General features: G+C 47.4%; 1 long non-coding RNA gene across 1 annotated transcript; it reads right to left on the reverse strand.

Moving 5' to 3' along the window:
* Positions 1-25730: 25730 nt before the first annotated feature.
* Positions 25731-111105, reverse strand: LOC142907588 (uncharacterized). The gene is made up of 3 exons (XR_012931107.1): positions 110363-111105; positions 105915-105993; positions 25731-27723 (listed from the first exon to the last, which is right to left on the reverse strand). It is a non-coding gene; the product is annotated as an uncharacterized LOC142907588 (long non-coding RNA).
* Positions 111106-144179: the final 33074 nt, after the last annotated feature.

A 144179-nucleotide genomic window follows, 5' to 3' on the forward strand; every position in this document is an offset into this window, starting at 1 on the left:
GGAGCGAAAACATTTGATTTTAGGCCACTGAATAGCAGTGGCAGCTAGTGGTGTAAAACTCCTCTAGAGCAGTTTTGAGTGAAGATCTCATAGGTAGTGATTCAAGTTGCAGTTTATTGGCAATAGCATTCCAGACCCTGGGGGCATCAATAACAAAGGTCCTTCCTCAAGTATTTGTATGGCAATACGGAATGTGAAGCTGGTAAATGAGCGAAGACCTTAGGTCACATTTGTCGAAACAGAGAGGAGATCCAGCAGGTAGTCTGCGGATTTTTTTGTAAGTACATCGTGAATAAGCCGTCGAACATTAAGAGATGTTAAGTTTGACCCAATGTAGAGATCACAGTGGTGAGTCCTATATGGGCAGTTCAATGCAAATCTTAAGGCTGAGTGATAAATTGAGTCAAGCTTCTTCAGTACAGTACTTGGGGTTGATTTATATACGAGCACCTATAAAGGCCGGCACGGCACATGAGGGAGTGGGTGGCCAACACCACGCCCGGCCGCCTTTGTCTCCCTAGTGGCGATGTTTTCACATTGCACCAGGTACTCATTTGATGCTGAGCCAACCTAGGGGAGGCCCAGGATCGGTTCAGATAGTCATCACTGGTGTTGGCCGTGAGTGGGAATCGAACCCGGGTCGCCAGGTTTGTAGCGCAGCGCGCTAACCGCTAGACTACCACGGCGCCTGTACCAGGTCAGGTGAATTTTGAGGCCACGTGAAGTATCGAAAGCTTACTGACAAGAGGTCACGGGACAGACCCAGCAGGTGCCATGGGTTGGCTGACTGAGATGACTGGTAGATGCACCACCAGTTGTACCCTCTACTGTGCCAACTTGCTGCATTTTATCCACACGGCGCTCCGCCCTCAGTTGTTGTTGGACGGTGACTGCCTCCAACTGCCCAGTAGCGTCCTTCATGAGCCTCTTCCACAAAGGCAAATCTTGACATCACTGCTACCAGTCGTCGGGAAGTCCACTCGGCTCCACATCCTGCCATTCCGCATCAGTCCATCCCTTCTCTGGCCATGCTCATTTAGCCCCCTCTATCCAGCAACTGCGTGGGCATGCGGTGGCTGGGCATGCGGGCTACATGACCCAGCCAATGTAGCCTTGCCTGCGAGAGGAGCTTACTGATGGGAATGTGTCCAGATCTTTCAATGATTTGTGAGCTCCTGACATAATCCAGCCTGGTTAAAACCAGGATGGTTCGGAGGCAGGCCAGCCTAAATGTTTGTAACCAGCGCAAATGTTTCATAAGAGCATAGAGAAGGGAGGGCATTACTGTGGCTGAGAAGACCCGAAGCTTTGTATGGCGCGACAGATCAGGTAGCTTCCACACAGCATTACGCAGCCGATGAAAGGATAATGCCGCCCGACTGATTCGGAGTGAGATATCTGCTGTAAAACCGGAGTTACTCATAAAATTCCTCTGGTACAGCCATGGAAAGCTTCTCGAAGTACGTGGTGAAGAATTATGTTGAATAATGTGGGAGCCAGAGCACATTCTTTTCGCACTCCAAGGTGAACAGGGAATGGCTCGGACTCCTGCCCACGTAGCTTTACCCGGGCCTGCCCAACATCATGAATGCCCTTAATGATTGTAAGCAGGGAGTCAGGGGCTCTGATAGAATGAAGGAAAACCCAGAGCCCTGGCCAGTTGATTATATCATAGGCCTTGACCAGGTCAACAAAGCAGATATATTGATCTTGTAGGAATTCCCTACACCTTTGCTGTAGCAGGATAGAGAATATGGCATCTGTGCAGGAGTGCCCTGGTCTGAAACCACATTGGGGCTCCACAAGCCTCTCCTCAGCATGCCTGGCAAGGCGATTTTGAATAATCCTTGCCAGGACCTTTCCCGGCCTCACACTGAGGAGTGATAGGCCCCTGTAGTTGTTACATTCTGTGCAATCTCCCTTCTTAAAGAGGGGGACCACTAGGGCATCTTCCCAATCCTGCAGAACCCATCCTGTGGTCCAGAAATTTGTGATCAAATCAAGTCGGGCAGTCCGCACACAGATGCCACCCTCTCTTAGCATTTCAGTTGGGAGATCGTCTATGGACGGCGCTTTTCCTCATCTCAGAATTTGGATCGCGCCTTTCACTTCCTCCACGGATGGCACCTCAGCCAACCATTCAGAAGGGGTGGCTACTTCTGCCAATATTTGAGGCACCGCAGCCCTAGCAGGGTCGTCCCCACTTTTCCCCATGTTGTCTGGGCTGAGGGCATTCCCCTCCTCCAAGACCTCACAAGAATGCCCTGCAAACCTGCAAGTCTGTTTCTGGGGGTCAAATAATGGATTACCGCTCTTTTCCTTAAGGATGGTGATAGGTGAGGCGCTGGAAGTTACTTTTTTTCATGGAGTTGAATAGTGATTTGTGATTACGGGCTACTAAGGCAGACTCCATCTCCTCAGTAACCCGCTCCCACCACTCATTCTTTCATCACTGCATGGCTCTCCGAATCTCCCGGCCAAGACTGCGGTAAGCCTCCTCATTTTCCGATGTTGGATGTTGTAGACGATGGGAGTGAGCCTGTCATTATTTCTCAATGAGCAGAAACACCTCCACCTTCAGCCAGTGTCTCTGGGGAGGTCTGGACCGCGTACCCAATGCAGCAATTGCATCTCCATAAGCCACAGTCCTGAACCTCACCAATTTCCCCTCAGCATCAGCAGAAAGGGGGGACGATGCCAACCCCAGCTGCAAGCGATGTTAAAATTCCTGCTTGCAACTATCCTCAGCTAGCTGAGACCAGGCCACTGTGGGTGTGAATGGGGTCCTAGATGGACGTCTACCACTGGAGTGGAAGAATGGCAGACACATCTTACAGATGACAAGTCGATGTTCAGTGGGTAGAACAGCTCCACGGTAGGTTCTGGTGTCAAGGACATGGGCCCCAATCCGCTGTTCCATCACTATGTAGTCCAGGAGATGTTCTTGCTTGGACCCGGCGCGCATCCGTGGTGTTGTATAGATGCACCTATGCTGTTGGTAATTACAATCCCATGGGCTGCACAGAAGTCCAACAGCCTCCAACCATTTTTATTTAGTTGATCTGGCCCATGCCTTCCAATCACTCCAACCCAGGTGTCTGCATCATGACCAACTCGGGCATTAAAGTCACCCAACAGGATGACTCCATTCCGAAGAGCCACTTTAGCCAGCACCTGGGACAGGAGGTTTTAAAAGGCGTTTGACTAATTGGCCTTGTCTGCATCCCTCCCCTGATGTCCACTATCGGTGGAGGCACAAGCAACCAACACCATTCGTCACCTCTTGTCGACGGGGAGGTGATCCCACAGTAGCCTGGGGCTTACAGTTTCCTACACCTCACCACCATGCTCCCACACCACATTCATTATTTTATTCAAAAGGAGTGCCACTTTCTGCTGTTTGGAAGTTTCCTGCCCTGAGTAGAGAGTTGTCCACCCCTCATTATGACTGCAGCCATAACTGGTCTACCGGACCTCCTGTATTACACAGAGGTCCAGGCGGTACCGGTCAATCTCCCGACAGAGGAGTGGTAGCCTCTCCTCTGCAATGAGTGTCCGAACATTTCACTTGGTGAACCTCAGTGTTCTGCTGTTCCTGGAAGAACCCTTGGAGGAGGGGAGGGGGGTTCAGTCTCCTGGCTCTGTCAGGTGGAGTTTGGCCAGAAGGCGTCATGGACGCCCGTCACGAGATTATTTCGGTGTTTGTACCGTGGTGCTTGGTAGACAAAGTGGCAGGTGGAGGTGTTACTAGCCCCTCACACGGACTGATCCATCTACCTACACACCCCGTCCCCACTCACACACCCACTCATATTCCCATACACCTACTCACATACCCACAAACCCACACACCCACTCACAAACCCACACACCCACTTACATACCTACTCACACAAACATCCACTCACCCACTCACATACATACATACACACCTCCCCACTCACACCACCCACGGCACACACGCACACCACCTGTGCCGCACTCTACACACTGTAGTGCACTACCCACTGTGCTATACAAAACATAATGCACGATAGACTACAGTATACCAGACTTTACAGTACACAGACTACAGTTACCTATGCTACAGTACACCACGCTACAGTACACCAGGCAACAGAACACCCCACGTGACAGTACACCTCACTCTACGGTTACCATGCTAATTATAAACATTCAAAGACAAGAACACGCACACAGACACAAATAATACACAGACACTAATAATACACAGGCAATAATATTACAGAAACTAATAATACACAGACACTAATAATTCAGACACTAATACATTCACAGACACTAATAATACACAGACACTAATAATACACAGACGCTAATAATACACAGACACTAATAATACATATACACTAATAATACAGACACAAATAATACACAGACACTAATAACACACACACACTAATAATACACACACTAATAATACACAGACACTAATAATACACAGACACTAATAATACACAGACACTGATAACACACAGACACTGATAATACACACACACTAATAATACACAGACACTAATAATACACAGACACTAATAATACACATACACTAATAATACACAGCCACTAATAATACACAGACACTAATAATACACAGACACTAATAATACACATACACTAATACACAGACACTGATAACACACAGACACTGATAACACACACACACTGATAATACACAGACACTGATAACACAGACACTAATAACACACATACACTAATAACACACATACACTAATAATACACAGACACTAATAATACACAGACACTAATACACAGACACTAATAATACACAGACACTAATAATTCACATACACTAATAATACACAGACACTAAAAATACACATACACTAATAATACATATACACTAATAATACAGACAAATAATACACACTAATAATACACAGACACTAATAATACACACACACTAATAATACACAGACACTAATAATACACAGACACTGATAACACACAGACACTGATAACACACAGACACTAATAACACAGACACTAATAACACACAGACACTAATAATACACAGACACTAATAATACACGGACACTAATAATACACAGACATTGATAATACAGACACTGATAACACACAGACACTAATACCACAAACACTAATAACACAGACACTAATAACACACAGACAGTAATAACAGATACTAATAATACACATACACTTATAATACACACACTAATAATACACACACACACTAATAATACACACACTAAATTCCAGCTCCTGAAAATTTTAGTGGCTAAATTCCAGGTACTGAGAATTTCAGTTGCTAAAATTCCATGTCCTGAGAATTTCAGTGTCGAAATTCCAGCTCTGGAGAATTTCATTTGCTAAAATTCCAGCTCCTGTGAATTTCAGTAGATAGATTCCAGCTCCTGAGAATTTCAGTGGCTAAATTCCAGCTCCTGATAATTTGTGGCTAAATTCCAGCTCCTGAGAATTTCAGTGGCTAAATTCCAGCTCCTGAGAATTTTAGTGGCTAAATTCCAGGTCCTGAGAATTTCAGTTTCTAAAATTCCAGCTCCTGAGAATTTCAGTGGCTAGATTCCAGGTCCTGAGAATTTCAGTGGATAAATTCCAGGTCCTGAGAATTTCTGTGGATAAATTCCAGGTCCTGAGAATTTCAATTGCTAAAATTCCAGCTCCTGAGAATTTTAGTGGCTAAATTCCAGCTCGCGAAAATTCCAGCTCCTGAGAATTTCAGTGGCGAAATTCCAGGTCCTGATAATTTCAGTGGATAAATTCCAGGTCCTGAGAATTTCAATTGCTAAAATTCCAACTCCTGAGAATTTTAGTGGCTAAATTCCAGCTCCCGAAAATTTCAGTGGCTAAATTCCAGCTCCTGAGAATTTCAGTGGATAAATTCCAGGTCCTGAGAATTTCAGTGGATAAATTCCAGGTCCTGATCATTTCAGTGGATAAATTCCAGGTCCTGAGAATTTCAGTGGATAAATTCCAGGTCCTGAGAATTTAAGTTGCTAAAATTCCAGCTCTTGAGAATTTCAGTGGCTAAATTTCAGGTCCTGAGAATTTCAGTTGCTAAAATTTCAGCTCCTGAGAATTTCAGTGGATAAATTCCAGGTCCTGAGAATTTCAGTTGGTAAAATTCCAGCTCCTGAGAATTTCAGTGGCTAGATTCCAGCTCCTGAGAATTTCAGTGGCTAAATTCCAGCTCCTGAAAATTTCAATGGCTAAATTCCAGGTCCTGAGAATTTCAGTGGCGAAATTCCAGCTCCTGAGAATTTCAGTGGATAAAATACAGCTCCTGAAAATTTCAGTTGCTAAAATTCCAGCTCCTGAGAATTCCAGTGGATAAATTCCAGGTCCTGAGAATTTCAATTGCTAAAATTCCAGCTCTTGAGAATTTCAGTGGCTAAATTTCAGGTCCTGAGAATTTCAGTTGCTAAAATTTCAGATCCTGAGAATTTCAGTGGATAAATTTCAGGTCCTGAGAATTTCAGTTGGTAAAATTCCAGCTCCTGAGAATTTCAGTGGCTAGATTCCAGCTCCTGAGAATTTCAGTGGCTAAATTCCAGCTCCTGAAAATTTCAATGGCTAAATTCCAGGTCCTGAGAATTTCAGTGGCGAAATTCCAGCTCCTGATAATTTCAGTGGATAAATTCCAGGTCCTGAGAATTTCAATTGCTAAAATTCCAACTCCTGAGAATTTTAGTGGCTAAATTCCAGCTCCCGAAAATTTCAGTGGCTAAATTCCAGCTCCTGAGAATTCAAGTGGATAAATTCCAGGTCCTGAGAATTTCAGTGGATAAATTCCAGGTCCTGATAATTTCAGTGGATAAATTCCAGGTCCTGAGAATTTCAGTGGATAAATTCCAGGTCCTGAGAATTCCAGTGGATAAATTCCAGGTCCTGAAAATTTCAATTGCTAAAATTCCAGCTCTTGAGAATTTCAGTGGCTAAATTTCAGGTCCTGAGAATTTCAGTTGCTAAAATTTCAGCTCCTGAGAATTTCAGTGGATAAATTCCAGGTCCTGAGAATTTCAGTTGGAAAAATTCCAGCTCCTGAGAATTTCAGTGCCTAGATTCCAGCTCCTGAGAATTTCAGTGGCTAAATTCCAGCTCCTGAAAATTTCAATGGCTAAATTCCAGGTCCTGAGAATTTCAGTGGCGAAATTACAGCTCCTGAGAATTTCAGTGGATAAAATACAGCTCCTGAAAATTTCAGTTGCTAAAATTCCAGCTCCTGAGAATTCCAGTGGATAAATTCCAGGTCCTGAGAATTTCAGTTGCTAAAATTCCAGCTCTTGAGAATTTCAGTGGCTAAATTTCAGGTCCTGAGAATTTCAGTTGCTAAAATTTCAGCTCCTGAGAATTTCAGTGGATAAATTCCAGGTCCTGAGAATTTCAGTTGGTAAAATTCCAGCTCCTGAGAATTTCAGTGGCTAGATTCCAGCTCCTGAGAATTTCAGTGGCTAAATTCCAGCTCCTGAAAATTTCAATGGCTAAATTCCAGGTCCTGAGAATTTCAGTGGCGAAATTCCAGCTCCTGAGAATTTCAGTGGATAAAATACAGCTCCTGAAAATTTCAGTTGCTAAAATTCCAGCTCCTGAGAATTCCAGTGGATAAATTCCAGGTCCTGAGAATTTCAGTTGCTAAAATTCCAGCTCTTGAGAATTTCAGTGGCTAAATTTCAGGTCCTGAGAATTTCAGTTGCTAAAATTCCAGCTCCTGAGAATTTCAGTGGCTAAATTCCAGCTCCTGAGAATTTCAGTTGCTAAAATTTCAGATCCTGAGAATTTCAGTGGATAAATTTCAGGTCCTGAGAATTTCAGTTGGTAAAATTCCAGCTCCTGAGAATTTCAGTGGCTAGATTCCAGCTCCTGAGAATTTCAGTGGCTAAATTCCAGCTCCTGAAAATTTCAATGGCTAAATTCCAGGTCCTGAGAATTTCAGTGGCGAAATTCCAGCTCCTGATAATTTCAGTGGATAAATTCCAGGTCCTGAGAATTTCAATTGCTAAAATTCCAACTCCTGAGAATTTTAGTGGCTAAATTCCAGCTCCCGAAAATTTCAGTGGCTAAATTCCAGCTCCTGAGAATTTCAGTGGATAAATTCCAGGTCCTGAGAATTTCAGTGGATAAATTCCAGGTCCTGATCATTTCAGTGGATAAATTCCAGGTCCTGAGAATTTCAGTGGATAAATTCCAGGTCCTGAGAATTCCAGTGGATAAATTCCAGGTCCTGAGAATTTCAATTGCTAAAATTCCAGCTCTTGAGAATTTCAGTGGCTAAATTTCAGGTCCTGAGAATTTCAGTTGCTAAAATTTCAGCTCCTGAGAATTTCAGTGGATAAATTCCAGGTTCTGAGAATTTCAGTTGGTAAAATTCCAGCTCCTGAGAATTTCAGTGGCTAAATTCCAGCTCCTGAGAATTTCAGTGGCTAAATTCCAGCTCCTGAAAATTTCAATGGCTAAATTCCAGGTCCTGAGAATTTCAGTGGCGAAATTCCAGCTCCTGAGAATTTCAGTGGATAAAATACAGCTGCTGAAAATTTCAGTTGCTAAAATTCCAGCTCCTGAGAATTCCAGTGGATAAATTCCAGGTCCTGAGAATTTCAATTGCTAAAATTCCAGCTCTTGAGAATTTCAGTGGCTAAATTCCAGGTCCTGAGAATTCCAGTGGCTAAATTTCAGGTCCTGAGAATTTCAGTGGCTAAATTTCAGGTCCTGAGAATTTCAGTTGCTAAAATTTCAGATCCTGAGAATTTCAGTGGATAAATTTCAGGTCCTGAAAATTTCAGTTGGTAAAATTCCAGCTCCTGAGAATTTCAGTGGCTAGATTCCAGCTCCTGAGAATTTCAGTGGCTAAATTCCAGCTCCTGAAAATTTCAATGGCTAAATTCCAGGTCCTGAGAATTTCAGTGGCGAAATTCCAGCTCCTGATAATTTCAGTGGATAAATTCCAGGTCCTGAGAATTTCAATTGCTAAAATTCCAACTCCTGAGAATTTTAGTGGCTAAATTCCAGCTCCCGAAAATTTCAGTGGCTAAATTCCAGCTCCTGAGAATTTCAGTGGATAAATTCCAGGTCCTGAGAATTTCAGTGGATAAATTCCAGGTCCTGATCATTTCAGTGGATAAATTCCAGGTCCTGAGAATTTCAGTGGATAAATTCCAGGTCCTGAGAATTCCAGTGGATAAATTCCAGGTCCTGAGAATTTCAATTGCTAAAATTCCAGCTCTTGAGAATTTCAGTGGCTAAATTTCAGGTCCTGAGAATTTCAGTTGCTAAAATTTCAGCTCCTGAGAATTTCAGTGGATAAATTCCAGGTCCTGAGAATTTCAGTTGGTAAAATTCCAGCTCCTGAGAATTTCAGTGGCTAAATTCCAGCTCCTGAGAATTTCAGTGGCTAAATTCCAGCTCCTGAAAATTTCAATGGCTAAATTCCAGGTCCTGAGAATTTCAGTGGCGAAATTCCAGCTCCTGAGAATTTCAGTGGATAAAATACAGCTGCTGAAAATTTCAGTTGCTAAAATTCCAGCTCCTGAGAATTCCAGTGGATAAATTCCAGGTCCTGAGAATTTCAATTGCTAAAATTCCAGCTCTTGAGAATTTCAGTGGCTAAATTTCAGGTCCTGAGAATTTCAGTTGCTAAAATTTCAGCTCCTGAGAATTTCAGTGGCGAAATTCCAGCTCCTGAGAATTTCAGTTGGTAAAATTCCAGCTCCTGAGAATTTCAGTGGCTAGATTCCAGCTCCTGAGAATTTCAGTGGCTAAATTCCAGCTCCTGAAAGTTTCAATGGCTAAATTCCAGGTCCTGAGAATTTCAGTGGCTAAATTTCAGGTCCTGAGAATTTCAGTTGCTAAAATTTCAGATCCTGAGAATTTCAGTGGATAAATTCCAGGTCCTGAGAATTTCAGTTGGTAAAATTCCAGCTCCTGAGAATTTCAGTGGCTAGATTCCAGCTCCTGAGAATTTCAGTGGCTAAATTCCAGCTCCTGAAAATTTCAATGGCTAAATTCCAGGTCCTGAGAATTTCAGTGGCGAAATTCCAGCTCCTGATAATTTCAGTGGATAAAACACAGCTCCTGAAAATTTCAGTTGCTAAAATTCCAGCTCCTGAGAATTTCAGTGGCTAAATTCCAGCTCCTGAAAATTTCAGTGTTTAAATTCCAGCTTCGGAGAATTTCAGTGTCTAAATTCCAGCTCCTGAGAATTTCAGTGGCTAAATTCCAGCTTCGGAGAATTTCAGTAGCTAAATTCCAGCTCCTGAGAATTTTAGTGGCTAAATTCCAGCTCCTGAGAATTTCAGTGGCGAAATTCCAGCTCCTGAGAATTTTAGTGGCTAAATTCCAGCTCCTGAGAATTTCAGTGGATAAATTCCAGGTCCTGAGAATTTCAGTTGCTAAAATTCCAGCTCTTGAGAATTTCAGTGGCTAAATTTCAGGTCCTGAGAATTTCAGTTGCTAAAATTTCAGCTCCTGAGAATTTCAGTGGATAAATTCCAGGTCCTGAGAATTTCAGTTGGTAAAATTCCAGCTCCTGAGAATTTCAGTGGCTAGATTCCAGCTCCTGAGAATTTCAGTGGCTAAATTCCAGCTCCTGAAAATTTCAATGGCTAAATTCCAGGTCCTGAGAATTTCAGTGGCGAAATTCCAGCTCCTGATAATTTCAGTGGATAAATTCCAGGTCCTGAGAATTTCAATTGCTAAAATTCCAACTCCTGAGAATTTTAGTGGCTAAATTCCAGCTCCCGAAAATTTCAGTGGCTAAATTCCAGCTCCTGAGAATTTCAGTGGATAAATTCCAGGTCCTGAGAATTTCAGTGGATAAATTCCAGGTCCTGATCATTTCAGTGGATAAATTCCAGGTCCTGAGAATTTCAGTGGATAAATTCCAGGTCCTGAGAATTCCAGTGGATAAATTCCAGGTCCTGAGAATTTCAATTGCTAAAATTCCAGCTCTTGAGAATTTCAGTGGCTAAATTTCAGGTCCTGAGAATTTCAGTTGCTAAAATTTCAGCTCCTGAGAATTTCAGTGGATAAATTCCAGGTCCTGAGAATTTCAGTTGGTAAAATTCCAGCTCCTGAGAATTTCAGTGGCTAAATTCCAGCTCCTGAGAATTTCAGTGGCTAAATTCCAGCTCCTGAAAATTTCAATGGCTAAATTCCAGGTCCTGAGAATTTCAGTGGCGAAATTCCAGCTCCTGAGAATTTCAGTGGATAAAATACAGCTGCTGAAAATTTCAGTGGATAAATTCCAGGTCCTGAGAATTCCAGTGGATAAATTCCAGGTCCTGAGAATTTCAATTGCTAAAATTCCAGCTCTTGAGAATTTCAGTGGCTAAATTTCAGGTCCTGAGAATTTCAGTTGCTAAAATTTCAGCTCCTGAGAATTTCAGTGGATAAATTCCAGGTCCTGAGAATTTCAGTTGGTAAAATTCCAGCTCCTGAGAATTTCAGTGGCTAAATTCCAGCTCCTGAGAATTTCAGTGGCTAAATTCCAGCTCCTGAAAATTTCAATGGCTAAATTCCAGGTCCTGAGAATTTCAGTGGCGAAATTCCAGCTCCTGAGAATTTCAGTGGATAAAATACAGCTGCTGAAAATTTCAGTTGCTAAAATTCCAGCTCCTGAGAATTCCAGTGGATAAATTCCAGGTCCTGAGAATTTCAATTGCTAAAATTCCAGCTCTTGAGAATTTCAGTGGCTAAATTTCAGGTCCTGAGAATTTCAGTTGCTAAAATTTCAGCTCCTGAGAATTTCAGTGGCGAAATTCCAGCTCCTGAGAATTTCAGTTGGTAAAATTCCAGCTCCTGAGAATTTCAGTGGCTAGATTCCAGCTCCTGAGAATTTCAGTGGCTAAATTCCAGCTCCTGAAAGTTTCAATGGCTAAATTCCAGGTCCTGAGAATTTCAGTGGCGAAATTCCAGCTCCTGAGAATTTCAGTGGATAAAATACAGCTGCTGAAAATTTCAGTGGATAAATTCCAGGTCCTGAGAATTCCAGTGGATAAATTCCAGGTCCTGAGAATTTCAATTGCTAAAATTCCAGCTCTTGAGAATTTCAGTGGCTAAATTTCAGGTCCTGAGAATTTCAGTTGCTAAAATTTCAGCTCCTGAGAATTTCAGTGGATAAATTCCAGGTCCTGAGAATTTCAGTTGGTAAAATTCCAGCTCCTGAGAATTTCAGTGGCTAAATTCCAGCTCCTGAGAATTTCAGTGGCTAAATTCCAGCTCCTGAAAATTTCAATGGCTAAATTCCAGGTCCTGAGAATTTCAGTGGCGAAATTCCAGCTCCTGAGAATTTCAGTGGATAAAATACAGCTGCTGAAAATTTCAGTTGCTAAAATTCCAGCTCCTGAGAATTCCAGTGGATAAATTCCAGGTCCTGAGAATTTCAATTGCTAAAATTCCAGCTCTTGAGAATTTCAGTGGCTAAATTTCAGGTCCTGAGAATTTCAGTTGCTAAAATTTCAGCTCCTGAGAATTTCAGTGGCGAAATTCCAGCTCCTGAGAATTTCAGTTGGTAAAATTCCAGCTCCTGAGAATTTCAGTGGCTAGATTCCAGCTCCTGAGAATTTCAGTGGCTAAATTCCAGCTCCTGAAAGTTTCAATGGCTAAATTCCAGGTCCTGAGAATTTCAGTGGCTAAATTTCAGGTCCTGAGAATTTCAGTTGCTAAAATTTCAGATCCTGAGAATTTCAGTGGATAAATTCCAGGTCCTGAGAATTTCAGTTGGTAAAATTCCAGCTCCTGAGAATTTCAGTGGCTAGATTCCAGCTCCTGAGAATTTCAGTGGCTAAATTCCAGCTCCTGAAAATTTCAATGGCTAAATTCCAGGTCCTGAGAATTTCAGTGGCGAAATTCCAGCTCCTGATAATTTCAGGGGATAAAACACAGCTCCTGAAAATTTCAGTTGCTAAAATTCCAGCTCCTGAGAATTTCAGTGGCTAAATTCCAGCTCCTGAAAATTTCAGTGTTTAAATTCCAGCTTCGGAGAATTTCAGTGTCTAAATTCCAGCTCCTGAGAATTTCAGTGGCTAAATTCCAGCTTCGGAGAATTTCAGTAGCTAAATTCCAGCTCCTGAGAATTTTAGTGGCCAAATTCCAGCTCCTGAGAATTTCAGTGGCGAAATTCCAGCTCCTGAGAATTTTAGTGGCTAAATTCCAGCTCCTGAGAATTTCAGTGGATAAATTCCAGGTCCTGAGAATTTCAGTTGCTAAAATTCCAGCTCTTGAGAATTTCAGTGGCTAAATTTCAGGTCCTGAGAATTTCAGTTGCTAAAATTTCAGCTCCTGAGAATTTCAGTGGATAAATTCCAGGTCCTGAGAATTTCAGTTGGTAAAATTCCAGCTCCTGAGAATTTCAGTGGCTAGATTCCAGCTCCTGAGAATTTCAGTGGCTAAATTCCAGCTCCTGAAAATTTCAATGGCTAAATTCCAGGTCCTGAGAATTTCAGTGGCGAAATTCCAGCTCCTGAGAATTTCAGTGGATAAAATACAGCTCCTGAAAATTTCAGTTGCTAAAATTCCAGCTCCTGAGAATTCCAGTGGATAAATTCCAGGTCCTGAGAATTTCAGTTGCTAAAATTCCAGCTCTTGAGAATTTCAGTGGCTAAATTTCAGGTCCTGAGAATTTCAGTTGCTAAAATTCCAGCTCCTGAGAATTTCAGTGGCTAAATTCCAGCTCCTGAGAATTTCAGTTGCTAAAATTTCAGATCCTGAGAATTTCAGTGGATAAATTTCAGGTCCTGAGAATTTCAGTTGGTAAAATTCCAGCTCCTGAGAATTTCAGTGGCTAGATTCCAGCTCCTGAGAATTTCAGTGGCTAAATTCCAGCTCCTGAAAATTTCAATGGCTAAATTCCAGGTCCTGAGAATTTCAGTGGCGAAATTCCAGCTCCTGATAATTTCAGTGGATAAATTCCAGGTCCTGAGAATTTCAATTGCTAAAATTCCAACTCCTGAGAATTTTAGTGGCTAAATTCCAGCTCCCGAAAATTTCAGTGGCTAAATTCCAGCTCCTGAGAATTTCAGTGGATAAATTCCAGGTCCTGAGAATTTCAGTGGATAAATTCCAGGTCCTGATCATTTCAGTGGATAAATTCCAGGTCCTGAGAATTTCAGTGGATAAATTCCAGGTCCTGAGAATTCCAGTGGATAAATTCCAGGTCCTGAGAATTTCAATTGCTAAAATTCCAGCTCTTGAGAATTTCAGTGGCTAAATTTCAGGTCCTGAGAATTTCAGTTGCTAAAATTTCAGCTCCTGAGAATTTCAGTGGATAAATTCCAGGTCCTGAGAATTTCAGTTGGTAAAATTCCAGCTCCTGAGAATTTCAGTGGCTAAATTCCAGCTCCTGAGAATTTCAGTGGCTAAATTCCAGCTCCTGAAAATTTCAATGGCTAAATTCCAGGTCCTGAGAATTTCAGTGGCGAAATTCCAGCTCCTGAGAATTTCAGTGGATAAAATACAGCTGCTGAAAATTTCAGTTGCTAAAATTCCAGCTCCTGAGAATTCCAGTGGATAAATTCCAGGTCCTGAGAATTTCAATTGCTAAAATTCCAGCTCTTGAGAATTTCAGTGGCTAAATTCCAGGTCCTGAGAATTCCAGTGGCTAAATTTCAGGTCCTGAGAATTTCAGTGGCTAAATTTCAGGTCCTGAGAATTTCAGTTGCTAAAATTTCAGATCCTGAGAATTTCAGTGGATAAATTTCAGGTCCTGAGAATTTCAGTTGGTAAAATTCCAGCTCCTGAGAATTTCAGTGGCTAGATTCCAGCTCCTGAGAATTTCAGTGGCTAAATTCCAGCTCCTGAAAATTTCAATGGCTAAATTCCAGGTCCTGAGAATTTCAGTGGCGAAATTCCAGCTCCTGATAATTTCAGTGGATAAATTCCAGGTCCTGAGAATTTCAATTGCTAAAATTCCAATTCCTGACAATTTTAATGGCTAAATTCCAGCTCCCGAAAATTTCAGTGGCTAAATTCCAGCTCCTGAGAATTTCAGTGGATAAATTCCAGGTCCTGAGAATTTCAGTGGATAAATTCCAGGTCCTGATCATTTCAGTGGATAAATTCCAGGTCCTGAGAATTTCAGTGGATAAATTCCAGGTCCTGAGAATTCCAGTGGATAAATTCCAGGTCCTGAGAATTTCAATTGCTAAAATTCCAGCTCTTGAGAATTTCAGTGGCTAAATTTCAGGTCCTGAGAATTTCAGTTGCTAAAATTTCAGCTCCTGAGAATTTCAGTGGATAAATTCCAGGTCCTGAGAATTTCAGTTGGTAAAATTCCAGCTCCTGAGAATTTCAGTGGCTAAATTCCAGCTCCTGAGAATTTCAGTGGCTAAATTCCAGCTCCTGAAAATTTCAATGGCTAAATTCCAGGTCCTGAGAATTTCAGTGGCGAAATTCCAGCTCCTGAGAATTTCAGTGGATAAAATACAGCTGCTGAAAATTTCAGTTGCTAAAATTCCAGCTCCTGAGAATTCCAGTGGATAAATTCCAGGTCCTGAGAATTTCAATTGCTAAAATTCCAGCTCTTGAGAATTTCAGTGGCTAAATTTCAGGTCCTGAGAATTTCAGTTGCTAAAATTTCAGCTCCTGAGAATTTCAGTGGCGAAATTCCAGCTCCTGAGAATTTCAGTTGGTAAAATTCCAGCTCCTGAGAATTTCAGTGGCTAGATTCCAGCTCCTGAGAATTTCAGTGGCTAAATTCCAGCTCCTGAAAGTTTCAATGGCTAAATTCCAGGTCCTGAGAATTTCAGTGGCTAAATTTCAGGTCCTGAGAATTTCAGTTGCTAAAATTTCAGATCCTGAGAATTTCAGTGGATAAATTCCAGGTCCTGAGAATTTCAGTTGGTAAAATTCCAGCTCCTGAGAATTTCAGTGGCTAGATTCCAGCTCCTGAGAATTTCAGTGGCTAAATTCCAGCTCCTGAAAATTTCAATGGCTAAATTCCAGGTCCTGAGAATTTCAGTGGCGAAATTCCAGCTCCTGATAATTTCAGTGGATAAAACACAGCTCCTGAAAATTTCAGTTGCTAAAATTCCAGCTCCTGAGAATTTCAGTGGCTAAATTCCAGCTCCTGAAAATTTCAGTGTTTAAATTCCAGCTTCGGAGAATTTCAGTGTCTAAATTCCAGCTCCTGAGAATTTCAGTGGCTAAATTCCAGCTTCGGAGAATTTCAGTAGCTAAATTCCAGCTCCTGAGAATTTTAGTGGCTAAATTCCAGCTCCTGAGAATTTCAGTGGCGAAATTCCAGCTCCTGAGAATTTTAGTGGCTAAATTCCAGCTCCTGAGAATTTCAGTGGCGAAATTCCAGCTCCTGAGAATTTCAGTGGCGAAATTCCAGCTCCTGAGAATTTTAGTGGCTAAATTCCAGGTCCTGAGAATTTCAGTTGGTAAAATTCCAGCTCCTGAGAATTTCAGTGGCTAGATTCCAGCTCCTGAGAATTTCAGTGGCTAAATTCCAGCTCCTGAAAATTTCAATGGCTAAATTCCAGGTCCTGAGAATTTCAGTGGCGAAATTCCAGCTCCTGAGAATTTCAGTGGATAAAATACAGCTCCTGAAAATTTCAGTTGCTAAAATTCCAGCTCCTGAGAATTCCAGTGGATAAATTCCAGGTCCTGAGAATTTCAGTTGCTAAAATTCCAGCTCTTGAGAATTTCAGTGGCTAAATTTCAGGTCCTGAGAATTTCAGTTGCTAAAATTCCAGCTCCTGAGAATTTCAGTGGCTAAATTCCAGCTCCTGAGAATTTCAGTTGCTAAAATTTCAGATCCTGAGAATTTCAGTGGATAAATTTCAGGTCCTGAGAATTTCAGTTGGTAAAATTCCAGCTCCTGAGAATTTCAGTGGCTAGATTCCAGCTCCTGAGAATTTCAGTGGCTAAATTCCAGCTCCTGAAAATTTCAATGGCTAAATTCCAGGTCCTGAGAATTTCAGTGGCGAAATTCCAGCTCCTGATAATTTCAGTGGATAAATTCCAGGTCCTGAGAATTTCAATTGCTAAAATTCCAACTCCTGAGAATTTTAGTGGCTAAATTCCAGCTCCCGAAAATTTCAGTGGCTAAATTCCAGCTCCTGAGAATTTCAGTGGATAAATTCCAGGTCCTGAGAATTTCAGTGGATAAATTCCAGGTCCTGATCATTTCAGTGGATAAATTCCAGGTCCTGAGAATTTCAGTGGATAAATTCCAGGTCCTGAGAATTCCAGTGGATAAATTCCAGGTCCTGAGAATTTCAATTGCTAAAATTCCAGCTCTTGAGAATTTCAGTGGCTAAATTTCAGGTCCTGAGAATTTCAGTTGCTAAAATTTCAGCTCCTGAGAATTTCAGTGGATAAATTCCAGGTCCTGAGAATTTCAGTTGGTAAAATTCCAGCTCCTGAGAATTTCAGTGGCTAAATTCCAGCTCCTGAGAATTTCAGTGGCTAAATTCCAGCTCCTGAAAATTTCAATGGCTAAATTCCAGGTCCTGAGAATTTCAGTGGCGAAATTCCAGCTCCTGAGAATTTCAGTGGATAAAATACAGCTGCTGAAAATTTCAGTTGCTAAAATTCCAGCTCCTGATCATTTCAGTGGATAAATTCCAGGTCCTGAGAATTTCAGTGGATAAATTCCAGGTCCTGAGAATTCCAGTGGATAAATTCCAGGTCCTGAGAATTTCAATTGCTAAAATTCCAGCTCTTGAGAATTTCAGTGGCTAAATTTCAGGTCCTGAGAATTTCAGTTGCTAAAATTTCAGCTCCTGAGAATTTCAGTGGATAAATTCCAGGTCCTGAGAATTTCAGTTGGTAAAATTCCAGCTCCTGAGAATTTCAGTGGCTAAATTCCAGCTCCTGAGAATTTCAGTGGCTAAATTCCAGCTCCTGAAAATTTCAATGGCTAAATTCCAGGTCCTGAGAATTTCAGTGGCGAAATTCCAGCTCCTGAGAATTTCAGTGGATAAAATACAGCTGCTGAAAATTTCAGTTGCTAAAATTCCAGCTCCTGAGAATTCCAGTGGATAAATTCCAGGTCCTGAGAATTTCAATTGCTAAAATTCCAGCTCTTGAGAATTTCAGTGGCTAAATTTCAGGTCCTGAGAATTTCAGTTGCTAAAATTTCAGCTCCTGAGAATTTCAGTGGCGAAATTCCAGCTCCTGAGAATTTCAGTTGGTAAAATTCCAGCTCCTGAGAATTTCAGTGGCTAGATTCCAGCTCCTGAGAATTTCAGTGGCTAAATTCCAGCTCCTGAAAGTTTCAATGGCTAAATTCCAGGTCCTGAGAATTTCAGTGGCTAAATTTCAGGTCCTGAGAATTTCAGTTGCTAAAATTTCAGATCCTGAGAATTTCAGTGGATAAATTCCAGGTCCTGAGAATTTCAGTTGGTAAAATTCCAGCTCCTGAGAATTTCAGTGGCTAGATTCCAGCTCCTGAGAATTTCAGTGGCTAAATTCCAGCTCCTGAAAATTTCAGTGGATAAAACACAGCTCCTGAAAATTTCAGTTGCTAAAATTCCAGCTCCTGAGAATTTCAGTGGCTAAATTCCAGCTCCTGAAAATTTCAGTGTTTAAATTCCAGCTTCGGAGAATTTCAGTGTCTAAATTCCAGCTCCTGAGAATTTCAGTGGCTAAATTCCAGCTTCGGAGAATTTCAGTAGCTAAATTCCAGCTCCTGAGAATTTTAGTGGCTAAATTCCAGCTCCTGAGAATTTCAGTGGCGAAATTCCAGCTCCTGAGAATTTCAGTGGCGAAATTCCAGCTCTTGAGAATTTCAGTGGCTAAATTTCAGGTCCTGAGAATTTCAGTTGCTAAAATTTCAGCTCCTGAGAATTTCAGTGGATAAATTCCAGGTCCTGAGAATTTCAGTTGGTAAAATTCCAGCTCCTGAGAATTTCAGTGGCTAGATTCCAGCTCCTGAGAATTTCAGTGGCTAAATTCCAGCTCCTGAAAATTTCAATGGCTAAATTCCAGGTCCTGAGAATTTCAGTGGCGAAATTCCAGCTCCTGAGAATTTCAGTGGATAAAATACAGCTCCTGAAAATTTCAGTTGCTAAAATTCCAGCTCCTGAGAATTCCAGTGGATAAATTCCAGGTCCTGAGAATTTCAGTTGCTAAAATTCCAGCTCTTGAGAATTTCAGTGGCTAAATTTCAGGTCCTGAGAATTTCAGTTGCTAAAATTCCAGCTCCTGAGAATTTCAGTGGCTAAATTCCAGCTCCTGAGAATTTCAGTTGCTAAAATTTCAGATCCTGAGAATTTCAGTGGATAAATTTCAGGTCCTGAGAATTTCAGTTGGTAAAATTCCAGCTCCTGAGAATTTCAGTGGCTAGATTCCAGCTCCTGAGAATTTCAGTGGCTAAATTCCAGCTCCTGAAAATTTCAATGGCTAAATTCCAGGTCCTGAGAATTTCAGTGGCGAAATTCCAGCTCCTGATAATTTCAGTGGATAAATTCCAGGTCCTGAGAATTTCAATTGCTAAAATTCCAACTCCTGAGAATTTTAGTGGCTAAATTCCAGCTCCCGAAAATTTCAGTGGCTAAATTCCAGCTCCTGAGAATTTCAGTGGATAAATTCCAGGTCCTGAGAATTTCAGTGGATAAATTCCAGGTCCTGATCATTTCAGTGGATAAATTCCAGGTCCTGAGAATTTCAGTGGATAAATTCCAGGTCCTGAGAATTCCAGTGGATAAATTCCAGGTCCTGAGAATTTCAATTGCTAAAATTCCAGCTCTTGAGAATTTCAGTGGCTAAATTTCAGGTCCTGAGAATTTCAGTTGCTAAAATTTCAGCTCCTGAGAATTTCAGTGGATAAATTCCAGGTCCTGAGAATTTCAGTTGGTAAAATTCCAGCTCCTGAGAATTTCAGTGGCTAAATTCCAGCTCCTGAGAATTTCAGTGGCTAAATTCCAGCTCCTGAAAATTTCAATGGCTAAATTCCAGGTCCTGAGAATTTCAGTGGCGAAATTCCAGCTCCTGAGAATTTCAGTGGATAAAATACAGCTGCTGAAAATTTCAGTTGCTAAAATTCCAGCTCCTGAGAATTCCAGTGGATAAATTCCAGGTCCTGAGAATTTCAATTGCTAAAATTCCAGCTCTTGAGAATTTCAGTGGCTAAATTCCAGGTCCTGAGAATTCCAGTGGCTAAATTTCAGGTCCTGAGAATTTCAGTGGCTAAATTTCAGGTCCTGAGAATTTCAGTTGCTAAAATTTCAGATCCTGAGAATTTCAGTGGATAAATTTCAGGTCCTGAGAATTTCAGTTGGTAAAATTCCAGCTCCTGAGAATTTCAGTGGCTAGATTCCAGCTCCTGAGAATTTCAGTGGCTAAATTCCAGCTCCTGAAAATTTCAATGGCTAAATTCCAGGTCCTGAGAATTTCAGTGGCGAAATTCCAGCTCCTGATAATTTCAGTGGATAAATTCCAGGTCCTGAGAATTTCAATTGCTAAAATTCCAACTCCTGAGAATTTTAATGGCTAAATTCCAGCTCCCGAAAATTTCAGTGGCTAAATTCCAGCTCCTGAGAATTTCAGTGGATAAATTCCAGGTCCTGAGAATTTCAGTGGATAAATTCCAGGTCCTGATCATTTCAGTGGATAAATTCCAGGTCCTGAGAATTTCAGTGGATAAATTCCAGGTCCTGAGAATTCCAGTGGATAAATTCCAGGTCCTGAGAATTTCAATTGCTAAAATTCCAGCTCTTGAGAATTTCAGTGGCTAAATTTCAGGTCCTGAGAATTTCAGTTGCTAAAATTTCAGCTCCTGAGAATTTCAGTGGATAAATTCCAGGTCCTGAGAATTTCAGTTGGTAAAATTCCAGCTCCTGAGAATTTCAGTGGCTAAATTCCAGCTCCTGAGAATTTCAGTGGCTAAATTCCAGCTCCTGAAAATTTCAATGGCTAAATTCCAGGTCCTGAGAATTTCAGTGGCGAAATTCCAGCTCCTGAGAATTTCAGTGGATAAAATACAGCTGCTGAAAATTTCAGTTGCTAAAATTCCAGCTCCTGAGAATTCCAGTGGATAAATTCCAGGTCCTGAGAATTTCAATTGCTAAAATTCCAGCTCTTGAGAATTTCAGTGGCTAAATTTCAGGTCCTGAGAATTTCAGTTGCTAAAATTTCAGCTCCTGAGAATTTCAGTGGCGAAATTCCAGCTCCTGAGAATTTCAGTTGGTAAAATTCCAGCTCCTGAGAATTTCAGTGGCTAGATTCCAGCTCCTGAGAATTTCAGTGGCTAAATTCCAGCTCCTGAAAGTTTCAATGGCTAAATTCCAGGTCCTGAGAATTTCAGTGGCTAAATTTCAGGTCCTGAGAATTTCAGTTGCTAAAATTTCAGATCCTGAGAATTTCAGTGGATAAATTCCAGGTCCTGAGAATTTCAGTTGGTAAAATTCCAGCTCCTGAGAATTTCAGTGGCTAGATTCCAGCTCCTGAGAATTTCAGTGGCTAAATTCCAGCTCCTGAAAATTTCAATGGCTAAATTCCAGGTCCTGAGAATTTCAGTGGCGAAATTCCAGCTCCTGATAATTTCAGTGGATAAAACACAGCTCCTGAAAATTTCAGTTGCTAAAATTCCAGCTCCTGAGAATTTCAGTGGCTAAATTCCAGCTCCTGAAAATTTCAGTGTTTAAATTCCAGCTTCGGAGAATTTCAGTGTCTAAATTCCAGCTCCTGAGAATTTCAGTGGCTAAATTCCAGCTTCGGAGAATTTCAGTAGCTAAATTCCAGCTCCTGAGAATTTTAGTGGCTAAATTCCAGCTCCTGAGAATTTCAGTGGCGAAATTCCAGCTCCTGAGAATTTTAGTGGCTAAATTCCAGCTCCTGAGAATTTCAGTGGCGAAATTCCAGCTCCTGAGAATTTCAGTGGCGAAATTCCAGCTCCTGAGAATTTTAGTGGCTAAATTCCAGGTCCTGAGAATTTCAGTGTCTAAATTCCAGGTCCTGAGAATTTCACTGGATAAAATTCCAGCTCCTGAGAATTTCAGTGGCTAAATTCCAGGTCCTGAGAATTTCAGTTGCTAAAATTCCAGCTCCTGAGAATTTCAGTGGCTAAATTCCAGGTCCTGAGAATTTCAGTTGCTAAAATTCCAGCTCCTGAGAATTTCAGTGGATAAATTCCAGCTCCTGAAAATTTCAGTGGATAAATTCCGGGTCCTGATAATTTCAGTGGCTAATTGCCAGGTCCTGAGAATTTCAGTTGCTAAAATTCCAGCTCCTGACAATTTCAGTGGCTAGATTCCAGCTCCTGAGAATTTCAGTGGCTAAATTCCAGGTCCTGAGAATTTCACTGAATAAAATTCCAGCTCCTGAGAATTTCAGTGGATAAATTCCAGCTCCTGAGAATTTCACTGAATAAAATTCCAGGTCCTGAGAATTTCAGTTGCTAAAATTCCAGCTCCTGAGAATTTCAGTGGCTAAATTCCAGCTCCTGAAAATTTCAGCGGATAAATTCCGGGTCCTGAGAATTTCAGTGGCTAATTGCCAGATCCTGAGAATTTCAGTTGCTAAAATTCCAGCTCCTGACAATTTCAGTGGCTAGATTCCAGCTCCTGAGAATTTCAATGGATAAATTCCAGGTACTGAGAATTTCAGTGGCTAAATTCCAGGTACTGACAATTTCAGTGGCTAAATTCCAGGTCCTGAGAATTTCAGTTGCTAAAATTCCAGCTCCTGACAATTTCAATGGATAAATTCCAGGTACTGAGAATTTCAGTGGCTAATTGCCAGGTCCTGAGAATTTCAGTTGCTAAAATTCCAGCTCCTGACAATTTCAGTGGCTAGATTCCAGCTCCTGAGAATTTCAGTGGCTAAATTCCAGGTACTGAAAATTTCAGTGGCTAAATTCTAGCTCCGGAGAATCTCAGTGGTTAAATTCCAGCTCCTGAAAATTTCAACGTCAAGAGTTTTATTGGGTTTGACTTTTTTTGTTGGGGGGGTGGGGGTGAGTGGTTTCTTTGCATCTTCGTAGGGAAGGAGATGAAGAGGAATCCGTTCAGAAGAATCATTGCATCCTTCAAGAAGAGCCCTCAAGTGGAATATGGTTGGTTTTTTTGCAGTCCAGATGCACCCATTGCTAATGTACGCCTCGGTGGGAGCTGTGGCTTTCCCGCTAGATTCCTAACGTGGACGTTACATATTCTTTGGACGTTACACACAAAGATAACCCATGTGGCCTTAACAGACTGTAGGGGGAAAGAGCTCTTAGTGAGTAGCACCTGACGGCTGGCACAGCACACGAGGGGATGTGTGGCCAGCACCATGCCCGGCCGCCTTTGTATTCCTGGTGGTGATGTTTGCACACCACACCAGGTGCTCATTTGAGGCTGAGTCGACCTAGGTGAGGCTCAGGACCAGTTCAGATAATCGTCACTGATGTTGGCCATGAGCGAGAATCGAAATCAGGTCGCCTGGTTCATTGAGCAGCGTAGCGCTAACCGCTACTACACAACTGATCCCCCACATAGATGCAGACACTCACACGTACAGACAGATATAGAGACACACTTAACAAAGATACCCCGTATATCCTGAAATAGACTGTTGGGGCAAGTGCTGTTAGTGAGCACCTCAGAAGGCCGGCACGGCACATGAGGGGGTGGGTGGCCAACACCATGCCCGGCCGCCTTTGTCTCCCGAGTGGCGATGCTTACACACCACTCCAGGTACCCATTTGAGGCTGAGTCGACCTAGGGGAGGCCCAGGGCCGGTTCAGACAATGGTCACTGGCATTGGCCATGAGCGGGAATTTAACTCGGGTCGCCGGGATCGTAGTGCAGTGCACTGACCAGTACGCTACTGCTCCCCACTCACACAGACACAAAAACAATGACCCCCCATATAGCCTTAACAGACTGTAGCAGCAAGTGCTGTTAGCGAGCACCTATAAAGGCCGGCATGGCACACGAGGGGGTGGGTGGCCACCACCACGGCAGGCCGTCTTTTTTTCCCTAGTGGCGATGTTTACACATCGCACCAGGTACTCATTTGAGGCTGAGTCGACCTAGGGGAGGCCCAGTACTGGTTCAGATAATCGGCACCGGTGTTGGCCGTGATCGGGAATCAAACCCGTGTCGCCAGGTTAGAGTAGCGCTAACCGCTACACTACCGCTCCCAGCACAGACGGAAGCAGGCACAACAACAACCGCCATTCGCCACTAAATGGCGGTGACGTCACCACGACGCTAGTGCCAGGCCGTGTTTACCTTGAGGCCACGTGAAGTGTCGAACGCCCACTGGCAGTGGCGTCCTTCACGAACCTCCTCCACTGAGGCCGATCTTGACACCGCTGGTACCAGTCATCGGCAAGTCCACTCAGCTCCACGTCCTCCTGTACCACATTACTCCATCTCTTCTCTAGCCCGTGCCACGCCCGTTTAGCCCCCTCTATCCAGCCGAACAAAAGCTGTTTAGGCATGCGGTGGCTGGGCATGCGGGCTACATGACCCAGCCAATGCAGCCTTGCCCGCCGGAGGAGCTCACCGATGGGACTTTGCCCAGATCTTTCAAGGATTTGTGAGCTTCTCACACAATCCAGCCTGGTTAAACCCAGGATGGATCGTAGGCAGGCCAGCCTAAATGTTTCTAACCAGAGAAGATGCCTCATTAGGGGGGTCCACGTTTCACAAGCGTAGAGAAGGGAGGGAATGACCGTGGCCGAGAAGACCTGAAGCTTCGTGGGGAGCGAAAGACCAGGTAGCTTCCACACAGCGTTACACAACCGATGAAAATATATTGCCGCTCGACTGATTAGGAGAGAAACCTCTGCTGTTAATCCGGAGCCGGTCATGAGCACACTGCGCAGGTATGGGAAACTCTCCACTCTCTCCACAACTGCCCCATCACCGATTGGGAGTTGTGGGGGTGGAGTGTCCGATGGTACAAAATACCCAGGCAGGTGCTTAGTTTTGGTGGGGTTGATGGTAAGGCCCCACCTCTTAGTGGCACGCTCCAGTCTCAGCAGCAGCGTCTCCAACTCCTCCTCTGAATGAGCAGCAATTACCAAATCATCGGCATACATAACGTGGTTGACCAATAGGGAGCCATCCCTTGACTGCACCCGGGCATCGATCAGCCTCCCATTATATCTGTAGTAAGTGGAAATTCCCCAGGTACAGCTATTGAAGGCTTCACAAACTAAATAATTTGGGAGCCAGAGGACATCCCTGTCGCACCCCAAGGTGTACAGGGAATGGCTCTGACTCCCGGCAATGTAGTTTTACCCGGGCCCGCTCACCATCATGAAGGTCCTTAATGATTCTGAGCAGAGGGTCAGGGATTCCGAAAGCACGAAGAACAGCCCAGAGCCCAGGCCTACTGATGGTATCATATGCCTTGACCAGGTCAATGATGCGGAGATGTAGGTCTTTTTGGAATTCCCTACACCTCTGCTGTAGCAGACAGACATAAAATATGGCATCTGTGCAGGACCGCCCTTTCCTGAAACCGCATTGGGGCTCCGCAAGCCTCTCTTCAGCGTGCCTATCAAGGCACGCTGAAGGCACACTGAGGAGTGAGATGCCCCTGTAGTTGTTACAGTCTGTGCGGTCCCCCTTCTTAAAGAGGGGGACCACCAGGGCACCAGGGCATCCTTCCAATCCTGCAGAACCCGTCCAGTGGCCCAGACTGTTATGATTTCATGGAGGACAGTCTGCGCACAAATGCCACCCTCCCTCAGAATTTCGCTTGGGAGATCATCTCTGCCCGTTGCCTTTCCTGGTCTCAGACTCTGGATCGCCTGCAGTACTTCCTCAACGGATGGCACCTCAGCCAGCCACTCACAGGGGGTGACTTCATCCAATATTTGAGGCACCGCAGCCTCAACAGGCTCATCCCCACTTTGTGCCACGATGTTTTCCAGGCTGAGGGATTCCCCCTCCCCCAGGACCTCACAGAAATGCTCAGCAAATCTGCAAACCTGTTCCTGGGGGTCAGAGATTGGATCACCGTTCTTTCCCCTAATAATGGCAATAGGTGTGGCACTGCAGGTTACTTTTTTGATGGAGTTAAATAGTGATTTGTGATCGCGGGCCATTGAGGAAGACTCCATCTCTTCAGCATCCCGCAACTACCATCCATCCTTGCAGCGCCTCACGGCTCTCCGCACCTCCGAGCGAAGGCTGCGGTAAGTCTCCTCATTCTCTGACGTGGAATGCTGTAGACGATGAGAGTGGGCCTGTCGCTTTTTCTCAACCATCCTGAACACCTCCTCTGTCAGCCAGGGTCTCTGGGGAGGTCTTCACCGCGTACCAAAAGCAGCCATTGCAGCTGCATGAGTCACAGTCCTAAACCTCACCCATTTACCCTCGACATCAGGAGTGGGGGACGATGCCAACCCCAGCCACAAGCGATGATAAAATTCTTGCTTGCAACTTTCATCAGTTTGCCGAGACCAGGCCAACTTAGGTTGGAATGGGGTCCTGGGTGTACACCCACCACCGGAGTGGAAGAATGGCAGGCGATACTTACAGATGACAAGTCGATGGTCAGAGGGCAGATCAGCTCCACGGTAGGTCCTGGCGCAAAGGAAATGGGCTCACATCCGCTGGTCCGTCACTATGTAGTCCAGCAGATGTTCTTGCTTGGACCCGGCATGCATCCATGATGTTGTGTGGATGCGCCGATGCCAGAAGAGCGTGTTGGTGATTACAAGAAGACACACACACAGATACAAAGACGCAGCAAAGACAAAGATACCCCATACAGCTTGTAATAGACTGTTGGGGCAAGCGCTTCTAGCGAGCACCTAGAAGTCCGGCACCGTGGTGCACGAGGCGGGTGGGTGGCCAGCGCCACGCCCGGCCGTCTTTGTCTCCACCAGTGGCGATGTTCACTACAACACACGGCTACACCAGTGGCGACGTTCACTACAACACACGGCTACACCAGTGGCGATGTTTACTACAACACACGGCTACACCAGTGGCGATGGTCACTACAACACACGGCTACACCAGTGGCGACGTTCACTACAACACACGGCTACACCAGTGGCGATGTTTACTACAACACACGGCTACACCAGTGGCGATGGTCACTACAACACACGGCTACACCAGTGGCGACGTTCACTACAACACACGGCTACACCAGTGGCGATGTTTACTACAACACACGGCTACACCAGTGGCGATGGTCACTACAACACACGGCTACACCAGTGGCGACGTTCACTACAACACACGGCTACACCAGTGGCGACGTTCACTACAACACACGGCTACACCAGTGGCGATGTTCACTACAACACACGGCTACACCAGTGGCGATGTTCACTACAACACACGGCTACACCAGTGGCGACGTTCACTACAACACACGGCTACACCAGTGGCGACGTTCACTACAACACACGGCTACACCAGCGGCGATGTTCACTACAACACACGGCTACACCAGTGGCGACGTTCACTACAACACACGGCTACACCAGTGGCGACGTTCACTACAACACACGGCCAGACGCGCACACGCAACATGACACGGACGCGCACAGACACACGGCGATGCGTGATGGCAGTGCACCTCTCCCTCTCTGCTTAGGCTTCGCTCGAGATTTAAGGGCAACCGTATCAAGCAACAAATACGAAGGCAGTCCATACAATGTCTTCGCTCCGGTGGCACCGCCCGCGCTGCCCTTCCTGGAGCTCGTCGACCTGCAGAGGGCACACGGCGCCTGGGAGCTGTCCGCCCAGCTGGCCTCGGTCGTCCAGTCGAGCGTGAGGGCACTGCGCAAGGAAGCTCCTGCGGTGAGAGATTTCCTTCACTACCACTGGCTAGTAGTGAGTGTTTGTAATGAGAGACTCCCTTCATTATCACTGGCTAGCAGTGAGTGTTTGTAGTGAGACTCCCTTCATTATCACTGGCTAGTAGTGAGTGTTTGTAGTGAGACTCCCTTCACTACCACTGGCTAGTAGTGAGTGTTTGTAGTGAGACTCCCTTCACTGTCACTGGCTAGTAGTGAGTGTTTCTAGTGAGAGACTCCCTTCACTACCACTGGCTAGTAGTGAGTGTTTCTAGTGAGAGACTCCCTTCACTACCACTGGCTAGTAGTGAGTGTTTCTAGTGAGAGACTCCCTTCACTACCACTGGCTAGTAGTGAGTGTTTGTAGTGAGAGACTCCCTTCACTACCACTGGCTAGTAGTGAGTGTTTGTAGTGAGAGACTCCCTTCACTGTCACTGGCTAGTAGTGAGTGTTTCTAGTGAGACTCCCTTCACTACCACTTGCTAGTAGTGAGTGTTTCTAGTGAGAGATTCCCTTAACTACGACTGGCTAGTAGTGAGTGTTTCTAGTGAGAGACTCCCTTCACTACCACTGGTTAGTAGTGAGTGTTTGTAGTGAGAGACTCCCTTCACTACCACTGGCTAGTAGTGAGTGTTTGTAGTGAGAGACTCCCTTCACTGTCACTGGCTAGTAGTGAGTGTTTGTAGTGAGAGACTCCCTTCACTACCACTGGCTAGTAGTGTTTCTAGTGAGACTCCCTTCACTATGACTGGATAGTAGTGAGTGTTTGTAGTGAGAGACTCCCGTCACTGTCACTGGCTAGTAGTGAGTGTTTGTAGTGAGAGACTCCCTTCACTACCACTGGCTACTAGTGTTTCTAGTGAGACTCCCTTCACTATGACTGGCTAGTAGTGAGTGTTTGTAGTGAGACTCCCTTCACTACCACTGGCTAGTAGTGAGTGTTTCTAGTGAGAGACTCCCTTCACTACCACTGGCTAGTAGTGAGTGTTTCTAGTGAGACTCCCTTCAGTATGACTGGCTAGTAGTGAGTGTTTCTAGTGAGAGACTCCCTTCACTACCACTGGCTAGTAGTGAGTGTTTGTAGTGAGACTCCCTTCACTACCACTGGCTAGTAGTGAGTGTTTGTAGTGAGACTCCCTTCACTACCACTGGCTAGTAGTGAGTGTTTGTAGTGAGACTCCCTTCACTACCACTGGCTAGTAGTGAGTGTTTCTAGTGAGAGACTCCCTTCACTACCACTGGCTAACAGTGAGTGTTTCTAGTGAGAGACTCCCTTCACTACGACTGGCTAGTAGTGAGTGTTTGTAGTGAGAGACTCCCTTCACTATCACTGGCTAGTAGTGAGTGTTTGTAGTGAGACTCCCTTCACTACCACTGGCTAGCAGTGAGTATTTCTAGTGAGAGACTCCCTTCACTATGACTGGCTAGCAGTGAGTGTTTCTAGTGAAAGACTCCCTTCACTACCACTGGCTAGCAGTGAGTGTTTCTAGTGAGAGACTCCCTTCACTACCACTGGCTAGTAGTGAGTGTTTCTAGTGAGACTCCCTTCAGTATGACTGGCTAGTAGTGAGTGTTTCTAGTGAGAGACTCCCTTCACTACCACTGGCTAGTAGTGAGTGTTTGTAGTGAGACTCCCTTCACTACCACTGGCTAGTAGTGAGTGTTTGTAGTGAGACTCCCTTCACTACCACTGGCTAGTAGTGAGTGTTTGTAGTGAGACTCCCTTCACTACCACTGGCTAGTAGTGAGTGTTTCTAGTGAGAGACTCCCTTCACTACCACTGGCTAACAGTGAGTGTTTCTAGTGAGAGACTCCCTTCACTACGACTGGCTAGTAGTGAGTGTTTGTAGTGAGAGACTCCCTTCACTACCACTGGCTAGTAGTGAGTGTTTGTAGTGAGACTCCCTTCACTACCACTGGCTAGCAGTGAGTATTTCTAGTGAGAGACTCCCTTCACTATGACTGGCTAGCAGTGAGTGTTTCTAGTGAAAGACTCCCTTCACTACCACTGGCTAGCAGTGAGTGTTTCTAGTGAGAGACTACCTTCACTACTACTGGCTAGTAGTGAGTGTTTGTAGTGAGACTCCCATCACTACCACTGGCTAGTAGTGAGTGTTTCTAGTGAGAGACTCCCTTCACTACCACTGGCTAGTAGTGAGTGTTTCTAGTGAGACTCCCTTCACTGTCACTGGCTAGTAGTGAGTGTTTGTAGTGAGAGACTCCCTTCACTGTCACTGGCTAGTAGTGAGTGTTTGTAGTGAGAGACTCCCTTCACTGTCACTGGCTAGTAGTGAGTGTTTGTAGTGAGAGACTCCCTTCACTACCACTGGCTAGTAGTGAGTGTTTCTAGTGAGACTCCCTTCAGTATGACTGGCTAGTAGTGAGTGTTTCTAGTGAGACTCCCTTCACTGTCACTGGCTAGTAGTGAGTGTTTCTAGTGAGACTCCCTTCACTACCACTGGCTAGTAGTGAGTGTTTCTAGTGAGAGATTCCCTTAACTACGACTGGCTAGTAGTGAGTGTTTCTAGTGAGACTCCCTTCACTATGACTGGCTAGTAGTGAGTGTTTCTAGTGAGAGACTCCCTTCACTGTCACTGGCTAGTAGTGAGTGTTTGTAGTGAGACTCCCTTCACTACCACTGGCTAGTAGTGAGTGTTTGTAGTGAGACTCCCTTCACTACCACTGGCTAGTAGTGAGTGTTTCTAGTGAGACTCCCTTCACTGTCACTGGTTAGTAGTGAGTGTTTCTAGTGAGACTCCCTTCACTGTCACTGGTTAGTAGTGAGTGTTTCTAGTGAGACTCCCTTCACTGTCACTGGTTAGTAGTGAGTGTTTCTAGTGAGACTCCCTTCACTACCACTGGCTAGTAGTGAGTGTTTCTAGTGAGAGATTCCCTTAACAACGACTGGCTAGTAGTGAGTGTTTCTAGTGAGACTCCCTTCACTATGACTGGCTAGTAGTGAGTGTTTCTAGTGAGAGACTCCCTTCACTGTCACTGGCTAGTAGTGAGTGTTTGTAGTGAGAGACTCCCTTCACTGTCACTGGCTAGTAGTGAGTGTTTCTAGTGAGACTCCCTTCACTATGACTGGCTAGTAGTGAGTGTTTCTAGTGAGAGACTCCCTTCACTGTCACTGGCTAGTAGTGAGTGTTTGTAGTGAGAGACTCCCTTCACTGTCACTGGCTAGTAGTGAGTGTTTGTAGTGAGAGACTCCCTTCACTACCACTGGCTAGTAGTGAGTGTTTCTAGTGAGACTCCCTTCAGTATGACTGGCTAGTAGTGAGTGTTTCTAGTGAGACTCCCTTCACTGTCACTGGCTAGTAGTGAATGTTTCTAGTGAGAGACTCCCTTCACTACCACTGGCTAGTAGTGAGTGTTTGTAGTGAGAGACTCCCTTCACTACCACTGGCTAGTAGTGAGTGTTTGTAGTGAGAGACTCCCTTCACTGTCACTGGCTAGTAGTGAGTGTTTCTAGTGAGACTCCCTTCACTACCACTGGCTAGTAGTGAGTGTTTCTAGTGAGAGATTCCCTTAACTACGACTGGCTAGTAGTGAGTGTTTCTAGTGAGAGACTCCCTTCACTACCACTGGCTAGTAGTGAGTGTTTGTAGTGATAGACTCCCTTCACTACCACTGGCTAGTAGTGAGTGTTTGTAGTGAGAGACTCCCTTCACTGTCACTGGCTAGTAGTGAGTGTTTGTAGTGAGAGACTCCCTTCACTACCACTGGCTAGTAGTGTTTCTAGTGAGACTCCCTTCACTATGACTGGCTAGTAGTGAGTGTTTGTAGTGAGAGACTCCCTTCACTGTCACTGGCTAGTAGTGAGTGTTTGTAGTGAGAGACTCCCTTCACTACCACTGGCTACTAGTGTTTCTAGTGAGACTCCCTTCACTATGACTGGCTAGTAGTGAGTGTTTGTAGTGAGACTCCCTTCACTACCACTGGCTAGTAGTGAGTGTTTCTAGTGAGAGACTCCCTTCACTACCACTGGCTAGTAGTGAGTGTTTCTAGTGAGACTCCCTTCAGTATGACTGGCTAGTAGTGAGTGTTTCTAGTGAGAGACTCCCTTCACTACCACTGGCTAGTAGTGAGTGTTTGTAGTGAGACTCCCTTCACTACCACTGGCTAGTAGTGAGTGTTTGTAGTGAGACTCCCTTCACTACCACTGGCTAGTAGTGAGTGTTTGTAGTGAAACTCCCTTCACTACCACTGGCTAGTAGTGAGTGTTTCTAGTGAGAGACTCCCTTCACTACCACTGGCTAGCAGTGAGTGTTTCTAGTGAGAGACTCCCTTCACTACCACTGGCTAGTAGTGAGTGTTTGTATTGATACTCCCTTCACTACCACTGGCTAGCAGTGAGTATTTCTAGTGAGAGACTCCCTTCACTATGACTGGCTAGCAGTGAGTGTTTCTAGTGAAAGACTCCCTTCACTACCACTGGCTAGCAGTGAGTGTTTCTAGTGAGAGACTACCTTCACTACTACTGGCTAGAAGTGAGTGTTTGTAGTGAGACTCCGATCACTACCACTGGCTAGTAGTGTTTCTAGTGAGAGACTCCCTTCACTACCACTGGCTAGTAGTGAGTGTTTCTAGTGAGACTCCCTTCACTGTCACTGGCTAGTAGTGAGTGTTTGTAGTGAGAGACTCCCTTCACTGTCACTGGCTAGTAGTGAGTGTTTGTAGTGAGAGACTCCCTTCACTGTCACTGGCTAGTAGTGAGTGTTTGTAGTGAGAGACTCCCTTCACTACCACTGGCTAGTAGTGAGTGTTTCTAGTGAGACTCCCTTCAGTATGACTGGCTAGTAGTGAGTGTTTCTAGTGAGACTCCCTTCACTGTCACTGGCTAGTAGTGAGTGTTTCTAGTGAGACTCCCTTCACTACCACTGGCTAGTAGTGAGTGTTTCTAGTGAGAGATTCCCTTAACTACGACTGGCTAGTAGTGAGTGTTTCTAGTGAGACTCCCTTCACTATGACTGGCTAGTAGTGAGTGTTTCTAGTGAGAGACTCCCTTCACTGTCACTGGCTAGTAGTGAGTGTTTGTAGTGAGACTCCCTTCACTACCACTGGCTAGTAGTGAGTGTTTGTAGTGAGAGACTCCCTTCACTACCACTGGCTAGTAGTGAGTGTTTCTAGTGAGACTCCCTTCACTGTCACTGGTTAGTAGTGAGTGTTTCTAGTGAGACTCCCTTCACTGTCACTGGTTAGTAGTGAGTGTTTCTAGTGAGACTCCCTTCACTGTCACTGGTTAGTAGTGAGTGTTTCTAGTGAGACTCCCTTCACTACCACTGGCTAGTAGTGAGTGTTTCTAGTGAGAGATTCCCTTAACTACGACTGGCTAGTAGTGAGTGTTTCTAGTGAGACTCCCTTCACTATGACTGGCTAGTAGTGAGTGTTTCTAGTGAGAGACTCCCTTCACTGTCACTGGCTAGTAGTGAGTGTTTGTAGTGAGAGACTCCCTTCACTGTCACTGGCTAGTAGTGAGTGTTTGTAGTGAGAGACTCCCTTCACTACCACTGGCTAGTAGTGAGTGTTTCTAGTGAGACTCCCTTCAGTATGACTGGCTAGTAGTGAGTGTTTCTAGTGAGACTCCCTTCACTGTCACTGGCTAGTAGTGAGTGTTTCTAGTGAGAGATTCCCTTAACTACGACTGGCTAGTAGTGAGTGTTTCTAGTGAGACACCCTTCACTATGACTGGCTAGTAGTGAGTGTTTCTAGTGAGAGACTCCCTTCACTGTCACTGGCTAGTAGTGAGTGTTTGTAGTGAGAGACTCCCTTCACTGTCACTGGCTAGTAGTGAGTGTTTGTAGTGAGAGACTCCCTTCACTACCACTGGCTAGTAGTGAGTGTTTGTAGTGAGACTCCCTTCACTACCACTGGCTAGTAGTGAGTGTTTGTAGTGAGACTCCCTTCACTACCACTGGCTAGTAGTGAGTGTTTCTAGTGAGAGACTCCCTTCACTACCACTGGCTAGCAGTGAGTGTTTCTAGTGAGAGACTCCCTTCACTACGACTGGCTAGTAGTGAGTGTTTGTAGTGAGAGACTCCCTTCACTACCACTGGCTAGTAGTGAGTGTTTGTAGTGAGACTCCCTTCACTACCACTGGCTAGCAGTGAGTATTTCTAGTGAGAGACTCCCTTCACTATGACTGGCTAGCAGTGAGTGTTTCTAGTGAAAGACTCCCTTCACTACCACTGGCTAGCAGTGAGTGTTTCTAGTGAGAGACTACCTTCACTACTACTGGCTAGTAGTGAGTGTTTGTAGTGAGACTCCCATCACTACCACTGGCTAGTAGTGAGTGTTTCTAGTGAGAGACTCCCTTCACTACCACTGGCTAGTAGTGAGTGTTTCTAGTGAGACTCCCTTCACTGTCACTGGCTAGTAGTGAGTGTTTGTAGTGAGAGACTCCCTTCACTGTCACTGGCTAGTAGTGAGTGTTTGTAGTGAGAGACTCCCTTCACTGTCACTGGCTAGTAGTGAGTGTTTGTAGTGAGAGACTCCCTTCACTACCACTGGCTAGTAGTGAGTGTTTCTAGTGAGACTCCCTTCAGTATGACTGGCTAGTAGTGAGTGTTTCTAGTGAGACTCCCTTCACTGTCACTGGCTAGTAGTGAGTGTTTCTAGTGAGACTCCCTTCACTACCACTGGCTAGTAGTGAGTGTTTCTAGTGAGAGATTCCCTTAACTACGACTGGCTAGTAGTGAGTGTTTCTAGTGAGACTCCCTTCACTATGACTGGCTAGTAGTGAGTGTTTCTAGTGAGACTCCCTTCACTACCACTGGCTAGTAGTGAGTGTTTCTAGTGAGAGATTCCCTTAACTACGACTGGCTAGTAGTGAGTGTTTCTAGTGAGACTCCCTTCACTACCACAGGCTAGTAGTGAGTGTTTCTAGTGAGAGATTCCCTTAACTACGACTGGCTAGTAGTGAGTGTTTCTAGTGAGACTCCCTTCACTATGACTGGCTAGTAGTGAGTGTTTCTAGTGAGAGACTCCCTTCACTGTCACTGGCTAGTAGTGAGTGTTTGTAGTGAGAGACTCCCTTCACTGTCACTGGCTAGTAGTGAGTGTTTGTAGTGAGAGACTCCCTTCACTACCACTGGCTAGTAGTGAGTGTTTCTAGTGAGACTCCCTTCAGTATGACTGGCTAGTAGTGAGTGTTTCTAGTGAGACTCCCTTCACTGTCACTGGCTAGTAGTGAGTGTTTCTAGTGAGAGACTCCCTTCACTACCACTGGCTAGTAGTGAGTGTTTGTAGTGAGAGACTCCCTTCACTACCACTGGCTAGTAGTGAGTGTTTGTAGTGAGAGACTCCCTTCACTGTCACTGGCTAGTAGTGAGTGTTTCTAGTGAGACTCCCTTCACTACCACTGGCTAGTAGTGAGTGTTTGTAGTGAGAGACTCCCTTCACTACCACTGGCTAGTAGTGAGTGTTTGTAGTGAGAGACTCCCTTCAGTATGACTGGCTAGTAGTGAGTGTTTCTAGTGAGACTCCCTTCACTGTCACTGGCTAGTAGTGAGTGTTTCTAGTGAGAGATTCCCTTAACTACGACTGGCTAGTAGTGAGTGTTTCTAGTGAGACTCCCTTCACTATGACTGGCTAGTAGTGAGTGTTTCTAGTGAGAGACTCCCTTCACTGTCACTGGCTAGTAGTGAGTGTTTGTAGTGAGAGACTCCCTTCACTGTCACTGGCTAGTAGTGAGTGTTTGTAGTGAGAGACTCCCTTCACTACCACTGGCTAGTAGTGAGTGTTTGTAGTGAGACTCCCTTCACTACCACTGGCTACTAGTGAGTGTTTGTAGTGAGACTCCCTTCACTACCACTGGCTAGTAGTGAGTGTTTCTAGTGAGAGACTCCCTTCACTACCACTGGCTAGCAGTGAGTGTTTCTAGTGAGAGACTCCCTTCACTACGACTGGCTAGTAGTGAGTGTTTGTAGTGAGAGACTCCCTTCACTACCACTGGCTAGTAGTGAGTGTTTCTAGTGAGACTCCCTTCACTGTCACTGGTTAGTAGTGAGTGTTTCTAGTGAGACTCCCTTCACTACCACTGGCTAGTAGTGAGTGTTTCTAGTGAGAGATTCCCTTAACTACGACTGGCTAGTAGTGAGTGTTTCTAGTGAGACTCCCTTCACTATGACTGGCTAGTAGTGAGTGTTTCTAGTGAGAGACTCCCTTCACTGTCACTGGCTAGTAGTGAGTGTTTGTAGTGAGAGACTCCCTTCACTGTCACTGGCTAGTAGTGAGTGTTTGTAGTGAGAGACTCCCTTCACTACCACTGGCTAGTAGTGAGTGTTTCTAGTGAGACTCCCTTCAGTATGACTGGCTAGTAGTGAGTGTTTCTAGTGAGACTCCCTTCACTGTCACTGGCTAGTAGTGAGTGTTTCTAGTGAGAGATTCCCTTAACTACGACTGGCTAGTAGTGAGTGTTTCTAGTGAGACACCCTTCACTATGACTGGCTAGTAGTGAGTGTTTCTAGTGAGAGACTCCCTTCACTGTCACTGGCTAGTAGTGAGTGTTTGTAGTGAGAGACTCCCTTCACTGTCACTGGCTAGTAGTGAGTGTTTGTAGTGAGAGACTCCCTTCACTACCACTGGCTAGTAGTGAGTGTTTGTAGTGAGACTCCCTTCACTACCACTGGCTAGTAGTGAGTGTTTGTAGTGAGACTCCCTTCACTACCACTGGCTAGTAGTGAGTGTTTCTAGTGAGAGACTCCCTTCACTACCACTGGCTAGCAGTGAGTGTTTCTAGTGAGAGACTCCCTTCACTACGACTGGCTAGTAGTGAGTGTTTGTAGTGAGAGACTCCCTTCACTACCACTGGCTAGTAGTGAGTGTTTGTAGTGAGACTCCCTTCACTACCACTGGCTAGCAGTGAGTATTTCTAGTGAGAGACTCCCTTCACTATGACTGGCTAGCAGTGAGTGTTTCTAGTGAAAGACTCCCTTCACTACCACTGGCTAGCAGTGAGTGTTTCTAGTGAGAGACTACCTTCACTACTACTGGCTAGTAGTGAGTGTTTGTAGTGAGACTCCCATCACTACCACTGGCTAGTAGTGAGTGTTTCTAGTGAGAGACTCCCTTCACTACCACTGGCTAGTAGTGAGTGTTTCTAGTGAGACTCCCTTCACTGTCACTGGCTAGTAGTGAGTGTTTGTAGTGAGAGACTCCCTTCACTGTCACTGGCTAGTAGTGAGTGTTTGTAGTGAGAGACTCCCTTCACTGTCACTGGCTAGTAGTGAGTGTTTGTAGTGAGAGACTCCCTTCACTACCACTGGCTAGTAGTGAGTGTTTCTAGTGAGACTCCCTTCAGTATGACTGGCTAGTAGTGAGTGTTTCTAGTGAGACTCCCTTCACTGTCACTGGCTAGTAGTGAGTGTTTCTAGTGAGACTCCCTTCACTACCACTGGCTAGTAGTGAGTGTTTCTAGTGAGAGATTCCCTTAACTACGACTGGCTAGTAGTGAGTGTTTCTAGTGAGACTCCCTTCACTATGACTGGCTAGTAGTGAGTGTTTCTAGTGAGACTCCCTTCACTACCACTGGCTAGTAGTGAGTGTTTCTAGTGAGAGATTCCCTTAACTACGACTGGCTAGTAGTGAGTGTTTCTAGTGAGACTCCCTTCACTACCACAGGCTAGTAGTGAGTGTTTCTAGTGAGAGATTCCCTTAACTACGACTGGCTAGTAGTGAGTGTTTCTAGTGAGACTCCCTTCACTATGACTGGCTAGTAGTGAGTGTTTCTAGTGAGAGACTCCCTTCACTGTCACTGGCTAGTAGTGAGTGTTTGTAGTGAGAGACTCCCTTCACTGTCACTGGCTAGTAGTGAGTGTTTGTAGTGAGAGACTCCCTTCACTACCACTGGCTAGTAGTGAGTGTTTCTAGTGAGACTCCCTTCAGTATGACTGGCTAGTAGTGAGTGTTTCTAGTGAGACTCCCTTCACTGTCACTGGCTAGTAGTGAGTGTTTCTAGTGAGAGACTCCCTTCACTACCACTGGCTAGTAGTGAGTGTTTGTAGTGAGAGACTCCCTTCACTACCACTGGCTAGTAGTGAGTGTTTGTAGTGAGAGACTCCCTTCACTGTCACTGGCTAGTAGTGAGTGTTTCTAGTGAGACTCCCTTCACTACCACTGGCTAGTAGTGAGTGTTTGTAGTGAGAGACTCCCTTCACTACCACTGGCTAGTAGTGAGTGTTTGTAGTGAGAGACTCCCTTCAGTATGACTGGCTAGTAGTGAGTGTTTCTAGTGAGACTCCCTTCACTGTCACTGGCTAGTAGTGAGTGTTTCTAGTGAGAGATTCCCTTAACTACGACTGGCTAGTAGTGAGTGTTTCTAGTGAGACTCCCTTCACTATGACTGGCTAGTAGTGAGTGTTTCTAGTGAGAGACTCCCTTCACTGTCACTGGCTAGTAGTGAGTGTTTGTAGTGAGAGACTCCCTTCACTGTCACTGGCTAGTAGTGAGTGTTTGTAGTGAGAGACTCCCTTCACTACCACTGGCTAGTAGTGAGTGTTTGTAGTGAGACTCCCTTCACTACCACTGGCTACTAGTGAGTGTTTGTAGTGAGACTCCCTTCACTACCACTGGCTAGTAGTGAGTGTTTCTAGTGAGAGACTCCCTTCACTACCACTGGCTAGCAGTGAGTGTTTCTAGTGAGAGACTCCCTTCACTACGACTGGCTAGTAGTGAGTGTTTGTAGTGAGAGACTCCCTTCACTACCACTGGCTAGTAGTGAGTGTTTGTAGTGAGACTCCCTTCACTACCACTGGCTAGCAGTGAGTATTTCTAGTGAGAGACTCCCTTCACTATGACTGGCTAGCAGTGAGTGTTTCTAGTGAAAGACTCCCTTCACTACCACTGGCTAGCAGTGAGTGTTTCTAGTGAGAGACTACCTTCACTACTACTGGCTAGTAGTGAGTGTTTGTAGTGAGACTCCCATCACTACCACTGGCTAGTAGTGAGTGTTTCTAGTGAGAGACTCCCTTCACTACCACTGGCTAGTAGTGAGTGTTTCTAGTGAGACTCCCTTCACTGTCACTGGCTAGTAGTGAGTGTTTGTAGTGAGAGACTCCCTTCACTGTCACTGGCTAGTAGTGAGTGTTTGTAGTGAGAGACTCCCTTCACTGTCACTGGCTAGTAGTGAGTGTTTGTAGTGAGAGACTCCCTTCACTACCACTGGCTAGTAGTGAGTGTTTCTAGTGAGACTCCCTTCAGTATGACTGGCTAGTAGTGAGTGTTTCTAGTGAGACTCCCTTCACTGTCACTGGCTAGTAGTGAGTGTTTCTAGTGAGACTCCCTTCACTACCACTGGCTAGTAGTGAGTGTTTCTAGTGAGAGATTCCCTTAACTACGACTGGCTAGTAGTGAGTGTTTCTAGTGAGACTCCCTTCACTATGACTGGCTAGTAGTGAGTGTTTCTAGTGAGACTCCCTTCACTACCACTGGCTAGTAGTGAGTGTTTCTAGTGAGAGATTCCCTTAACTACGACTGGCTAGTAGTGAGTGTTTCTAGTGAGACTCCTTTCACTATGACTGGCTAGTAGTGAGTGTTTCTAGTGAGACTCCCTTCACTACCACAGGCTAGTAGTGAGTGTTTCTAGTGAGAGATTCCCTTAACTACGACTGGCTAGTAGTGAGTGTTTCTAGTGAGACTCCCTTCACTATGACTGGCTAGTAGTGAGTGTTTCTAGTGAGAGACTCCCTTCACTGTCACTGGCTAGTAGTGAGTGTTTGTAGTGAGAGACTCCCTTCACTGTCACTGGCTAGTAGTGAGTGTTTGTAGTGAGAGACTCCCTTCACTACCACTGGCTAGTAGTGAGTGTTTCTAGTGAGACTCCCTTCAGTATGACTGGCTAGTAGTGAGTGTTTCTAGTGAGACTCCCTTCACTGTCACTGGCTAGTAGTGAGTGTTTCTAGTGAGAGACTCCCTTCACTACCACTGGCTAGTAGTGAGTGTTTGTAGTGAGAGACTCCCTTCACTGTCACTGGCTAGTAGTGAGTGTTTCTAGTGAGACTCCCTTCACTACCACTGGCTAGTAGTGAGTGTTTGTAGTGAGAGACTCCCTTCACTACCACTGGCTAGTAGTGAGTGTTTGTAGTGAGAGACTCCCTTCACTGTCACTGGCTAGTAGTGAGTGTTTGTAGTGAGAGACTCCCTTCACTACCACTGGCTAGTAGTGAGTGTTTCTAGTGAGACTCCCTTCACTGTCACTGGTTAGTAGTGAGTGTTTCTAGTGAGATTCCCTTAACTACGACTGGCTAGTAGTGAGTGTTTCTAGTGAGACTCCCTTCACTATGACTGGCTAGTAGTGAGTGTTTCTAGTGAGAGACTCCCTTCACTGTCACTGGCTAGTAGTGAGTGTTTGTAGTGAGAGACTCCCTTCACTGTCACTGGCTAGTAGTGAGTGTTTGTAGTGAGAGACTCCCTTCACTACCACTGGCTAGTAGTGAGTGTTTGTAGTGAGACTCCCTTCACTACCACTGGCTAGTAGTGAGTGTTTGTAGTGAGACTCCCTTCACTACCACTGGCTAGTAGTGAGTGTTTCTAGTGAGAGACTCCCTTCACTACCACTGGCTAGCAGTGAGTGTTTCTAGTGAGAGACTCCCTTCACTACGACTGGCTAGTAGTGAGTGTTTGTAGTGAGAGACTCCCTTCACTACCACTGGCTAGTAGTGAGAGTTTGTAGTGAGACTCCCTTCACTACCACTGGCTAGCAGTGAGTATTTCTAGTGAGAGACTCCCTTCACTATGACTGGCTAGCAGTGAGTGTTTCTAGTGAAAGACTCCCTTCACTACCACTGGCTAGCAGTGAGTGTTTCTAGTGAGAGACTACCTTCACTACTACTGGCTAGTAGTGAGTGTTTGTAGTGAGACTCCCATCACTACCACTGGCTAGTAGTGAGTGTTTCTAGTGAGAGACTCCCTTCACTACCACTGGCTAGTAGTGAGTGTTTCTAGTGAGACTCCCTTCACTGTCACTGGCTAGTAGTGAGTGTTTGTAGTGAGAGACTCCCTTCACTGTCACTGGCTAGTAGTGAGTGTTTGTAGTGAGAGACTCCCTTCACTGTCACTGGCTAGTAGTGAGTGTTTGTAGTGAGAGACTCCCTTCACTACCACTGGCTAGTAGTGAGTGTTTCTAGTGAGACTCCCTTCAGTATGACTGGCTAGTAGTGAGTGTTTCTAGTGAGACTCCCTTCACTGTCACTGGCTAGTAGTGAGTGTTTCTAGTGAGACTCCCTTCACTACCACTGGCTAGTAGTGAGTGTTTCTAGTGAGAGATTCCCTTAACTACGACTGGCTAGTAGTGAGTGTTTCTAGTGAGACTCCCTTCACTATGACTGGCTAGTAGTGAGTGTTTCTAGTGAGACTCCCTTCACTACCACTGGCTAGTAGTGAGTGTTTCTAGTGAGAGATTCCCTTAACTACGACTGGCTAGTAGTGAGTGTTTCTAGTGAGACTCACTTCACTATGACTGGCTAGTAGTGAGTGTTTCTAGTGAGAGACTCCCTTCACTGTCACTGGCTAGTAGTGAGTGTTTGTAGTGAGAGACTCCCTTCACTGTCACTGGCTAGTAGTGAGTGTTTGTAGTGAGAGACTCCCTTCACTACCACTGGCTAGTAGTGAGTGTTTCTAGTGAGACTCCCTTCAGTATGACTGGCTAGTAGTGAGTGTTTCTAGTGAGACTCCCTTCACTGTCACTGGCTAGTAGTGAGTGTTTCTAGTGAGAGACTCCCTTCACTACCACTGGCTAGTAGTGAGTGTTTGTAGTGAGAGACTCCCTTCACTACCACTGGCTAGTAGTGAGTGTTTGTAGTGAGAGACTCCCTTCACTGTCACTGGCTAGTAGTGAGTGTTTCTAGTGAGACGCCCTTCACTACCACTGGCTAGTAGTGAGTGTTTGTAGTGAGAGACTCCCTTCACTACCACTGGCTAGTAGTGAGTGTTTGTAGTGAGAGACTCCCTTCACTGTCACTGGCTAGTAGTGAGTGTTTGTAGTGAGAGACTCCCTTCACTACCACTGGCTAGTAGTGTTTCTAGTGAGACTCCCTTCACTATGACTGGCTAGTAGTGAGTGTTTGTAGTGAGAGACTCCCTTCACTGTCACTGGCTAGTAGCGAGTGTTTGTAGTGAGAGACTCCCTTCACTACCACTGGCTACTAGTGTTTCTAGTGAGACTCCCTTCACTATGACTGGCTAGTAGTGAGTGTTTGTAGTGAGACTCCCTTCACTACCACTGGCTAGTAGTGAGTGTTTCTAGTGAGAGACTCCCTTCACTACCACTGGCTAGTAGTGAGTGTTTCTAGTGAGACTCCCTTCAGTATGACTGGCTAGTAGTGAGTGTTTCTAGTGAGAGACTCCCTTCACTACCACTGGCTAGTAGTGAGTGTTTGTAGTGAGACTCCCTTTACTACCACTGGCTAGTAGTGAGTGTTTGTAGTGAGACTCCCTTCACTACCACTGGCTAGTAGTGAGTGTTTGTAGTGAAACTCCCTTCACTACCACTGGCTAGTAGTGAGTGTTTCTAGTGAGAGACTCCCTTCACTACCACTGGCTAGCAGTGAGTGTTTCTAGTGAGAGACTCCCTTCACTACGACTGGCTAGTAGTGAGTGTTTGTAGTGAGAGTCTCCCTTCACTGTCACTGGCTAGTAGTGAGTGTTTGTAGTGAGAGACTCCCTTCACTACCACTGGCTAGTAGTGAGTGTTTCTAGTGAGACTCCCTTCAGTATGACTGGCTAGTAGTGAGTGTTTCTAGTGAGACTCCCTTCACTGTCACTGGCTAGTAATGAGTGTTTCTAGTGAGAGACTCCCTTCACTACCACTGGCTAGAGTGAGTGTTTCTAGTGAGAGACTCCCTTCACTACCACTGGCTAGTAGTGAGTGTTTCTAGTGAGAGACTCCCTTCACTACCACTGGCTAGTAGTGAGTGTTTGTAGTGAGAGACTCCCTTCACTACCACTGGCTAGTAGTGAGTGTTTGTAGTGAGAGACTCCCTTCACTGTCACTGGCTAGTAGTGAGTGTTTCTAGTGAGACTCCCTTCACTACCACTGGCTAGTAGTGAGTGTTTCTAGTGAGAGATTCCCTTAACTACGACTGGCTAGTAGTGAGTGTTTCTAGTGAGAGACTCCCTTCACTACCACTGGCTAGTAGTGAGTGTTTGTAGTGAGAGACTCCCTTCACTACCACTGGCTAGTAGTGAGTGTTTGTAGTGAGAGACTCCCTTCACTGTCACTGGCTAGTAGTGAGTGTTTCTAGTGAGACTCCCTTCACTACCACTGGCTAGTAGTGAGTGTTTCTAGTGAGAGATTCCCTTAACTACGACTGGCTAGTAGTGAGTGTTTCTAGTGAGAGACTCCCTTCACTACCACTGGCTAGTAGTGAGTGTTTGTAGTGAGAGACTCCCTTCACTACCACTGGCTAGTAGTGAGTGTTTGTAGTGAGAGACTCCCTTCACTGTCACTGGCTAGTAGTGAGTGTTTGTAGTGAGAGACTCCCTTCACTACCACTGGCTAGTAGTGTTTCTAGTGAGACTCCCTTCACTATGACTGGCTAGTAGTGAGTGTTTGTAGTGAGAGACTCCCTTCACTGTCACTGGCTAGTAGTGAGTGTTTGTAGTGAGAGACTCCCTTCACTACCACTGGCTACTAGTGTTTCTAGTGAGACTCCCTTCACTATGACTGGCTAGTAGTGAGTGTTTGTAGTGAGACTCCCTTCACTACCACTGGCTAGTAGTGAGTGTTTCTAGTGAGAGACTCCCTTCACTACCACTGGCTAGTAGTGAGTGTTTCTAGTGAGACTCCCTTCAGTATGACTGGCTAGTAGTGAGTGTTTCTAGTGAGAGACTCCCTTCACTACCACTGGCTAGTAGTGAGTGTTTGTAGTGAGACTCCCTTCACTACCACTGGCTAGTAGTGAGTGTTTGTAGTGAAACTCCCTTCACTACCACTGGCTAGTAGTGAGTGTTTCTAGTGAGAGACTCCCTTCACTACCACTGGCTAGCAGTGAGTGTTTCTAGTGAGAGACTCCCTTCACTACCACTGGCTAGTAGTGAGTGTTTGTAGTGAGACTCCCTTCACTACCACTGGCTAGCAGTGAGTATTTCTAGTGAGAGACTCCCTTCACTATGACTGGCTAGCAGTGAGTGTTTCTAGTGAAAGACTCCCTTCACTACCACTGGCTAGCAGTGAGTGTTTCTAGTGAGAGACTACCTTCACTACTACTGGCTAGAAGTGAGTGTTTGTAGTGAGACTCCGATCACTACCACTGGCTAGTAGTGTTTCTAGTGAGAGACTCCCTTCACTACCACTGGCTAGTAGTGAGTGTTTCTAGTGAGACTCCCTTCACTGTCACTGGCTAGTAGTGAGTGTTTGTAGTGAGAGACTCCCTTCACTGTCACTGGCTAGTAGTGAGTGTTTGTAGTGAGAGACTCCCTTCACTGTCACTGGCTAGTAGTGAGTGTTTGTAGTGAGAGACTCCCTTCACTACCACTGGCTAGTAGTGAGTGTTTCTAGTGAGACTCCCTTCAGTATGACTGGCTAGTAGTGAGTGTTTCTAGTGAGACTCCCTTCACTGTCACTGGCTAGTAGTGAGTGTTTCTAGTGAGACTCCCTTCACTACCACTGGCTAGTAGTGAGTGTTTCTAGTGAGAGATTCCCTTAACTACGACTGGCTAGTAGTGAGTGTTTCTAGTGAGACTCCCTTCACTGTCACTGGCTAGTAGTGAGTGTTTGTAGTGAGACTCCCTTCACTACCACTGGCTAGTAGTGAGTGTTTGTAGTGAGAGACTCCCTTCACTACCACTGGCTAGTAGTGAGTGTTTCTAGTGAGACTCCCTTCACTGTCACTGGTTAGTAGTGAGTGTTTCTAGTGAGACTCCCTTCACTGTCACTGGTTAGTAGTGAGTGTTTCTAGTGAGACTCCCTTCACTGTCACTGGTTAGTAGTGAGTGTTTCTAGTGAGACTCCCTTCACTACCACTGGCTAGTAGTGAGTGTTTCTAGTGAGAGATGCCCTTAACTACGACTGGCTAGTAGTGAGTGTTTCTAGTGAGACTCCCTTCACTATGACTGGCTAGTAGTGAGTGTTTCTAGTGAGAAACTCCCTTCACTGTCACTGGCTAGTAGTGAGTGTTTGTAGTGAGAGACTCCCTTCACTGTCACTGGCTAGTAGTGAGTGTTTGTAGTGAGAGACTCCCTTCACTACCACTGGCTAGTAGTGAGTGTTTCTAGTGAGACTCCCTTCAGTATGACTGGCTAGTAGTGAGTGTTTCTAGTGAGACTCCCTTCACTGTCACTGGCTAGTAGTGAGTGTTTCTAGTGAGAGATTCCCTTAACTACGACTGGCTAGTAGTGAGTGTTTCTAGTGAGACTCCCTTCACTATGACTGGCTAGTAGTGAGTGTTTCTAGTGAGAGACTCCCTTCACTGTCACTGGCTAGTAGTGAGTGTTTGTAGTGAGAGACTCCCTTCACTGTCACTGGCTAGTAGTGAGTGTTTGTAGTGAGAGACTCCCTTCACTACCACTGGCTAGTAGTGAGTGTTTGTAGTGAGAATCCCTTCACTACCACTGGCTAGTAGTGAGTGTTTGTAGTGAGACTCCCTTCACTACCACTGGCTAGTAGTGAGTGTTTCTAGTGAGAGACTCCCTTCACTACCACTGGCTAGCAGTGAGTGTTTCTAGTGAGAGACTCCCTTCACTACGACTGGCTAGTAGTGAGTGTTTGTAGTGAGAGACTCCCTTCACTACCACTGGCTAGTAGTGAGTGTTTGTAGTGAGACTCCCTTCACTACCACTGGCTAGCAGTGAGTATTTCTAGTGAGAGACTCCCTTCACTATGACTGGCTAGCAGTGAGTGTTTCTAGTGAAAGACTCCCTTCACTACCACTGGCTAGCAGTGAGTGTTTCTAGTGAGAGACTACCTTCACTACTACTGGCTAGTAGTGAGTGTTTGTAGTGAGACTCCCATCACTACCACTGGCTAGTAGTGAGTGTTTCTAGTGAGAGACTCCCTTCACTACCACTGGCTAGTAGTGAGTGTTTCTAGTGAGACTCCCTTCACTGTCACTGGCTAGTAGTGAGTGTTTGTAGTGAGAGACTCCCTTCACTGTCACTGGCTAGTAGTGAGTGTTTGTAGTGAGAGACTCCCTTCACTGTCACTGGCTAGTAGTGAGTGTTTGTAGTGAGAGACTCGCTTCACTACCACTGGCTAGTAGTGAGTGTTTCTAGTGAGACTCCCTCCAGTATGACTGGCTGGTAGTGAGTGTTTCTAGTGAGACTCCCTTCACTGTCACTGGCTAGTAGTGAGTGTTTCTAGTGAGACTCCCTTCACTACCACTGGCTAGTAGTGAGTGTTTCTAGTGAGAGATTCCCTTAACTACGACTGGCTAGTAGTGAGTGTTTCTAGTGAGACTCCCTTCACTATGACTGGCTAGTAGTGAGTGTTTCTAGTGAGACTCCCTTCACTACCACTGGCTAGTAGTGAGTGTTTCTAGTGAGAGATTCCCTTAACTACGACTGGCTAGTAGTGAGTGTTTCTAGTGAGACTCCCTTCACTACCACAGGCTAGTAGTGAGTGTTTCTAGTGAGAGATTCCCTTAACTACGACTGGCTAGTAGTGAGTGTTTCTAGTGAGACTCCCTTCACTATGACTGGCTAGTAGTGAGTGTTTCTAGTGAGAGACTCCCTTCACTGTCACTGGCTAGTAGTGAGTGTTTGTAGTGAGAGACTCCCTTCACTGTCACTGGCTAGTAGTGAGTGTTTGTAGTGAGAGACTCCCTTCACTACCACTGGCTAGTAGTGAGTGTTTCTAGTGAGACTCCCTTCAGTATGACTGGCTAGTAGTGAGTGTTTCTAGTGAGACTCCCTTCACTGTCACTGGCTAGTAGTGAGTGTTTCTAGTGAGAGACTCCCTTCACTACCACTGGCTAGTAGTGAGTGTTTGTAGTGAGAGACTCCCTTCACTACCACTGGCTAGTAGTGAGTGTTTGTAGTGAGAGACTCCCTTCACTGTCACTGGCTAGTAGTGAGTGTTTCTAGTGAGACTCCCTTCACTACCACTGGCTAGTAGTGAGTGTTTGTAGTGAGAGACTCCCTTCACTACCACTGGCTAGTAGTGAGTGTTTGTAGTGAGAGACTCCCTTCAGTATGACTGGCTAGTAGTGAGTGTTTCTAGTGAGACTCCCTTCACTGTCACTGGCTAGTAGTGAGTGTTTCTAGTGAGAGATTCCCTTAACTACGACTGGCTAGTAGTGAGTGTTTCTAGTGAGACTCCCTTCACTATGACTGGCTAGTAGTGAGTGTTTCTAGTGAGAGACTCCCTTCACTGTCACTGGCTAGTAGTGAGTGTTTGTAGTGAGAGACTCCCTTCACTGTCACTGGCTAGTAGTGAGTGTTTGTAGTGAGAGACTCCCTTCACTACCACTGGCTAGTAGTGAGTGTTTGTAGTGAGACTCCCTTCACTACCACTGGCTAGTAGTGAGTGTTTGTAGTGAGACTCCCTTCACTACCACTGGCTAGTAGTGAGTGTTTCTAGTGAGAGACTCCCTTCACTACCACTGGCTAGCAGTGAGTGTTTCTAGTGAGAGACTCCCTTCACTACGACTGGCTAGTAGTGAGTGTTTGTAGTGAGAGACTCCCTTCACTACCACTGGCTAGTAGTGAGTGTTTGTAGTGAGACTCCCTTCACTACCACTGGCTAGCAGTGAGTATTTCTAGTGAGAGACTCCCTTCACTATGACTGGCTAGCAGTGAGTGTTTCTAGTGAAAGACTCCCTTCACTACCACTGGCTAGCAGTGAGTGTTTCTAGTGAGAGACTACCTTCACTACTACTGGCTAGTAGTGAGTGTTTGTAGTGAGACTCCCATCACTACCACTGGCTAGTAGTGAGTGTTTCTAGTGAGAGACTCCCTTCACTACCACTGGCTAGTAGTGAGTGTTTCTAGTGAGACTCCCTTCACTGTCACTGGCTAGTAGTGAGTGTTTGTAGTGAGAGACTCCCTTCACTGTCACTGGCTAGTAGTGAGTGTTTGTAGTGAGAGACTCCCTTCACTGTCACTGGCTAGTAGTGAGTGTTTGTAGTGAGAGACTCCCTTCACTACCACTGGCTAGTAGTGAGTGTTTCTAGTGAGACTCCCTTCAGTATGACTGGCTAGTAGTGAGTGTTTCTAGTGAGACTCCCTTCACTGTCACTGGCTAGTAGTGAGTGTTTCTAGTGAGAATCCCTTCACTACCACTGGCTAGTAGTGAGTGTTTCTAGTGAGAGATTCCCTTAACTACGACTGGCTAGTAGTGAGTGTTTCTAGTGAGACTCCCTTCACTATGACTGGCTAGTAGTGAGTGTTTCTAGTGAGACTCCCTTCACTACCACTGGCTAGTAGTGAGTGTTTCTAGTGAGAGATTCCCTTAACTACGACTGGCTAGTAGTGAGTGTTTCTAGTGAGACTCCTTTCACTATGACTGGCTAGTAGTGAGTGTTTCTAGTGAGACTCCCTTCACTACCACAGGCTAGTAGTGAGTGTTTCTAGTGAGAGATTCCCTTAACTACGACTGGCTAGTAGTGAGTGTTTCTAGTGAGACTCCCTTCACTATGACTGGCTAGTAGTGAGTGTTTCTAGTGAGAGACTCCCTTCACTGTCACTGGCTAGTAATGAGTGTTTGTAGTGAGAGACTCCCTTCACTGTCACTGGCTAGTAGTGAGTGTTTGTAGTGAGAGACTCCCTTCACTACCACTGGCTAGTAGTGAGTGTTTCTAGTGAGACTCCCTTCAGTATGACTGGCTAGTAGTGAGTGTTTCTAGTGAGACTCCCTTCACTGTCACTGGCTAGTAGTGAGTGTTTCTAGTGAGAGACTCCCTTCACTACCACTGGCTAGTAGTGAGTGTTTGTAGTGAGAGACTCCCTTCACTGTCACTGGCTAGTAGTGAGTGTTTCTAGTGAGACTCCCTTCACTACCACTGGCTAGTAGTGAGTGTTTGTAGTGAGAGACTCCCTTCACTACCACTGGCTAGTAGTGAGTGTTTGTAGTGAGAGACTCCCTTCACTGTCACTGGCTAGTAGTGAGTGTTTGTAGTGAGAGACTCCCTTCACTACCACTGGCTAGTAGTGAGTGTTTCTAGTGAGACTCCCTTCACTGTCACTGGTTAGTAGTGAGTGTTTCTAGTGAGATTCCCTTAACTACGACTGGCTAGTAGTGAGTGTTTCTAGTGAGACTCCCTTCACTATGACTGGCTAGTAGTGAGTGTTTCTAGTGAGAGACTCCCTTCACTGTCACTGGCTAGTAGTGAGTGTTTGTAGTGAGAGACTCCCTTCACTGTCACTGGCTAGTAGTGAGTGTTTCTAGTGAGACTCCCTTCACTACCACTGGCTAGTAGTGAGTGTTTCTAGTGAGAGATTCCCTTAACTACGACTGGCTAGTAGTGAGTGTTTCTAGTGAGACTCCTTTCACTATGACTGGCTAGTAGTGAGTGTTTCTAGTGAGACTCCCTTCACTACCACAGGCTAGTAGTGAGTGTTTCTAGTGAGAGATTCCCTTAACTACGACTGGCTAGTAGTGAGTGTTTCTAGTGAGACTCCCTTCACTATGACTGGCTAGTAGTGAGTGTTTCTAGTGAGAGACTCCCTTCACTGTCACTGGCTAGTAATGAGTGTTTGTAGTGAGAGACTCCCTTCACTGTCACTGGCTAGTAGTGAGTGTTTGTAGTGAGAGACTCCCTTCACTACCACTGGCTAGTAGTGAGTGTTTCTAGTGAGACTCCCTTCAGTATGACTGGCTAGTAGTGAGTGTTTCTAGTGAGACTCCCTTCACTGTCACTGGCTAGTAGTGAGTGTTTCTAGTGAGAGACTCCCTTCACTACCACTGGCTAGTAGTGAGTGTTTGTAGTGAGAGACTCCCTTCACTGTCACTGGCTAGTAGTGAGTGTTTCTAGTGAGACTCCCTTCACTACCACTGGCTAGTAGTGAGTGTTTGTAGTGAGAGACTCCCTTCACTACCACTGGCTAGTAGTGAGTGTTTGTAGTGAGAGACTCCCTTCACTGTCACTGGCTAGTAGTGAGTGTTTGTAGTGAGAGACTCCCTTCACTACCACTGGCTAGTAGTGAGTGTTTCTAGTGAGACTCCCTTCACTGTCACTGGTTAGTAGTGAGTGTTTCTAGTGAGATTCCCTTAACTACGACTGGCTAGTAGTGAGTGTTTCTAGTGAGACTCCCTTCACTATGACTGGCTAGTAGTGAGTGTTTCTAGTGAGAGACTCCCTTCACTGTCACTGGCTAGTAGTGAGTGTTTGTAGTGAGAGACTCCCTTCACTGTCACTGGCTAGTAGTGAGTGTTTGTAGTGAGAGACTCCCTTCACTACCACTGGCTAGTAGTGAGTGTTTGTAGTGAGACTCCCTTCACTACCACTGGCTAGTAGTGAGTGTTTGTAGTGAGACTCCCTTCACTACCACTGGCTAGTAGTGAGTGTTTCTAGTGAGAGACTCCCTTCACTACCACTGGCTAGCAGTGAGTGTTTCTAGTGAGAGACTCCCTTCACTACGACTGGCTAGTAGTGAGTGTTTGTAGTGAGAGACTCCCTTCACTACCACTGGCTAGTAGTGAGAGTTTGTAGTGAGACTCCCTTCACTACCACTGGCTAGCAGTGAGTATTTCTAGTGAGAGATTCCCTTCACTATGACTGGCTAGCAGTGAGTGTTTCTAGTGAAAGACTCCCTTCACTACCACTGGCTAGCAGTGAGTGTTTCTAGTGAGAGACTACCTTCACTACTACTGGCTAGTAGTGAGTGTTTGTAGTGAGACTCCCATCACTACCACTGGCTAGTAGTGAGTGTTTCTAGTGAGAGACTCCCTTCACTACCACTGGCTAGTAGTGAGTGTTTCTAGTGAGACTCCCTTCACTGTCACTGGCTAGTAGTGAGTGTTTGTAGTGAGAGACTCCCTTCACTGTCACTGGCTAGTAGTGAGTGTTTGTAGTGAGAGACTCCCTTCACTGTCACTGGCTAGTAGTGAGTGTTTGTAGTGAGAGACTCCCTTCACTACCACTGGCTAGTAGTGAGTGTTTCTAGTGAGACTCCCTTCAGTATGACTGGCTAGTAGTGAGTGTTTCTAGTGAGACTCCCTTCACTGTCACTGGCTAGTAGTGAGTGTTTCTAGTGAGACTCCCTTCACTACCACTGGCTAGTAGTGAGTGTTTCTAGTGAGAGATTCCCTTAACTACGACTGGCTAGTAGTGAGTGTTTTTAGTGAGACTCCCTTCACTATGACTGGCTAGTAGTGAGTGTTTCTAGTGAGACTCCCTTCACTACCACTGGCTAGTAGTGAGTGTTTCTAGTGAGAGATTCCCTTAACTACGACTGGCTAGTAGTGAGTGTTTCTAGTGAGACTCACTTCACTATGACTGGCTAGTAGTGAGTGTTTCTAGTGAGAGACTCCCTTCACTGTCACTGGCTAGTAGTGAGTGTTTGTAGTGAGAGACTCCCTTCACTGTCACTGGCTAGTAGTGAGTGTTTGTAGTGAGAGACTCCCTTCACTACCACTGGCTAGTAGTGAGTGTTTCTAGTGAGACTCCCTTCAGTATGACTGGCTAGTAGTGAGTGTTTCTAGTGAGACTCCCTTCACTGTCACTGGCTAGTAGTGAGTGTTTCTAGTGAGAGACTCCCTTCACTACCACTGGCTAGTAGTGAGTGTTTGTAGTGAGAGACTCCCTTCACTACCACTGGCTAGTAGTGAGTGTTTGTAGTGAGAGACTCCCTTCACTGTCACTGGCTAGTAGTGAGTGTTTCTAGTGAGACGCCCTTCACTACCACTGGCTAGTAGTGAGTGTTTGTAGTGAGAGACTCCCTTCACTACCACTGGCTAGTAGTGAGTGTTTGTAGTGAGAGACTCCCTTCACTGTCACTGGCTAGTAGTGAGTGTTTGTAGTGAGAGACTCCCTTCACTACCACTGGCTAGTAGTGTTTCTAGTGAGACTCCCTTCACTATGACTGGCTAGTAGTGAGTGTTTGTAGTGAGAGACTCCCTTCACTGTCACTGGCTAGTAGCGAGTGTTTGTAGTGAGAGACTCCCTTCACTACCACTGGCTACTAGTGTTTCTAGTGAGACTCCCTTCACTATGACTGGCTAGTAGTGAGTGTTTGTAGTAAGACTCCCTTCACTACCACTGGCTAGTAGTGAGTGTTTCTAGTGAGAGACTCCCTTCACTACCACTGGCTAGTAGTGAGTGTTTCTAGTGAGACTCCCTTCAGTATGACTGGCTAGTAGTGAGTGTTTCTAGTGAGAGACTCCCTTCACTACCACTGGCTAGTAGTGAGTGTTTGTAGTGAGACTCCCTTTACTACCACTGGCTAGTAGTGAGTGTTTGTAGTGAGACTCCCTTCACTACCACTGGCTAGTAGTGAGTGTTTGTAGTGAAACTCCCTTCACTACCACTGGCTAGTAGTGAGTGTTTCTAGTGAGAGACTCCCTTCACTACCACTGGCTAGCAGTGAGTGTTTCTAGTGAGAGACTCCCTTCACTACGACTGGCTAGTAGTGAGTGTTTGTAGTGAGAGACTCCCTTCACTGTCACTGGCTAGTAGTGAGTGTTTGTAGTGAGAGACTCCCTTCACTACCACTGGCTAGTAGTGAGTGTTTCTAGTGAGACTCCCTTCAGTATGACTGGCTAGTAGTGAGTGTTTCTAGTGAGACTCCCTTCACTGTCACTGGCTAGTAATGAGTGTTTCTAGTGAGAGACTCCCTTCACTACCACTGGCTAGAGTGAGTGTTTCTAGTGAGAGACTCCCTTCACTACCACTGGCTAGTAGTGAGTGTTTCTAGTGAGAGACTCCCTTCACTACCACTGGCTAGTAGTGAGTGTTTGTAGTGAGAGACTCCCTTCACTACCACTGGCTAGTAGTGAGTGTTTGTAGTGAGAGACTCCCTTCACTGTCACTGGCTAGTAGTGAGTGTTTCTAGTGAGACTCCCTTCACTACCACTGGCTAGTAGTGAGTGTTTCTAGTGAGAGATTCCCTTAACTACGACTGGCTAGTAGTGAGTGTTTTTAGTGAGACTCCCTTCACTATGACTGGCTAGTAGTGAGTGTTTCTAGTGAGACTCCCTTCACTACCACTGGCTAGTAGTGAGTGTTTCTAGTGAGAGATTCCCTTAACTACGACTGGCTAGTAGTGAGTGTTTCTAGTGAGACTCACTTCACTATGACTGGCTAGTAGTGAGTGTTTCTAGTGAGAGACTCCCTTCACTGTCACTGGCTAGTAGTGAGTGTTTGTAGTGAGAGACTCCCTTCACTGTCACTGGCTAGTAGTGAGTGTTTGTAGTGAGAGACTCCCTTCACTACCACTGGCTAGTAGTGAGTGTTTCTAGTGAGACTCCCTTCAGTATGACTGGCTAGTAGTGAGTGTTTCTAGTGAGACTCCCTTCACTGTCACTGGCTAGTAGTGAGTGTTTCTAGTGAGAGACTCCCTTCACTACCACTGGCTAGTAGTGAGTGTTTGTAGTGAGAGACTCCCTTCACTACCACTGGCTAGTAGTGAGTGTTTGTAGTGAGAGACTCCCTTCACTGTCACTGGCTAGTAGTGAGTGTTTCTAGTGAGACGCCCTTCACTACCACTGGCTAGTAGTGAGTGTTTGTAGTGAGAGACTCCCTTCACTACCACTGGCTAGTAGTGAGTGTTTGTAGTGAGAGACTCCCTTCACTGTCACTGGCTAGTAGTGAGTGTTTGTAGTGAGAGACTCCCTTCACTACCACTGGCTAGTAGTGTTTCTAGTGAGACTCCCTTCACTATGACTGGCTAGTAGTGAGTGTTTGTAGTGAGAGACTCCCTTCACTGTCACTGGCTAGTAGCGAGTGTTTGTAGTGAGAGACTCCCTTCACTACCACTGGCTACTAGTGTTTCTAGTGAGACTCCCTTCACTATGACTGGCTAGTAGTGAGTGTTTGTAGTAAGACTCCCTTCACTACCACTGGCTAGTAGTGAGTGTTTCTAGTGAGAGACTCCCTTCACTACCACTGGCTAGTAGTGAGTGTTTCTAGTGAGACTCCCTTCAGTATGACTGGCTAGTAGTGAGTGTTTCTAGTGAGAGACTCCCTTCACTACCACTGGCTAGTAGTGAGTGTTTGTAGTGAGACTCCCTTTACTACCACTGGCTAGTAGTGAGTGTTTGTAGTGAGACTCCCTTCACTACCACTGGCTAGTAGTGAGTGTTTGTAGTGAAACTCCCTTCACTACCACTGGCTAGTAGTGAGTGTTTCTAGTGAGAGACTCCCTTCACTACCACTGGCTAGCAGTGAGTGTTTCTAGTGAGAGACTCCCTTCACTACGACTGGCTAGTAGTGAGTGTTTGTAGTGAGAGACTCCCTTCACTGTCACTGGCTAGTAGTGAGTGTTTGTAGTGAGAGACTCCCTTCACTACCACTGGCTAGTAGTGAGTGTTTCTAGTGAGACTCCCTTCAGTATGACTGGCTAGTAGTGAGTGTTTCTAGTGAGACTCCCTTCACTGTCACTGGCTAGTAATGAGTGTTTCTAGTGAGAGACTCCCTTCACTACCACTGGCTAGAGTGAGTGTTTCTAGTGAGAGACTCCCTTCACTACCACTGGCTAGTAGTGAGTGTTTCTAGTGAGAGACTCCCTTCACTACCACTGGCTAGTAGTGAGTGTTTGTAGTGAGAGACTCCCTTCACTACCACTGGCTAGTAGTGAGTGTTTGTAGTGAGAGACTCCCTTCACTGTCACTGGCTAGTAGTGAGTGTTTCTAGTGAGACTCCCTTCACTACCACTGGCTAGTAGTGAGTGTTTCTAGTGAGAGATTCCCTTAACTACGACTGGCTAGTAGTGAGTGTTTCTAGTGAGAGACTCCCTTCACTACCACTGGCTAGTAGTGAGTGTTTGTAGTGAGAGACTCCCTTCACTACCACTGGCTAGTAGTGAGTGTTTGTAGTGAGAGACTCCCTTCACTGTCACTGGCTAGTAGTGAGTGTTTGTAGTGAGAGACTCCCTTCACTACCACTGGCTAGTAGTGTTTCTAGTGAGACTCCCTTCACTATGACTGACTAGTAGTGAGTGTTTGTAGTGAGAGACTCCCTTCACTGTCACTGGCTAGTAGTGAGTGTTTGTAATGAGAGACTCCCTTCACTACCACTGGCTACTAGTGTTTCTAGTGAGACTCCCTTCACTATGACTGGCTAGTAGTGAGTGTTTCTAGTGAGAGACTCCCTTCACTGTCACTGGCTAGTAGTGAGTGTTTGTAGTGAGAGACTCCCTTCACTACCACTGGCTAGTAGTGTTTCTAGTGAGACTCCCTTCACTATGACTGACTAGTAGTGAGTGTTTGTAGTGAGAGACTCCCTTCACTGTCACTGGCTAGTAGTGAGTGTTTGTAGTGAGAGACTCCCTTCACTACCACTGGCTACTAGTGTTTCTAGTGAGACTCCCTTCACTATGACTGGCTAGTAGTGAGTGTTTGTAGTGAGACTCCCTTCACTACCACTGGCTAGTAGTGAGTGTTTCAAGTGAGAGACTCCCTTCACTACCACTGGCTAGTAGTGAGTGTTTCTAGTGAGACTCCCTTCAGTATGACTGGCTAGTAGTGAGTGTTTCTAGTGAGACTCCCTTCACTACCACTGGCTAGTAGTGAGTGTTTCTAGTGAGAGATTCCCTTAACTACGACTGGCTAGTAGTGAGTGTTTCTAGTGAGACTCCCTTCACTATGACTGGCTAGTAGTGAGTGTTTCTAGTGAGAGACTCCCTTCACTGTCACTGGCTAGTAGTGAGTGTTTGTAGTGAGAGACTCCCTTCACTGTCACTGGCTAGTAGTGAGTGTTTGTAGTGAGAGACTCCCTTCACTACCACTGGCTAGTAGTGAGTGTTTCTAGTGAGACTCCCTTCAGTATGACTGGCTAGTAGTGAGTTTTTTCTAGTGAGACTCCCTTCACTGTCACTGGCTAGTAGTGAGTGTTTCTAGTGAGAGACTCCCTTCACTACCACTGGCTAGTAGTGAATGTTTGTAGTGAGAGACTCCCTTAACTACCACTGGCTAGTAGTGAGTGTTTGTAGTGAGAGACTCCCTTCACTGTCACTGGCTAGTAGTGAGTGTTTCTAGTGAGACTCCCTTCACTACCACTGGCTAGTAGTGAGTGTTTGTAGTGAGAGACTCCCTTCACTACCACTGGCTAGTAGTGAGTGTTTGTAGTGAGAGACTCCCTTCACTGTCACTGGCTAGTAGTGAGTGTTTGTAGTGAGAGACTCCCTTCACTACCACTGGCTAGTAGTGAGTGTTTCTAGTGAGACTCCCTTCACTGTCACTGGTTAGTAGTGAGTGTTTCTAGTGAGATTCCCTTAACTACGACTGGCTAGTAGTGAGTGTTTCTAGTGAGACTCCCTTCACTATGACTGGCTAGTAGTGAGTGTTTCTAGTGAGAGACTCCCTTCACTGTCACTGGCTAGTAGTGAGTGTTTGTAGTGAGAGACTCCCTTCACTGTCACTGGCTAGTAGTGAGTGTTTGTAGTGAGAGACTCCCTTCACTACCACTGGCTAGTAGTGAGTGTTTGTAGTGAGACTCCCTTCACTACCACTGGCTAGTAGTGAGTGTTTGTAGTGAGACTCCCTTCACTACCACTGGCTAGTAGTGAGTGTTTCTAGTGAGAGACTCCCTTCACTACCACTGGCTAGCAGTGAGTGTTTCTAGTGAGAGACTCCCTTCACTACGACTGGCTAGTAGTGAGTGTTTGTAGTGAGAGACTCCCTTCACTGTCACTGGCTAGTAGTGAGTGTTTGTAGTGAGAGACTCCCTTCACTACCACTGGCTAGTAGTGAGAGTTTGTAGTGAGACTCCCTTCACTACCACTGGCTAGCAGTGAGTATTTCTAGTGAGAGACTCCCTTCACTATGACTGGCTAGCAGTGAGTGTTTCTAGTGAAAGACTCCCTTCACTACCACTGGCTAGCAGTGAGTGTTTCTAGTGAGAGACTACCTTCACTACTACTGGCTAGTAGTGAGTGTTTGTAGTGAGACTCCCATCACTACCACTGGCTAGTAGTGAGTGTTTCTAGTGAGAGACTCCCTTCACTACCACTGGCTAGTAGTGAGTGTTTCTAGTGAGACTCCCTTCACTGTCACTGGCTAGTAGTGAGTGTTTGTAGTGAGAGACTCCCTTCACTGTCACTGGCTAGTAGTGAGTGTTTGTAGTGAGACTCCCTTCACTGTCACTGGCTAGTAGTGAGTGTTTGTAGTGAGAGACTCCCTTCACTACCACTGGCTAGTAGTGAGTGTTTCTAGTGAGAGATTCCCTTAACTACGACTGGCTAGTAGTGAGTGTTTCTAGTGAGAGACTCCCTTCACTACCACTGGCTAGTAGTGAGTGTTTGTAGTGAGAGACTCCCTTCACTACCACTGGCTAGTAGTGAGTGTTTGTAGTGAGAGACTCCCTTCACTGTCACTGGCTAGTAGTGAGTGTTTGTAGTGAGAGACTCCCTTCACTACCACTGGCTAGTAGTGTTTCTAGTGAGACTCCCTTCACTATGACTGACTAGTAGTGAGTGTTTGTAGTGAGAGACTCCCTTCACTGTCACTGGCTAGTAGTGAGTGTTTGTAGTGAGAGACTCCCTTCACTACCACTGGCTACTAGTGTTTCTAGTGAGACTCCCTTCACTATGACTGGCTAGTAGTGAGTGTTTCTAGTGAGAGACTCCCTTCACTGTCACTGGCTAGTAGTGAGTGTTTGTAGTGAGAGACTCCCTTCACTACCACTGGCTAGTAGTGTTTCTAGTGAGACTCCCTTCACTATGACTGACTAGTAGTCAGTGTTTGTAGTGAGAGACTCCCTTCACTGTCACTGGCTAGTAGTGAGTGTTTGTAGTGAGAGACTCCCTTCACTACCACTGGCTACTAGTGTTTCTAGTGAGACTCCCTTCACTATGACTGGCTAGTAGTGAGTGTTTGTAGTGAGACTCCCTTCACTACCACTGGCTAGTAGTGAGTGTTTCTAGTGAGAGACTCCCTTCACTACCACTGGCTAGTAGTGAGTGTTTCTAGTGAGACTCCCTTCAGTATGACTGGCTAGTAGTGAGTGTTTCTAGTGAGACTCCCTTCACTACCACTGGCTAGTAGTGAGTGTTTCTAGTGAGAGATTCCCTTAACTACGACTGGCTAGTAGTGAGTGTTTCTAGTGAGACTCCCTTCACTATGACTGGCTAGTAGTGAGTGTTTCTAGTGAGAGACTCCCTTCACTGTCACTGGCTAGTAGTGAGTGTTTGTAGTGAGAGACTCCCTTCACTGTCACTGGCTAGTAGTGAGTGTTTGTAGTGAGAGACTCCCTTCACTACCACTGGCTAGTAGTGAGTGTTTCTAGTGAGACTCCCTTCAGTATGACTGGCTAGTAGTGAGTGTTTCTAGTGAGACTCCCTTCACTGTCACTGGCTAGTAGTGAGTGTTTCTAGTGAGAGACTCCCTTCACTACCACTGGCTAGTAGTGAGTGTTTGTAGTGAGAGACTCCCTTAACTACCACTGGCTAGTAGTGAGTGTTTGTAGTGAGAGACTCCCTTCACTGTCACTGGCTAGTAGTGAGTGTTTCTAGTGAGACTCCCTTCACTACCACTGGCTAGTAGTGAGTGTTTGTAGTGAGAGACTCCCTTCACTACCACTGGCTAGTAGTGAGTGTTTGTAGTGAGAGACTCCCTTCACTGTCACTGGCTAGTAGTGAGTGTTTGTAGTGAGAGACTCCCTTCACTACCACTGGCTAGTAGTGAGTGTTTCTAGTGAGACTCCCTTCACTGTCACTGGTTAATAGTGAGTGTTTCTAGTGAGATTCCCTTAACTATGACTGGCTAGTAGTGAGTGTTTCTAGTGAGACTCCCTTCACTATGACTGGCTAGTAGTGAGTGTTTCTAGTGAGAGACTCCCTTCACTGTCACTGGCTAGTAGTGAGTGTTCGTAGTGAGAGACTCCCTTCACTGTCACTGGCTAGTAGTGAGTGTTTGTAGTGAGAGACTCCCTTCACTACCACTGGCTAGTAGTGAGTGTTTGTAGTGAGACTCCCTTCACTACCACTGGCTAGTAGTGAGTGTTTGTAGTGAGACTCCCTTCACTACCACTGGCTAGTAGTGAGTGTTTCTAGTGAGAGACTCCCTTCACTACCACTGGCTAGCAGTGAGTGTTTCTAGTGAGAGACTCCCTTCACTACGACTGGCTAGTAGTGAGTGTTTGTAGTGAGAGACTCCCTTCACTACCACTGGCTAGTAGTGAGAGTTTGTAGTGAGACTCCCTTCACTACCACTGGCTAGCAGTGAGTATTTCTAGTGAGAGACTCCCTTCACTATGACTGGCTAGCAGTGAGTGTTTCTAGTGAAAGACTCCCTTCACTACCACTGGCTAGCAGTGAGTGTTTCTAGTGAGAGACTACCTTCACTACTACTGGCTAGTAGTGAGTGTTTGTAGTGAGACTCCCATCACTACCACTGGCTAGTAGTGAGTGTTTCTAGTGAGAGACTCCCTTCACTACCACTGGCTAGTAGTGAGTGTTTCTAGTGAGACTCCCTTCACTGTCACTGGCTAGTAGTGAGTGTTTGTAGTGAGAGACTCCCTTCACTGTCACTGGCTAGTAGTGAGTGTTTGTAGTGAGACTCCCTTCACTGTCACTGGCTAGTAGTGAGTGTTTGTAGTGAGAGACTCCCTTCACTACCACTGGCTAGTAGTGAGTGTTTCTAGTGAGACTCCCTTCAGTATGACTGGCTAGTAGTGAGTGTTTCTAGTGAGACTCCCTTCACTGTCACTGGCTAGTAGTGAGTGTTTCTAGTGAGACTCCCTTCACTACCACTGGCTAGTAGTGAGTGTTTCTAGTGAGAGATTCCCTTAACTACGACTGGCTAGTAGTGAGTGTTTCTAGTGAGACTCCCTTCACTATGACTGGCTAGTAGTGAGTGTTTCTAGTGAGACTCCCTTCACTACCACTGGCTAGTAGTGAGTGTTTCTAGTGAGAGATTCCCTTAACTACGACTGGCTAGTAGTGAGTGTTTCTAGTGAGACTCCCTTCACTATGACTGGCTAGTAGTGAGTGTTTCTAGTGAGAGACTCCCTTCACTGTCACTGGCTAGTAGTGAGTGTTTGTAGTGAGAGACTCCCTTCACTGTCACTGGCTAGTAGTGAGTGTTTGTAGTGAGAGACTCCCTTCACTACCACTGGCTAGTAGTGAGTGTTTCTAGTGAGACTCCCTTCAGTATGACTGGCTAGTAGTGAGTGTTTCTAGTGAGACTCCCTTCACTGTCACTGGCTAGTAGTGAGTGTTTCTAGTGAGAGACTCCCTTCACTACCACTGGCTAGTAGTGAGTGTTTGTAGTGAGAGACTCCCTTCACTACCACTGGCTAGTAGTGAGTGTTTGTAGTGAGAGACTCCCTTCACTGTCACTGGCTAGTAGTGAGTGTTTCTAGTGAGACTCCCTTCACTACCACTGGCTAGTAGTGAGTGTTTGTAGTGAGAGACTCCCTTCACTACCACTGGCTAGTAGTGAGTGTTTGTAGTGAGAGACTCCCTTCACTGTCACTGGCTAGTAGTGAGTGTTTGTAGTGAGAGACTCCCTTCACTACCACTGGCTAGTAGTGTTTCTAGTGAGACTCCCTTCACTATGACTGGCTAGTAGTGAGTGTTTGTAGTGAGAGACTCCCTTCACTGTCACTGGCTAGTAGCGAGTGTTTGTAGTGAGAGACTCCCTTCACTACCACTGGCTACTAGTGTTTCTAGTGAGACTCCCTTCACTATGACTGGCTAGTAGTGAGTGTTTGTAGTGAGACTCCCTTCCCTACCACTGGCTAGTAGTGAGTGTTTCTAGTGAGAGACTCCCTTCACTACCACTGGCTAGTAGTGAGTGTTTGTAGTGAGAGACTCCCTTCAGTACTACTGGCTAGTAGTGAGTGTTTGTAGTGAGAGACTCCCTTCACTGTCACTGGCTAGTAGTGAGTGTTTGTAGTGAGAGACTCCCTTCACTACCACTGGCTAGTAGTGTTTCTAGTGAGACTCCCTTCACTATGACTGGCTAGTAGTGAGTGTTTGTAGTGAGAGACTCCCTTCACTGTCACTGGCTAGTAGTGAGTGTTTGTAGTGAGAGACTCCCTTCACTACCACTGGCTACTAGTGTTTCTAGTGAGACTCCCTTCACTATGACTGGCTAGTAGTGAGTGTTTGTAGTGAGACTCCCTTCACTACCACTGGCTAGTAGTGAGTGTTTCTAGTGAGAGACTCCCTTCACTACCACTGGCTAGTAGTGAGTGTTTCTAGTGAGACTCCCTTCAGTATGACTGGCTAGTAGTGAGTGTTTCTAGTGAGAGACTCCCTTCACTACCACTGGCTAGTAGTGAGTGTTTGTAGTGAGACTCCCTTCACTACCACTGGCTAGTAGTGAGTGTTTGTAGTGAGACTCCCTTCACTACCACTGGCTAGTAGTGAGTGTTTGTAGTGAAACTCCCTTCACTACCACTGGCTAGTAGTGAGTGTTTCTAGTGAGAGACTCCCTTCACTACCACTGGCTAGCAGTGAGTGTTTCTAGTGAGAGACTCCCTTCACTACGACTGGCTAGTAGTGAGTGTTTGTAGTGAGAGACTCCCTTCACTGTCACTGGCTAGTAGTGAGTGTTTGTAGTGAGAGACTCCCTTCACTACCACTGGCTAGTAGTGAGTGTTTCTAGTGAGACTCCCTTCAGTATGACTGGCTAGTAGTGAGTGTTTCTAGTGAGACTCCCTTCACTGTCACTGGCTAGTAGTGAGTGTTTCTAGTGAGAGACTCCCTTCACTACCACTGGCTAGTAGTGAGTGTTTCTAGTGAGAGACTCCCTTCACTACCACTGGCTAGTAGTGAGTGTTTCTAGTGAAAGACTCCCTTCACTACCACTGGCTAGTAGTGAGTGTTTGTAGTGAGAGACTCCCTTCACTACCACTGGCTAGTAGTGAGTGTTTGTAGTGAGAGACTCCCTTCACTGTCACTGGCTAGTAGTGAGTGTTTCTAGTGAGACTCCCTTCACTACCACTGGCTAGTAGTGAGTGTTTCTAGTGAGAGATTCCCTTAACTACGACTGGCTAGTAGTGAGTGTTTCTAGTGAGAGACTCCCTTCACTACCACTGGCTAGTAGTGAGTGTTTGTAGTGAGAGACTCCCTTCACTACCACTGGCTAGTAGTGAGTGTTTGTAGTGAGAGACTCCCTTCACTGTCACTGGCTAGTAGTGAGTGTTTGTAGTGAGAGACTCCCTTCACTACCACTGGCTAGTAGTGTTTCTAGTGAGACTCCCTTCACTATGACTGACTAGTAGTGAGTGTTTGTAGTGAGAGACTCCCTTCACTGTCACTGGCTAGTAGTGAGTGTTTGTAGTGAGAGACTCCCTTCACTACCACTGGCTAGTAGTGAGTGTTTCTAGTGAGAGATTCCCTTAACTACGACTGGCTAGTAGTGAGTGTTTCTAGTGAGAGACTCCCTTCACTACCACTGGCTAGTAGTGAGTGTTTGTAGTGAGAGACTCCCTTCACTACCACTGGCTAGTAGTGAGTGTTTGTAGTGAGAGACTCCCTTCACTGTCACTGGCTAGTAGTGAGTGTTTGTAGTGAGAGACTCCCTTCACTACCACTGGCTAGTAGTGTTTCTAGTGAGACTCCCTTCACTATGACTGACTAGTAGTGAGTGTTTGTAGTGAGAGACTCCCTTCACTGTCACTGGCTAGTAGTGAGTGTTTGTAGTGAGAGACTCCCTTCACTACCACTGGCTACTAGTGTTTCTAGTGAGACTCCCTTCACTATGACTGGCTAGTAGTGAGTGTTTCTAGTGAGAGACTCCCTTCACTGTCACTGGCTAGTAGTGAGTGTTTGTAGTGAGAGACTCCCTTCACTACCACTGGCTAGTAGTGTTTCTAGTGAGACTCCCTTCACTATGACTGACTAGTAGTCAGTGTTTGTAGTGAGAGACTCCCTTCACTGTCACTGGCTAGTAGTGAGTGTTTGTAGTGAGAGACTCCCTTCACTACCACTGGCTACTAGTGTTTCTAGTGAGACTCCCTTCACTATGACTGGCTAGTAGTGAGTGTTTGTAGTGAGACTCCCTTCACTACCACTGGCTAGTAGTGAGTGTTTCTAGTGAGAGACTCCCTTCACTACCACTGGCTAGTAGTGAGTGTTTCTAGTGAGACTCCCTTCAGTATGACTGGCTAGTAGTGAGTGTTTCTAGTGAGACTCCCTTCACTACCACTGGCTAGTAGTGAGTGTTTCTAGTGAGAGATTCCCTTAACTACGACTGGCTAGTAGTGAGTGTTTCTAGTGAGACTCCCTTCACTATGACTGGCTAGTAGTGAGTGTTTCTAGTGAGAGACTCCCTTCACTGTCACTGGCTAGTAGTGAGTGTTTGTAGTGAGAGACTCCCTTCACTGTCACTGGCTAGTAGTGAGTGTTTGTAGTGAGAGACTCCCTTCACTACCACTGGCTAGTAGTGAGTGTTTCTAGTGAGACTCCCTTCAGTATGACTGGCTAGTAGTGAGTGTTTCTAGTGAGACTCCCTTCACTGTCACTGGCTAGTAGTGAGTGTTTCTAGTGAGAGACTCCCTTCACTACCACTGGCTAGTAGTGAGTGTTTGTAGTGAGAGACTCCCTTAACTACCACTGGCTAGTAGTGAGTGTTTGTAGTGAGAGACTCCCTTCACTGTCACTGGCTAGTAGTGAGTGTTTCTAGTGAGACTCCCTTCACTACCACTGGCTAGTAGTGAGTGTTTGTAGTGAGAGACTCCCTTCACTACCACTGGCTAGTAGTGAGTGTTTGTAGTGAGAGACTCCCTTCACTGTCACTGGCTAGTAGTGAGTGTTTGTAGTGAGAGACTCCCTTCACTACCACTGGCTAGTAGTGAGTGTTTCTAGTGAGACTCCCTTCACTGTCACTGGTTAATAGTGAGTGTTTCTAGTGAGATTCCCTTAACTATGACTGGCTAGTAGTGAGTGTTTCTAGTGAGACTCCCTTCACTATGACTGGCTAGTAGTGAGTGTTTCTAGTGAGAGACTCCCTTCACTGTCACTGGCTAGTAGTGAGTGTTCGTAGTGAGAGACTCCCTTCACTGTCACTGGCTAGTAGTGAGTGTTTGTAGTGAGAGACTCCCTTCACTACCACTGGCTAGTAGTGAGTGTTTGTAGTGAGACTCCCTTCACTACCACTGGCTAGTAGTGAGTGTTTGTAGTGAGACTCCCTTCACTACCACTGGCTAGTAGTGAGTGTTTCTAGTGAGAGACTCCCTTCACTACCACTGGCTAGCAGTGAGTGTTTCTAGTGAGAGACTCCCTTCACTACGACTGGCTAGTAGTGAGTGTTTGTAGTGAGAGACTCCCTTCACTACCACTGGCTAGTAGTGAGAGTTTGTAGTGAGACTCCCTTCACTACCACTGGCTAGCAGTGAGTATTTCTAGTGAGAGACTCCCTTCACTATGACTGGCTAGCAGTGAGTGTTTCTAGTGAAAGACTCCCTTCACTACCACTGGCTAGCAGTGAGTGTTTCTAGTGAGAGACTACCTTCACTACTACTGGCTAGTAGTGAGTGTTTGTAGTGAGACTCCCATCACTACCACTGGCTAGTAGTGAGTGTTTCTAGTGAGAGACTCCCTTCACTACCACTGGCTAGTAGTGAGTGTTTCTAGTGAGACTCCCTTCACTGTCACTGGCTAGTAGTGAGTGTTTGTAGTGAGAGACTCCCTTCACTGTCACTGGCTAGTAGTGAGTGTTTGTAGTGAGACTCCCTTCACTGTCACTGGCTAGTAGTGAGTGTTTGTAGTGAGAGACTCCCTTCACTACCACTGGCTAGTAGTGAGTGTTTCTAGTGAGACTCCCTTCAGTATGACTGGCTAGTAGTGAGTGTTTCTAGTGAGACTCCCTTCACTGTCACTGGCTAGTAGTGAGTGTTTCTAGTGAGACTCCCTTCACTACCACTGGCTAGTAGTGAGTGTTTCTAGTGAGAGATTCCCTTAACTACGACTGGCTAGTAGTGAGTGTTTCTAGTGAGACTCCCTTCACTATGACTGGCTAGTAGTGAGTGTTTCTAGTGAGACTCCCTTCACTACCACTGGCTAGTAGTGAGTGTTTCTAGTGAGAGATTCCCTTAACTACGACTGGCTAGTAGTGAGTGTTTCTAGTGAGACTCCCTTCACTATGACTGGCTAGTAGTGAGTGTTTCTAGTGAGAGACTCCCTTCACTGTCACTGGCTAGTAGTGAGTGTTTGTAGTGAGAGACTCCCTTCACTGTCACTGGCTAGTAGTGAGTGTTTGTAGTGAGAGACTCCCTTCACTACCACTGGCTAGTAGTGAGTGTTTCTAGTGAGACTCCCTTCAGTATGACTGGCTAGTAGTGAGTGTTTCTAGTGAGACTCCCTTCACTGTCACTGGCTAGTAGTGAGTGTTTCTTGTGAGAGACTCCCTTCACTACCACTGGCTAGTAGTGAGTGTTTGTAGTGAGAGACTCCCTTCACTACCACTGGCTAGTAGTGAGTGTTTGTAGTGAGAGACTCCCTTCACTGTCACTGGCTAGTAGTGAGTGTTTCTAGTGAGACTCCCTTCACTACCACTGGCTAGTAGTGAGTGTTTGTAGTGAGAGACTCCCTTCACTACCACTGGCTAGTAGTGAGTGTTTGTAGTGAGAGACTCCCTTCACTGTCACTGGCTAGTAGTGAGTGTTTGTAGTGAGAGACTCCCTTCACTACCACTGGCTAGTAGTGTTTCTAGTGAGACTCCCTTCACTATGACTGGCTAGTAGTGAGTGTTTGTAGTGAGAGACTCCCTTCACTGTCACTGGCTAGTAGCGAGTGTTTGTAGTGAGAGACTCCCTTCACTACCACTGGCTACTAGTGTTTCTAGTGAGACTCCCTTCACTATGACTGGCTAGTAGTGAGTGTTTGTAGTGAGACTCCCTTCCCTACCACTGGCTAGTAGTGAGTGTTTCTAGTGAGAGACTCCCTTCACTACCACTGGCTAGTAGTGAGTGTTTGTAGTGAGAGACTCCCTTCAGTACTACTGGCTAGTAGTGAGTGTTTGTAGTGAGAGACTCCCTTCACTGTCACTGGCTAGTAGTGAGTGTTTGTAGTGAGAGACTCCCTTCACTACCACTGGCTAGTAGTGTTTCTAGTGAGACTCCCTTCACTATGACTGGCTAGTAGTGAGTGTTTGTAGTGAGAGACTCCCTTCACTGTCACTGGCTAGTAGTGAGTGTTTGTAGTGAGAGACTCCCTTCACTACCACTGGCTACTAGTGTTTCTAGTGAGACTCCCTTCACTATGACTGGCTAGTAGTGAGTGTTTGTAGTGAGACTCCCTTCACTACCACTGGCTAGTAGTGAGTGTTTCTAGTGAGAGACTCCCTTCACTACCACTGGCTAGTAGTGAGTGTTTCTAGTGAGACTCCCTTCAGTATGACTGGCTAGTAGTGAGTGTTTCTAGTGAGAGACTCCCTTCACTACCACTGGCTAGTAGTGAGTGTTTGTAGTGAGACTCCCTTCACTACCACTGGCTAGTAGTGAGTGTTTGTAGTGAGACTCCCTTCACTACCACTGGCTAGTAGTGAGTGTTTGTAGTGAAACTCCCTTCACTACCACTGGCTAGTAGTGAGTGTTTCTAGTGAGAGACTCCCTTCACTACCACTGGCTAGCAGTGAGTGTTTCTAGTGAGAGACTCCCTTCACTACGACTGGCTAGTAGTGAGTGTTTGTAGTGAGAGACTCCCTTCACTGTCACTGGCTAGTAGTGAGTGTTTGTAGTGAGAGACTCCCTTCACTACCACTGGCTAGTAGTGAGTGTTTCTAGTGAGACTCCCTTCAGTATGACTGGCTAGTAGTGAGTGTTTCTAGTGAGACTCCCTTCACTGTCACTGGCTAGTAGTGAGTGTTTCTAGTGAGAGACTCCCTTCACTACCACTGGCTAGTAGTGAGTGTTTCTAGTGAGAGACTCCCTTCACTACCACTGGCTAGTAGTGAGTGTTTCTAGTGAAAGACTCCCTTCACTACCACTGGCTAGTAGTGAGTGTTTGTAGTGAGAGACTCCCTTCACTACCACTGGCTAGTAGTGAGTGTTTGTAGTGAGAGACTCCCTTCACTGTCACTGGCTAGTAGTGAGTGTTTCTAGTGAGACTCCCTTCACTACCACTGGCTAGTAGTGAGTGTTTCTAGTGAGAGATTCCCTTAACTACGACTGGCTAGTAGTGAGTGTTTCTAGTGAGAGACTCCCTTCACTACCACTGGCTAGTAGTGAGTGTTTGTAGTGAGAGACTCCCTTCACTACCACTGGCTAGTAGTGAGTGTTTGTAGTGAGAGACTCCCTTCACTGTCACTGGCTAGTAGTGAGTGTTTGTAGTGAGAGACTCCCTTCACTACCACTGGCTAGTAGTGTTTCTAGTGAGACTCCCTTCACTATGACTGACTAGTAGTGAGTGTTTGTAGTGAGAGACTCCCTTCACTGTCACTGGCTAGTAGTGAGTGTTTGTAGTGAGAGACTCCCTTCACTACCACTGGCTACTAGTGTTTCTAGTGAGACTCCCTTCACTACCACTGGCTAGTAGTGAGTGTTTGTAGTGAGACTCCCTTCACTACCACTGGCTAGAAGTGAGTGTTTGTAGTGAGACTCCCTTCACTACCACTGGCTAGTAGTGAGTGTTTGTAGTGAGAGACTCCCTTCACTACCACTGGCTAGTAGTGAGTGTTTGTAGTGAGACTCCCTTCACTACCACTGGCTAGCAGTGAGTATTTCTAGTGAGAGACTCCCTTCACTATGACTGGCTAGCAGTGAGTGTTTCTAGTGAAAGACTCCCTTCACTACCACTGGCTAGCAGTGAGTGTTTCTAGTGAGAGACTACCTTCACTACTACTGGCTAGTAGTGAGTGTTTGTAGTGAGACTCCCATCACTACCACTGGCTAGTAGTGAGTGTTTCTAGTGAGAGACTCCCTTCACTACCACTGGCTAGTAGTGAGTGTTTCTAGTGAGACTCCCTTCACTGTCACTGGCTAGTAGTGAGTGTTTGTAGTGAGAGACTCCCTTCACTGTCACTGGCTAGTAGTGAGTGTTTGTAGTGAGAGACTCCCTTCACTGTCACTGGCTAGCAGTGAGTGTTTGTAGTGAGAGACTCCCTTCACTACCACTGGCTAGTAGTGAGTGTTTCTAGTGAGACTCCCTTCAGTATGACTGGCTAGTAGTGAGTGTTTCTAGTGAGACTCCCTTCACTGTCACTGGCTAGTAGTGAGTGTTTCTAGTGAGACTCCCTTCACTACCACTGGCTAGTAGTGAGTGTTTCTAGTGAGAGATTCCCTTAACTACGACTGGCTAGTAGTGAGTGTTTCTAGTGAGACTCCCTTCACTATGACTGGCTAGTAGTGAGTGTTTCTAGTGAGAGACTCCCTTCACTGTCACTGGCTAGTAGTGAGTGTTTGTAGTGAGAGACTCCCTTCACTGTCACTGGCTAGTAGTGAGTGTTTGTAGTGAGACTCCCTTCACTGTCACTGGCTAGTAGTGAGTGTTTGTAGTGAGAGACTCCCTTCACTACCACTGGCTAGTGGTGAGTGTTTCTAGTCAGACTCCCTTCAGTATGACTGGCTAGTAGTGAGTGTTTCTAGTGAGACTCCCTTCACTGTCACTGGCTAGTAGTGAGTGTTTCTAGTGAGACTCCCTTCACTACCACTGGCTAGTAGTGAGTGTTTCTAGTGAGAGATTCCCTTAACTACGACTGGCTAGTAGTGAGTGTTTCTAGTGAGACTCCCTTCACTATGACTGGCTAGTAGTGAGTGTTTCTAGTGAGACTCCCTTCACTACCACTGGCTAGTAGTGAGTGTTTCTAGTGAGAGATTCCCTTAACTACGACTGGCTAGTAGTGAGTGTTTCTAGTGAGACTCCCTTCACTATGACTGGCTAGTAGTGAGTGTTTCTAGTGAGAGACTCCCTTCACTGTCACTGGCTAGTAGTGAGTGTTTGTAGTGAGAGACTCCCTTCACTGTCACTGGCTAGTAGTGAGTGTTTGTAGTGAGAGACTCCCTTCACTACCACTGGCTAGTAGTGAGTGTTTCTAGTGAGACTCCCTTCAGTATGACTGGCTAGTAGTGAGTGTTTCTAGTGAGACTCCCTTCACTGTCACTGGCTAGTAGTGAGTGTTTCTAGTGAGAGACTCCCTTCACTACCACTGGCTAGTAGTGAGTGTTTGTAGTGAGAGACTCCCTTCACTACCACTGGCTAGTAGTGAGTGTTTGTAGTGAGAGACTCCCTTCACTGTCACTGGCTAGTAGTGAGTGTTTCTAGTGAGACTCCCTTCACTACCACTGGCTAGTAGTGAGTGTTTGTAGTGAGAGACTCCCTTCACTACCACTGGCTAGTAGTGAGTGTTTGTAGTGAGAGACTCTCTTCACTGTCACTGGCTAGTAGTGAGTGTTTGTAGTGAGACTCCCTTCACTACCACTGGCTAGTAGTGAGTGTTTCTAGTGAGAGATTCCCTTAACTACGACTGGCTAGTAGTGAGTGTTTCTAGTGAGACTCCCTTCACTATGACTGGCTAGTAGTGAGTGTTTCTAGTGAGAGACTCCCTTCACTGTCACTGGCTAGTAGTGAGTGTTTGTAGTGAGAGACTCCCTTCACTGTCACTGGCTAGTAGTGAGTGTTTGTAGTGAGAGACTCCCTTCACTACCACTGGCTAGTAGTGAGTGTTTCTAGTGAGACTCCCTTCAGTATGACTGGCTAGTAGTGAGTGTTTCTAGTGAGACTCCCTTCACTGTCACTGGCTAGTAGTGAGTGTTTCTAGTGAGAGACTCCCTTCACTACCACTGGCTAGTAGTGAGTGTTTGTAGTGAGAGACTCCCTTCACTACCACTGGCTAGTAGTGAGTGTTTGTAGTGAGAGACTCCCTTCACTGTCACTGGCTAGTAGTGAGTGTTTCTAGTGAGACTCCCTTCACTACCACTGGCTAGTAGTGAGTGTTTGTAGTGAGAGACTCCCTTCACTACCACTGGCTAGTAGTGAGTGTTTGTAGTGAGAGACTCTCTTCACTGTCACTGGCTAGTAGTGAGTGTTTGTAGTGAGAGACTCCCTTCACTACCACTGGCTAGTAGTGTTTCTAGTGAGACTCCGTTCACTATGACTGGCTAGTAGTGAGTGTTTGTAGTGAGAGACTCCCTTCACTGTCACTGGCTAGTAGCGAGTGTTTGTAGTGAGAGACTCCCTTCACTACCACTGGCTACTAGTGTTTCTAGTGAGACTCCCTTCACTATGACTGGCTAGTAGTGAGTGTTTGTAGTGAGACTCCCTTCCCTACCACTGGCTAGTAGTGAGTGTTTCTAGTGAGAGACTCCCTTCACTACCACTGGCTAGTAGTGAGTGTTTGTAGTGAGAGACTCCCTTCAGTACTACTGGCTAGTAGTGAGTGTTTGTAGTGAGAGACTCCCTTCACTGTCACTGGCTAGTAGTGAGTGTTTGTAGTGAGAGACTCCCTTCACTACCACTGGCTAGTAGTGTTTCTAGTGAGACTCCCTTCACTATGACTGGCTAGTAGTGAGTGTTTGTAGTGAGAGACTCCCTTCACTGTCACTGGCTAGTAGTGAGTGTTTGTAGTGAGAGACTCCCTTCACTACCACTGGCTACTAGTGTTTCTAGTGAGACTCCCTTCACTATGACTGCCTAGTAGTGAGTGTTTGTAGTGAGACTCCCTTCACTACCACTGGCTAGTAGTGAGTGTTTCTAGTGAGAGACTCCCTTCACTACCACTGGCTAGTAGTGAGTGTTTCTAGTGAGACTCCCTTCAGTATGACTGGCTAGTAGTGAGTGTTTCTAGTGAGAGACTCCCTTCACTACCACTGGCTAGTAGTGAGTGTTTGTAGTGAGACTCCCTTCACTACCACTGGCTAGTAGTGAGTGTTTGTAGTGAGACTCCCTTCACTACCACTGGCTAGTAGTGAGTGTTTGTAGTGAAACTCCCTTCACTACCACTGGCTAGTAGTGAGTGTTTCTAGTGAGAGACTCCCTTCACTACCACTGGCTAGCAGTGAGTGTTTCTAGTGAGAGACTCCCTTCACTACGACTGGCTAGTAGTGAGTGTTTGTAGTGAGAGACTCCCTTCACTGTCACTGGCTAGTAGTGAGTGTTTGTAGTGAGAGACTCCCTTCACTACCACTGGCTAGTAGTGAGTGTTTCTAGTGAGACTCCCTTCAGTATGACTGGCTAGTAGTGAGTGTTTCTAGTGAGACTCCCTTCACTGTCACTGGCTAGTAGTGAGTGTTTCTAGTGAGAGACTCCCTTCACTACCACTGGCTAGTAGTGAGTGTTTCTAGTGAGAGACTCCCTTCACTACCACTGGCTAGTAGTGAGTGTTTCTAGTGAGAGACTCCCTTCACTACCACTGGCTAGTAGTGAGTGTTTGTAGTGAGAGACTCCCTTCACTACCACTGGCTAGTAGTGAGTGTTTGTAGTGAGAGACTCCCTTCACTGTCACTGGCTAGTAGTGAGTGTTTCTAGTGAGACTCCCTTCACTACCACTGGCTAGTAGTGAGTGTTTCTAGTGAGAGATTCCCTTAACTACGACTGGCTAGTAGTGAGTGTTTCTAGTGAGAGACTCCCTTCACTACCACTGGCTAGTAGTGAGTGTTTGTAGTGAGAGACTCCCTTCACTACCACTGGCTAGTAGTGAGTGTTTGTAGTGAGAGACTCCCTTCACTGTCACTGGCTAGTAATGAGTGTTTGTAGTGAGAGACTCCCTTCACTACCACTGGCTAGTAGTGTTTCTAGTGAGACTCCCTTCACTATGACTGACTAGTAGTGAGTGTTTGTAGTGAGAGACTCCCTTCACTGTCACTGGCTAGTAGTGAGTGTTTGTAGTGAGAGACTCCCTTCACTACCACTGGCTACTAGTGTTTCTAGTGAGACTCCCTTCACTATGACTGGCTAGTAGTGAGTGTTTGTAGTGAGACTCCCTTCACTACCACTGGCTAGTAGTGAGTGTTTCTAGTGAGAGACTCCCTTCACTACCACTGGCTAGTAGTGAGTGTTTGTAGTGAGACTCCCTTCACTACCACTGGCTAGTAGTGAGTGTTTGTAGTGAGACTCCCTTCACTACCACTGGCTAGTAGTGAGTGTTTGTAGTGAGAGACTCCCTTCACTACCACTGGCTAGTAGTGAGTGTTTGTAGTGAGACTCCCTTCACTACCACTGGCTAGCAGTGAGTATTTCTAGTGAGAGACTCCCTTCACTATGACTGGCTAGCAGTGAGTGTTTCTAGTGAAAGACTCCCTTCACTACCACTGGCTAGCAGTGAGTGTTTCTAGTGAGAGACTACCTTCACTACTACTGGCTAGTAGTGAGTGTTTGTAGTGAGACTCCCATCACTACCACTGGCTAGTAGTGAGTGTTTCTAGTGAGAGACTCCCTTCACTACCACTGGCTAGTAGTGAGTGTTTCTAGTGAGACTCCCTTCACTGTCACTGGCTAGTAGTGAGTGTTTGTAGTGAGAGACTCCCTTCACTGTCACTGGCTAGTAGTGAGTGTTTGTAGTGAGAGACTCCCTTCACTGTCACTGGCTAGTAGTGAGTGTTTGTAGTGAGAGACTCCCTTCACTACCACTGGCTAGTAGTGAGTGTTTCTAGTGAGACTCCCTTCAGTATGACTGGCTAGTAGTGAGTGTTTCTAGTGAGACTCCCTTCACTGTCACTGGCTAGTAGTGAGTGTTTCTAGTGAGACTCCCTTCACTACCACTGGCTAGTAGTGAGTGTTTCTAGTGAGAGATTCCCTTAACTACGACTGGCTAGTAGTGAGTGTTTCTAGTGAGACTCCCTTCACTATGACTGGCTAGTAGTGAGTGTTTCTAGTGAGAGACTCCCTTCACTGTCACTGGCTAGTAGTGAGTGTTTGTAGTGAGAGACTCCCTTCACTGTCACTGGCTAGTAGTGAGTGTTTGTAGTGAGAGACTCCCTTCACTACCACTGGCTAGTAGTGAGTGTTTCTAGTGAGACTCCCTTCACTGTCACTGGTTAGTAGTGAGTGTTTCTAGTGAGACTCCCTTCACTACCACTGGCTAGTAGTGAGTGTTTCTAGTGAGAGATTCCCTTAACTACGACTGGCTAGTAGTGAGTGTTTCTAGTGAGACTCCCTTCACTATGACTGGCTAGTAGTGAGTGTTTCTAGTGAGAGACTCCCTTCACTGTCACTGGCTAGTAGTGAGTGTTTGTAGTGAGAGACTCCCTTCACTGTCACTGGCTAGTAGTGAGTGTTTGTAGTGAGAGACTCCCTTCACTACCACTGGCTAGTAGTGAGTGTTTGTAGTGAGACTCCCTTCACTACCACTGGCTAGTAGTGAGTGTTTGTAGTGAGACTCCCTTCACTACCACTGGCTAGTAGTGAGTGTTTCTAGTGAGAGACTCCCTTCACTACCACTGGCTAGCAGTGAGTGTTTCTAGTGAGAGACTCCCTTCACTACGACTGGCTAGTAGTGAGTGTTTGTAGTGAGAGACTCCCTTCACTACCACTGGCTAGTAGTGAGTGTTTGTAGTGAGACTCCCTTCACTACCACTGGCTAGCAGTGAGTATTTCTAGTGAGAGACTCCCTTCACTATGACTGGCTAGCAGTGAGTGTTTCTAGTGAAAGACTCCCTTCACTACCACTGGCTAGCAGTGAGTGTTTCTAGTGAGAGACTACCTTCACTACTACTGGCTAGTAGTGAGTGTTTGTAGTGAGACTCCCATCACTACCACTGGCTAGTAGTGAGTGTTTCTAGTGAGAGACTCCCTTCACTACCACTGGCTAGTAGTGAGTGTTTCTAGTGAGACTCCCTTCACTGTCACTGGCTAGTAGTGAGTGTTTGTAGTGAGAGACTCCCTTCACTGTCACTGGCTAGTAGTGAGTGTTTGTAGTGAGAGACTCCCTTCACTGTCACTGGCTAGTACTGAGTGTTTGTAGTGAGAGACTCCCTTCACTACCACTGGCTAGTAGTGAGTGTTTCTAGTGAGACTCCCTTCAGTATGACTGGCTAGTAGTGAGTGTTTCTAGTGAGACTCCCTTCACTGTCACTGGCTAGTAGTGAGTGTTTCTAGTGAGACTCCCTTCACTACCACTGGCTAGTAGTGAGTGTTTCTAGTGAGAGATTCCCTTAACTACGACTGGCTAGTAGTGAGTGTTTCTAGTGAGACTCCCTTCACTATGACTGGCTAGTAGTGAGTGTTTCTAGTGAGACTCCCTTCACTACCACTGGCTAGTAGTGAGTGTTTGTAGTGAGAGACTCCCTTCACTGTCACTGGCTAGTAGTGAGTGTTTGTAGTGAGAGACTCCCTTCACTGTCACTGGCTAGTAGTGAGTGTTTCTAGTGAGAGATTCCCTTAACTACGACTGGCTAGTAGTGAGTGTTTCTAGTGAGACTCCCTTCACTATGACTGGCTAGTAGTGAGTGTTTCTAGTGAGAGACTCCCTTCACTGTCACTGGCTAGTAGTGAGTGTTTGTAGTGAGAGACTCCCTTCACTGTCACTGGCTAGTAGTGAGTGTTTGTAGTGAGAGACTCCCTTCACTACCACTGGCTAGTAGTGAGTGTTTCTAGTGAGACTCCCTTCAGTATGACTGGCTAGTAGTGAGTGTTTCTAGTGAGACTCCCTTCACTGTCACTGGCTAGTAGTGAGTGTTTCTAGTGAGAGACTCCCTTCACTACCACTGGCTAGTAGTGAGTGTTTGTAGTGAGAGACTCCCTTCACTACCACTGGCTAGTAGTGAGTGTTTGTAGTGAGAGACTCCCTTCACTGTCACTGGCTAGTAGTGAGTGTTTCTAGTGAGACTCCCTTCACTACCACTGGCTAGTAGTGAGTGTTTGTAGTGAGAGACTCCCTTCACTACCACTGGCTAGTAGTGAGTGTTTGTAGTGAGAGACTCCCTTCACTGTCACTGGCTAGTAGTGAGTGTTTGTAGTGAGAGACTACCTTCACTACCACTGGCTAGTAGTGAGTGTTTCTAGTGAGACTCCCTTCACTGTCACTGGTTAGTAGTGAGTGTTTCTAGTGAGACTCCTTTCACTACCACTGGCTAGTAGTGAGTGTTTCTAGTGAGAGATTCCCTTAACTACGACTGGCTAGTAGTGAGTGTTTCTAGTGAGACTCCCTTCACTATGACTGGCTAGTAGTGAGTGTTTCTAGTGAGAGACTCCCTTCACTACCACTGGCTAGTAGTGAGTGTTTGTAGTGAGACTCCCTTCACTACCACTGGCTAGTAGTGAGTGTTTGTAGTGAGACTCCCTTCACTACCACTGGCTAGTAGTGAGTGTTTCTAGTGAGAGACTCCCTTCACTACCACTGGCTAGCAGTGAGTGTTTCTAGTGAGAGACTCCCTTCACTACGACGGGCTAGTAGTGAGTGTTTGTAGTGAGAGACTCCCTTCACTACCACTGGCTAGTAGTGAGTGTTTGTAGTGAGACTCCCTTCACTACCACTGGCTAGCAGTGAGTATTTCTAGTGAGAGACTCCCTTCACTATGACTGGCTAGCAGTGAGTGTTTCTAGTGAAAGACTCCCTTCACTACCACTGGCTAGCAGTGAGTGTTTCTAGTGAGAGACTACCTTCACTACTACTGGCTAGTAGTGAGTGTTTGTAGTGAGACTCCCATCACTACCACTGGCTAGTAGTGAGTGTTTCTAGTGAGAGACTCCCTTCACTACCACTGGCTAGTAGTGAGTGTTTCTAGTGAGACTCCCTTCACTGTCACTGGCTAGTAGTGAGTGTTCGTAGTGAGAGACTCCCTTCACTGTCACTGGCTAGTAGTGAGTGTTTGTAGTGAGAGACTCCCTTCACTGTCACTGGCTAGTAGTGAGTGTTTGTAGTGAGAGACTCCCTTCACTACCACTGGCTAGTAGTGAGTGTTTCTAGTGAGACTCCCTTCAGTATGACTGGCTAGTAGTGAGTGTTTCTAGTGAGACTCCCTTCACTGTCACTGGCTAGTAGTGAGTGTTTCTAATGAGACTCCCTTCACTACCACTGGCTAGTAGTGAGTGTTTCTAGTGAGAGATTCCCTTAACTACGACTGGCTAGTAGTGAGTGTTTCTAGTGAGACTCCCTTCACTATGACTGGCTAGTAGTGAGTGTTTCTAGTGAGACTCCCTTCACTACCACTGGCTAGTAGTGAGTGTTTCTAGTGAGAGATTCCCTTAACTACGACTGGCTAGTAGTGAGTGTTTCTAGTGAGACTCCCTTCACTATGACTGGCTAGTAGTGAGTGTTTCTAGTGAGAGACTCCCTTCACTGTCACTGGCTAGTAGTGAGTGTTTGTAGTGAGAGACTCCCTTCACTGTCACTGGCTAGTAGTGAGTGTTTCTAGTGAGAGACTCCCTTCACTACCACTGGCTAGCAGTGAGTGTTTCTAGTGAGAGACTCCCTTCACTACGACTGGCTAGTAGTGAGTGTTTGTAGTGAGAGACTCCCTTCACTGTCACTGGCTAGTAGTGAGTGTTTGTAGTGAGAGACTCCCTTCACTACCACTGGCTAGTAGTGAGTGTTTCTAGTGAGACTCCCTTCAGTATGACTGGCTAGTAGTGAGTGTTTCTAGTGAGACTCCCTTCACTGTCACTGGCTAGTAGTGAGTGTTTCTAGTGAGAGACTCCCTTCACTACCACTGGCTAGTAGTGAGTGTTTGTAGTGAGAGACTCCCTTCACTACCACTGGCTAGTAGTGAGTGTTTGTAGTGAGAGACTCCCTTCACTGTCACTGGCTAGTAGTGAGTGTTTCTAGTGAGACTCCCTTCACTGTCACTGGCTAGTAGTGAGTGTTTCTAGTGAGAGACTCCCTTCACTACCACTGGCTAGTAGTGAGTGTTTGTAGTGAGAGACTCCCTTCACTACCACTGGCTAGTAGTGAGTGTTTGTAGTGAGAGACTCCCTTCACTGTCACTGGCTAGTAGTGAGTGTTTCTAGTGAGACTCCCTTCACTACCACTGGCTAGTAGTGAGTGTTTGTAGTGAGAGACTCCCTTCACTACCACTGGCTAGTAGTGAGTGTTTGTAGTGAGAGACTCCCTTCACTGTCACTGGCTAGTAGTGAGTGTTTGTAGTGAGAGACTCCCTTCACTGTCACTGGCTAGTAGTGAGTGTTTGTAGTGAGAGACTCCCTTCACTACCACTGGCTACTAGTGTTTCTAGTGAGACTCCCTTCACTATGACTGGCTAGTAGTGAGTGTTTGTAGTGAGACTCCCATCACTACCACTGGCTAGTAGTGAGTGTTTCTAGTGAGAGACTCCCTTCACTACCACTGGCTAGTAGTGAGTGTTTCTAGTGAGACTCCCTTCACTGTCACTGGCTAGTAGTGAGTGTTTGTAGTGAGAGACTCCCTTCACTGTCACTGGCTAATAGTGAGTGTTTGTAGTGAGAGACTCCCTTCACTGTCACTGGCTAGTAGTGAGTGTTTGTAGTGAGAGACTCCCTTCACTACCACTGGCTAGTAGTGAGTGTTTCTAGTGAGACTCCCTTCAGTATGACTGGCTAGTAGTGAGTGTTTCTAGTGAGACTCCCTTCACTGTCACTGACTAGTAGTGAGTGTTTCTAGTGAGACTCCCTTCACTACCACTGGCTAGTAGTGAGTGTTTCTAGTGAGAGATTCCCTTAACTACGACTGGCTAGTAGTGAGTGTTTCTAGTGAGACTCCCTTCACTATGACTGGCTAGTAGTGAGTGTTTCTAGTGAGAGATTCCCTTAACTACGACTGGCTAGTAGTGAGTGTTTCTAGTGAGACTCCCTTCACTACCACTGGCTAGTAGTGAGTGTTTGTAGTGAGAGACTCCCTTCACTACCACTGGCTAGTAGTGAGTGTTTGTAGTGAGAGACTCCCTTCACTGTCACTGGCTAGTAGTGAGTGTTTGTAGTGAGAGACTCCCTTCACTACCACTGGCTAGTAGTGTTTCTAGTGAGACTCCCTTCACTATGACTGGCTATTAGTGAGTGTTTGTAGTGAGAGACTCCCTTCACTGTCACTGGCTAGTAGTGAGTGTTTGTAGTGAGAGACTCCCTTCACTACCACTGGCTACTAGTGTTTCTAGTGAGACTCCCTTCACTATGACTGGCTAGTAGTGAGTGTTTGTAGTGAGACTCCCTTCACTACCACTGGCTAGTAGTGAGTGTTTCTAGTGAGAGACTCCCTTCACTACCACTGGCTAGTAGTGAGTGTTTCTAGTGAGACTCCCTTCAGTATGACTGGCTAGTAGTGAGTGTTTCTAGTGAGAGACTCCCTTCACTACCACTGGCTAGTAGTGAGTGTTTGTAGTGAGACTCCCTTCACTACCACTGGCTAGTAGTGAGTGTTTGTAGTGAGACTCCCTTCACTACCACTGGCTAGTAGTGAGTGTTTGTAGTGAAACTCCCTTCACTACCACTGGCTAGTAGTGAGTGTTTCTAGTGAGAGACTCCCTTCACTACCACTGGCTAGCGGTGAGTGTTTCTAGTGAGAGACTCCCTTCACTACGACTGGCTAGTAGTGAGTGTTTGTAGTGAGAGACTCCCTTCACTACCACTGGCTAGTAGGGAGTGTTTGTAGTGAGACTCCCTTCACTACCACTGGCTAGCAGTGAGTATTTCTAGTGAGAGACTCCCTTCACTATGACTGGCTAGCAGTGAGTGTTTCTAGTGAAAGACTCCCTTCACTACCACTGGCTAGCAGTGAGTGTTTCTAGTGAGAGACTACCTTCACTACTACTGGCTAGTAGTGAGTGTTTGTAGTGAGACTCCCATCACTACCACTGGCTAGTAGTGAGTGTTTCTAGTGAGACTCCCTTCACTGTCACTGGTTAGTTGTGAGTGTTTCTAGTGAGACTCCCTTCACTACCACTGGCTAGTAGTGAGTGTTTCTAGTGAGAGATTCCCTTAACTACGACTGGCTAGTAGTGAGTGTTTCTAGTGAGACTCCCTTCACTATGACTGGCTAGTAGTGAGTGTTTCTAGTGAGAGACTCCCTTCACTGTCACTGGCTAGTAGTGAGTGTTTGTAGTGAGAGACTCCCTTCACTGTCACTGGCTAGTAGTGAGTGTTTGTAGTGAGAGACTCCCTTCACTACCACTGGCTAGTAGTGAGTGTTTGTAGTGAGACTCCCTTCACTACCACTGGCTAGTAGTGAGTGTTTGTAGTGAGACTCCCTTCACTACCACTGGCTAGTAGTGAGTGTTTCTAGTGAGAGACTCCCTTCACTACCACTGGCTAGCAGTGAGTGTTTGTAGTGAGACTCCCTTCACTGTCACTGGCTAGTAGTGAGTGTTTGTAGTGAGAGACTCCCTTCACTGTCACTGGCTAGTAGTGAGTGTTTGTAGTGAGAGACTCCCTTCACTACCACTGGCTAGTAGTGAGTGTTTCTAGTGAGACTCCCTTCACTGTCACTGGTTAGTAGTGAGTGTTTCTAGTGAGACTCCCTTCACTACCACTGGCTAGTAGTGAGTGTTTCTAGTGAGAGATTCCCTTAACTACGACTGGCTAGTAGTGAGTGTTTCTAGTGAGAGACTCCCTTCACTGTCACTGGCTAGTAGTGAGTGTTTGTAGTGAGAGACTCCCTTCACTGTCACTGGCTAGTAGTGAGTGTTTGTAGTGAGAGACTCCCTTCACTGTCACTGGCTAGTAGTGAGTGTTTGTAGTGAGAGACTCCCTTCACTACCACTGGCTAGTAGTGAGTGTTTGTAGTGAGACTCCCTTCACTACCACTGGCTAGTAGTGAGTGTTTGTAGTGAGACTCCCTTCACTACCACTGGCTAGTAGTGAGTGTTTCTAGTGAGAGACTCCCTTCACTACCACTGGCTAGCAGTGAGTGTTTCTAGTGAGAGACTCCCTTCACTACGACTGGCTAGTAGTGAGTGTTTGTAGTGAGAGACTCCCTTCACTACCACTGGCTAGTAGTGAGTGTTTGTAGTGAGACTCCCTTCACTACCACTGGCTAGCAGTGAGTATTTCTAGTGAGAGACTCCCTTCACTATGACTGGCTAGCAGTGAGTGTTTCTAGTGAAAGACTCCCTTCACTACCACTGGCTAGCAGTGAGTGTTTCTAGTGAGAGACTACCTTCACTACTACTGGCTAGTAGTGAGTGTTTGTAGTGAGACTCCCATCACTACCACTGGCTAGTAGTGAGTGTTTCTAGTGAGAGACTCCCTTCACTAACACTGGCTAGTAGTGAGTGTTTCTAGTGAGACTCCCTTCACTGTCACTGGCTAGTAGTGAGTGTTTGTAGTGAGAGACTCCCTTCACTGTCACTGGCTAGTAGTGAGTGTTTGTAGTGAGAGACTCCCTTCACTGTCACTGGCTAGTACTGAGTGTTTGTAGTGAGAGACTCCCTTCACTACCACTGGCTAGTAGTGAGTGTTTCTAGTGAGACTCCCTTCAGTATGACTGGCTAGTAGTGAGTGTTTCTAGTGAGACTCCCTTCACTGTCACTGGCTAGTAGTGAGTGTTTCTAGTGAGACTCCCTTCACTACCACTGGCTAGTAGTGAGTGTTTCTAGTGAGAGATTCCCTTAACTACGACTGGCTAGTAGTGAGTGTTTCTAGTGAGACTCCCTTCACTATGACTGGCTAGTAGTGAGTGTTTCTAGTGAGACTCCCTTCACTACCACTGGCTAGTAGTGAGTGTTTGTAGTGAGAGACTCCCTTCACTGTCACTGGCTAGTAGTGAGTGTTTGTAGTGAGAGACTCCCTTCACTGTCACTGGCTAGTAGTGAGTGTTTCTAGTGAGAGATTCCCTTAACTACGACTGGCTAGTAGTGAGTGTTTCTAGTGAGACTCCCTTCACTATGACTGGCTAGTAGTGAGTGTTTCTAGTGAGAGACTCCCTTCACTGTCACTGGCTAGTAGTGAGTGTTTGTAGTGAGAGACTCCCTTCACTGTCACTGGCTAGTAGTGAGTGTTTGTAGTGAGAGACTCCCTTCACTACCACTGGCTAGTAGTGAGTGTTTCTAGTGAGACTCCCTTCAGTATGACTGGCTAGTAGTGAGTGTTTCTAGTGAGACTCCCTTCACTGTCACTGGCTAGTAGTGAGTGTTTCTAGTGAGAGACTCCCTTCACTACCACTGGCTAGTAGTGAGTGTTTGTAGTGAGAGACTCCCTTCACTACCACTGGCTAGTAGTGAGTGTTTGTAGTGAGAGACTCCCTTCACTGTCACTGGCTAGTAGTGAGTGTTTCTAGTGAGACTCCCTTCACTACCACTGGCTAGTAGTGAGTGTTTGTAGTGAGAGACTCCCTTCACTACCACTGGCTAGTAGTGAGTGTTTGTAGTGAGAGACTCCCTTCACTGTCACTGGCTAGTAGTGAGTGTTTGTAGTGAGAGACTACCTTCACTACCACTGGCTAGTAGTGAGTGTTTCTAGTGAGACTCCCTTCACTGTCACTGGTTAGTAGTGAGTGTTTCTAGTGAGACTCCTTTCACTACCACTGGCTAGTAGTGAGTGTTTCTAGTGAGAGATTCCCTTAACTATGACTGGCTAGTAGTGAGTGTTTCTAGTGAGACTCCCTTCACTATGACTGGCTAGTAGTGAGTGTTTCTAGTGAGAGACTCCCTTCACTACCACTGGCTAGTAGTGAGTGTTTGTAGTGAGACTCCCTTCACTACCACTGGCTAGTAGTGAGTGTTTGTAGTGAGACTCCCTTCACTACCACTGGCTAGTAGTGAGTGTTAGTAGTGAGAGACTCCCTTCACTACCACTGGCTAGCAGTGAGTGTTTCTAGTGAGAGACTCCCTTCACTACGACTGGCTAGTAGTGAGTGTTTGTAGTGAGAGACTCCCTTCACTACCACTGGCTAGTAGTGAGTGTTTGTAGTGAGACTCCCTTCACTACCACTGGCTAGCAGTGAGTATTTCTAGTGAGAGACTCCCTTCACTATGACTGGCTAGCAGTGAGTGTTTCTAGTGAAAGACTCCCTTCACTACCACTGGCTAGCAGTGAGTGTTTCTAGTGAGAGACTACCTTCACTACTACTGGCTAGTAGTGAGTGTTTGTAGTGAGACTCCCATCACTACCACTGGCTAGTAGTGAGTGTTTCTAGTGAGAGACTCCCTTCACTACCACTGGCTAGTAGTGAGTGTTTCTAGTGAGACTCCCTTCACTGTCACTGGCTAGTAGTGAGTGTTCGTAGTGAGAGACTCCCTTCACTGTCACTGGCTAGTAGTGAGTGTTTGTAGTGAGACTCCCTTCACTGTCACTGGCTAGTAGTGAGTGTTTGTAGTGAGAGACTCCCTTCACTACCACTGGCTAGTGGTGAGTGTTTCTAGTGAGACTCCCTTCAGTATGACTGGCTAGTAGTGAGTGTTTCTAGTGAGACTCCCTTCACTGTCACTGGCTAGTAGTGAGTGTTTCTAGTGAGACTCCCTTCACTACCACTGGCTAGTAGTGAGTGTTTCTAGTGAGAGATTCCCTTAACTACGACTGGCTAGTAGTGAGTGTTTCTAGTGAGACTCCCTTCACTATGACTGGCTAGTAGTGAGTGTTTCTAGTGAGACTCCCTTCACTACCACTGGCTAGTAGTGAGTGTTTCTAGTGAGAGATTCCCTTAACTACGACTGGCTAGTAGTGAGTGTTTCTAGTGAGACTCCCTTCACTATGACTGGCTAGTAGTGAGTGTTTCTAGTGAGAGACTCCCTTCACTGTCACTGGCTAGTAGTGAGTGTTTGTAGTGAGAGACTCCCTTCACTGTCACTGGCTAGTAGTGAGTGTTTGTAGTGAGAGACTCCCTTCACTACCACTGGCTAGTAGTGAGTGTTTCTAGTGAGACTCCCTTCAGTATGACTGGCTAGTAGTGAGTGTTTCTAGTGAGACTCCCTTCACTGTCACTGGCTAGTAGTGAGTGTTTCTAGTGAGAGACTCCCTTCACTACCACTGGCTAGTAGTGAGTGTTTGTAGTGAGAGACTCCCTTCACTACCACTGGCTAGTAGTGAGTGTTTGTAGTGAGAGACTCCCTTCACTGTCACTGGCTAGTAGTGAGTGTTTCTAGTGAGACTCCCTTCACTACCACTGGCTAGTAGTGAGTGTTTGTAGTGAGAGACTCCCTTCACTACCACTGGCTAGTAGTGAGTGTTTGTAGTGAGAGACTCTCTTCACTGTCACTGGCTAGTAGTGAGTGTTTGTAGTGAGACTCCCTTCACTACCACTGGCTAGTAGTGAGTGTTTCTAGTGAGAGATTCCCTTAACTACGACTGGCTAGTAGTGAGTGTTTCTAGTGAGACTCCCTTCACTATGACTGGCTAGTAGTGAGTGTTTCTAGTGAGAGACTCCCTTCACTGTCACTGGCTAGTAGTGAGTGTTTGTAGTGAGAGACTCCCTTCACTGTCACTGGCTAGTAGTGAGTGTTTGTAGTGAGAGACTCCCTTCACTACCACTGGCTAGTAGTGAGTGTTTCTAGTGAGACTCCCTTCAGTATGACTGGCTAGTAGTGAGTGTTTCTAGTGAGACTCCCTTCACTGTCACTGGCTAGTAGTGAGTGTTTCTAGTGAGAGACTCCCTTCACTACCACTGGCTAGTAGTGAGTGTTTGTAGTGAGAGACTCCCTTCACTACCACTGGCTAGTAGTGAGTGTTTGTAGTGAGAGACTCCCTTCACTGTCACTGGCTAGTAGTGAGTGTTTCTAGTGAGACTCCCTTCACTACCACTGGCTAGTAGTGAGTGTTTGTAGTGAGAGACTCCCTTCACTACCACTGGCTAGTAGTGAGTGTTTGTAGTGAGAGACTCTCTTCACTGTCACTGGCTAGTAGTGAGTGTTTGTAGTGAGAGACTCCCTTCACTACCACTGGCTAGTAGTGTTTCTAGTGAGACTCCCTTCACTATGACTGGCTAGTAGTGAGTGTTTGTAGTGAGAGACTCCCTTCACTGTCACTGGCTAGTAGCGAGTGTTTGTAGTGAGAGACTCCCTTCACTACCACTGGCTACTAGTGTTTCTAGTGAGACTCCCTTCACTATGACTGGCTAGTAGTGAGTGTTTGTAGTGAGACTCCCTTCCCTACCACTGGCTAGTAGTGAGTGTTTCTAGTGAGAGACTCCCTTCACTACCACTGGCTAGTAGTGAGTGTTTGTAGTGAGAGACTCCCTTCACTACCACTGGCTAGTAGTGAGTGTTTGTAGTGAGAGACTCCCTTCACTGTCACTGGCTAGTAGTGAGTGTTTCTAGTGAGACTCCCTTCACTACCACTGGCTAGTAGTGAGTGTTTGTAGTGAGAGACTCCCTTCACTACCACTGGCTAGTAGTGAGTGTTTGTAGTGAGAGACTCCCTTCACTGTCACTGGCTAGTAGTGAGTGTTTGTAGTGAGAGACTCCCTTCACTACCACTGGCTAGTAGTGTTTCTAGTGAGACTCCCTTCACTATGACTGGCTAGTAGTGAGTGTTTGTAGTGAGAGACTCCCTTCACTGTCACTGGCTAGTAGTGAGTGTTTGTAGTGAGAGACTCCCTTCACTACCACTGGCTACTAGTGTTTCTAGTGAGACTCCCTTCACTATGACTGGCTAGTAGTGAGTGTTTGTAGTGAGACTCCCATCACTACCACTGGCTAGTAGTGAGTGTTTCTAGTGAGAGACTCCCTTCACTACCACTGGCTAGTAGTGAGTGTTTCTAGTGAGACTCCCTTCACTGTCACTGGCTAGTAGTGAGTGTTTGTAGTGAGAGACTCCCTTCACTGTCACTGGCTAGTAGTGAGTGTTTGTAGTGAGAGACTCCCTTCACTGTCACTGGCTAGTAGTGAGTGTTTGTAGTGAGAGACTCCCTTCACTACCACTGGCTAGTAGTGAGTGTTTCTAGTGAGACTCCCTTCAGTATGACTGGCTAGTAGTGAGTGTTTCTAGTGAGACTCCCTTCACTGTCACTGACTAGTAGTGAGTGTTTCTAGTGAGACTCCCTTCACTACCACTGGCTAGTAGTGAGTGTTTCTAGTGAGAGATTCCCTTAACTACGACTGGCTAGTAGTGAGTGTTTCTAGTGAGACTCCCTTCACTATGACTGGCTAGTAGTGAGTGTTTCTAGTGAGAGATTCCCTTAACTACGACTGGCTAGTAGTGAGTGTTTCTAGTGAGACTCCCTTCACTACCACTGGCTAGTAGTGAGTGTTTGTAGTGAGAGACTCCCTTCACTACCACTGGCTAGTAGTGAGTGTTTGTAGTAAGAGACTCCCTTCACTGTCACTGGCTAGTAGTGAGTGTTTGTAGTGAGAGACTCCCTTCACTACCACTGGCTAGTAGTGTTTCTAGTGAGACTCCCTTCACTATGACTGGCTATTAGTGAGTGTTTGTAGTGAGAGACTCCCTTCACTGTCACTGGCTAGTAGTGAGTGTTTGTAGTGAGAGACTCCCTTCACTACCACTGGCTACTAGTGTTTCTAGTGAGACTCCCTTCACTATGACTGGCTAGTAGTGAGTGTTTGTAGTGAGACTCCCTTCACTACCACTGGCTAGTAGTGAGTGTTTCTAGTGAGAGACTCCCTTCACTACCACTGGCTAGTAGTGAGTGTTTGTAGTGAGAGACTCCCTTCACTGTCACTGGCTAGTAGTGAGTGTTTGTAGTGAGAGACTCCCTTCACTACCACTGGCTAGTAGTGTTTCTAGTGAGACTCCCTTCACTATGACTGGCTATTAGTGAGTGTTTGCAGTGAGAGACTCCCTTCACTGTCACTGGCTAGTAGTGAGTGTTTGTAGTGAAAGACTCCCTTCACTACCACTGGCTACTAGTGTTTCTAGTGAGACTCCCTTCACTATGACTGGCTAGTAGTGAGTGTTTGTAGTGAGACTCCCTTCACTACCACTGGCTAGTAGTGAGTGTTTCTAGTGAGAGACTCCCTTCACTGTCACTGGCTAGTAGTGAGTGTTTGTAGTGAGAGACTCCCTTCACTGTCACTGGCTAGTAGTGAGTGTTTGTAGTGAGAGACTCCCTTCACTACCACTGGCTAGTAGTGAGTGTTTCTAGTGAGACTCCCTTCAGTATGACTGGCTAGTAGTGAGTGTTTCTAGTGAGACTCCCTTCACTGTCACTGGCTAGTAGTGAGTGTTTCTAGTGAGAGACTCCCTTCACTACCACTGGCTAGTAGTGAGTGTTTGTAGTGAGAGACTCCCTTCACTACCACTGGCTAGTAGTGAGTGTTTGTAGTGAGAGACTCCCTTCACTGTCACTGGCTAGTAGTGAGTGTTTCTAGTGAGACTCCCTTCACTACCACTGGCTAGTAGTGAGTGTTTGTAGTGAGAGACTCCCTTCACTACCACTGGCTAGTAGTGAGTGTTTGTAGTGAGAGACTCTCTTCACTGTCACTGGCTAGTAGTGAGTGTTTGTAGTGAGACTCCCTTCACTACCACTGGCTAGTAGTGAGTGTTTCTAGTGAGAGATTCCCTTAACTACGACTGGCTAGTAGTGAGTGTTTCTAGTGAGACTCCCTTCACTATGACTGGCTAGTAGTGAGTGTTTCTAGTGAGAGACTCCCTTCACTGTCACTGGCTAGTAGTGAGTGTTTGTAGTGAGAGACTCCCTTCACTGTCACTGGCTAGTAGTGAGTGTTTGTAGTGAGAGACTCCCTTCACTACCACTGGCTAGTAGTGAGTGTTTCTAGTGAGACTCCCTTCAGTATGACTGGCTAGTAGTGAGTGTTTCTAGTGAGACTCCCTTCACTGTCACTGGCTAGTAGTGAGTGTTTCTAGTGAGAGACTCCCTTCACTACCACTGGCTAGTATTGAGTGTTTGTAGTGAGAGACTCCCTTCACTACCACTGGCTAGTAGTGAGTGTTTGTAGTGAGAGACTCCCTTCACTGTCACTGGCTAGTAGTGAGTGTTTCTAGTGAGACTCCCTTCACTACCACTGGCTAGTAGTGAGTGTTTGTAGTGAGAGACTCCCTTCACTACCACTGGCTAGTAGTGAGTGTTTGTAGTGAGAGACTCTCTTCACTGTCACTGGCTAGTAGTGAGTGTTTGTAGTGAGACTCCCTTCACTACCACTGGCTAGTAGTGAGTGTTTCTAGTGAGAGATTCCCTTAACTACGACTGGCTAGTAGTGAGTGTTTCTAGTGAGACTCCCTTCACTATGACTGGCTAGTAGTGAGTGTTTCTAGTGAGAGACTCCCTTCACTGTCACTGGCTAGTAGTGAGTGTTTGTAGTGAGAGACTCCCTTCACTTTCACTGGCTAGTAGTGAGTGTTTGTAGTGAGAGACTCCCTTCACTACCACTGGCTAGTAGTGAGTGTTTCTAGTGAGACTCCCTTCAGTATGACTGGCTAGTAGTGAGTGTTTCTAGTGAGACTCCCTTCACTGTCACTGGCTAGTAGTGAGTGTTTCTAGTGAGAGACTCCCTTCACTACCACTGGCTAGTAGTGAGTGTTTGTAGTGAGAGACTCCCTTCACTACCACTGGCTAGTAGTGAGTGTTTGTAGTGAGAGACTCCCTTCACTACCACTGGCTAGTAGTGAGTGTTTGTAGTGAGAGACTCTCTTCACTGTCACTGGCTAGTAGTGAGTGTTTGTAGTGAGAGACTCCCTTCACTACCACTGGCTAGTAGTGTTTCTAGTGAGACTCCCTTCACTATGACTGGCTAGTAGTGAGTGTTTGTAGTGAGAGACTCCCTTCACTGTCACTGGCTAGTAGCGAGTGTTTGTAGTGAGAGACTCCCTTCACTACCACTGGCTACTAGTGTTTCTAGTGAGACTCCCTTCACTATGACTGGCTAGTAGTGAGTGTTTGTAGTGAGACTCCCTTCCCTACCACTGGCTAGTAGTGAGTGTTTCTAGTGAGAGACTCCCTTCACTACCACTGGCTAGTAGTGAGTGTTTGTAGTGAGAGACTCCCTTCACTACCACTGGCTAGTAGTGAGTGTTTGTAGTGAGAGACTCCCTTCACTGTCACTGGCTAGTAGTGAGTGTTTCTAGTGAGACTCCCTTCACTACCACTGGCTAGTAGTGAGTGTTTGTAGTGAGAGACTCCCTTCACTACCACTGGCTAGTAGTGAGTGTTTGTAGTGAGAGACTCCCTTCACTGTCACTGGCTAGTAGTGAGTGTTTGTAGTGAGAGACTCCCTTCACTACCACTGGCTAGTAGTGTTTCTAGTGAGACTCCCTTCACTATGACTGGCTAGTAGTGAGTGTTTGTAGTGAGAGACTCCCTTCACTGTCACTGGCTAGTAGTGAGTGTTTGTAGTGAGAGACTCCCTTCACTACCACTGGCTACTAGTGTTTCTAGTGAGACTCCCTTCACTATGACTGGCTAGTAGTGAGTGTTTGTAGTGAGACTCCCATCACTACCACTGGCTAGTAGTGAGTGTTTCTAGTGAGAGACTCCCTTCACTACCACTGGCTAGTAGTGAGTGTTTCTAGTGAGACTCCCTTCACTGTCACTGGCTAGTAGTGAGTGTTTGTAGTGAGAGACTCCCTTCACTGTCACTGGCTAGTAGTGAGTGTTTGTAGTGAGAGACTCCCTTCACTGTCACTGGCTAGTAGTGAGTGTTTGTAGTGAGAGACTCCCTTCACTACCACTGGCTAGTAGTGAGTGTTTCTAGTGAGACTCCCTTCACTATGACTGGCTAGTAGTGAGTGTTTCTAGTGAGAGATTCCCTTAACTACGACTGGCTAGTAGTGAGTGTTTCTAGTGAGACTCCCTTCACTACCACTGGCTAGTAGTGAGTGTTTGTAGTGAGAGACTCCCTTCACTACCACTGGCTAGTAGTGAGTGTTTGTAGTGAGAGACTCCCTTCACTGTCACTGGCTAGTAGTGAGTGTTTGTAGTGAGAGACTCCCTTCACTACCACTGGCTAGTAGTGTTTCTAGTGAGACTCCCTTCACTATGACTGGCTATTAGTGAGTGTTTGTAGTGAGAGACTCCCTTCACTGTCACTGGCTAGTAGTGAGTGTTTGTAGTGAGAGACTCCCTTCACTACCACTGGCTACTAGTGTTTCTAGTGAGACTCCCTTCACTATGACTGGCTAGTAGTGAGTGTTTGTAGTGAGACTCCCTTCACTACCACTGGCTAGTAGTGAGTGTTTCTAGTGAGAGACTCCCTTCACTACCACTGGCTAGTAGTGAGTGTTTGTAGTGAGAGACTCCCTTCACTGTCACTGGCTAGTAGTGAGTGTTTGTAGTGAGAGACTCCCTTCACTACCACTGGCTAGTAGTGTTTCTAGTGAGACTCCCTTCACTATGACTGGCTATTAGTGAGTGTTTGTAGTGAGAGACTCCCTTCACTGTCACTGGCTAGTAGTGAGTGTTTGTAGTGAGAGACTCCCTTCACTACCACTGGCTACTAGTGTTTCTAGTGAGACTCCCTTCACTATGACTGGCTAGTAGTGAGTGTTTGTAGTGAGACTCCCTTCACTACCACTGGCTAGTAGTGAGTGTTTCTAGTGAGAGACTCCCTTCACTGTCACTGGCTAGTAGTGAGTGTTTGTAGTGAGAGACTCCCTTCACTGTCACTGGCTAGTAGTGAGTGTTTGTAGTGAGAGACTCCCTTCACTACCACTGGCTAGTAGTGAGTGTTTCTAGTGAGACTCCCTTCAGTATGACTGGCTAGTAGTGAGTGTTTCTAGTGAGACTCCCTTCACTGTCACTGGCTAGTAGTGAGTGTTTCTAGTGAGAGACTCCCTTCACTACCACTGGCTAGTAGTGAGTGTTTGTAGTGAGAGACTCCCTTCACTACCACTGGCTAGTAGTGAGTGTTTGTAGTGAGAGACTCCCTTCACTGTCACTGGCTAGTAGTGAGTGTTTCTAGTGAGACTCCCTTCACTACCACTGGCTAGTAGTGAGTGTTTGTAGTGAGAGACTCCCTTCACTACCACTGGCTAGTAGTGAGTGTTTGTAGTGAGAGACTCTCTTCACTGTCACTGGCTAGTAGTGAGTGTTTGTAGTGAGACTCCCTTCACTACCACTGGCTAGTAGTGAGTGTTTCTAGTGAGAGATTCCCTTAACTACGACTGGCTAGTAGTGAGTGTTTCTAGTGAGACTCCCTTCACTATGACTGGCTAGTAGTGAGTGTTTCTAGTGAGAGACTCCCTTCACTGTCACTGGCTAGTAGTGAGTGTTTGTAGTGAGAGACTCCCTTCACTGTCACTGGCTAGTAGTGAGTGTTTGTAGTGAGAGACTCCCTTCACTACCACTGGCTAGTAGTGAGTGTTTCTAGTGAGACTCCCTTCAGTATGACTGGCTAGTAGTGAGTGTTTCTAGTGAGACTCCCTTCACTGTCACTGGCTAGTAGTGAGTGTTTCTAGTGAGAGACTCCCTTCACTACCACTGGCTAGTAGTGAGTGTTTGTAGTGAGAGACTCCCTTCACTACCACTGGCTAGTAGTGAGTGTTTGTAGTGAGAGACTCCCTTCACTGTCACTGGCTAGTAGTGAGTGTTTCTAGTGAGACTCCCTTCACTACCACTGGCTAGTAGTGAGTGTTTGTAGTGAGAGACTCCCTTCACTACCACTGGCTAGTAGTGAGTGTTTGTAGTGAGAGACTCTCTTCACTGTCACTGGCTAGTAGTGAGTGTTTGTAGTGAGAGACTCCCTTCACCACCACTGGCTAGTAGTGTTTCTAGTGAGACTCCCTTCACTATGACTGGCTAGTAGTGAGTGTTTGTAGTGAGAGACTCCCTTCACTGTCACTGGCTAGTAGCGAGTGTTTGTAGTGAGAGACTCCCTTCACTACCACTGGCTACTAGTGTTTCTAGTGAGACTCCCTTCACTATGACTGGCTAGTAGTGAGTGTTTGTAGTGAGACTCCCTTCCCTACCACTGGCTAGTAGTGAGTGTTTCTAGTGAGAGACTCCCTTCACTACCACTGGCTAGTAGTGAGTGTTTGTAGTGAGAGACTCCCTTCACTACCACTGGCTAGTAGTGAGTGTTTGTAGTGAGAGACTCCCTTCACTGTCACTGGCTAGTAGTGAGTGTTTCTAGTGAGACTCCCTTCACTACCACTGGCTAGTAGTGAGTGTTTGTAGTGAGAGACTCCCTTCACTACCACTGGCTAGTAGTGAGTGTTTGTAGTGAGAGACTCCCTTCACTGTCACTGGCTAGTAGTGAGTGTTTGTAGTGAGAGACTCCCTTCACTACCACTGGCTAGTAGTGTTTCTAGTGAGACTCCCTTCACTATGACTGGCTAGTAGTGAGTGTTTGTAGTGAGAGACTCCCTTCACTGTCACTGGCTAGTAGTGAGTGTTTGTAGTGAGAGACTCCCTTCACAACCACTGGCTACTAGTGTTTCTAGTGAGACTCCCTTCACTATGACTGGCTAGTAGTGAGTGTTTGTAGTGAGACTCCCATCACTACCACTGGCTAGTAGTGAGTGTTTCTAGTGAGAGACTCCCTTCACTACCACTGGCTAGTAGTGAGTGTTTCTAGTGAGACTCCCTTCACTGTCACTGGCTAGTAGTGAGTGTTTGTAGTGAGAGACTCCCTTCACTGTCACTGGCTAGTAGTGAGTGTTTGTAGTGAGAGACTCCCTTCACTGTCACTGGCTAGTAGTGAGTGTTTGTAGTGAGAGACTCCCTTCACTACCACTGGCTAGTAGTGAGTGTTTCTAGTGAGACTCCCTTCAGTATGACTGGCTAGTAGTGAGTGTTTCTAGTGAGACTCCCTTCACTGTCACTGACTAGTAGTGAGTGTTTCTAGTGAGACTCCCTTCACTACCACTGGCTAGTAGTGAGTGTTTCTAGTGAGAGATTCCCTTAACTACGACTGGCTAGTAGTGAGTGTTTCTAGTGAGACTCCCTTCACTATGACTGGCTAGTAGTGAGTGTTTCTAGTGAGAGACTCCCTTCACTGTCACTGGCTAGTAGTGAGTGTTTGTAGTGAGAGACTCCCTTCACTGTCACTGGCTAGTAGTGAGTGTTTGTAGTGAGAGACTCCCTTCACTACCACTGGCTAGTAGTGAGTGTTTCTAGTGAGACTCCCTTCAGTATGACTGGCTAGTAGTGAGTGTTTCTAGTGAGACTCCCTTCACTGTCACTGGCTAGTAGTGAGTGTTTCTAGTGAGAGACTCCCTTCACTACCACTGGCTAGTAGTGAGTGTTTGTAGTGAGAGACTCCCTTCACTACCACTGGCTAGTAGTGAGTGTTTGTAGTGAGAGACTCCCTTCACTGTCACTGGCTAGTAGTGAGTGTTTCTAGTGAGACTCCCTTCACTACCACTGGCTAGTAGTGAGTGTTTGTAGTGAGAGACTCCCTTCACTACCACTGGCTAGTAGTGAGTGTTTGTAGTGAGAGACTCTCTTCACTGTCACTGGCTAGTAGTGAGTGTTTGTAGTGAGAGACTCCCTTCACCACCACTGGCTAGTAGTGTTTCTAGTGAGACTCCCTTCACTATGACTGGCTAGTAGTGAGTGTTTGTAGTGAGAGACTCCCTTCACTGTCACTGGCTAGTAGCGAGTGTTTGTAGTGAGAGACTCCCTTCACTACCACTGGCTACTAGTGTTTCTAGTGAGACTCCCTTCACTATGACTGGCTAGTAGTGAGTGTTTGTAGTGAGACTCCCTTCCCTACCACTGGCTAGTAGTGAGTGTTTCTAGTGAGAGACTCCCTTCACTACCACTGGCTAGTAGTGAGTGTTTGTAGTGAGAGACTCCCTTCACTACCACTGGCTAGTAGTGAGTGTTTGTAGTGAGAGACTCCCTTCACTGTCACTGGCTAGTAGTGAGTGTTTCTAGTGAGACTCCCTTCACTACCACTGGCTAGTAGTGAGTGTTTGTAGTGAGAGACTCCCTTCACTACCACTGGCTAGTAGTGAGTGTTTGTAGTGAGAGACTCCCTTCACTGTCACTGGCTAGTAGTGAGTGTTTGTAGTGAGAGACTCCCTTCACTACCACTGGCTAGTAGTGTTTCTAGTGAGACTCCCTTCACTATGACTGGCTAGTAGTGAGTGTTTGTAGTGAGAGACTCCCTTCACTGTCACTGGCTAGTAGTGAGTGTTTGTAGTGAGAGACTCCCTTCACTACCACTGGCTACTAGTGTTTCTAGTGAGACTCCCTTCACTATGACTGGCTAGTAGTGAGTGTTTGTAGTGAGACTCCCATCACTACCACTGGCTAGTAGTGAGTGTTTCTAGTGAGAGACTCCCTTCACTACCACTGGCTAGTAGTGAGTGTTTCTAGTGAGACTCCCTTCACTGTCACTGGCTAGTAGTGAGTGTTTGTAGTGAGAGACTCCCTTCACTGTCACTGGCTAGTAGTGAGTGTTTGTAGTGAGAGACTCCCTTCACTGTCACTGGCTAGTAGTGAGTGTTTGTAGTGAGAGACTCCCTTCACTACCACTGGCTAGTAGTGAGTGTTTCTAGTGAGACTCCCTTCAGTATGACTGGCTAGTAGTGAGTGTTTCTAGTGAGACTCCCTTCACTGTCACTGACTAGTAGTGAGTGTTTCTAGTGAGACTCCCTTCACTACCACTGGCTAGTAGTGAGTGTTTCTAGTGAGAGATTCCCTTAACTACGACTGGCTAGTAGTGAGTGTTTCTAGTGAGACTCCCTTCACTATGACTGGCTAGTAGTGAGTGTTTCTAGTGAGAGATTCCCTTAACTACGACTGGCTAGTAGTGAGTGTTTCTAGTGAGACTCCCTTCACTACCACTGGCTAGTAGTGAGTGTTTGTAGTGAGAGACTCCCTTCACTACCACTGGCTAGTAGTGAGTGTTTGTAGTGAGAGACTCCCTTCACTGTCACTGGCTAGTAGTGAGTGTTTGTAGTGAGAGACTCCCTTCACTACCACTGGCTAGTAGTGTTTCTAGTGAGACTCCCTTCACTATGACTGGCTATTAGTGAGTGTTTGTAGTGAGAGACTCCCTTCACTGTCACTGGCTAGTAGTGAGTGTTTGTAGTGAGAGACTCCCTTCACTACCACTGGCTACTAGTGTTTCTAGTGAGACTCCCTTCACTATGACTGGCTAGTAGTGAGTGTTTGTAGTGAGACTCCCTTCACTACCACTGGCTAGTTGTGAGTGTTTCTAGTGAGAGACTCCCTTCACTACCACTGGCTAGTAGTGAGTGTTTCTAGTGAGACTCCCTTCAGTATGACTGGCTAGTAGTGAGTGTTTCTAGTGAGAGACTCCCTTCACTACCACTGGCTAGTAGTGAGTGTTTGTAGTGAGACTCCCTTCACTACCACTGGCTAGTAGTGAGTGTTTGTAGTGAGACTCCCTTCACTACCACTGGCTAGTAGTGAGTGTTTGTAGTGAAACTCCCTTCACTACCACTGGCTAGTAGTGAGTGTTTCTAGTGAGAGACTCCCTTCACTACCACTGGCTAGCAGTGAGTGTTTCTAGTGAGAGACTCCCTTCACTACGACTGGCTAGTAGTGAGTGTTTGTAGTGAGAGACTCCCTTCACTACCACTGGCTAGTAGGGAGTGTTTGTAGTGAGACTCCCTTCACTACCACTGGCTAGCAGTGAGTATTTCTAGTGAGAGACTCCCTTCACTATGACTGGCTAGCAGTGAGTGTTTCTAGTGAAAGACTCCCTTCACTACCACTGGCTAGCAGTGAGTGTTTCTAGTGAGAGACTACCTTCACTACTACTGGCTAGTAGTGAGTGTTTGTAGTGAGACTCCCATCACTACCACTGGCTAGTAGTGAGTGTTTCTAGTGAGAGACTCCCTTCACTACCACTGGCTAGTAGTGAGTGTTTCTAGTGAGACTCCCTTCACTGTCACTGGCTAGTAGTGAGTGTTTGTAGTGAGAGACTCCCTTCACTACCACTGGCTAGTAGTGAGTGTTTCTAGTGAGAGATTCCCTTAACTACGACTGGCTAGTAGTGAGTGTTTCTAGTGAGACTCCCTTCACTATGACTGGCTAGTAGTGAGTGTTTCTAGTGAGAAACTCCCTTCACTGTCACTGGCTAGTAGTGAGTGTTTGTAGTGAGACTCCCTTCACTACCACTGGCTAGTAGTGAGTGTTTGTAGTGAGAGACTCCCTTCACTACCACTGGCTAGTAGTGAGTGTTTCTAGTGAGACTCCCTTCACTGTCACTGGTTAGTAGTGAGTGTTTCTAGTGAGACTCCCTTCACTACCACTGGCTAGTAGTGAGTGTTTCTAGTGAGAGATTCCCTTAACTACGACTGGCTAGTAGTGAGTGTTTCTAGTGAGACTCCCTTCACTATGACTGGCTAGTAGTGAGTGTTTCTAGTGAGAGACTCCCTTCACTGTCACTGGCTAGTAGTGAGTGTTTGTAGTGAGAGACTCCCTTCACTGTCACTGGCTAGTAGTGAGTGTTTGTAGTGAGAGACTCCCTTCACTACCACTGGCTAGTAGTGAGTGTTTGTAGTGAGACTCCCTTCACTACCACTGGCTAGTAGTGAGTGTTTGTAGTGAGACTCCCTTCACTACCACTGGCTAGTAGTGAGTGTTTCTATTGAGAGACTCCCTTCACTACCACTGGCTAGCAGTGAGTGTTTCTAGTGAGAGACTCCCTTCACTACGACTGGCTAGTAGTGAGTGTTTGTTGTGAGAGACTCCCTTCACTACCACTGGCTAGTAGTGAGTGTTTCTAGTGAGACTCCCTTCAGTATGACTGGCTAGTAGTGAGTGTTTCTAGTGAGACTCCCTTCACTGTCACTGGCTAGTAGTGAGTGTTTCTAGTGAGACTCCCTTCACTACCACTGGCTAGTAGTGAGTGTTTCTAGTGAGAGATTCCCTTAACTACGACTGGCTAGTAGTGAGTGTTTCTAGTGAGACTCCCTTCACTATGACTGGCTAGTAGTGAGTGTTTCTAGTGAGAGACTCCCTTCACTGTCACTGGCTAGTAGTGAGTGTTTGTAGTGAGACTCCCTTCACTACCACTGGCTAGTAGTGAGTGTTTGTAGTGAGAGACTCCCTTCACTACCACTGGCTAGTAGTGAGTGTTTCTAGTGAGACTCCCTTCACTGTCACTGGTTAGTAGTGAGTGGTTCTAGTGAGACTCCCTTCACTACCACTGGCTAGTAGTGAGTGTTTCTAGTGAGAGATTCCCTTAACTACGACTGGCTAGTAGTGAGTGTTTCTAGTGAGAGACTCCCTTCACTACCACTGGCTAGCAGTGAGTGTTTCTAGTGAGAGACTCCCTTCACTACGACTGGCTAGTAGTGAGTGTTTGTAGTGAGAGACTCCCTTCACTACCACTGGCTAGTAGTGAGTGTTTGTAGTGAGAATCCCTTCACTACCATTGGCTAGCAGTGAGTATTTCTAGTGAGAGACTCCCTTCACTATGACTGGCTAGCAGTGAGTGTTTCTAGTGAAAGACTCCCTTCACTACCACTGGCTAGCAGTGAGTGTTTCTAGTGAGAGACTACCTTCACTACTACTGGCTAGTAGTGAGTGTTTGTAGTGAGACTCCCATCACTACCACTGGCTAGTAGTGAGTGTTTCTAGTGAGAGACTCCCTTCACTACCACTGGCTAGTAGTGAGTGTTTCTAGTGAGACTCCCTTCCCTGTCACTGGCTAGTAGTGAGTGTTTGTAGTGAGAGACTCCCTTCACTGTCACTGGCTAGTAGTGAGTGTTTGTAGTGAGAGACTCCCTTCACTGTCACTGGCTAGTAGTGAGTGTTTGTAGTGAGAGACTCCCTTCACTACCACTGGCTAGTAGTGAGTGTTTCTAGTGAGACTCCCTTCAGTATGACTGGCTAGTAGTGAGTGTTTCTAGTGAGACTCCCTTCACTGTCACTGGCTAGTAGTGAGTGTTTCTAGTGAGACTCCCTTCACTACCACTGGCTAGTAGTGAGTGTTTCTAGTGAGAGATTCCCTTAACTACGACTGGCTAGTAGTGAGTGTTTCTAGTGAGACTCCCTTCACTATGACTGGCTAGTAGTGAGTGTTTCTAGTGAGAGACTCCCTTCACTGTCACTGGCTAGTAGTGAGTGTTTCTAGTGAGAGATTCCCTTAACTACGACTGGCTAGTAGTGAGTGTTTCTAGTGAGACTCCCTTCACTACCACTGGCTAGTAGTGAGTGTTTGTAGTGAGAGACTCCCTTCACTACCACTGGCTAGTAGTGAGTGTTTCTAGTGAGACTCCCTTCACTGTCACTGGTTAGTAGTGAGTGTTTCTAGTGAGACTCCCTTCACTACCACTGGCTAGTAGTGAGTGTTTGTAGTGAGAGACTCCCTTCACTACCACTGGCTAGTAGTGAGTGTTTCTAGTGAGACTCCCTTCACTGTCACTGGTTAGTAGTGAGTGTTTCTAGTGAGACTCCCTTCACTACCACTGGCTAGTAGTGAGTGTTTCTAGTGAGAGATTCCCTTAACTACGACTGGCTAGTAGTGAGTGTTTCTAGTGAGACTCCCTTCACTATGACTGGCTAGTAGTGAGTGTTTCTAGTGAGAGACTCCCTTCACTGTCACTGGCTAGTAGTGAGTGTTTGTAGTGAGAGACTCCCTTCACTGTCACTGGCTAGTAGTGAGTGTTTGTAGTGAGAGACTCCCTTCACTACCACTGGCTAGTAGTGAGTGTTTGTAGTGAGACTCCCTTCACTACCACTGGCTAGTAGTGAGTGTTTGTAGTGAGACTCCCTTCACTACCACTGGCTAGTAGTGAGTGTTTGTAGTGAGACTTCCTTCACTACCACTGGCTAGTAGTGAGTGTTTGTAGTGAGAGACTCCCTTCACTACCACTGGCTAGTAGTGAGTGTTTGTAGTGAGACTTCCTTCACTACCACTGGCTAGCAGTGAGTATTTCTAGTGAGAGACTCCCTTCACTATGACTGGCTAGCAGTGAGTGTTTCTAGTGAAAGACTCCCTTCACTACCACTGGCTAGCAGTGAGTGTTTCTAGTGAGAGACTACCTTCACTACTACTGGCTAGTAGTGAGTGTTTGTAGTGAGACTCCCATCACTACCACTGGCTAGTAGTGAGTGTTTCTAGTGAGAGACTCCCTTCACTACCACTGGCTAGCAGTGAGTGTTTCTAGTGAGAGACTACCTTCACTACTACTGGCTAGTAGTGAGTGTTTGTAGTGAGACTCCCTTCACTACCACTGGCTAGCAGTGAGTATTTCTAGTGAGAGACTCCCTTCACTATGACTGGCTAGCAGTGAGTGTTTCTAGTGAAAGACTCCCTTCACTACCACTGGCTAGCAGTGAGTGTTTCTAGTGAGAGACTACCTTCACTACTACTGGCTAGTAGTGAGTGTTTGTAGTGAGACTCCCATCACTACCACTGGCTAGTAGTGAGTGTTTCTAGTGAGAGACTCCCTTCACTACCACTGGCTAGTAGTGAGTGTTTCTAGTGAGACTCCCTTCACTGTCACTGGCTAGTAGTGAGTGTTTGTAGTGAGAGACTCCCTTCACTACCACTGGCTAGTAGTGAGTGTTTCTAGTGAGATATTCCCTTAACTACGACTGGCTAGTAGTGAGTGTTTCTAGTGAGACTCCCTTCACTATGACTGGCTAGTAGTGAGTGTTTCTATGAGAGACTCCCTTCACTGTCACTGGCTAGTAGTGAGTGTTTGTAGTGAGACTCCCTTCACTACCACTGGCTAGTAGCGAGTGTTTGTAGTGAGAACATCCCTTCACTACCACTGGCTACTAGTGTTTCTAGTGAGACTCCCTTCACTATGACTGGCTAGTAGTGAGTGTTTGTAGTGAGACTCCCTTCACTACCACTGGCTAGTAGTGAGTGTTTCTAGTGAGAGATTCCCTTAACTACGACTGGCTAGTAGTGAGTGTTTCTAGTGAGACTCCCTTCACTATGACTGGCTAGTAGTGAGTGTTTCTAGTGAGAGACTCCCTTCACTACCACTGGCTAGTAGTGAGTGTTTGTAGTGAGACTCCCTTCACTACCACTGGCTAGTAGTGAGTGTTTGTAGTGAGACTCCCTTCACTACCACTGACTAGTAGTGAGTGTTTGTAGTGAAACTCCCTTCACTACCACTGGCTAGTAGTGAGTGTTTCTAGTGAGAGACTCCCTTCACTACCACTGGCTAGCAGTGAGTGTTTCTAGTGAGAGACTCCCTTCACTACGACTGGCTAGTAGTGAGTGTTTGTAGTGAGAGACTCCCTTCACTGTCACTGGCTAGTAGTGAGTGTTTGTAGTGAGAGACTCCCTTCACTACCACTGGCTAGTAGTGAGTGTTTCTAGTGAGACTCCCTTCAGTATGACTGGCTAGTAGTGAGTGTTTCTAGTGAGACTCCCTTCACTGTCACTGGCTAGTAGTGAGTGTTTCTAGTGAGAGACTCCCTTCACTACCACTGGCTAGTAGTGAGTGTTTGTAGTGAGAGACTCCCTTCACTACCACTGGCTAGTAGTGAGTGTTTGTAGTGAGAGACTCCCTTCACTGTCACTGGCTAGTAGTGAGTGTTTCTAGTGAGACTCCCTTCACTGTCACTGGCTAGTAGTGAGTGTTTCTAGTGAGAGACTCCCTTCACTACCACTGGCTAGTAGTGAGTGTTTGTAGTGAGAGACTCCCTTCACTACCACTGGCTAGTAGTGAGTGTTTGTAGTGAGAGACTCCCTTCACTGTCACTGGCTAGTAGTGAGTGTTTCTAGTGAGACTCCCTTCACTACCACTGGCTAGTAGTGAGTGTTTGTAGTGAGAGACTCCCTTCACTACCACTGGCTAGTAGTGAGTGTTTGTAGTGAGAGACTCCCTTCACTGTCACTGGCTAGTAGTGAGTGTTTGTAGTGAGAGACTCCCTTCACTGTCACTGGCTAGTAGTGAGTGTTTGTAGTGAGAGACTCCCTTCACTACCACTGGCTACTAGTGTTTCTAGTGAGACTCCCTTCACTATGACTGGCTAGTAGTGAGTGTTTGTAGTGAGACTCCCATCACTACCACTGGCTAGTAGTGAGTGTTTCTAGTGAGAGACTCCCTTCACTACCACTGGCTAGTAGTGAGTGTTTCTAGTGAGACTCCCTTCACTGTCACTGGCTAGTAGTGAGTGTTTGTAGTGAGAGACTCCCTTCACTGTCACTGGCTAGTAGTGAGTGTTTGTAGTGAGAGACTCCCTTCACTGTCACTGGCTAGTAGTGAGTGTTTGTAGTGAGAGACTCCCTTCACTACCACTGGCTAGTAGTGAGTGTTTCTAGTGAGACTCCCTTCAGTATGACTGGCTAGTAGTGAGTGTTTCTAGTGAGACTCCCTTCACTGTCACTGGCTAGTAGTGAGTGTTTCTAGTGAGACTCCCTTCACTACCACTGGCTAGTAGTGAGTGTTTCTAGTGAGAGATTCCCTTAACTACGACTGGCTAGTAGTGAGTGTTTCTAGTGAGACTCCCTTCACTATGACTGGCTAGTAGTGAGTGTTTCTAGTGAGAGACTCCCTTCACTGTCACTGGCTAGTAGTGAGTGTTTGTAGTGAGACTCCCTTCACTACCACTGGCTAGTAGTGAGTGTTTGTAGTGAGAGACTCCCTTCACTACCACTGGATAGTAGTGAGTGTTTCTAGTGAGACTCCCTTCACTGTCACTGGTTAGTAGTGAGTGTTTCTAGTGAGACTCCCTTCACTACCACTGGCTAGTAGTGAGTGTTTCTAGTGAGAGATTCCCTTAACTACGACTGGCTAGTAGTGAGTGTTTCTAGTGAGACTCCCTTCACTATGACTGGCTAGTAGTGAGTGTTTCTAGTGAGACTCCCTTCACTACCACTGGCTAGTAGTGAGTGTTTCTAGTGAGAGACTCCCTTCACTACCACTGGCTAGTAGTGAGTGTTTCTAGTGAGAGACTCCCTTCACTGTCACTGGCTAGTAGTGAGTGTTTGTAGTGAGAGACTCCCTTCACTGTCACTGGCTAGTAGTGAGTGTTTGTAGTGAGAGACTCCCTTCACTACCACTGGCTAGTAGTGAGTGTTTCTAGTGAGACTCCCTTCAGTATGACTGGCTAGTAGTGAGTGTTTCTAGTGAGACTCCCTTCACTGTCACTGGCTAGTAGTGAGTGTTTCTAGTGAGAGACTCCCTTCACTACCACTGGCTAGTAGTGAGTGTTTGTAGTGAGAGTCTCCCTTCACTACCACTGGCTAGTAGTGAGTGTTTGTAGTGAGAGACTCCCTTCACTGTCACTGGCTAGTAGTGAGTGTTTCTAGTGAGACTCCCTTCACTACCACTGGCTAGTAGTGAGTGTTTGTAGTGAGAGACTCCCTTCACTACCACTGGCTAGTAGTGAGTGTTTGTAGTGAGAGACTCCCTTCACTGTCACTGGCTAGTAGTGAGTGTTTGTAGTGAGAGACTCCCTTCACTACCACTGGCTACTAGTGTTTCTAGTGAGACTCCCTTCACTATGACTGGCTAGTAGTGAGTGTTTGTAGTGAGACTCCCATCACTACCACTGGCTAGTAGTGAGTGTTTCTAGTGAGAGACTCCCTTCACTACCACTGGCTAGTAGTGAGTGTTTCTAGTGAGACTCCCTTCACTGTCACTGGCTAGTAGTGAGTGTTTGTAGTGAGAGACTCCCTTCACTGTCACTGGCTAGTAGTGAGTGTTTGTAGTGAGAGACTCCCTTCACTGTCACTGGCTAGTAGTGAGTGTTTGTAGTGAGAGACTCCCTTCACTACCACTGGCTAGTAGTGAGTGTTTCTAGTGAGACTCCCTTCAGTATGACTGGCTAGTAGTGAGTGTTTCTAGTGAGACTCCCTTCACTGTCACTGGCTAGTAGTGAGTGTTTCTAGTGAGACTCCCTTCACTACCACTGGCTAGTAGTGAGTGTTTCTAGTGAGAGATTCCCTTAACTACGACTGGCTAGTAGTGAGTGTTTCTAGTGAGAGACTCCCTTCACTGTCACTGGCTAGTAGTGAGTGTTTGTAGTGAGACTCCCTTCACTACCACTGGCTAGTAGTGAGTGTTTGTAGTGAGAGACTCCCTTCACTACCACTGGCTAGTAGTGAGTGTTTCTAGTGAGACTCCCTTCACTGTCACTGGTTAGTAGTGAGTGTTTCTAGTGAGACTCCCTTCACTACCACTGGCTAGTAGTGAGTGTTTCTAGTGAGAGATTCCCTTAACTACGACTGGCTAGTAGTGAGTGTTTCTAGTGAGACTCCCTTCACTATGACTGGCTAGTAGTGAGTGTTTCTAGTGAGAGACTCCCTTCACTACCACTGGCTAGTAGTGAGTGTTTGTAGTGAGAGACTCCCTTCACTGTCACTGGCTAGTAGTGAGTGTTTGTAGTGAGAGACTCCCTTCACTACCACTGGCTAGTAGTGAGTGTTTCTAGTGAGACTCCCTTCACTGTCACTGGTTAGTAGTGAGTGTTTCTAGTGAGACTCCCTTCACTGTCACTGGTTAGTAGTGAGTGTTTCTAGTGAGACTCCCTTCACTACCACTGGCTAGTAGTGAGTGCTTCTAGTGAGAGATTCCCTTAACTACGACTGGCTAGTAGTGAGTGTTTCTAGTGAGACTCCCTTCACTACCACTGGCTAGTAGTGAGGTTTGTTTGTGACCGGGAGTTTGTGTGACGAGGTGTGTGTATGTGACGAGGTGTGTGTGTGACGAGGTGTGTGTGTGACGAGGTGTGTGTGTGTGACGAGGTGTGTGTGTGACGAGGTGTGTGTGTGTGACGAGCTGTGTGTGTGACGAGCTGTGTGTGTGACGAGGTGTGTGTGACGAGGTGTGTGTGACGAGGTGTGTATGTGACGAGGTGTGTGTGACGAGGTGTGTGTGTGACGAGGTGTGTGTGTGACGAGGTGTGTGTGTCTGTGTGACGGGGTGTGTGTGTGACGAGGTGTGTGTGTGACGAGGTGTGTGTGTGACGAGGTGTGTGTGTGTGACGAGGTGTGTGTTTGTGACGAGGTGTGTGTGTGACGAGGAGTGTGACGAGGTGTGTGTGACGAGGTGTGTGTGTGACGAGGTGTGTGTGACGAGGTGTGTGTGTGACGAGGTGTGTGTGTGACGAGGTGTGTGTGACGAGGTGTGTGTGTGACGAGGTCTGTGTGTGACGAGGAGTTTGTGTGACGAGCTGTGTGTGTGTGACGAGGTGTGTGTGACGAGGTGTGTGTGTGTGACGAGGTGTGTGTGTGACGAGGTGTGTGTGACGAGCTGTGTGTGTGTGACGAGGTGTGTGTGACGAGGTGTGTGTGTGTGTGACGAGGTGTGTGTGACGAGGAGTTTGTGTGACGAGGTGTGTGTGTGACGAGGTGTGTGTGACGAGCTGTGTGTGTGTGACGAGGTGTGTGTGACGAGCTGTGTGTGTGTGACGAGGTGTGTATGTGACGAGGTGTGTGTGTGACGAGGTGTGTGTGACGAGGTGTGTGTGTGACGAGGTGTGTGTGCGTGACGAGGTGTGTGTGACGAGGTCTGTGTGTGACGAGGTGTGTGTGTGACGAGCTGTGTGTGTGACGAGGTGTGTGTGACGAGGTGTGTGTGACGAGGTGTGTGTGTGACGAGGTGTGTGTGACGAGGTGTGTGTGTGTGACGAGGTGTGTGTGACAAGGTGTGTGTGTGTGACGAGGTGAAGGGCGTGAGCGACGAGGTGTGTGTGACGAGCTGTGTGTATGTGTGACGAGGTGTGTGTGTGTGACGAGGTGTGTGTGTGACGAGGTGTGTGTGTGACGAGGTGTGTGTGACGAGGTGTGTGTGTGACGAGGTGTTTGTGTGACGAGGTGTGTGTGTCTGTGTGACGGGGTGTGTGTGTGACGAGGTGTGTGTGTGTGACGAGGTGTGTGTGTGACGAGGTGTGTGTGTGACGAGGTGTGTGTGTGACGAGGTGTGTGTGATGAGGTCTGTGTGTGACGAGGTGTGTGTGACGAGGTGTGTGTGACGAGGTGTGTGTGTGACGAGGAGTTTGTGTGATGAGGTGTGTGACGAGCTGTGTGTGTGTGACGAGGTGTGTGTGACGAGGTGTGTGTGTATGTGACGAGGTGTGTGTGTGTGACGAGCTGTGTGTGACGAGGTGTGTGTGACGAGGTGTGTGTGTGTGTGACGAGGTGCAGGGCGTGAGCGACGAGGTGTGGGCCACGGTGGTGGCCCTGGTGTGGCTGCACGCGATGGCCCCAGACCACCACGATGAGTGGGAGCTGCTGGCACTCAAGGCCTCGTCCTGGCTGCGTGGGCAAGGTGAGTGTGGTGAGGGTGACGAGGTGAGTGTGGTGAGGGTGACGAGGTCAGTGTGGTGAGGGTGACGAGGTGAGGGTGACGAGGTGAGGGTGACGAGGTGAGTGTGGTGAGTGTGACGAGGTGAGGGTAACGAGGTGAGTGTGGTGAGGGTGACGAGGTGAGTGTGGTGAGGGTGACGAGGTGAGTGTGACGAGGTGAGGGTGACGAGGTGAGTGTGGTGAGTGTGACGAGGTGAGGGTAACGAGGTGAGTGTGGTGAGGGTGACGAGGTGAGTGTGGTGAGGGTGACGAGGTGAGGGTGACGAGGTGAGTGTGGTGAGGGTGACGAGGTGAGGGTGACGAGGTGAGTGTGGTGAGGGTGACGAGGTGAGTGTGGTGAGTGTGACGAGGTGAGGGTAACGAGGTGAGGGTAACGAGGTGAGTGTGATGAGGGTGACGAGGTGAGCGTAGCGAGGTGAGGGTGACGAGGTGAGGGAGACGAGGTGAGGGTAACGAGGTGAGGGTGACGAGGTGAGTGTGGTGAGGGTGACGAGGTGAGCGTAGCGAGGTGAGGGTGACGAGGTGAGTGTGACGAGGTGAGTGTGGTGAGTGTGACGAGGTGAGGGTAACGAGGTGAGTGTGACGAGGTGAGGGTGACGAGGTGAGGGAGACGAGGTGAGTGTGACGAGTTGAGTGTGGTGAGTGTGACGAGGTGAGGGTAACGAGGTGAGTGTGATGAGGGTGACGAGGTGAGCGTGACGAGGTGAGGGTGACGAGGTGAGGGTGACGAGGTGAGTGTGACGAGTTGAGTGTGGTGAGTGTGACGAGGTGAGGGTAACGAGGTGAGTGTGATGAGGGTGACGAGGTGAGCGTGACGAGGTGAGGGTGACGAGGTGAGTGTGACGAGGTGAGTGTGGTGAGTGTGACGAGGTGAGGGTAACGAGGTGAGTGTGATGAGGGTGACGAGGTGAGCGTAGCGAGGTGAGGGTGACGAGGTGAGGGAGACGAGGTGAGGGTAACGAGGTGAGGGTGACGAGGTGAGTGTGACGAGGTGAGTGTGGTGAGTGTGACGAGGTGAGGGTAACGAGGTGAGTGTGACGAGGTGAGGGTGACGAGGTGAGGGAGACGAGGTGAGTGTGACGAGTTGAGTGTGGTGAGTGTGACGAGGTGAGGGTAACGAGGTGAGTGTGATGAGGGTGATGAGGTGAGCGTGACGAGGTGAGGGTGACGAGGTGAGGGTGACGAGGTGAGTGTGACGAGTTGAGTGTGGTGAGTGTGACGAGGTGAGTGTGACGAGGTGAGGGTAACGAGGTGAGTGTGATGAGGGTGACGAGGTGAGCGTGACGAGGTGAGGGTGACGAGGTGAGTGTGACGAGGTGAGTGTGGTGAGTGTGACGAGGTGAGGGTAACGAGGTGAGTGTGATGAGGGTGACGAGGTGAGGGTGACGAGGTGAGGGAGACGAGGTGAGGGTAACGAGGTGAGGGTGACGAGGTGAGTGTGGTGAGGGTGACGAGGTGAGCGTAGCGAGGTGAGGGTGACGAGGTGAGTGTGACGAGGTGAGTGTGGTGAGTGTGACGAGGTGAGGGTAACGAGGTGAGCGTGACGAGGTGAGGGTGACGAGGTGAGGGAGACGAGGTGAGTGTGACGAGTTGAGTGTGGTGAGTGTGACGAGGTGAGGGTAACGAGGTGAGTGTGATGAGGGTGACGAGGTGAGCGTGACGAGGTGAGGGTGACGAGGTGAGTGTGACGAGGTGAGTGTGGTGAGTGTGACGAGGTGAGGGTAACGAGGTGAGTGTGATGAGGGTGACGAGGTGAGCGTGACGAGGTGAGTGTGACGAGGTGAGGGTGACGAGGTGTGACGAGGTGAGGGTGACGAGGTGAGTGTGGTGAGAGTGACGAGGTGAGCGTGACGAGGTGAGTGTGACGAGGTGAGCGTGACGAGGTGAGGGTAACGAGGTGAGGGTGACGAGGTGTGACGAGGTGAGGGTGACGAGGTGAGTGTGGTGAGGGTGACGAGGTGAGTGTGACGAGGTGAGGGACGATGTTACTGATGATGATAACGATGATGATGACGATGTTGCTAATGATGTTTCTGATCGATGTTGCTGATGATGATGATGTTTCTGATCGATGTTGCTGATGACGATGTTTCTGATGATGTTGCTGATGATGCTGATGACGATGTTTCTGATCGATGTTGCTGATGACGATGTTGCTGATTGATGTTGCTGATGACGATGTTGCTGATGACGATGTTGCCGATGATGATGCTGATGACGATGTTTCTGATCGATGTTGCTGATGACGATGTTGCTGATGACGATGTTGCTGATGACGATGTTGCTGATGACGATGTTTCTGATCGATGCCCTTCCAGCTGTGGACCTGCCACGCTGCGTGAAAGCCGCCAATCAGCTGCTGAAGACGAACGTCGACGCAGGGAAGCTGTAGCCCAGACGGTTACCTGGCAACCACCACGACCATCCTGTTAACCGCTCTCCTATACGTTACCATCCCCATCCTATAACCACAATCCTATACATTACTCTCCCTATCCTGTAAGTTACCATCCCCATCCTATAACCACAATCCTATACATGACTCTCCCTATCCTATACGTTACCATCCCCATCCTATAACCACAAACCTATACATGACTCTCCCTATCCTATACGTTACCATCCCCATCCTATAACCACAAGCCTATACATGACTATCCCTATTCTATACGTTACCATCCCCATCCTATAACCACAATCCTATACATTACTATCCCTATCCTATACGTTACCATCCCCATCCTATAACCACAATCCTACACATTACTCTCCCTATCCTATACGTTACCATCCCCATCCTATAACCACAATCCTATACATTACTATCCCGATCCTATACGTTACCATCCCCATCCTATAACCACAATCCTATACATGACTCTCCCTATCCTATACGTTACCATCCCCATCCTATAACCACAATCCTATACATTACTCTCCCTATCCTATACGTTCCCATCCCCATCCTATAACCACAATCCTATACATGACTATCCCTATTCTATACGTTACCATCCCCATCCTATAACCACAATCCTATACATTACTCTCCCTATCCTATACGTTACCATCCCCATCCTATAACCACAATCCTACACATTACTCTCCCTATCCTATACGTTACCATCCCCATCCTATAACCACAATCCTACACATTACTCTCCCTATCCTATATGTTACCATCCCCATCCTATAACCACAATCCTACACATTACTCTACCTATCCTATACGTTACCATCCCCATCCTATAACCACAAACCTACACATTACTCTCCCTATCCTATACGTTACCATCCCCATCCTATAACCACAATCCTATACATTACTCTCCCTATCCTATACGTTACCATCCCAATCCTATAACCACAATCCTACACATTACTCTCCCTATCCTATACGTTACCATCCTCATCCTATAACCACAATCCTACACATTACTCTCCCTATCCTATATGTTACCATCCCCATCCTATAACCACAATCCTACACATTACTCTCCCTATCCTATAAATTACCATCCCCATCCTATAACCACAAACCTACACATTACTCTCCCTATCCTATATGTTACCATCCCCATCCTATAACCACAATCCTACACATTACTCTCCCTATCCTATACGTTACCATCCCCATCCTATAACCACAATCCTACACATTACTCTCCCTATCCTATATGTTACCATCCCCATCCTATAACCACAATCCTACACATTACTCTCTCTATCCTATAAATTACCATCCCCATCCTATAACCACAAACCTACACATTACTCTACCTATCCTATACGTTACCATCCCCATCCTATAACCACAATCCTACACATTACTCTCCCTATCCTGTAAGTTACCATCCCCATCATATAACCACAATCCTACACATTACTCTCCCTATCCTATAAATTACCATCCCCATCCTATAACCACAAACCTACACATTACTCTCCCTATCCTATACGTTACCATCCCCATCCTATAACTACAATCCTACACATTACTCTCCCTATCCTATACGTTACCATCCCCATCCTATAACCACAAACCTACACATTACTCTCCCTATCCTATACGTTATCCTCCCCATCCTATAACCACAATCCTACACATTACTCTCCCTATCCTATAAATTACCATCACCATCCTATAACCACAAACCTACACATTACTCTACCTATCATATACGTTACCATCCCCATCCTATAACCACAATCCTACACATTACTCTCCATATCCTATAAATTACCATCCCCATCCTATAACCACAAACCTACACATTACTCTCCCTATCCTATACGTCACCATCCCCATCCTATAACCACAATCCTACACATTACTCTCCCTATCCTATAAATTACCATCCCCATCCTATAACCACAAACCTACACATTACTCTCCCTATCCTATACGTTACCATCCCCATCCTATAACCACAATCCTACACATTACTCTCCCTATCCTATACGTTACCATCCCCATCCTATAACCACAATCCTACACATTACTCTCCCTATCCTATACGTTACCATCACCATCCTATAACCACAATCCTACACATTACTCTCCCTATCCTATACGTTACCATCCCCATCCTATAACCACAAACCTACACATTACTCTCCCTATCCTATACGTTACCATCCCCATCCTATAACCACAAACCTACACATTACTCTCCCTATCCTATACGTTACCATCCCCATCCTATAACCACAATCCTACACATTACTCTCCCTATCCTATACGTTACCATCTCCATCCTATAACCACAATCCTACACATTACTCTCCCTATCCTATACGTTACCATCCCCATCCTATAACCACAATCCTACACATTACTCTCCCTATCCTATACGTTACCATCCCCATCCTATAACCACAAACCTACACATTACTCTCCCTATCCTATACGTTATCCTCCCCATCCTATAACCACAATCCTATACATTACTCTCCCTATCCTATACGTTACCATCCCCATCCTATAACCACAATCCTAAACATTACTCTCCCTATCCTATACGTTACCATCCCCATCCTATAACCACAATCCTAAACATTACTCTCCCTATCCTATACGTTACCATCCCCATCCTATAACCACAAACCTACACGTGAACATCAGCATCATATTAACCGCTATGCTTGCACATCATCATCATCACCACACTTTTAACTGCTATGCTTACACATTCTATGCCGACCCTGTCGCCATGCCGTGATAAGTTGCTTTAAGTTCGTATTGTTTTATTATATCGTTTAGCGGTAAAGCGGAGGGCTCAAAATGGCCGCTCGGCGGCTTCTGTGTCCACGCGGACAGATTCGCTCGTGGTTGCGGATTTGAGAATCAGCTCGGCTTGGCGCGGGGATTTGATTTGGTGAGGCGTGGGGGGCTGAGGTTTGACAGCACGTTTGGTCGTTTCAGATGGTCTGACATACTCGTGCAGCCGGAGAGGCCGGTTCAATGAACCCACCGTGTGTGAACAGAGTCTCCTCCACGTAGCAGTGTCCTGGCGGGGGATTGCCTGGCACATTTTTGACATGCGTTTTTCTGGATTTTGTTGTTGTTGTTGTTATTCCGTCTCTCACTGTTCAAATAAACTTACCATTAAAATTATAGACTGATCGTTTCTTTGTCAGTGGGCAAACGTACAAAATCAGCAAGGGGATCAAATACTTTTTTTCCCTCACTGTAGAGACCGATAGAGACGCACAGAGATCCAGGGATAGACAGAGACCCATAGATACACACAGAGATCCAGAGATACACAGAGATACATAATGATACATAGAGATACATAGAGACTGACAGGGACACATAGAGACCCATCGAGATACATGGAGACCGATAGAGACACACAGAGATCCAGAGATACACAGAGACCCATAGAGACACAGAGACCCATAGAGACACAGAGACCCATAGTCATACATAGAGACCCACAGAGACACACAGACACCCAGAGAGACACACACAGAGAACCCAAAGATGCATAGAGACACATATAAATACACAGAGAATCGTAAAGACAAAGAACCATAGAAATACATAGAGACCCATAGAGACACAGATCCATAGATATACTTAGAGACCCACAGAGACCCACAGACACCCAGAGAGACAGACACAGAGACCCACAAAGATACACAGAGACACAAATACTAAACTAAACGATATAAATTTTACCAGGTAAGAAGCTTTGTAGCGCTGGCTATTACAAATGACAGAAGCTCAACCAAGTGGCTGATAACATCATCATCATCGTGTGGAAATGTATAGACACCCACAGAGACTCAGACTCACCATACAAAGACCCACACACTCACCACACAGAGACCCACGGACTCAACACACGGAGACCCACACACTCACCACACAGAGACCCACAGACTCAACACACGGAGACCCACACACTCACCACACAGAGACCCACACACTCACCACACAGAAACCCACAGACTCACCTCACACAGAGACCCACACACTCACCTCACACAGAGACCCACAGACTCACGACACCGAGACCCACAGACTCACCTCACACAGAGACCTACAGACTTCAACACACAGAGACCCACAGACTCACCACACACAGACACACACACACAGACCCACAGACTCACCACACACACCTCACACAGACACCCACAGAGACCCATAGAATCACCACACACAGACACCCACAGACTCACCTCACACAGACACACACACACAGACCCACAGACTCACCACACACACCTCACACAGACACCCACAGAGACCCACAGACTCACCACACACAGAGCCCCGTGTCGGCATCTTCAGGCTGAGTCGACCTCGAGGAGGCCCAGACAGGTTTCAGATTTTTCCCGCCATTGCCGCCATTCGCCCCGACCGGAAGCGGAAGTAGAAGCTGGGGGTGGAAGTGGGGGTCGGCAAAAGACGAGGGGCGGGAGGCGGCTTCCGGAGGCGTGGTCTCGCACTGCACGTCACTCGGAGGGGCGTGGCTGATGGGGGGCGTGGTCACATCCCTCGCACTGTGACAGCACCGGTGACGTCGCAATCACCACGTGCTTCCTCAGAGTACGAGACGGGCTTGAAGGAGACGGCAACTTCTTAAACTTCAGCTGCTTCAGCTTCATCATCGTCCCCTTTCCAACAACTTCTGCTGAAGCCATCCGAGCGAATCTATTGGCGAGGTGAGTTGTGTGGGTTAGTGGTGAGTGTGTGGGTCCGTGTTGTGGGTTCGTGGTGAGTGTGTGGGTCCGTGTTGTGGGTTCATGGTGAGTGTGTGGGTCGGTGTTGTGGGTTTGTGGCGAGTGTGTGGGTCCGTGGTGAGGATGTGGGTGCATGGTGAGTGTGTAGGTCCGTGTTGTGGGTTCATGGTGAGTGTGTGGGTCGGTGTTGTGGGTTCGTGGTGAGTGTGTGGGTCCGTGACCCATAGAGATACATAGAGATAAATAGAGACCCATAGAGACACATAGAGAAGCACAGAGATACATAGTGACCCATAAAGATACATAGTGATACATAGAGACCCACAGAGATAAATAGAGACCCATTGCAATACACAGAGAACAATAAAGATACATAGTGACCCATAGAGACACACAGAGACCCATAGTAATACAAAGAGACTGATAGAGATATGTAGAGACCGATAGAGATACATAGAGACCCATAGAGATACAGAGACCCATAGAGATAGATAGAGACCCATAGAGATAGACAGAGAATGACAGAGATACATAGAGACCCATAGTGATACATAGAGACCCATAGAGATACATAGAGACCCATTGAGATACATAGAGACCCATAGCAATACACAGAGAACCATAGAGATAAACAGTGACCCATAGAGCCACACACCGACCCATAGTAATACAAAGAGACCGATAGAGATATGTACAGACGGATAGAGATACAAAGAGACTCATAGTGATACATAGAGACACACAGAGACCCATAGTGATACGCAGAAAACCATAGAGAAACATAGAGACCCATAGAGACACATAGAGACCCATAGAGATACATAGTGAGCCATAGAGACACACAGAGACCCATAGAGATACGTAGAGATCCATAGACATGCATAGAGACACATAGAGATACATAGAGACCCATAGCAATACACAGAGAACCATAGTGATACACAGAGACCCATAGAGATACAGAAACCCATAAAGACACACAGAGACCTAGAGTGATACAGAGAGAACCATAGAGACCCATAGTGATACATAGAGAACCAGAGTGATACATAGTGACCCATAAAGATACATAGTGATACATAGAGACCCACAGAGATAAATAGAGACCCATTGCAATACACAGAGAACAATAGAGATACATAGTGACCCATAGAGACACACAGAGACCCATAGTAATACAAAGAGACTGATAGAGATATGTAGAGACCGATAGAGATACATAGAGACCCATAGAGATACAGAGACCCATAGAGATAGATAGAGACCCATAGAGATAGACAGAGAATGACAGAGATACATAGAGACCCATAGTGATACATAGAGACCCATACAGATACATAGAGACCCATTGAGATACATAGAGACCCATAGCAATACACAGAGAACCATAGAGATAAACAGTGACCCATAGAGCCACACACCGACCCATAGTAATACAAAGAGACCGATAGAGATATGTACAGACGGATAGAGATACAAAGAGACTCATAGTGATACATAGAGACACACAGAGACCCAGAGTGATACGCAGAAAACCATAGAGAAACATAGAGACCCATAGAGACACATAGAGACCCATAGAGATACATAGTGAGCCATAGAAACACACAGAGACCCATAGAGATACGTAGAGATCCATAGACATGCATAGAGACACATAGAGATACATAGAGACCCATAGCAATACACAGAGAACCATAGTGATACACAGAGACCCATAGAGATACAGAGACCCATAAAGACACACAGAGACCTAGAGTGATACAGAGAGAACCATAGAGACCCATAGTGATACATAGAGAACCAGAGTGATACATAGTGACCCATAGAGATACACATAGACCTATAATGATACATAGAGACCCATAGTGATACATAGAGACCCATAGAGATACATAGAGACCCATTGAGATACATAGAGACCCATAGCAATACACAGAGAACCATAGAGATAAACAGTGACCCATAGAGCCACACACCGACCCATAGTAATACAAAGAGACCGATAGAGATATGTACAGACGGATAGAGATACAAAGAGACTCATAGTGATACATAGAGACACACAGAGACCCAGAGTGATACGCAGAAAACCATAGAGAAACATAGAGACCGATAGAGACACATAGAGACCCATAGAGATACATAGTGAGCCATAGAGACACACAGAGACCCATAGAGATACGTAGAGATCCATAGACATGCATAGAGACACATAGAGATACATAGAGACCCATAGTAATACACAGAGAACCATAGTGATACACAGAGACCCATAGAGATACAGAGACCCATAAAGACACACAGAGACCTAGAGTGATACAGAGAGAACCATAGAGACCCATAGTGATACATAGAGAACCAGAGTGATACATAGTGACCCATAGAGATACACATAGACCTATAATGATACATAGAGACCCATAGTGATACATAGAGACCCATAGATATACATAGAGACCCAGAGTGATACACAGAGAACCATAGAGAAACATAGAGACCGACAGGGACACATAGAGACCTATAGATATACGTAGAGACAGATAGAAACACACAGAGATCCAGAGATACACAGAGACCAATAGAGATATATAGAAACCCATAGAGATACAAAGTGACCCATAGAGACACACAGAGACCCATAGTGATACATAGAGACCCATAGAGATATGTAGAGACCCACAGAGATACATATAGTCCCACAGAGATACACAGAGACCCATTAATACCCATAGAGACCCAAAGAGAACCATAGTGATACAGAGACCGAATGAGACACAGAGAGATCCAGAGATACACAGAGACCCATAGTGATACATAGACACCTATAGGGACACACAGAGACCCATAGTGATACATAAAGGCCCAGAGAGAAACACAGAGGCCCATAGAGATACATAGAGACCCATAGATATACATAGAAAACTAAAGTGAGACAGAGACCCATAGAGATACATAGAGACCGATAGAAACACACAAAGATCCATAGATACACAGAGACACACAGAGACCCATAGAGATACAAAGAGATTAATGGAGTCCGACAGGGACACACAGAGTCCGACAGGGACCTATAGAGATGCATAGTGACTCATACAGACACATAGAGACCAATAGTAAACATAGTGACCCACAAAGACCCATAGAGACACACAGAGATCCATAGATACACAGAGACACATAGAGACACACAGAGACCCATATAGATACAATGAGACCGATAGAGACACACAGAGATCCAAATATACACAGAGACCCATAGATACACACAGAGATCCAGAGATACAAAGAGACCCATAATGATACATAGAGACCCATATAGATACATAGAGACGGAGAGGGACACAAAGAGATTCATGGATACACAGAGACCCATAGATACACACAGAGATCCAGAGATACACAGAGATCCAGAGATACACAGAGACCCATAATGATACATAGAGATACATAGACACTGACAGGGACACATAGAGACCCATCGAGATACATGGAGACCGATAGAGACACACAGAGATCCAGGGAAACACGAGACCCATAGAGACCCAGAATGTTACATAGAGACCCATAGAAATAGATAGAGACCAATAGAGAGACACAGAGATCCAGAGATACACAGAGACCCATAGAGACGTAGAGACCCTTAGTCATACATAGAGACCCACGGAGACCCAGAGACACCCAGAGAGACACACACAGAGAACCACAAAGATGCATAGAGACCCAAATAATAAACTAAACGATATAGATTTTTCCAGGTAAGGAGCTATGTAGCGCTGGCTATTACAAATGACAGAAGCTCAACCAAGTGGCTGATAACATTGTCATCATTGTGTGGAAATGTACAGACACCCACAGAGACTCAGACTCACCATACAGAGGCCCACACACTCACCACACTGAAACCCACACACTCACCACACAGAGACCCACAAACTCACCACACTAAGACCCACACACTCACCACACGGAGACCCACAAACTCACAACACAGACAGAGAGAGACCCACAATGACCACTAAGACCTGCAGATTCACAACACAGAGACCCACAAACTCATCTCACACAGAGACCCACATTCACCTCACACAGACACTCACAGACTCACGACACCAAGAACCAGACTCACCTCACACAGACACCCACAGACTCACCACACACAGAAACCCACACACTCACCTCACACAGAGACCCACAGACTTCAACACACAGAGACCCACAGACTCACCACACACAGACCCACAGACTCACCTCACACAGACACACACACAGACCCACAGACTCACCACACACACCTCACACAGACACACACAGAGACCCACAAACTCACCTCACACAGACACACACAGACTCACCTCACACAGACACCCACAGACTCACCACACACAGAGACCCACAGACTCACCTCACACACACACACAGACTAACCTCACACAGACACACACAGACTCACCTCACACAGAGACCCACAGACTCACCACACACAGACACACACAGAGACCCACAGACTCACCTCACACAGACACCCACAAACTCACCTCACACAAAGACCCACAGACTCACCACACACAGACACACAGAGACCCACAGACTCACCACACACAGAGACCCACAAACTCACCACACACAGACACACACAGACTCACCTTACACAGACACACACACAGACCCACAGACTCACCACACTCACCTCACACAGACACCCACAGACTCACCTCACACAGAGACCCACAGACTCACCACACACAGAGACCCACAGACTCACCTCACACACACACACAAACCTCACACAGACACACAAAGACTCACCTCACACAGACACACACAGACTCACCTCACACAGACACACACAGACTCACCACACACAGAGACCCACAGACTCACCTCACACAGACACACACAGACTCACCACACGCAGACACACACAGACTCACCTCACACAGAGACCCACAGACTCACCTCACACAGACACACACAGAGACCCACAGACTCACCTCACACAGACACTCACAGACTCACCACACACAGACACACACAGACACACACAGACTCACCTCACACAGACACACACAGAGACCCACAGACTCACCTCACACAGACACACACAGAGACCCACAGACTCACCTCACACAGACACACACAGACACTCACAGACTCACCACACACAGACACACACAGACTCACCACACACAGACACACACAGACTCACCTCACACAGAGCCCCGTGTAGGCATCTTCAGGCTGAGTCGACCTCGAGGAGGCCCAGACAGAGTTCAGATCTTTCCCGCCATCGCCGCCATTCGCCCCGACCGGAAGCGGAAGTAGAAGCTGGGGGTGGAGGTGGGGGTCGCCGAAAGAGGGGCGGGAGGCGGCTTCCGGGGGCGTGGTCTCGCATTGTCACGTCACACGAAGGGGCGTGGCTGAAGGGGGCGTGGTAACGTCCCTCGCACTGTGACAGTATCCGGTGACGTCGCAATCACTACGTGCTTCCTTAGAGTACGAGACGGGCGTGAAGGAGCCGGCAGCTTGTTAAACTTCAGCTTCGTCATCGTCGCCTTTCGTACAAGTTCTGCTGAAGCCATCCGTGCCAAACCTTTGACGAGGTGAGTTTTGTGGGTTCCTGGTGAGTGCGTGGGTCCGTGTTGTGAGTTCGTGGTGAGTGTGTGGGTCCGTGGTGATGATGTGGGTTCGTGATGAGTGTGTGGGTCCATGTTGTGGGTTCGTGGTGAGTGTGTGGGTCCGTGTTGTGGGTTTGTGTTGAGTTTGTAGGTCCGTGTTGTGGGTTATTTGTGAGGCTGCGTCCGTGGTGAGGATGTGAGTCCATGTGAGTTTGTGGTGATAATGTGAGTCCGTGTTGTGAGTTCGTGGTGAGGATGGGGGTTCGTGGTGAGGATGGTGGGTACCTGTTGGGGGGATGTGGGACAGTGGTGAGGATGTGAGTTCGTGATGTGACTCTCTACACCATCTCCACCCCCCTCCCACCCCCCCCCCCCCCCCCCACTCACAGCTTTCCACACAGAGACCTCGGGGACTGCTGCGTGAGCAAAGCCACTCTGAGCATCAGCACCATGGAGGTAGATTTGAAGCTTTCGTGACTGCAAGGATCCATACTCTTTGGTTCTATTCGGTAAAGTCACGTAAAAGTATAAAACAACAAAAAATAAAAAATTCACGACGTTTTGGCCACAACACAAGTGGCCTTCATCAGGTGAAGGGACCAGACTGTCTCGAGGACAATGCTGGAGTGAACACAGCCAAGCTCAGACTGCGACCTTTAAGCTTGTGTGAGAGGAATTAAGGTGCCTTGACAAAGGAATTAGCGTAAAAATTTGCATTTAATTGGCGGACTTAGCATGATGAACGGTGTAGAGGGGTTGAACATGTGCAGACCGGCGAGGGGGGGGAGGGGGAGTTTACATGCTGGTGGTGTGAAAAGGGAATTTAAGCAGCTGCGAAAGTTTTGGATACCACTACTTGAAAAATATACTGTACCATTGAAAATTAGTTTATTGTTTGGTTTGCTTTAGAACTTCTTTCCAATGGTTGCTTAATTTGAAACCATCTTCTCGGTTGAAATTGTGTCTGTGTTTGTAAATCTGAATTGCCTCGTGAACAAATCTCTAATAAAAACCCGTGGGTTTGCAAAGAACCTTGGTATTGGAGAAAATTATATCGTGATCACCCACAGCATTGTAACAGTGATCAGCTACGGCAGAAGAATTCGTTCCGCCGTGTTTCAAATCTGATTTGTGCTCGCGAATTCGGTCAGAGACATGCCGTTTCGTCTCCCCGATATAGCAGTCACCACAGGTGCAGATCTATCTGTAAACTCCGGGGTACTGTAAGTCAGGAATGACATCCTTCACGGAAGGGATCAGGTCACGGATTTTGTGTACTGTATTGAAGCGGACCAGGATCTTGTGTTTATTTAGAATTTTGGAGATCTTTTTAGTAACGCCTGCTATATATGGCAGTGATGGTTTTGATCGGAGTATCAAGCTTTCACACTCACTTCTGCTGCTGTATCTTCGCTGAATTCTAAACAGATTCTGTTTAAGTCCAGCCTATCTTTAATCTCAGAGAGGATAAGGCTACTCCGATTTGAACTCGATACTTTAGACAAGACTCTCCTTCGAGCTCATTTAATGTTAACAGAAAAAAATGTCACCTTCTGATTGGAATCACATAGACAACATGACTGATTCTTCTGCTGATTCACTGTCAGTCAAATGCAAAGCAAACCTGATTTCTAAATCCAACCACCTATCAAAGACGAACACAGTTCCACATATAACAAAACTAGACGTCAACAAAATCGTCATTAATCAGAGTAGCACCCCGATTTCGGACAATCTGAAAACAGTACTGGCTAGGGGGCTAAATTTTGCTGTCACCCCAAAACACATACCAGTAGATGATATCATCTCTCAGGTCGATGTAGCACTCAAAGGCGTAGGACACATCCAAGCAGACGTTGCGAGAGCTGAAATAGCCACTATTCTTAAGAATGCTAAGGATCCCATTAGCAACATCAGCAAAAATCAACGCTCTGAACTCGCGAAATTAAAAAAATAACAGACGTGACATAGTCATCCTCTCAGCCGATAAAGGCAACGCTACTGTAATTTTGGATAAAGATTCATACAACAACAAAATCCAGAATCTGCTCAACGATGGAAGTTACTCAAAAATTAAAAATGACCCTACTAATAGCCTAGCGATAAAACGCAACAAGATCATCACAAGTTTGACCTCCCTAATCGACCCAACCAAACGTCCCTCCCTAAAACCTTCTGCTGCAAGACCCCCTAGATTCTATGGTCTTCCCAAGATTCATAAAAAAGGCACCCCACTACGACCCATCGTATCCACGATCAACTCCCCTACCTATAGACTAGCCCGTTTTCTGTCAGATACCTTGCTGCCTTTCACTGGCCAGACCGCCTCAACAGTAATTAACTCAGTCCAATTGGTCTCTATGGTCAAAGACGTTGTACTGTCCCCTGACAATATCCTTGTCAGCTTCGATGTGGTCTCTTTGTTCACCAAGGTCCCAGTACTTGATACCATGGAAATAATTGAAAATTTTGTCCAAAATGGACTAGACCCCGATACACCTGCACTGGTTAGGCACTGCCTTAACAATGCGTACTTTACTTGGAATGGCTCCTTCTACAAACAAAATGAGGGTACCCCCATGGGATCCCCCTTGTCACCAGTGATAGCCAATATTTTCATGGAGAAATTTGAATCAGACGCCATCCAGACTTCCACCCTCAGACCTTCCCTGTGGAAGAGATATGTGGATGACACTTTCGTCATTTGGCCACATGGCCTCCCAGCTCTGAACCTTTTCCTACACCACATCAATTCCAGACATCCCGCCATCAAATTCACCATGGAGGTAGAGAAAGATGGCAAGCTACCATTCTTGGATGTTCTGTTTGAGAGGAGACCTGATGGCTCATTGGGGCATTCTGTCTACAGGAAACCCACCCACACGGATTCCTACTTGAAACCTGATTCCCACCACCACCCAGCCCAGAAGAATTCTCTCATCAAAACTTTATACCATAGGGCTCATTGCAGTTCGGACCAACACCACCTGACCAGTGAATTAAAACACGTGTAGTGTCGTGGGTTCACTCGGACGACAATCGCCTTTCTTCCACCGTCACTTTTATTTCCATCGTTCCGCACACACACACACACTATATATCATTACACACACACACACTATATATCATTACACACACACACACACTATAATTCCTCCTCTCCGCACTCCGCCAACTCAAACACACGAATTCCCCTCAGCACCGTCCGTTCATACTCCTTGTCTCCCCACACGGTCTCTTCTTCACTCCACGCACACACAGGGGTTCTCTCTCTATCTCCTCACACACAGTGACTCGTCTATCTCTTCACACGCAGTGACTTATCTACCTCCATACACACAGTGACTCGTCTATCTCTTCACACACAGTGACTCGTCTATCTCTTCACACAGTGACTTGTCTATCTCTTCACACACAGTGACTCGTCTATCTCTTCACACACAGTGACTCGTCTATCTCTTCACACACAGTGACTCGTCTATCTCTTCACACACAGTGACTTGTCTATCTCTTCACACACAGTGACTTATCTATCTCTAACTCTCCCTGTACCTATCTCTACCGCAACTACCACTCTGCTAACGCTAACTCTCCCTATCGGTATTTACTGTCCTCTGGGTTCGGCTCTCAATATATTCTTCACTAACATTTGCCGGCTCGCCTCTTTGCATCTCTCGCTGCTCTCTCCACCTCTCGCCAACTGCTCCCCAACAACAACTCAACTCCCCGTCCAAATCACCTAGCGTTTTATCCCCTTTCCAATCAGCCTTAATTAATTGCCACGTGCCTCGCTGGCATTTTCCCGCCAGCTCGCACCTGTCCAACGGCCTAGACTTCGTGACGCCACCATTTAACGCTAACAGCCTCTCGACCAATCACAGCCCTCGTGCCTTGACTCCCTTAATGACTTTGGTTTGTTTACACCACCCGTGACTTCACCACCTGCTCGACCTTATGTGACCCACACTGTTTGTATGTCTGTATGTACTGTATATGGCCAATTTACCCATGCGTATCTTCTACTCCACTACATCACCCCCCCCCCCAACCCCCCCCCCCCCCCCCATGATGAAAGAACCTAGCCGTTCCCGGCTACGCTATACTCGAATTGGAGTAGTGGAGTGAAGCGGACGGAACGATGATAACATATATACAGAACGCATTCGCAACACATAACCATTTTGTACAACCACCCAACACGCACCACACAACGACACTCACACAACACCTTTATACAGAATTCCCAAATCCCCCAAAGTCAACGTAGTGTATTCCTCCTGGAACGGGTTCCCGCTGCCAGCCCATCTCCCCTGCACGGGACACTCTGCGGTAAGGGAGGACCTCGCTCGTCTCGCCAATGAGGAGCGCTCCGGGGCTCCACCCTGCGCCCATCCCTGTCCCAGCGACACTCCGCTGGCGGGGCTGTTCGTCGTTCACGGTCGGGACGGGCATTGGTCTGGATCTGTGGCCGTTCAATCGGCATCCGGTCAGCAACCCTGCCCAAAAGGGGCGATCCTGCAGGCACACGGGGGGCAGATCTCTGGGACACGCGCACTTGTGACCTCCCCACAGGTTCGTCGGACACATCCAATACAGGCCGCTCTCGGATGGGGGATGACGCATCATATGGTAACACAAATTTCTTCAGGCGCGACGGGTGAACAAACCATGTCCGACGACCGAATTTTATTCGCACACTCTGATCCCGTAAAACCTCCACAATATCAACAGGCCCCTGCCAGGGTCGGTGAAACTCCGGGGATGTTCCCACCGGCACCATGGGGCAGTGCAACCAGGCTTTATCTCCAACACTCCACGGCTCTCGTGGCCGCTGCCTGCCGTACAATCTTTCGTTAGCGGCTTGTCGTCATGCCGTATTTTTCAATGCAGCCTCCCGGGCTTCCTTCAGATGGTCTAAAGCCACCTGCATTGGAGCAGGCACCGTCGTAGATTTCTCCCGTTTCCGAATTCCCAATTTAACAATAGCCGGCGCTTCTGGTTCCCATCCATACATTAGAAAAAATGGCGAGTACCCCATTGAGGCATGCGGGGCCAATCTATACGTGGCCAGCATCGCTGCAACATGCAGGTCCCAATCATCTTGAGCGGTGTTTACTTGGTGACAAAGCATGGACGTCAGCGTCCTATGCAGCCGCTCGACCATCCCGTAGGTCTGTGGGTGGTACGGGGACATCTGGATCTTTTTGGTCCCCAGCGAGTCACACACGTCTTTAATCAATTTCGATGAAAAATTTCTGCCTTGGTCGGTAAGCAATTGTTCCGGGGCCCCCTTATCTAAGACGTACCCTTTTAAGAAAGCCTCAGCAATCGACGTCGCTGACTGGTCTACTAGCGGCCATGCCATTGGCCAACGAGTTAAGTATTCCACCCCGACGAGCAAATATTTATGCCCCCGGGGGGTGACGGGGAACAGACCCAAAATATCTAGTGCCACAATTTCGTTCACTCTCGAAACTTGAATCGATTGCAATGGGACACGATATGGCCGTGCCAGCGCTTTCCTCCGTGCACATTCCTGGCATGCTTTTACATGCTGTTTCACATCATTAAACATTCCCGGCCAGTAAAATTCATTCCCTACTGTCAACGCGGTCTTCTTCTCCCCCAAATGCATACATTTCTAATGTATCTCGTTAATCAGTTTCCCCCGCAACACTCTCGGGACAACAATACAACATTTTTGTGCTTCCACATCCCAGCGAACAAGCAACCCCTCCATCAACATCAAAAATGGGCGATCCTCTCATCCCCTTTAACGAGAGGCACGCAGCCTCATCCTGGTCAGCAAGGAATATTCTACCTGCAGTTGCTTCCACTGCTTCAATGACAACCCCAACAATCCAATTTCTGCTCCAGGGAGTATCCCTGGCACCCCCGAACCCACTGCAGCGACCGTTTGCGGAACCTCCTGCAGCGGCGGGCCGCAATGCAGTGAGCCCTCTGCGCACCGACACGTCTCAGCCGGTCGTGGCAACCTCGACAAAGCATCCGCGTTTACATGGCGTGTTCCTTTCCTATGCTGGATCGTGAAAAAGTACTCCTGGAGGGTCTCAAGCCAGCGAGCCATCTGCCCCTACGGCTTATCCATGCGCAGCGAGTACTGTAATGCCGTGTGATCAGTGCGGATCAAAAATTCCCTGCCGTACAGATACGGTCGGTACTGCCGAACAAAATGGACAATCGCCAACAATTCTCTATGTGTCACACAGTATTTTTGCTCCGCCGGCGATAACACCCGGCTGCCATATGCCACCACTCTCTTGACACCATCAACCATTTGTGACAAAACCGCGCCTATGCCCGTATCACTGGCATCCGTGTCAAGTATAAATCGCTTCGTAAAATCCGGATATCCCAACGGCGATGCGTCCGCCAGTGCGGCGCGCAACGCTTCGAACGATTTTTGTTCTGCAATCCCCTATTGAAACTTCACACCTTTCCCGGTCAGCATATGCAATGGTCGAGCAATCGTGGCAAAATCCTTAACGAACCGCCGATAATACGACGCAAAGCACACAAAACTATGCACTTCCCCTGCTGTTCTCGGCACTGGGCATGTTCGCACACAACTCGTCTTTTCCGGAACAGTGGCCACTCCTGACGCGCTAAACGACGTGCCCCAAATACTTCACCGATGTTCTTAACAATTGGCACTTCTGTGGTTTAAATTTCAATCCGGCGCGCCGCACTCTGCCAAAAACGGCACGCAGTCGTTGCAAATGTTCATCGAAATTCCTACTGAAAACAATCACATCATCTAGATATATCAAGCATGACTCCCACTGCAGGCCCGACAACACGAGTTCCATTAATCGCTGGAAGGTCGCCGGCGCGGAGTGGAGTCCCATCGGGAGCACGTTAAATTGATACAATCCTTGTGGTGTCCGAAATGCCGTTTTAGGTCTTGACTCCTTATCCAGGGGCAATTGCCAAAAGCCCGACAACAGATCGAGGGTCGAAAAGATTCTGGCGCCGGACAGGGCGTCCAGTGAATCATCAATTCGTGGAAGCGGGTACGCTTCCGCCACCGAAACTTTATTCAATTTCCGATAGTCAACACAAAATCGCATGGTTCCATCACGTTTTTTTAATGAGGACAATAGGGGCTCCCCACGGGCTGGACGATGGGGCGATAATATCTTGCTCTAGCATTTCATCAACAGATCGCCGAATACATTATTTCTCAAGAGGACCCACACGATGCGAATTTAACCTGATCGGGGGTGCGTTTTCTGTGTCAATACGATGCTGCAACAACATCGTTCGAACCACGTCGTATTTCCATGAACTGAACACATCCTTAAATTCCACTAGCAGCGCATGCAAACTCGACCGTTGCACAGGCGATAACTATGGGTTTTGTTTGTAAAGATCCCTTAACCATTCCGGATCATCTTCCTCCCTTGACAACATTTCATTTTGTCCCGTAGCAAAACATGTTTTCGTTTCTGGACTCGGCGCACCCGTCGCGTGCACCAACGTAGTGCCCCCTTGAATAACAACCTTTTCGTGCCCCGCGTTTACAATTTGAATGAAAGGATCGCAATATGTTGGTATTATGGTCAAAGCCCCTACCACGGTGGGCATTCTCGATACAGCATTTGAGGGTGTCAACAGCACTCCCTCCTGCAGCTCATCCCAAGGCAATACCTTCTTTAACCGTAGCGGTACCAATATTTGTGATGCAGGTGGGACGCGCACGGTGTGGCTCACCACGGCCTGCACCACAGCGTTCGCCACCGCAAATTTCGAAGGCGTCCCCAAAAATTTCATACATCTCCCCGACGGTAATTCCAAACAACCTATTTTCCACTGAAATCTTAATCGGCATTTTTTGCAAAAAATCAGTGCCCAACAAACACGGTACCGCCAAGGCCGTTGAAACCAAAACACTTCCCGTCACAATCACCTCCCTAATTTGAATTGTCGCAACCACGCAGCCCATAATGCCCAAACTACCCCCGTTTGCCGCTACACATGGCCCTTCCACTAGCCCCAATGATCCAGGCGACGTCGGCAGCGACCGAAAAGTTTGCAACGAAATGAGAGTCGCCGACGCCCCGGTATCTACAATAACCCGTACCATAACACCTTGAATGCATGCCATCACATCCGACGATCCCGGCGCGGCCCCCAACACACAATGTACCAACGCGCCCCACGTATCCCGGCCATGCGTACTATCCGAACCCAATGAATACGGGTGAGATGACACGGATGAGTGATGTGGATAGGGCAGCCCTGTATTGAATGCATCTCGACTCACTCGGGATGCTTGATCTTGGAGGAACCGCCCGCTGTAGTTGTTCGGCGCCCATGGAGGACCACCTCTCCGTCTCCAGCAGTCGCGGGCGAGATGACCGCTCCGCCCGCACTCGTAGCATGTCCGATGCACGCCGTCTCCATATACCCCGGGACGACGCCGTCGTTCTCCGGTCGACACCCGGCCGCCGCTGCCATCAGCGGCGTCTCGTCCACCACCACCGCCACCGTGCTCCCGGCCCCGGCAGGGGTCGTCAACGACGGCTGAGCCACCGCCGCCGCTGGTTCGTCTCGTATGTCAAGGTTGACTTGTATGTTCCTGGCGATCAGCAATGACAACACGTCGTCGTCATCATCCTTGTCCGGGAGCGACAAGACGACTTTCAGCTCCTTCGCCAGCTGTAGCATCTTCTCTTGGAGCAGAGAGTCCCAGCCCTCCTCGTCCATCGCCGGGTACGCAACCTGGGCGAGGGCCAGCAAGGCGCTGCGGAATGCCAGGGGGGACTCCGTGGCCTCCCGTTTCCTCTGTTGAAATCGACGTTTGGCGACCGACCGCGGCTCGTAGACTTTCCTCATTGCCGCAATAGCACCGTCCAATGTTTTTCTGACAGCGGCAGGGAGTCCGTTAAAAGTCGCCAAGGAGTCATCATCCAATGCCGTCGGCAGTGCTCGTAACGCGGCACTCTCCGTCCAATTGAGGGACTCGTAAGCCGCACGGAATCTTCGTATGAACGCCGTCCAATCTCCCACTTTGGCCTCAAATCGTTGTACATGTAGCCGTCGTGACGGTCCCGCCGACTGGTCGTCTTCGTCGTCAGAGTCCTCCACCCGCTCCGGCTGAGCGGCAACCTCCGGCGGTAGACCCGGTACGGGTAGTTGAATGCGGTTCTCCGTCAAGAAGTTCCGGAACTCCTCCGACAACTTCTCCATCCTGGCCTCCCACTGGGTCATGAGGACTCGACAATCCTCTGGCGATCCCGGGCCTTCAGTACCACCCGAACCGCTGTCCCTGTCCGGAGTACTGCCGGCCATTTGGCCGGGCTGTACATTGTCGTTGTCGCTGTCGCCGCCCGAGTCCACTGGCACATTTGTTTTCTTTGCCGCTTTTTTTTACATCGTGGCGTGTTCGGTACTTTTTCTGACACCAAATGTAGTGCCGTGGGTTCACTCGGACGACAATTGCCTTTCTTCCACCGTCACTTTTATTTCCATCGTTCCGCACACACACACACACACACTATAATTTCACACACACACACACACTATAATTCCTCCTCTCCGCACTCCGCCAACTCAAACACACGAATTCCCCTCAGCACCGTCCGCTCATACTCCTTGTCTCCCCACATGGTCTCTTCTTCACTCCCCGCACACACAGGGGTTCTCTCTCTATTTCCTCACACACAGTGACTCATCTATCTCTTCACACGCAGTGACTTATCTACCTCCGCACACACAGTGACTTGTCTACCTCCGCACACACAGTGACTTGTCTATGTCTTCACACACAGTGACTTGTCTATCTCTTCACACACAGTGACTTGTCTATCTCTTCACACACAGTGACTCGTCTATCTCTTCACACACAGTGACTCGTCTATTTCTTCACACACAGTGACTCGTCTATCTCTTCACACACAGTGACTTGTCTATCTCTTCACACACAGTGACTTGTCTATCTCTTCACACGCAGTGACTTATCTACCTCCGCACACACAGTGACTTGTCCATCTCTTCACACACAGTGACTCGTCTATCTCTTCACACACAGTGACTCATCTATCTCTTCACACACAGTGACTCGTCTATCTCTTCACACACAGTGACTCGTCTATCTCTTCACACACAGTGACTCGTCTATCTCTTCACACACAGTGACTTGTCTATCTCTTCACACACAGTGACTTTTCTATCTCTAACTCTCCCTGTACCTATCTCTACCGTAACTACCACTCTGCTAACGCTAACTCTCCCTATCGGTATTTACTGTCCTCTGGGTTCGGCTCTCAATATATTCTTCACTAACATTTGCCGGCTCCCCTCTTTGCATCTCTCGCTGCTCTCTCCACACTCTCGCCAACAACTCCCCAACAACAACTCAACTCCCCGTCCAAATCACCTAGCGTTTTATCCCCTTTCCAATCAGCCTTAATTAATTGCCACGTGCCTCGCTAGCATTTTCCCGCCAGCTCGCACCTGTCCAACGGCCTAGACATCGTGACGCCGCCACTTAACGCTAACAGCCTCTCGACCAATCACAGCCCTCGTGCCTTGACTCCCTTAATGACTTTGGTTTGTTTACACCACCCGTGACTTCACCACCTGCTCGACCTTATGTGACCCACACTGTTTGTATGTCTGTATGTACTGTATATGGCCAATTTACCCATGCGTATCTTCTACTCCACTACATCATCCCCCCCCCAACCCCCCCCCCCCCCCCCATGATGAAAGAACCTAGCCGTTCCCGGCTACGCTATACTCGAATTGGAGTAGTGGAGTGAAGCGGACGGAACGATGATAACATATATACAGAACGCATTCGCAACACATAACCATTTTGTACAACCACCCAACACGCACCACACAACGACACTCACACAACACCTTTATACAGAATTCCCAAATCCCCCAAAGTCAACGTAGTGTATTCCTCCTGGAACGGGTTCCCGCTGCCAGCCCATCTCCCCTGCACGGGACACTCTGCGGTAAGGGAGGACCTCGCTCGTCTCGCCAATGAGGAGCGCTCCGGGGCTCCACCCTGCGCCCATCCCTGTCCCAGCGACACTCCGCTGGCGGGGCTGTTCGTCGTTCACGGTCGGGACGGGCATTGGTCTGGATCTGTGGCCGTTCAATCGGCATCCGGTCAGCAACCCTGCCCAAAAGGGGCGATCCTGCAGGCACACGGGGGGCAGATCTCTGGGACACGCGCACTTGTGACCTCCCCACAGGTTCGTCGGACACATCCAATACAGGCCGCTCTCGGATGGGGGATGACGCATCATATGGTAACACAAATTTCTTCAGGCGCGACGGGTGAACAAACCATGTCCGACGACCGAATTTTATTCGCACACTCTGATCCCGTAAAACCTCCACAATATCAACAGGCCCCTGCCAGGGTCGGTGAAACTCCGGGGATGTTCCCACCGGCACCATGGGGCAGTGCAACCAGGCTTTATCTCCAACACTCCACGGCTCTCGTGGCCGCTGCCTGCCGTACAATCTTTCGTTAGCGGCTTGTCGTCATGCCGTATTTTTCAATGCAGCCTCCCGGGCTTCCTTCAGATGGTCTAAAGCCACCTGCATTGGAGCAGGCACCGTCGTAGATTTCTCCCGTTTCCGAATTCCCAATTTAACAATAGCCGGCGCTTCTGGTTCCCATCCATACATTAGAAAAAATGGCGAGTACCCCATTGAGGCATGCGGGGCCAATCTATACGTGGCCAGCATCGCTGCAACATGCAGGTCCCAATCATCTTGAGCGGTGTTTACTTGGTGACAAAGCATGGACGTCAGCGTCCTATGCAGCCGCTCGACCATCCCGTAGGTCTGTGGGTGGTACGGGGACATCTGGATCTTTTTGGTCCCCAGCGAGTCACACACGTCTTTAATCAATTTCGATGAAAAATTTCTGCCTTGGTCGGTAAGCAATTGTTCCGGGGCCCCCTTATCTAAGACGTACCCTTTTAAGAAAGCCTCAGCAATCGACGTCGCTGACTGGTCTACTAGCGGCCATGCCATTGGCCAACGAGTTAAGTATTCCACCCCGACGAGCAAATATTTATGCCCCCGGGGGGTGACGGGGAACAGACCCAAAATATCTAGTGCCACAATTTCGTTCACTCTCGAAACTTGAATCGATTGCAATGGGACACGATATGGCCGTGCCAGCGCTTTCCTCCGTGCACATTCCTGGCATGCTTTTACATGCTGTTTCACATCATTAAACATTCCCGGCCAGTAAAATTCATTCCCTACTGTCAACGCGGTCTTCTTCTCCCCCAAATGCATACATTTCTAATGTATCTCGTTAATCAGTTTCCCCCGCAACACTCTCGGGACAACAATACAACATTTTTGTGCTTCCACATCCCAGCGAACAAGCAACCCCTCCATCAACATCAAAAATGGGCGATCCTCTCATCCCCTTTAACGAGAGGCACGCAGCCTCATCCTGGTCAGCAAGGAATATTCTACCTGCAGTTGCTTCCACTGCTTCAATGACAACCCCAACAATCCAATTTCTGCTCCAGGGAGTATCCCTGGCACCCCCGAACCCACTGCAGCGACCGTTTGCGGAACCTCCTGCAGCGGCGGGCCGCAATGCAGTGAGCCCTCTGCGCACCGACACGTCTCAGCCGGTCGTGGCAACCTCGACAAAGCATCCGCGTTTACATGGCGTGTTCCTTTCCTATGCTGGATCGTGAAAAAGTACTCCTGGAGGGTCTCAAGCCAGCGAGCCATCTGCCCCTACGGCTTATCCATGCGCAGCGAGTACTGTAATGCCGTGTGATCAGTGCGGATCAAAAATTCCCTGCCGTACAGATACGGTCGGTACTGCCGAACAAAATGGACAATCGCCAACAATTCTCTATGTGTCACACAGTATTTTTGCTCCGCCGGCGATAACACCCGGCTGCCATATGCCACCACTCTCTTGACACAATCAACCATTTGTGACAAAACCGCGCCTATGCCCGTATCACTGGCATCCGTGTCAAGTATAAATCGCTTCGTAAAATCCGGATATCCCAACGGCGATGCGTCCGCCAGTGCGGCGCGCAATGCTTCGAACGATTTTTGTTCTGCAATCCCCTATTGAAACTTCACACCTTTCCCGGTCAGCATATGCAATGGTCGAGCAATTGTGGCAAAATCCTTAACGAACCGCCGATAATACGACGCAAAGCACACAAAACTACGCACTTCCCCTGCTGTTCTCGGCACTGGCCATGTTCGCACACAACTCGTCTTTTCCGGAACAGTGGCCACTCCTGACGCGCTAAACGACGTGCCCCAAATACTTCACCGATGTTCTTAACAATTGGCACTTCTGTGGTTTAAATTTCAATCTGGCGCGCCGCACTCTGCCAAAAACGGCACGCAGTCGTTGCAAATGTTCATCAAAATTCCTACTGAAAACAATCACATCATCTAGATATATCAAGCATGACTCCCACTGCAGGCCCGACAACACGAGTTCCATTAATCGCTGGAAGGTCGCCGGCTCGGAGTGGAGTCCCATCGGGAGCACGTTAAATTGATACAATCCTTGTGGTGTCCCAAATGCCGTTTTAGGTCTTAACTCCTTATCCAGGGGCAATTGCCAAAAGCCCGACAACAGATCGAGGGTCGAAAAGATTCTGGCGCCGGACAGGGCGTCCAGTGAATCATCAATTCGTGGAAGCGGGTACGCTTCCGCCACCGAAACTTTATTCAATTTCCGATAGTCAACACAAAATCGCATGGTTCCATCACGTTTTTTTTAATGAGGACAATAGGGGCTCCCCACGGGCTGGACGATGGGGCGATAATATCTTGCTCTAGCATTTCATCAACAGATCGCCGAATACATTATTTCTCAAGAGGACCCACACGATGCGAATTTAACCTGATCGGGGGTGCGTTTTCTGTGTCAATACGATGCTGCAACAACATCGTTCGAACCACGTCGTATTTCCCTGAACTGAACACATCCTTAAATTCCACTAGCAGCGCATGCAAACTCGACCGTTGCACAGGCGATAACTATGGGTTTTGTTTGTAAAGATCCCTTAACCATTCCGGATCATCTTCCTCCCTTGACAACATTTCATCTTGTCCCGTAGCAAAACATGTTTTCGTTTCTGGACTCGGCGCACCCGTCGCGTGCACCAACGTAGTGCCCCCTTGAATAACAACCTTTTCGTGCCCCGCGTTTACAATTTGAATGAAAGGATCGCAATATGTTGGTATTATGGTCAAAGCCCCTACCACGGTGGGCATTCTCGATACAGCATTTGAGGGTGTCAACAGCACTCCCTCCTGCAGCTCATCCCAAGGCAATACCTTCTTTAACCGTAGCGGTACCAATATTTGTGATGCAGGTGGGACGCGCACGGTGTGGCTCACCACGGCCTGCACCACAGCGTTCGCCACCGCAAATTTCGAAGGCGTCCCCAAAAATTTCATACATCTCCCCGACGGTAATTCCAAACAACCTATTTTCCACTGAAATCTTAATCGGCATTTTTTGCAAAAAATCAGTGCCCAACAAACACGGTACCGCCAAGGCCGTTGAAACCAAAACACTTCCCATCACAATCACCTCCCTAATTTGAATTGTCGCAACCACGCAGCCCATAATGCCCAAACTACCCCCGTTTGCCGCTACACATGGCCCTTCCACTAGCCCCAACGATCCAGGCGACGTCGGCAGCGACCGAAAAGTTTGCAACGAAATGAGAGTCGCCGACGCCCCGGTATCTACAATAACCCGTACCATAACACCTTGAATGCATGCCATCACATCCGACGATCCCGGCGCGGCCCCCAACACACAATGTACCAACGCGCCCCACGTATCCCGGCCATGCGTACTATCCGAACCCAATGAATACGGGTGAGATGACACGGATGAGTGATGTGGATAGGGCAGCCCTGTATTGAATGCATCTCGACTCACTCGGGATGCTTGATCTTGGAGGAACCGCCCGCTGTAGTTGTTCGGCGCCCATGGAGGACCACCTCTCCGTCTCCAGCAGTCGCGGGCGAGATGACCGCTCCGCCCGCACTCGTAGCATGTCCGATGCACGCCGTCTCCATATACCCCGGGACGACGCCGTCGTTCTCCGGTCGACACCCGGCCGCCGCTGCCATCAGCGGCGTCTCGTCCACCACCACCGCCACCGTGCTCCCGGCCCCGGCAGGGGTCGTCAACGACGGCTGAGCCACCGCCGCCGCTGGTTCGTCTCGTATGTCAAGGTTGACTTGTATGTTCCTGGCGATCAGCAATGACAACACGTCGTCGTCATCATCCTTGTCCGGGAGCGACAAGACGACTTTCAGCTCCTTCGCCAGCTGTAGCATCTTCTCTTGGAGCAGAGAGTCCCAGCCCTCCTCGTCCATCGCCGGGTACGCAACCTGGGCGAGGGCCAGCAAGGCGCTGCGGAATGCCAGGGGGGACTCCGTGGCCTCCCGTTTCCTCTGTTGAAATCGACGTTTGGCGACCGACCGCGGCTCGTAGACTTTCCTCATTGCCGCAATAGCACCGTCCAATGTTTTTCTGACAGCGGCAGGGAGTCCGTTAAAAGTCGCCAAGGAGTCATCATCCAATGCCGTCGGCAGTGCTCGTAACGCGGCACTCTCCGTCCAATTGAGGGACTCGTAAGCCGCACGGACTCTTCGTATGAACGCCGTCCAATCTCCCACTTTGGCCTCAAATCGTTGTACATGTAGCCGTCGTGACGGTCCCGCCGACTGGTCGTCTTCGTCGTCAGAGTCCTCCACCCGCTCCGGCTGAGCGGCAACCTCCGGCGGTAGACCCGGTACGGGTAGTTGAATGCGGTTCTCCGTCAAGAAGTTCCGGAACTCCTCCGACAACTTCTCCATCCTGGCCTCCCACTGGGTCATGAGGACTCGACAATCCTCTGGTGATCCCGGGCCTTCAGCACCACCCGAACCGCTGTCCCTGTCCGGAGTACTGCCGGCCATTTGGCCGGGCTGTACATTGTCGTTGTCGCTGTCGCCGCCCAAGTCCACTGGCACATTTGTTTTCTTTGCCGCTTTTTTTGACATCGTGGCGTGTTCGGTACTTTTTCTGACACCAAATGTAGTGCCGTGGGTTCACTCGGACGACAATTGCCTTTCTTCCACCGTCACTTTTATTTCCATCGTTCCGCACACACACACACACACACTATAATTTCACACACACACACACTATAATTCCTCCTCTCCGCACTCCGCCAACTCAAACACACGAATTCCCCTCAGCACCGTCCGCTCATACTCCTTGTCTCCCCACACGGTCTCTTCTTCACTCCCCGCACACACAGGGGTTCTCTCTCTATTTCCTCACACACAGTGACTCATCTATCTCTTCACACGCAGTGACTTATCTACCTCCGCACACACAGTGACTTGTCTACCTCCGCACACACAGTGACTTGTCTATCTCTTCACACACAGTGACTTGTCTATCTCTTCACACGCAGTGACTTATCTATCTCTTCACACACAGCGACTTATCTACCTCCGCACACACAGTGACTTGTCTATCTCTTCACACACAGTGACTTATCTACCTCCACACACACAGTGACTTGTCTATCTCTTCACACACAGTGACTTGTCTATCTCTTCACACACAGTGACTTGTCTATCTCTTCACACACAGTGACTTGTCTATCTCTTCACACACAGTGACTTATCTATCTCTAACTCTCCCTGTACCTATCTCTACCGTAACTACCACTCTGCTAACGCTAACTCTCCCTATCGGTATTTACTGTCCTCTGGGTTCGGCTCTCAATATATTCTTCACTAACATTTGCCGGCTTTCCTCTTTGCATCTCTCGCTGCTCTCTCCACACTCTCGCCAACAACTCCCCAACAACAACTCAACTCCCCGTCCAAATCACCTAGCGTTTTATCCCCTTTCCAATCAGCCTTAATTAATTGCCACGTGCCTCGCTAGCATTTTCCCGCCAGCTCGCACCTGTCCAACGGCCTAGACATCGTGACGCCGCCACTTAACGCTAACAGCCTCTCGACCAATCACAGCCCTCGTGCCTTGACTCCCTTAATGACTTTGGTTTGTTTACACCACCCGTGACTTCACCACCTGCTCGACCTTATGTGACCCACACTGTTTGTATGTCTGTATGTACTGTATATGGCCAATTTACCCATGCGTATCTTCTACTCCACTACATCATCCCCCCCCCAACCCCCCCCCCCCCCCCATGATGAAAGAACCTAGCCGTTCCCGGCTACGCTATACTCGAATTGGAGTAGTGGAGTGAAGCGGACGGAACGATGATAACATATATACAGAACGCATTCGCAACACATAACCATTTTGTACAACCACCCAACACGCACCACACAACGACACTCACACAACACCTTTATACAGAATTCCCAAATCCCCCAAAGTCAACGTAGTGTATTCCTCCTGGAACGGGTTCCCGCTGCCAGCCCATCTCCCCTGCACGGGACACTCTGCGGTAAGGGAGGACCTCGCTCGTCTCGCCAATGAGGAGCGCTCCGGGGCTCCACCCTGCGCCCATCCCTGTCCCAGCGACACTCCGCTGGCGGGGCTGTTCGTCGTTCACGGTCGGGACGGGCATTGGTCTGGATCTGTGGCCGTTCAATCGGCATCCGGTCAGCAACCCTGCCCAAAAGGGGCGATCCTGCAGGCACACGGGGGGCAGATCTCTGGGACACGCGCACTTGTGACCTCCCCACAGGTTCGTCGGACACATCCAATACAGGCCGCTCTCGGATGGGGGATGACGCATCATACGGTAACACAAATTTCTTCAGGCACGACGGGTGAACAAACCATGTCCGACGACCGAATTTTATTCGCACACTCTGATCCCGTAAAACCTCCACAATATCAACAGGCCCCTGCCAGGGGCAGTGAAACTCCGGGGATCTTCCCACCGGCACCATGGGGCAGTGCAACCAGGCTTTATCTCCAACACTCCACGGCTCTCGTGGCTGCTGCCTGCCGTACAATCTTTCGTTAGCGGCTTGTCGTCATGCCGTATTGTTCAATGCAGCCTCCCGGGCTTCCTTCAGACGGTCTAAAGCCACCTGCATTGGAGCAGGCACCGTCGTAGATTTCTCCCGTTTCCGAATTCCCAATTTAACAATAGCCGGCGCTTCTGGTTCCCATCCATACATTAGAAAAAATGGCGAGTACCCCATTGAGGCATGCGGGGCCAATCTATACGTGGCCAGCGTCGCTGCAACATGCAGGTCCCAATCATCTTGAGCGGTGTTTACTTGGTGACAAAGCATGGACGTCAGCGTCTTATGCAGCCGCTCGACCATCCCGTCAGTCTGTGGGTGGTACGGGGACGTCCGGATCTTTTTGGTCCCCAGCGAGTCACACACGTCCTTAATCAATTTCGATGAAAAATTTCTGCCTTGGTCGGTAAGCAATTGTTCCGAGGCCCCCTTATCTATGACGTACCCTTTTAAGAAAGCCTCAGCGATTGACGTCGCTGACTGGTCTACTAGCGGCCATGCCATTGGCCAACGAGTTAAGTATTCCACCCCGACGAGCAAATATTTATGCCCCCGGGGGGTGACGGGGAACGGAACCAAAATATCTAGTGCCACAATTTTGTTCACTCTCGAAACTTGAATCGATTGCAATGGGACACGATATGGCCGTGCCAGCGCTTTCCTCTGTGCACATTCCTGGCACGCTTTTACATGCTGTTTAACATCATTAAACATTCCCGGCCAGTAAAATTCATTCCCTACTGTCAACGCGGTCTTCTTCTCCCCCAAATGCATACATTTCTAATGTATCTCGTTAATCAGTTTCCCCCGCAACACCCTCGGGACAACAATACAACATTTTTGTGCTTCCACATCCCAGCGAACAAGCAACCCCTCCATCAACATCAAAAATGGGCGATCCTCTCATCCCCTTTAACGAGAGGCACGCAGCCTCATCCTGGTCAGCAAGGAATATTCTACCTGCAGTTGCTTCCACTGCTTCAATGACAACCCCAACAATCCAATTTCTGCTCCAGGGAGTATCCCTGGCACCCCCGAACCCACTGCAGCGACCGTTTGCGGAACCTCCTGCAGCGGCGGGCCGCAATGCAGTGAGCCCTCTGCGCACCGACACGTCTCAGCCGGTCGTGGCAACCTCGACAAAGCATCCGCGTTTACATGGCGTGTTCCTTTCCTATGCTGGATCGTGAAAAAGTACTCCTGGAGGGTCTCAAGCCAGCGAGCCATCTGCCCCTACGGCTGATCCATGCGCAGCGAGTACTGTAATGCCGTGTGATCAGTGCGGATCAAAAATTCCCTGCCGTACAGATACGGTCGGTACTGCCGAACAAAATGGACAATCGCCAACAATTCTCTATGTGTCACACAGTATTTTTGCTCCGCCGGCGATAACACCCGGCTGCCATATGCCACCACTCTCTTGACACCATCAACCATTTGTGACAAAACCGCGCCTATGCCCGTATCACTGGCATCCGTGTCAAGTATAAATCGCTTCGTAAAATCCGGATATCCCAACGGCGATGCGTCCGCCAGTGCGGCGCGCAACGCTTCGAACGATTTTTGTTCTGCAATCCCCTATTGAAACTTCACACCTTTCCCGGTCAGCATATGCAATGGTCGAGCAATCGTGGCAAAATCCTTAACGAACCGCCGATAATACGACGCAAAGCACACAAAACTATGCACTTCCCCTGCTGTTCTCGGCACTGGGCATGTTCGCACACAACTCGTCTTTTCCGGAACAGTGGCCACTCCTGACGCGCTAAACGACGTGCCCCTAATACTTCACCGATGTTCTTAACAATTGGCACTTCTGTGGTTTAAATTTCAATCCGGCGCGCCGCACTCTGCCAAAAACGGCACGCAGTCGTTGCAAATGTTCATCGAAATTCCTACTGAAAACAATCACATCATCTAGATATATCAAGCATGACTCCCACTGCAGGCCCGACAACACGAGTTCCATTAATCGCTGGAAGGTCGCCGGCGCGGAGTGGAGTCCCATCGGGAGCACGTTAAATTGATACAATCCTTGTGGTGTCCGAAATGCCGTTTTAGGTCTTGACTCCTTATCCAGGGGCAATTGCCAAAAGCCCGACAACAGATCGAGGGTCGAAAAGATTCTGGCGCCGGACAGGGCGTCCAGTGAATCATCAATTCGTGGAAGCGGGTACGCTTCCGCCACCGAAACTTTATTCAATTTCCGATAGTCAACACAAAATCGCATGGTTCCATCACGTTTTTTTAATGAGGACAATAGGGGCTCCCCACGGGCTGGACGATGGGGCGATAATATCTTGCTCTAGCATTTCATCAACAGATCGCCGAATACATTATTTCTCAAGAGGACCCACACGATGCGAATTTAACCTGATCGGGGGTGCGTTTTCTGTGTCAATACGATGCTGCAACAACATCGTTCGAACCACGTCGTATTTCCCTGAACTGAACACATCCTTAAATTCCACTAGCAGCGCATGCAAACTCGACCGTTGCACAGGCGATAACTATGGGTTTTGTTTGTAAAGATCCCTTAACCATTCCGGATCATCTTCCTCCCTTGACAACATTTCATCTTGTCCCGTAGCAAAACATGTTTTCGTTTCTGGACTCGGCGCACCCGTCGCGTGCACCAACGTAGTGCCCCCTTGAATAACAACCTTTTCGTGCCCCGCGTTTACAATTTGAATGAAAGGATCGCAATATGTTGGTATTATGGTCAAAGCCCCTACCACGGTGGGCATTCTCGATACAGCATTTGAGGGTGTCAACAGCACTCCCTCCTGCAGCTCATCCCAAGGCAATACCTTCTTTAACCGTAGCGGTACCAATATTTGTGATGCAGGTGGGACGCGCACGGTGTGGCTCACCACGGCCTGCACCACAGCGTTCGCCACCGCAAATTTCGAAGGCGTCCCCAAAAATTTCATACATCTCCCCGACGGTAATTCCAAACAACCTATTTTCCACTGAAATCTTAATCGGCATTTTTTGCGAAAAATCAGTGCCCAACAAACACGGTACCGCCAAGGCCGTTGAAACCAAAACACTTCCCGTCACAATCACCTCCCTAATTTGAATTGTCGCAACCACGCAGCCCATAATGCCCAAACTACCCCCGTTTGCCGCTACACATGGCCCTTCCACTAGCCCCAATGATCCAGGCGACGTCGGCAGCGACCGAAAAGTTTGCAACGAAATGAGAGTCGCCGACGCCCCGGTATCTACAATAACCCGTACCATAACACCTTGAATGCATGCCATCACATCCGACGATCCCGGCGCGGCCCCCAACACACAATGTACCAACGCGCCCCACGTATCCCGGCCATGCGTACTATCCGAACCCAATGAATACGGGTGAGATGACACGGATGAGTGATGTGGATAGGGCAGCCCTGTATTGAATGCATCTCGACTCACTCGGGATGCTTGATCTTGGAGGAACCGCCCGCTGTAGTTGTTCGGCGCCCATGGAGGACCACCTCTCCGTCTCCAGCAGTCGCGGGCGAGATGACCGCTCCGCCCGCACTCGTAGCATGTCCGATGCACGCCGTCTCCATATACCCCGGGACGACGCCGTCGTTCTCCGGTCGACACCCGGCCGCCGCTGCCATCAGCGGCGTCTCGTCCACCACCACCGCCACCGTGCTCCCGGCCCCGGCAGGGGTCGTCAACGACGGCTGAGCCACCGCCGCCGCTGGTTCGTCTCGTATGTCAAGGTTGACTTGTATGTTCCTGGCGATCAGCAATGACAACACGTCGTCGTCATCATCCTTGTCCGGGAGCGACAAGACGACTTTCAGCTCCTTCGCCAGCTGTAGCATCTTCTCTTGGAGCAGAGAGTCCCAGCCCTCCTCGTCCATCGCCGGGTACGCAACCTGGGCGAGGGCCAGCAAGGCGCTGCGGAATGCCAGGGGGGACTCCGTGGCCTCCCGTTTCCTCTGTTGAAATCGACGTTTGGCGACCGACCGCGGCTCGTAGACTTTCCTCATTGCCGCAATAGCACCGTCCAATGTTTTTCTGACAGCGGCAGGGAGTCCGTTAAAAGTCGCCAAGGAGTCATCATCCAATGCCGTCGGCAGTGCTCGTAACGCGGCACTCTCCGTCCAATTGAGGGACTCGTAAGCCGCACGGAATCTTCGTATGAACGCCGTCCAATCTCCCACTTTGGCCTCAAATCGTTGTACATGTAGCCGTCGTGACGGTCCCGCCGACTGGTCGTCTTCGTCGTCAGAGTCCTCCACCCGCTCCGGCTGAGCGGCAACCTCCGGCGGTAGACCCGGTACGGGTAGTTGAATGCGGTTCTCCGTCAAGAAGTTCCGGAACTCCTCCGACAACTTCTCCATCCTGGCCTCCCACTGGGTCATGAGGACTCGACAATCCTCTGGCGATCCCGGGCCTTCAGCACCACCCGAACCGCTGTCCCTGTCCGGAGTACTGCCGGCCATTTGGCCGGGCTGTACATTGTCGTTGTCGCTGTCGCCGCCCGAGTCCACTGGCACATTTGTTTTCTTTGCCGCTTTTTTTTACATCGTGGCGTGTTCGGTACTTTTTCTGACACCAAATGTAGTGCCGTGGGTTCACTCGGACGACAATTGCCTTTCTTCCACCGTCACTTTTATTTCCATCGTTCCGCACACACACACACACACACTATAATTTCATACACACACACACACTATAATTCCTCCTCTCCGCACTCCGCCAACTCAAACACACGAATTCCCCTCAGCACCGTCCGCTCATACTCCTTGTCTCCCCACATGGTCTCTTCTTCACTCCCCGCACACACAGGGGTTCTCTCTCTATTTCCTCACACACAGTGACTCATCTATCTCTTCACACGCAGTGACTTATCTACCTCCGCACACACAGTGACTTGTCTACCTCCGCACACACAGTGACTTGTCTATGTCTTCACACACAGTGACTTGTCTATCTCTTCACACACAGTGACTTATCTATCTCTTCACACACAGTGACTTATCTACCTCCGCACACACAGTGACTTGTCTATCTCTTCACACACAGTGACTTATCTACCTCCGCACACACAGTGACTTGTCTATCTCTTCACACACAGTGACTCGTCTATCTCTTCACACACAGTGACTCATCTATCTCTTCACACACAGTGACTTGTCTATCTCTTCACACACAGTGACTTGTCTATCTCTTCACACACAGTGACTTGTCTATCTCTTCACACACAGTGACTTGTCTATCTCTTCACACACAGTGACTTATCTATCTCTAACTCTCCCTGTACCTATCTCTGCCGTAACTACCACTCTGCTAACGCTAACTCTCCCTATCGGTATTTACTGTCCTCTGGGTTCGGCTCTCAATATATTCTTCACTAACATTTGCCGGCTCCCCTCTTCGCATCTCTCGCTGCTTTCTCCACCTCTCGCCAACAACTCCCCAACAACAACTCAACTCCCCGTCCAAATCACCTAGCGTTTTATCCCCTTTCCAATCAGCCTTAATTCATTGCCACGTGCATCGCTAGCATTTTCCCGCCAGCTCGCACCTGTCCAACGGCCCAGACTTCGTGACGCCGCCACTTAACGCTAACAGCCTCTCGACCAATCACAGCCCTCGTGCCTTGACTCCCTTAATTACTTTGGTTTGTTTACGCTACCCGTGACTTCACCACCTGCTCGACCTTATGTGACCCACACAGTTTGTATGTCTGTATGTACTGTATATGGCCAATTTACCCATGCGTATCTTTTACTCCACTACACATGTACACCTGGCCCTCAAAAGGAATGGATACTCTGACCGTAATATCCGCCAAGCTGTATCTCCCTCCATACAGAAACAACCACTTGATGCTCCGGTCAAAACCATCACACTACCGTATATAGCAGGCGTTACTAAAAGGATTTCCAAAATTCTAAACAAACACAACATGCAGGTCCGGTTCAATACAGTACACACAATTCGTGATCTGATCCCCTCCGTGAAGGATGTCATTTTTGACTTACAGTACCGAGGGGTTTACAAATTGAGTTGTACCTGCGGTGATTGCTATATCGGGGAGACAAAGCGACATGTCTCTGACCGAATTCGCGAGCACAAATCAGATTTCAAACACGGTAAAACAAATTCGTCTGCCATAGTTGATCATTGTTACAACGCTGTGGGTGATCACGATATAATTTTCTCCGATACCAAGGTTCTTTGCAAACCCACGGGTTTTTTATCAGAGATTTGTTCACGAGGCAATTCAGATCTACAAGGACAGACACAATTTCAAACGAGAAGATGGTTTCAAATTAAGCAACCATTGGAAAGATGTTCTAAATCGAACCAACCATTAAACTAATTTTCAATGGTACAGTATATTTTTCAAGTAGTGGTACCCAAAACTTTCGCAGCTCTTAAATTCCCTTTTCACACCATCAATAGGGAAACTCCCCCCCCCCCCCCCCCCGCGCCAACCAGCATGTGCACTTGCATGTACACCACTTCTATGTTAAGTTGGGCAATCAAATGCTAATTTATGATGCTAATTCCTTTGTCAAGGCACCTTGTTTCCTCGCACACAGCTTAAAGGTCGCTGTCTGAGCGTGGCTGTGTTCCACTCCAGCGCTGTCCTTGAGACACCCTGATCCCTTCACCTGATGAAGGCCGCTTGTGTTGTGGCCGAAACGTCGTGATTTTTTGATGTTTTATTTTTTACCTAGGTGACTTTACCGAATAGAACCAAAGAGTATGTGGGTATCTGATTGGTGAGTCTGTGGGTTTCTGTGTGATGAGTCTGTGGGTCTCTGTGTGAGGTGAGTCTGTGGGTCTCTGTGTGTGTCTGTGTGTCTCTGTGTGAGGTGAGTCTGTGAGTCTCTGTGTGGTGAGTGTGTTTGTCTCTGTGTGAAGTGAGATTGTCGGTCTCTGTGTGAGGTGGGTTTGTGGGTCTCTGTGTGAGGTGAGTTTGTGGGTCTCTGTGTGAAGTGAAGTTTTGGGTCTCTGTGTGTGGTATGTTTAGGCATCTCTGTGTGAAGAGTTTGTGGGTCTGATTTTTTGTTGTTTCATTTTTTACCTACGTGACTTTACCGAATAGAACCAAAGAGTATGGATCCTTGCAGTCACGAAAGCTTTAAATCTAGAAAAGATACCCACATACTCATCACACTGTGACCCACAAACTCACCACACTGAGACCCACAAATTCAGCATACAGAGACCCACAAACTCACCAAACAGATACCCACAGACAGACCTCACACAGAGACCCACAAACTCAACTCACGCAGAGACCCACAAACTAACTTCACACAGAGACCCACACACTCAACTCACAGAGACCCACAAACTCACCTCACACAGAGACCGACAAATTCACTTCACATAGAGACCCACACACTCACCACACAGAGACCCACAAACTCACCTCACACAGAGACCCACAGACTCAAAACAAAAAGACACACACAGAGACCCACAAACTCACCCCACACAAAGACTCACAGACTCACCTCACACAGAGGCACACAGACTCACCACACCCAGACACCCACACTCACCTCACAGACACCCACAGACTCAACACACACAGACAAACACAGAGACCCACAAACGGACCTCACACAGACACACACAGAGACCCACACACTCACGACGCAGAGACCTACAAACTCATCACACAAAAACCCACAGACTCACCAAACAGATACCCACACACTCAGCACACAGAGACCCACAAACTCACCTCACACAGAGACCCACAGACTCACCACACACAGAGACCCAAACACTTACCATACAGAGACACACAAACTCACCTCACACAGAAACCCACAAACTCACTTCACACAGAGACCCACAAACTCACCTCACACAGAGACCCACAGACTCACCACACACAGACACACACAAAGACCAACAGACTCAGCATACACAGACACACACAATCACCACACACAGACCCACAGACCCACTTCACACAGAGACCCACACACTCACCAAACAGAGACCCACAAACTCACCTCACACAGAGAAACACAGACTCACTACACAGACACACACATACAAACACAGAGACCCACCGACACACCACACACAGACACTCAGCTCACACAGACACCCACAGACTCACAGACTCACCTCACACAGAGAAACACAGACTCACTAAACAGACACACACGGAGACCGACAGACTCACCTCACACAGACACACACAGAGACCCACAGACTCCACCACACACAGACACCCACACTCACCTCACACAGATACCACAGACTCACAGACTCACCCCACACAGAGAAACACAGACTCACCACACAGACACACACAGAGACCCACAAACTCACCTCACACAGAGACCCACAGACTCACCACACACAGACACACAGAGAGACCCACAGACTCACTACACACAGAAACCCACACTCACCACACACAGACCCACAGACTCACCAGACAGAGAACCACAAACTCACCACACACAGAGACCCACAGACTAACCACACACAGACAAACAAAGAGACCCAAAAGACTCCTCACATAGAGATCCACAAACATACCACACACAGAGATCCAAAAACTCACTTCACACAGAGACCCACACACTCACCACACACAGACCCACAAACTCACCTCACATAGAGACCCACAAACTCACCTCACACAGAGACCGACAATCTCACTTCACACAGAGACCAACACACTCACCACACAGAGACCCACAAACTCACCTCACACAGAGACTCACAGACTCACCTCACACAGAGACACAAAGACACACACAGAGACCCACAGACTCACCTCACACAAAAACCCACAAACTAACTTCACACAGAGACCCACACACTCACCAGACAGAGACCCACAAACTCACCTCACACAGAGACTCACAAACTCACCTCACACAGAGACCCACAGACTCACCAAACAGATACCCACATACTCATCACACCTGACCCACATACTCACCACACTGAGACCCACAAATTCAGCATACACAGACCCACAAACTCACCAAACAGAGACCCACAGACAGACCTCACAGAGAGACCCACAAACTCACCTCACACAGTGACCCACAAACTAACTTCACACAGAGACCCACACAATCATCAGACAGAGACCCACAAACTCACCTCACACAGAGACCTACAGACTCACCACAAACAGACACACACAGAGACCCACAGACTCACCTCACACAGACACACACACTCACCTCATACAGACACACACATATTCACAGTCTCACCTCACACAGATAAATACAAACTCACCACACAGACACACACAGATACCCACAAACTCACCTCACACAGACACCCACACTCACCACACACAGACCCACAGACTCACCACACAGAGACCCACAATCTCACCACACAGAGACCCACAGACTCATCGCAAAGAGATCCATAAACTTACCACACACAGAGACCCACACACTCACTTCACACAGAGATCCACACACTCACCTCACACAGAGACCCACAAATTCACCTCACACAGAGACCCACAGACTCACCACACACAGACACACACAGAGACCCACAAACTCACCACACAGAGACTCACAGACTCACCTCACACAGAAACACACAGACTCACCACACGCAGACACGCACACCCACCTCACATACACACATAGACTCAACACACACAGACACACACAGAGACCCACAGACGGACCTCACACAGACACACACAGAGACCCACAAACTCACCACACAGAGACCCACAGACTCATCACACAGAAACCCATTGACTCACCAAA

The sequence above is a fragment of the Petromyzon marinus genome, chromosome 80 (genome assembly GCF_048934315.1).
Source record: "Petromyzon marinus isolate PM22_M1 ecotype Great Lakes invasive population chromosome 80, UKy_Petmar_22M1.pri1.0, whole genome shotgun sequence".
NCBI lineage: Eukaryota > Metazoa > Chordata > Hyperoartia > Petromyzontiformes > Petromyzontidae > Petromyzon > Petromyzon marinus.